Here is a 144,179-nt window from a genome sequence, read left to right as displayed (position 1 = left end):
TGATAAAACCATACATAAACACTGCTATGTGAAATTATAAATATATTTCAAAAGAGTTGGAGATTTTCTTTAAAATTCTGTGTGAATGCTTATTTTTGTGCAGATAGAACCTTTGAGAGCAGATTTACCTAAGTAGTTGTTTATACTTTTAAACGAGCAAAATACATTTCAAAAATATTTGATCATTGCCAAATGCTTGAATAGTTCATATATTAGGAAATATTGTAAATAATACCTTTGGGTCCTATCTGCTTGTTAGGCCATATCCAATTTTCTTGGTCCAGTGTTTTAGAGATTTGTATTGCTTCCAAATTCAGCATAAAAATTACTTCAACCATATGCCTTTGAGAGCATACAGTTTTAGCCTCTGGAGAACTGAAACACGGTCTAATTTTTTTGTCTCCACAATTGAAAGAGGTAAAGGGAGGAGAGATATATATATATATGTTTGTTTTCTATTTAATATCTCAAAAGATAGAGATCTTCCTTGTTATACATTAATGATGATGTCTAACTCGCAAACTGTTTGTACATTTAAATTGGGGTAAATAATTAAAGACTTATCTAGATAAGGGAAACAGAGGGTTTTCTTTTTCTCTATTTCATGAACATACAAAATGAAAGCAAGTTTTTAAGATATGAGTTATCCATACTAAAGGTCACGGTCTCCAATTATCTTTGCTCATCATTTACTTGGTATTATTTTAATTAGTAACCTCATGTTCATGTTTTTGTTGAGTTATAACAGTACCAGTTTACCAGATACAGGGAGTTTCTTTAATTCCACTAAATGAGGCTCTTCCTGGTTCTTTTCTGTCTCATTAGGTTCTGTTTGCAAAGGACTTTCTCTGTTTTTTTCATGTTGACTGAGAAGCTTCCTGGGTGGAATTACTCTTGGCTCTCTTGAGGGGAGATTTAATCCCCGACTATTTCTGTTGAGCAGGACTCTTCCTGGCTCTTTTCTATTCAGGACAGAACTTCCTGGATGGAAGTGTTCTTGGCTCTTTTAACTGGAGATATACTCCCTGACAGAATCAGAATCAGAAACACCCCGTTTTTTGTGAGGCTTTTCTGTTTTTCCTTCCTCTTTGTCCAGGGATTGCTCAGAGCAAGTCTTTCTGCTTCTCAACAAGGGCTGTATGAGAGACCCAGGTGGAGACTGCTTTCTCCTACCTTGCTCCTTTCTCTCTCTGATCCTATTCTCTCATAAGTAAACCTCAGATACTGAGCATCCTCCTTCTACCTTCCAGCAGACAATGTGTCACCACCATGGCACTAATTCTATTCCAAACCTTCAAAATACTAAGGGCAATTTAGAACTGCAAATGTCACTTTTGGACTCTTGCAATTTCCCCAAGCTTTCCATCTTTGAAGAGCCCTTGAGTATCAGGGGCCCAGAATCATCCCCTCTAAACAATGGCCTGTTTTATTTACTTGATATGATGAAGCAAAAAAAAAAAAAAAAAAAAAAACAAGCTTCTCCCAATCAAATTTCAAGCAAACTTTTTCACAACCTTAATATGCCTTATCTGAAGTTACCTAATCACTTAAAGGCCATATCTGTCTTCCTCCAATGCTCTTTTTCCCTCAAATCTAAGACATTCTTACCCTCAATACTTTCCCCTTCTTTCCCTTTTGCTCCTCCGAATAGGATTCTCTCTCCCCCACCGTGATGTACCTAATGAGCTTTACACTGTACTATTTCTCTCTTGCCCTCACACAAGTTGTTTACCCTCTAATAATTTATCCATCCTTGCAAGGACACTGGAAACTATGGCATTCTTTCACTCAATCCATAACACAATCTCACAACCCTAATTTGATTGCCGGTTATGTACTCTCTTTCTTATGGAAGCCTCAGGGTTCCTCCAAATTCCTGTGTCTGCCTCATATTTAAGGGGATACTTTGAGTTATCACTAAAGGACGGACCCTTTAGCTTTCCACCCTAGACTTCAAAAGGAACTTCTTTCAACGTCAATGCTTTTTAAAAAAGTCAATCTATTCTTCCACCAGAACAAAAAAGAAGGCTCTTTCATAGGGCTAAGTATTTGCATTCACATCTACTTTCCACACGTGCAAATACTGATCCTATTATCACGGAAAGCAAGAGTACATATTCCTTGCCTTGTTATATAAGTCTAATAGACCAAACGATTCCAAACATAATTTTACCTAGTATGCTTGTGACTGACATTCTATAAGCAATAATTTATCATTTTCCTCTTCCCAATTGAATGGGACATATCCATCAAAACAGACCATATGCATACCAAGATGCAAATCTATGAGACAATTATTTCTATAAACTTGGACAGCCTCTACTGAGACATATTTTATCATGACAGCCATGCCTATTGATATCTGTCAACTAATTGGGCTGGACTTTGTTATCTAGCTAATATAATTAGCCCTTACTAAATCTTTAGACAGACTGCCTTCTTTTCTCACCTTAAACATTCTGTTATCTCTGATTTAAGTTTTTTGGGAACTAGATGAACCACAAAGTCAACAAAAACATGTTATAACCACACTTAGACACAGAATCCTAGCACTGGACCTTCCTTTCTCCCTTTGTCACCAATTTTTCAAGAAGAGGGTAAGGAAGCATAAAAGTGACATGAGCAAAAACAGAAAAATAAATGAAATAAATAATTATTAGGTATCTAGAAATACTAAAATTAAAAATATATATATCTCTCCTTGTATCTCATGTAATAAAATATCATTAATAAGGTTATTTTTCAAAGGGATATAGCATAACATCAGATATGCAAAAAATCACTTCCTTCTATACAATAGTCATAAGTCTTTGTAGTTTAAAGGATGGAAAAGTTTTAGTTAAAATTAAGGAAATATTTTTCTTTGATCTTTCCATACTTAAAGCATTATTAACTCATGGAGAGAATTTTAAAGTTTTTTAAAATATTTTTTTACATTTAATCTTTTATTTTTCTAATATGTTTATGATTATATTTTTGAATATTTTACTGTTGTTACTGACTTCAATTATGTTTAGGTGACTTTTATAAAACTAATACATTCTTAGTTTTATAGTGAGAATTAAAAAACCTAAGAGATTCCACATAAAATATTTTAATTTCCAGCAAAATGACTCATGTAGAACATTCAGTGCTTTAGGAGAAGCTGCATTACTTCAACCTATTGATATTCTGCCATGTTTTCATGCAGGAAATACTTTTTCTTCCAAATCTCTTTTTTGTATGTGCCAGCAGACAGCACAAAAAGAGAACTAGTTTCTCTGGGAGTAACTATGCTAAAGACATTACCTTCTTCTCTTTATGACGAACTGAAAAGTTCACATTAAGAGGCAAATCCTTCATTTTAAAACATTAACCCATATAGTACTTAATAATTGAAGCTTATGTGATTTAGAGTTTCAGAAATGAATTAAGTGCAAAAATAGATTCTTTCCCCACTTTCCTTTGGTGATGTCCTGGATTGATTGCTCTTCATTTTAGAATTTTGCCTTTTAGGACTTTGTTCCAAGAGAGTCGAAGAATTATCAATAATTACTGAATCCAATAGCATCTTCTCCTTACTTAAATTATTATTTGTCAATTAAAATGTTACTAGTGAAATTGAAATGTGATTGCATTTTATAACTATTAGAAAATTTGAGGGATTATTTTTATTCCTATTCTGTAATAAAGACACTTAAAATATGTTAAGAAATCTGTACCAAAAAAACTAATATATTCCCAGAGTGGAGCAAGGTGTTTCCAGTATTCCTAGGGGTAGAGATTGGAAAGAAAATTGTATGACCCAGAAATTCCAACATAAGTATATTCCCTGGAAAATCTTGTGCACATGTTCAACAGGAGATGTATAAACAATGGTCATAGCATCATTACTCTTAATAGCCCCAAACTGGTAACAACAAATATCCATCCAGAGTAAAATAAGTAAATAATTATTGATGTAGTGTAGTTAGAATTAATGGATTGCTGTTGTAAACAAAAAGAAAAGAGTTAAAGAAGTAAGACATGAAACAATGGATGTTTTTATAAAAATCAAAAGCAAACAATACTTAATGGTATTGCTTAGGAATGCATACATGACATGCAATAATAAAGAAAAGTGAAGAAGCTATTACCGTAAAATGGGTTAATGACTGGTTCTAAAGGTAAGAGTGAAATTTATGACTAGGTTAGGATACACCAGGGGATCCAAGGTCCTGGGAATTTTCTTTGTCATAACTTGGGTTTTTATACAGCTGTTTGCTTTATAATTAATTGTTAAACTGCACTTTCACATTTTTTGCCCTTTTCGATATGTGAATTTTCTGACACAATGAAGAAAAATTGCAAGTTTAAAATGTGCCCATTTTCATAAGTAAAAATTCAAAAACTAAAATTGACCACACGACGTGATAATGGAAGCAACATTTTTAAATATTCAAAAAGGAGGAAGACTTTTCTGTGAGACAAGAGCAAAGGCTCATTTCTCACTCTAAAGCAAACAAATAACAGAGAAAAAAATCGATAGGATAGTTTAACATTATCTGAGGAAAAATGAAGAAAATAATCTTACCTTTCTAAAATTACATTATCCCTACTTGCTTTCAGAGAAAGGTTTAAACAACTGGTTTATTCTGAACGTTTATTTGCTAATTAAACTTGAGATTTTTTTCTACTTTGCTACACTGCATACAGCTTCTGTTATTAGTTTGCTAGGGCTGTCAGAACAAAGTACCACAAAATGAGTGTCTTAAACAACAGAAATGTTTTATCTCCAAATGCTTCTGGATGCTAGAAGTCCAAGACTAAATTGTTAGCAAGTTTTGTTCTTTCTGAGAGCTGTGAGAAATAATCTAATCCATGTCTTTCCCCCAGCTTCTGGCAATCTTGGGAGTTCCTTGGCTTGTGAAAGCATCACGCTGATCTTTGCCTTCATCTTCACGTGCCCTTCTCCTTGTGTCTGTGTCCGTCTCCAACTTTCCCTTTTTTATAAAGACACCAATCACATTGGATTAGGGCCCACCCTAATGACCTCATTTTAATTTGTGACCTATCTCCAAGTAAGAATCACATTCTGAGGTACAGGGGGCTTAGACTTCAACACATAAATTTTGAGAGGGCACAGTTCAACCCATAACAGCTTTCTTTATTTTCTTCTATGATTTTCCATCTGGAAATCTCTTTCTCATTTGTTCCCAACCCAAACACATGCAAAGGTCTTTTTTCATTATTTTTCCTGCCACCCACCTGTATAATCATTGACCTAATGAACTTGAGTAAATTTTGTGTGTATTGAATCAAAACAATTAGCAATATAATTTTTTTTACTTGCTACTAAATCTCTTCTTTTGTCATTTACTACTGTAGACTGGCAACTATTAAGAGATTTCTCAAAGTTCCAAAAGAGAGATTTATGGTAGATCAAAATCCACACAAAGATTTTGAAGCTAATGAACAATATAAAGCTGATTCCACTGTTCTTCTTGATAATCCTATTCTCACTATGCTACACGTTTTTTTAAGAAGTGCTTATTTTTAAAAATTTTTTTATTTTTTTAATTTTTATTTTATATTGGAGTATAGTTGATTTACAATGTTGTGTCAGTTTCAGGTGTACAGCAAAGTGATTCAGTTATACATATACATATATCTATTCTTTTCTAGATTCTTTTCCCATTTAGGTCATTACAGAATACTGAGTAGAGTTCCCTGAGCTATACAATAGGCCCTTGTTGGTTATATATTTTATATATTGTAATGCGTGTATATGTTAATCCCAAATTCCTAATTTATCTCTCCCACCCACCTTTCCCTTTTGGTAACAGTAAGTGTGTTTTCTAAGTCTGTGAGTCTGTTTTGTAAATAAATTAATTTGTATCATGTTTTTTAGATTCTACATATTAGTGATATCGTATGATGTTTGTTTTTCTCTATCTGACTATGCTACAATTTTTAATGACTACTTGTATACTTTCTAAATTAAATATATTCCCTCATCTCAAATTCTTAGCGCTTATGAATTTAGCTATTACCTATTATTTTTGTTATTTATTCTGACTTATAGTCTTAAGGCAACAGCCTACTTCTTCTTTTACTATCAGCACCATTATTTCTTTAGAACAACATGCTTATTAACAGAGATGGGTCTATTAGATCGCTTCATCTGGTGCATGTTTATGAAAAAGTAGGGGTCCCTTTTGTTGTTTTTGTTTTTGTTGTTACTTCAATGTTGTAACTGTTTTGAAGAATGCTCATACGACCTAGAGATTTACCCTGAAAACATCACTACTGAAAAGGTAGGCTTGTTTACAAAGATCAATGTATTGTTATCAGAAACTGTTCTTGACAAATTCTTCTTGACAAGGCTTTATATTCAAATTAACTGAAAATAACAGGCTTCCACCATTCCATACGATACTAAAGTGCACTGTCAGGTCCACTTAGGACTCCTTCTATAACCTTTATAAGAAAAAAAGGAAGTGAATTTTAAACACACTGAGTAAAACTTGATCACTATGTCCACCATATCCCCACAACAAACACTGTGATCTCTTCAGCCTCAGTGTGACTGGGATTTCATTTTGACTTGTTAGATAAAACTAATTATCCTTTTTGATACTGAAAATTCTACCAGAGTTAAAATCCTTATCAAAGACACTGGTCTTATTTAAACTAATACAGGCTTAAATGTGACATAGATTAACAACCTTCCATATTTTAAAATCTATGCAATGCTCCATTTCCTTATGGGGCATTTATGCAGTATTTTTGAACTTATGTTAATGTAGTAATTCAGAATTTTATTTAAATGGCTGAAACTACATTGTCTCTGGTAAGAAAAGTCATGTAAAAAAGATTTATTGCTATGGGGTAAGTTATTGCACAGAAACTTTTGCAAATGGATTATATAAAAGTAAAAATCTATAATGTATTTTGAATTCTGTAGAGATAAGGCCTGGGTCGTTAGTAGAAATAGTGTTATGCTCTATTTTTCCAGTATTTCTCAAAATATTTCTTGGGTTAATCAGTTGATCAAAGATTTGAAAAATAGTGTTTAGGTAAAAAGAAATTGAAATATTTAGCAAAATTCTGTGGTCTCTAAGTGACATTTACTACCTATTGAAAGGATATATTTATTTCTTCATTTAATATATTCCCAAATAAAAATAAGATAGAGTTCTCTTCAGCTCATGCATTCTATTATTACATGCTGTTGAAAGTCATTTCTTTTTAACATCTTTATTGGAATATAATTGCTATATATTGTTGTGTTAGTTTCTGCTGTATAACAAAGTGAATCAGCTATATGTATACATATGTAATTTTCCATCATGTATATGTGCCACATCTTCTTTATCCATTTATCTGTGGATGGACACTTAGGTTGCTTCCATGTCCTGGCTATGAAAGTCATTTTTATATCTTAAATAAAGAGTAATGAAATGCCCCTACCCCTGTATCTCTTTGTGCTTATTATGCTTTTGAATGGTCAATAAATGATGTAGTACTATTTCGCTAACTGTGATTTTCTTAACGTGTTTCTGAAAGTAAAAGCTTTTCAACATAAACAGTAATGTATAAGATTTATTTTACTGAATCCTTGGTCAAGTTAAGAAAGCATCATAGAAAGTACAAGTTTCTTCACCATATTTTCTGGGAGGATTTCTATTTACTTATTTTATTAATAAATTATATTATATGAATCATCAGCTCTAATATGTTTCTAATTTCATTGAAATAGACAGTTGTTATTAAAATTGTGCTTGCGGATTCTTTTGAATCCTTATTCAGTAATAATTTGCCTTATGTATTATGGGCCTTTTTATACTTTATAACACAAGACAGAATCTAAACCATCATATGAGGATTATGAATATGCAGCTTACTTGTGATGAATTTATAAGATTCTACTAACTCTTTATATGATATGTTCATTATAATAGGTTAATAAAAGCAGCATAGCATTATTCATTAATTTTAATGAATAATTTTAATTTAATTCATTTAATTTAATAAAGTCAATATATTGACTTTATTGCTCTGTAAATATGAACATTAGTGGACTCCCAGTTCACTCCTGCTTTTGCTACCCACTGGCTGTATGATACTAAGCAACCCCTCAAATTCCTTTCAGCATATATATCCATTGAAAAACTTGGAATGATAACAACTATTGCAATATTAGTACATCATGTAAGATTACATGTGTATGTATAAAACATTGCATGCTGTATGTAAATGTATTTAATAAAGACTGGTTGGTATATGAATATAAAATAGGATGTTTTTTAAGTCTGTCAGTTGAATAGGCATTCCTACTTGCAGCACTTAGTTGTTGAGTTCTTGCTATGTATCAGATACTCTGCTAGGCAACAGGGGTTCAAGAGTTCACAAATCAGACATGGCCCAGCCAACTGGAAAAGGTTAAAATGATAACATCAGGGATGGAATAAACAAGAATATGTGTCTGAGTTGATTTCATCGTTTACCATTTTGAACTCACTTAGTGTATTTCATGACAAAGAATTAAATATAATAAGTATATACTATCTGGGATTTCAAAGTAACACAAAGAAAATCTGCCAATGAATCAAATAACAGAGATGTAGCCCCTCTTCTCTGCACTCCAACAACCTCCCTCTCCAGTTTTAAATTCTATTGCCTAATTAGATACTGGAATTAGAAATAAGACACTTTGTAAAATAATTTAGAGGGTGAATTTTTATGGTTAGTTATTGGAATACATTGGTTTTAAAACACACTTAAGCAATTAAATAGTAGTCATAGACAATAAATCTTAGCAGATGGAAAAGGTATATTAACTCTTTATGGCTTTGGGGAAACAGTTTAATTTACTGCACTCCATATGCATTAAATTGGCCTGAAGGAATAAGTGTTCATCAAAAGTGTTAGTAATTAATACTTGGACATAATACATTTTATTTTAATAAATATGATTCAAACTCGTGTCTGGTCAAGTTATTTGTTCTCTGATTATTTCACTGTTCTCAACATTTCCTCATTGGTGTAAGTGCCAAATATAATTTTTAAAAATACTTCATAAATTCTAAGTGCGGGAGATAAAATAGCTATTATAATTATCTGATGAAGTTAGAAGTTTATATCAAGTAAACTATAATATAACATATTATCATGATATAGTGAAATTGAATTTAGAGCAAGAGAAAGCAAGTGTTCTTACCTATTTCTTATACATACAATCCCAGCTATGAGATCCTGGGCAATTAAATTCATGAACTTGACTATGGAGATTATGATATCTATATTGAATGTTTTTGTATAGAACAAATGAAAATCTAATATTTTGTCTGGAACATAGAAAGAGTTCAATAAATATCCAGATTTCATATTTTTTTGGTTCTATAACCTTTAGGCCAAAATGAACTTTATAATATATTGCTTATGTTTTTGCACTACATAAAGCTAAGAATCACTCTGATGGCATCTCTTATTCTTACTTTATACTTAGCTAAATCAATGTTATCTTTCTTATTGTGATGTGTGCTAATGCTTATAGTTTATTCCTAAAAGTATTGTTTAAATTCTGACTTTTCACCCCAATTATGCCTCTGAGCAATATTGTCTCAGACTTATTAAGATTCTATTTTTGATTATGCTTATGTTCAATAAAGGAATATCACAGGCATTTCTTTGTTTTCTCAGTTATTATGAAATTAAGACGCCTACTGGAAAATAGCTAATGCTGTGTCCTTTGGTTATACTTGACAGGAATTGTTTTGTTAGGTATTGTGTTAGTTTTATTTCTCTTATTTCTTGTCTTCATTATACCTTTGTTTGTGAAAGCAAGTCCAATGGCATTCTATTGAAACAGATTTTTCATGTTTTCGGGAGGACAATCAAGACATTTCTAGGAAATAAAAGGTCGCTCCCTTGTTCTCTTCAGGTGTGCTAAATAATTCTCAGACTCCTTTCCATGGCTTTCTGATGCACACTTACACTTTATCCCTTTGTCCCTCTGTCTTTACACATATGTCAGACCCCAGCCAAATTCATAGATTTGGGTACCTCTCACTCAGCTTATATTTACCCACTACTATATATTTTTAAATGTTCCCTCTTCACTTAGGACTTCCTTTCCCACTTATGTCTAGACGTACTTTGTTCAGTTTCCCCACTGAATTCACATCCTAAGGTGACTAGATTTGCAGTTAGTAGGCTTTATTTATGACCTCTAATAGTTTCTAACATTCTGGAAATTAATAATGTCATATGTAATTTTGCATTGCTACGTGAGTAAAGGGAGAAGTGCTTCTATTTGCCAGTAATGGATAAACATTTGTTAACACATGGAACATTTCAATGAATAGTGTTGGGCTACAAGTTTTTGGATACAATAGAAGTTTCAAAGACAAAACAGAAAAATATTTAATAAAAAAATTACCAAGTAGACTTATAGGATGGTAAAGTATCTAAATATTAAACACCAAAAACTGAATAAAATTTTAGCAGTCCAAATTTTTTCTGATATGAGAAAGATGATTTCTCTTTTCCTTTTGGATTATGCCAACATTAATGTTGTCAGTTCAAAACAAAGCTGAAAGAAAGAGTATGGAGTGACGTCAGTATTCTGGTAACATAAAACTTCCTTCATTTTGTTCCCAATTTAACAACTAACATTTGGCATCCATCCAGGAGCAAAAGTGTCTCTGAGAGAGTCATGGGATTCAGCACCATAAGCCAAGGAATCTGGGGTGAATCTTGTACACATGTGCATCAAGTAATAGGTAGATAGAACATGGTACAGGCTGTGAAACTGCCACCAATTCATCATTGGCAGTTCAGGTTTCCTACTCTGGCCCTGGTTCCCAAGAAGTATCTGCCAGTACATCTCTGTTCCTATGAGCACAACCCCCATATTCAGCCATCTGTCTCTCCAATCTTGGGAACAGTAGTTTGCCCTGTGTCCTCCCCCCTCCTATGGATCCAAGAAGAGTTGTTGTTTTTTCACTCTGCTCAGATTTTTATTTATAGTTAAGATGGAGCAGTGACTTCCAAGCTCTTTATATGTAAATCTGAAAAAAACCTTATTGGTATTAATTAGATGTAAGTATATGCAATGAATAATTTCTTTCCATGAAAAAAATATCAAATCACTTTCTCTATATTCACGTATAAAATTTAAACAGGCTATGTGTGTATGTGTGGCAACTTTCAATTCTAATTTAAAAGGAAGCTTAAGCTAAACTGTCCTTTCATTTAATGATTAATATCATGTCATGGGAATCCTAGTTTGAATAGCAAAAATACTTTAATTCATAGTGCAAGTTAAAAGAAAACCTTTTTTTTTAAAGTTTGCTCTTTTATTTAAACTTTCCAGACTTCAGATAAAACTGGTGAATATAGAAAGAACAGTAGATGGATAGACACATAGGTAGCAAGAGGATAAAGTAGCTAAATAGGTGGAAATTAAAAGGGCATCAATTAGAAAGGAAAACAATACTATGTATTCACAGGAAAAAATAAATAGAATAGCCTTTCCCTGTAATATTTTATGTCTTCATACAATATTATGTAGGTCAATACGTTTTATTTTTTCCAGTGTTTTAAATGTTGATTAAAACTATTTGCTCTGCATATAAACATTTTCTTCATTAATATACTTATTGTGACATTATTTTTAAAAAATTACTCATACACATATTTTAAAGAAAATATCAAAACCATTAGCTTATTTTACCTAAATTCCAAAACACTCTAGATACTGACAAAAACAAACAAACAAAAAAACATTATGTATACCTACAAAATAAATGAATGACAATTTCTTTATCATTTATTATTCAGGACAATAAATTAAAATATTTATTAAATAAGGGCTTCAGATGCTAAAGAGGCTATTACACAGACAATAGCCATAATTTTTGAAATCTTGAGAGATTTCTTTATGGTAAATCCATTATAAAAGTTTATGTATTATGGTGACTGAAAACATAAAAATATAGATGAAAGTTATTAATGTTCACACAGGTCCCCACATTAGACAGAAATGTGGGAATGGAATTCTTGTGAAAGTTTATTTTGTAATCTTAAATTTTCCTAAGATTGTTATTTAGAATTTAATTTTGCTTTGCATTAACATCAAAAATTCCTTCCTCCACCGTATTCATCCATAATGTATTTCAAAAAGAACCACTATTAAAAGAAGGTCTAAAATGATGTGACCAATGAGGGCTTAATTTCTAAAATATACAAATAGGTCATATAATTCAATAACAAAAAACAAACCACCCAATCAAAACAGTTGGCAGAAGACCTACATAAAGATTTCTACAAAGAAGACATACAGATGACAAATAGGCCCATGAAAAGATGCTCAGCTTTGGGCTTCCCTGGTGGCACAGTGGTTGAGAGTCTGCCTGCTGATGCTAGGGCATGTGGGTTCGTGCCCCGGTCTGGCAAGATCCCACATGCCGCGCAGCGGCTGGACCCATGAGCCATGGCTGCTGAGCCTGCCCGTCCGTAGCCTGTGCTCTGCAACGGGAGAGGCCACAACGGTGAGAGGCCTGTGTACCACAAAAAAAAAAAAAAAAAAGATGCTCAGCTTTGTTAATTACTAGAGAAATGCAAATCAAAAGTACAATGAGGTACCACCTTACACCAGTCAGAATGACCATCATTAAAAAGTTTACAAACAGTAAATGCTAGAGTGGGTGTGGAGAAAAGGGAACACTTCTACACTGTTGGTGGGAATTAAATAGGTACAAGTGCTATGGAAAACAGTATGGCGGTTCCTCAAAAAAACTAAAAATAGAACTCCTATATATACGATCCAGCAATTCCACTCCTGGTCATATACCCAGACAGAACTGTAATGCAAAGAGATACATGCACCCCTATATTCATGGCAGCACTATTTACAATAGCCAAGACATGGAAACAAGTAAATGTCCATCAACAGATGAAGAAGATATGGTACATATATACAGTGGAATAATACTCACCCATAAAAAATAATTCAATAATGCCATTTGCAGCAACATGGATGGACATAGAGATTATCATACTAAGTGAAGTAAGTCAGAAAAAGAAAGGCAAATACCATATGATATCACTTATAAGTGGAATTTAAAATACAACACAAATGAACCTGTCTATGAAACAGAAACAGACTCACAGACAGAGAGAACAGAATTGTGGTTGCCAAGGTAGTTGAGGGGGCAGAGGGAGGTATTGGGAATTTGGGATTAATAGATGCAAGTGATTATATATAAATGGATAAAGAACAGGGTCCTACTGTATAGCACAGGGATCTATATTCAATATCCTGTGATAAAGCACAATGGAAAAATAATATGAAAAAGAGCATATATATGAATAACTGAGTCACTTTGCTGTACAGCAGAAATTAACACAACATTGTAAATCAACTATACTTCACTAAAATTTAAAAAAATATATATAAAAAGGTTTACACAGGAATTATATTTTGAGCTACACTTCTGGAAAAGCATACCTGAGGCTTAAAATCTGAAATGGAGACCTAGAGTTTTAAGCAATGCAATAAAGGTTGTAAAACTCTACTTCTGCATTTAAATGACTGCTATGCACCATGTACTATGCACCTGACACTATACAATATTCTGAGAGATAAAGATAAGCCAGACTTTGAGGGACTTATATTTTATTTGGGAGACAGAGACATAAAGGAATAATTATCATACAATGAAATAAGTGACATAACAGTAGAATGAACTAATTGCTACCAGTGGAAAAGGATAAAATTACTATTGAGTAATACCTACAGGGTTTTCCTATTTTCAAGTGAAAGGTAATTTTTGCACAGGTCCAGGGACCACTATGTAGAGAAGATGGGAAACCACTCCAGGCAATGGATTAACCAGATTAAAAGCAAAATTATCAAAGTGCACAGCATATGCTTACACAGGTTTTTCAATGGTGCCACAGTGGTTATTCTCAAACTTAGTGTAGAGATTCTTTCTTACATTTGTAAATAAAATCTTCTGGTAGATTATTTAAATTTCACAAGCCTCTCACTCTAGCTCTGCATTTCATATCCTAGAGATATGACTCTCTAGTTGAGATTCACTATTTATTATAATGAAAGTTGATACTAATAAGATTGCTTTTCATATGCAAATATTGTTGGGCAGAAATAAAAAAGAACCATTTGGTTACAACTGATAGTGGCATAAGTTACGCTTAAGTCACCTAGACTATGAAGTGTCAATGCAAGAATAAAAATTGTTCATAATTCTGTAGAAGACACAGTGTCAACAAAATGTTTAGGTACATATGTATAATGCTTACATCTGAATTCTAAAACAATCATACTGCTAGTACAAAGTGGACAAGAAAGGGTAAGGGTGAACTTTGCAAGAACCTTAAGTCACTCCATTCGAGAGAGTATTCTTTGACATCTTCCCCTTTTTCCCTCATGCATGTCATTTCCTTCTCCTCCTCCTCCTTTTTCTTTTCTTCTTTTGTCATTGTCAATGTCTTTCGTGCCTTCTATAAAATGCCTTAAAATTTAAAACATGCTGAAATCAGCTATTAGTAGTTTATTTTGTTTTAGTTGCTGCTGTAAATATGTTTTCGGCTATAATATTTTTAACCCTCACAACACATGAGGCAGCTATTCTTTCCATTTTCTAGTTGAAAAATACTGAGGTGCAGAGAATCCAAATTATTTCTTGAGTGTATTGATTGATCATTGTCATTAACTATCAGATTCACTATGCTAATTGCTTGATTTTCAGGTATAACATCAAACTTTTGAATGGAATTCTAACTCATATAATCAATAGTAATTAGCAGTTACATTAAATATAGAGTATTTTTATGCTATAGTGAGTTTGATAAGATTAAATCTATCTAATGTACAGGAATTACTGTTTCAAGATTGCACAAGTGTTTAATTTATAAAGGAAATGTAGTATGGTAAAGGAGAGCAAAATAATTTGCAGTAAATATAACACATCCTAAATAATGATATACTTTGTTTAAAATAAAGTAAAAATATGAATGTCAAACATTTTCATTGGTAAACATTATCAAGTGAAGGTAGCTAAATTATGACAGAATGTCAGACCATAAGAATCTTTAATATTTATCTACTTAACCCTGCATACATTTTTGAATCTGTATACAAACATATACTGTATATGTATATACATAAATATTCACTCAGAGTTGCAGCAAATAATTTTCTGACAACTTTTCAGGGAATTTGGTAGTTAGTATTACTACTTCCCAAGATTAACTCAGGTTTCTGTTACACAGTGTTAATTTTTTGAAGGAGAGCATGGTCTTCCTTTCTAAGCAATGTCACTGTAGCCAAGAACTTCACTGTTCTTTGTTGTCACCCATGATCTTTTATGCACATCTTAGTCCACTGTGACTAAGATGAATCTTCTGTAGTCAAAAAACTGAATCCTCTCTGAAGTAAGTTTAAGAATAGAAATAAAAATGACATGAATGAGTTAGCAAATGATTTTTAAAAGTTATCAGTGAAGAAGACATGTGACTAGCATGAAAGCAGAAAATAAGAGTATTAAAAGGATTACTAAGCAAAGCTGAGTTTATAAAAGGCTAAAGTGACAACCAGAAAAAGTTGTTGTACAGAATGGTAAAGAATGTGAAAATATATACAGAGATCAAGTAGCATTACACTATATTCACCTGTGTGTATCCATAGCTATTAGCTCTTCTGCTATTAGCTAATTAGCTATCAGTTAATTGCTATTTTTCTATTAGCTTTTAACTCTGTTGCTAATTTTTATATGATTACTCTTTATTTTATGTAAAGCTATTTTATTATAAACTCAGACTTTTTATGATTTTTATAAAATGAATGAATAACAATGTCTATTTCAATTATCTTGATATGTTGGTAACAACTTTTGTTTATGATTCCAACCCTTGCTAATTTATGGCTTAAGTGATGAGATTATGTTAACATTCAGTTGGGTTTTCATCTTCTGGTTCTCTGAAGACATAGCATGATACAGCAGTTCATTCACATGAAGTAAAGTTAATATCTGCATGGCTACTCAAGAACATACTTATCAGGACTTGTGAAATATTCTGGAGATGGTTGTGACCTCAATAAAGTTAATTTAGAATTTTTTTAAAAAATAAAACATATACACTCACAATTTGACACTAGACAAAAAATAGACTATTTTCAAATGTATCTTTTGTTGTGTTTTTGTTCTGGAAATAAGCTTTTATAAAGAGATTAATTATTTTCCAAATATCCAAAAACTGTTTTTTTCATTTTGTTTTGTTTTGTTTTTACTGCTGAGAGTACTGTTGAAATATATTTCTTGGTGTCTCTTAGAGTAGATCTTAGTGGATGGTTTCCATAGACAACACTATGTCACTGATGAAAGAAGCTTTTCAAAGGAAAAGAAACACTGATTCCATGTTTTATCTCTGAAAGACTTTGTAAAATAATACAACATTTAACTATCTAAAGTTACCTCTAAATAACATTTTCTAGGAACAACTATTTTCATTCAAAAATGTAAAACACATGAGTTCTAATTCTGGAATAAGACATTTTCTAGCTGATTATTTCTCAATGCAATTATGTGAGCAAACCATGGTGTGGGAACAGGTATATCAGTTATGAGAACCAGCACTTAGTTTTAAGTACTCTTAAAAAAGGAAAGGCTAACGGCCTCTGGGCAAAACACCTCTAATATTATGCCAAGTGAGTAGAAAAAAAAAAATGTGAAGATGCAAAATCACTTTAGGATGACTCCCGGGTCATCCTGATATGGAGATGGAAACTAATAAAATATGAACTGTGACAACATTTTGAGACTCAGACTACTGTTCCTGTCTGGGTACCTCTTGCCTGAAGGGTGGAAAGTAAGTAATCAAGTGGCGTATGAACATTCAAGGACTCTGTTTATGTGGCTAATTTTTTTTTTTTTTTACAGCTTGTTAGTGATAAGTCAGCATGAGATAAGAACTCTCAGAAGACTCAGGTCTTGATTTTTGGAGGCCTTGCTATGAGTCTGCTACACCTCAGCTGCTCACTGGTGACCACTGTTGAGACCAGGGCAAATAGGTAGGCAGAAAACAAAACAAAACAAAAAAGCTCTTGCACTGGCAATTTGTCATAAATTGGTTTTGTTTGTTTGATTTGCATGAGTTATAGTATTAACACTAAGACCTGGATCACATTTTTAAGAGTTATGCTACAGTACAATTGAAGCTATAATCCACATTTATATCTTATCAAAAGAATGACATCACTGTACATTTGAAAATGAGAAACTATTTCATATATCAGTTTTTTAAACATTTTATTTTGGAATAATTTTATATTTGCAAAAAAAATTGTAAATTTAATACAGAAATTCTGGTATACACTTCAACCCAGTTTCCTTAATGTTAACATCTTACATTTCATGGTACTTTGTCCATACCAAGAAATTCACATTAATATAACACTATTAACTAAACAAGAGAATTTATTCAGATTTCACTAGTTTTTCCATTAATGCCATTTTTCTGTCCTGGTATGTAATCCAGGATACCACATTATATTTAGATACATCAGTAAATTCAAGTTCATTTAGACTTTTGTGTAGTTCTGTTCAAATTTTGCAGTCTGAGTTTATGAGCTACACCTTCTCCAAGACAAGGTGAATTTTAATTCCATGATACCTGACAATCTTGTCAACTGAAAAGGTACATTTTACCCATGTTTGAACACACTGATAAGTGATGAATATGATTTTTCTATGTCATGGGTAAAAACATGTTTCATCTGCTTTAAGATGTGCTATCTGTAGTTCCTATGGATTTCTTATTTTTAGCTGTTTTTATATAAGAATACATAGTAGTGCCTGAAATCAAAGAAATTTTTATTTCTATGAGGGCACTTTCCCTTTTCCTTAGATATTTCCAAGTTCTTTGGAAATAAATAATTTAGTGATGTTAAATAGTTGAACTTATCTAGGGAAAAAATACCTTCCTTGTTTTTAATTTGTATCACAAAAGTCTATACTCCCCCATCATCTCAAACTTGCTTTTTTTCAAATTCTCATTTGTTGTTGCTGAAATAATTATTGATGCATTCTCTGAAATAAAAACACATTAAATCATCCCAATTACCCTGAGCTCCTTCCTCCATCTTTGGTTTTCACATAATGTCTGTAGTCAGGTATTTTTTTAATTCCAGTTCAAAGTTTTACCTATACTAAACCCTCATCTCCAGGAGGCTTTCATATGGCTCTTCATTCCCTCAGTTCAGGTCTTTCTCGAATCTTCCTTAAATGAGTATAACAAACACCTGCTCTGATTTCCTGGAATTAAAATCCTTAACTCAGGCTTCTTTCATAATTTAAAGAAGAAACTTCTTTCATAAAGAAGTATAAAACCATTTGGAGAGATAGTAGAATGGACAGTGATATTTTACTGGCATAATCAATACAGATTGATCTGATGAGGTGACATTTGACCAAAGACCTGAAGAAAGAACATAAGTGAAATTTATAGATTTCCTGAGGAAAGTGCATTCCAGACGTCCAATTTACCATTCCACAAAGACCTCAGGAGTCTACTGGGCATTTAAAGAAATCAAGGAGGCTGTTATATCTACAACAGGCTGGGCAAGAAGAGCCGTGGGTAATGGAATCAGAGGAGACAGGTCTGGGAGTCATCAAAATATTGAAGAGATGGTAAGAGTTTTTGGTTTTACTTTTGGTGAAATGGGAAACGATAATAGGAATTTCAACACAAGATGCCACAATATAAATTACATAGTAATAAAATCACTGAAGCTGTTATGTACATTGAAGGTGGGTGTAAGTAGTAGAGGCCATTATGAAAAAAGTTCAGATTCTCTCTCTCAATCTACAAGATCTTTGGTGGGAAAATGAACCCTGTATGGTGAAGTCCTAACAGCTGTCTTACTAACTATTTTAAGTGTGAAGTTGATCAGAGGAGAATGGCTAGAGATATGCCTGAGTATAATTAGAATATTATGCAGAATATGATATTTAAAGTCATAGGACTTGAGGAGATCTCCAAAGAGGATGTAGAGAAATCCAAGGATTGAGCCATTTAGGGAGTAAGAGTTCAGATAATGCAAGATAACTTGCAGTATTGCAGTTTCTATGGTGACCTTGTGAACAAAGAGTAGGGTAGATAATGTCATTGGTGCCTAAATGCAAATGATAATTTTGAACTTGTGAGTAGTAGTGAGGTAGCAAGGATAAAGGAAGGAGTTTGGAAGAAGTACACACAGTTTGATGTGTTCCACTGCATTTGCTGAAGGATAGTAGAGATTGGGGTTGGGGCAGCTTCATGTGAACATGAGCATTTTTGTGGACCTTCAGCTCAGTCACTCAATAGGAATGTGAAGACTGGTGAAGCAGCTGGCTCAGACTCTACCCTCCCTTACCTGGAAATCCTTAGTTGACTTAGTAGGCCCTTTTCTTATTTTCCTTTGTCTTGTCCCAGTTGTTCCTAAGAACTCTGTTTATTGCCTTATTCTCTGTATTACCCTTATGGTATTATACTTATTTCCATGGTCTCATCTGCCACATCAATGCTTAGAACACCCATACTTCATCTCTGTTTCAGACGTTTTTACTAATCTTGACCTGACATCTATCAAGTGATGACTCACAATACTGTTATGTAAATGAGTTTAAAATGAACTCTTTTGAAAATTATTAAATAAAATACAGAACACACACTTTGGAAATGAATAAAATATTTGAACACACACATATCATTAAAAGGGCCATTAATTACATTAAAAAGGTGCCCAACTTCTTTCATTCACTCAGGAAGATGCAAACTAAAACCATATTTGATTAACTACTACAAATTCAGAAGAATGGCTAAAAGGAAAAGATAAAAAATTCCAAATGATGACAAAGATGTAGAGCAACTGATATCCTCATCTGTTGCTAGGAGGACTTTAGTTTTTCCTTGCAATGAAGAAACGGATTCTAAGATCATGACCAAACAGAAACACATTAAGAGGGAATGCATAATTCAGAAGATAAAATGATGTCTACCAGATGAATTTTTCTACTGACTTACTTATTTGTCTTTACAATTAGAGTTGAGTCTTACTCAGAAAACATGAATCACTATGATAGTTGGCCATAGAAGCAAGTAAATATTTTAAAAGTATATGCACAACTCCCAAATCATTGTGGTTTATTTTAATTCTGAAACTTTGAGAATAATCCGTGATACACTGACTTCTTAAAAATTTAATAAAAAGATGAGGCTGTGAAGTCTAGGTTCCCCACAGCCACTTCCCCTCCAGTGACAGGTTTATTACCACAGACTTCAACACACTCATTATAGGTGATTAAGAGTTTTACATAATGAGACCAAGACAAGGGCAACATTCCAGAGTTGTATTATCATTATTACTATTATTATTGTTATTATACCGTTTAAGCAATTAGAAAGGTAATTTAGAATAGCTGAAATGAGTACTCTGAATACAGGAAATTCTCAGGAATGGCAAGCAGAACTTCTAAACATTTTTCACATACACCATAAAGTGTTTATAATAGCATCCTAATAGGATATAATTTAGAGGACTAATAGAAATGTCACAGACTTATATGTCTAGTGGAGATTACTAAAGGTCATTTGGCCCATATTCTCCTTCCTTTAGGAAAACTTAAACCTAAATCTTCCCAGATGACTCTTATTTCTAAAAACACCCTGAGGCTCTATGACCTCAGTTTAAATATATATGCACACTTTCCCTCTCTGAGAAATGTCTTCTTCATGTCTACTCTAAATCACAACACACCTATTTCAACTTACAAAGACTCTGGAATGAACTGGAACTAAATCATGTGTTTATGTTGATGAATAATGCTATGTTCTGATTCATATTTAAATCACATATAGATAGAGTTCTATCTGTGGTAAATCATTTCATATTTTTGGTGTTGGGATGGTGGTCAAGGGAACTGCAGTAGCTGTGACAAAGACTAGCCAGGTGTTCACCAATCCTGATTCCTCTCACTTTGGTTACAATTATCAGCTCCTTTTGCTCTTGGATCAGGAATGTATAACTAGCTATTTTACTTTTATTGAAAGTGGAAACAGAGAAAGAACAACAGAAACAAACTTCACAGTATCATTGCATTCAATTTTTCTTAAAAGGAGAAACTGAGGCTCAGAGCATTTAGCTGTAAAACTTTGATCACACATTTAATAAATTGCAAAGCAATTAGCTGGGACTAGATCTTAGGTTTTCTAAAAATGCAGTATTTTTACCAGCATTTCACAGCATTTTTCCATGAGTTATCAGCTCTATTTTAGGTTAAGTTTAAAAACAAGTTTCAAAAATAGTATTGCAAAAAGAACTCTGAACACAAAAAAAGCATCAATAAAAGAGAAATATGAAAGAATGGAATCTATTGAGAAAAACAAAAACTGTATAACAAATGAATTATTTACAAAAAACAGTTATATACTAAAACAGACTATGTCCATCATCACCTGGCAGCTGTTCAAAATGAACAAAAGTTTTAATTTCTAAATACCTAAATAAGCAGATGTTTTCAACAGTTTCAAACATAATGGGAATCTAAACACAAGAAATCTCTAAAAATTGTCTTTGGAAGTAACCTATTTATATGCTGAATAAATCGTAAACCTGTTTATATAGAAAACCAATGAAAGCATGGTGGATACAGTCTCCTTTTGGCATGAGGTGCCTGTGAAGTTAACCATAGTTTAAAAGGCTGTATGTGAAATAAACATCAGAGTAATGTGGTCTCATTATAGAAACATAATCTGAAAATGAGTTTACAAAAATGGAGGAAAGCAGCTTAATTCTGAATACCTGAATGTATGAAATGAATTGGAAAATAATGGTATCTGTAGACTGACCAGGGCATGTCCAAAGGATAGCACACATATTCTGAGTAAGAAGACTCTGGCTTTCTAAAAATATGGTTTGCCCCAAAGGCAAGATTATGAGTAGCTTCTCTTTTTATTATTTATTTTCTGCCTTGTTATTTTTATCAGTGTCATGGACTTTCATGCTGTCTCTTTACCAATAAACTTTGAAATCTATGTTTCATCCCCGATATCTGCAAACCCATACAGCCAACTGCTTTATCAATATAACCACTCAGATGTCTAGTAGGCATCTCAAAATCATTGTGTGAAAAACAAGTTCCTGTTTTTCCTCCTCACCGTCAACTTCATCTCAGAAAAAACAACTTAGACTTCTCACTCCTTCAGGTAAAATGGCCTCATGTCATTCCTGACAGCTCTCTCATACCACGTGTTCGGTGTCAGAAATACCTGTTGCCTCAGCCTTCAAAATATCATATATCGGTCAAATCTGACTACCTTTTAACCAGCTCTACTGCTAACATCCTGATTCAATCACTATTATTTCTCCCCTGGGTTATTTCAGTAGACTCTCAGACTGGTTTTACTATTTCTAAACTTCCTCATATTTAATTTATTTTCAAAGGATAAGCTATAATAGTCCTCCTAGTAATTCACACTATGCCACTCATGTGTTCAAAATCTTTCCCTGGTTTCCCTTTTCCACGCAGAATAGGAGCCAAGTTGTTTGCTTACATTGTCCCACAATGCATTCCATGATGTGGCACCTCTCACCTCTTTTACTTTAATGCTTATTACTCCTCCACTCATTCACTCCACCTTTGTCATAGAGATTTTATTTATTTATTTATTTTTGGTCATTTGTTGACCTTACAAGACACACTGCAGTTACTCAGATTTGTTCTTGCTGTTTTTCCTGCTTAGAATGCTCTTTTGCTAGATGTATACATACTCTAGTCATGGGCTCAATGGCCTCAAATGAAGATGGAGTCCAGGTTTCTTTAAAGAGGAACTAATTACTAAGGTTTGTGCAAGGTACAAGGGAACACTTCAGCAAAAGGAAAGAAATACTTCCTATTTCCTTTCTCCACTAACAGATTAAAGTATTTTATTTATTATCTATTATATCACTCTCACAACAAAAAACAAACAAACAAAAAAAAAAAAACAAAATAAAATTTAAAAATCTAAAAAATCAAATCAAATCAGGAACACCAGAAATTGACTTTCTCTTCTGTCTACTTTTCTATCTCCAGCATTTGTTACCATGTGAATCATATAGTAAGCCCTCAATAAGAAGAATGAGAAAGAGTAGTAGTAGTAGTCCATACAACCATAGCCATCATGGTTGCTGTCACAACCCTGGTAGCTGTAAACATAATACTTAAAATATACCAGACATTGTTGTGTCAAGTGCTTTAATTGCATTATTTTTCTTAATCCTTATTACAACTTATGAAATAGGCACATTTATTTTCCTCATTTTAAGAGATTAGGAAACCGGGGTTCAGAGAAGTAAAACCACACAGCCAGCACCTAGTGAGGCCAGATGGCAAATCAGGTAACCTGAGTGCAAATCCATACTCCCTTCTTGATGCACTTGCTGCTCCTTAGTTGACACTACTTGACTTTCTCTCCCTCCACAATGTAAGAATCTTGCTTTCACATCTAGAGTGTTAGTCAGTGATCTTGTTTATATACCAGGTGCTGCAGACCCTTTGTAATCATTCCCCAGAGCTGCCATTACATATTACCACAGACATGGTATATCAAAACTATAGAAATATTCTCTGACAGTACAGTTCAGGAAGCCAAAGGCCAAAACCAGGGTGTTGGCAGGGGCCATGCTCCCTCAAAAGCTTTAGGGAGGAAAGCTGGTGGCTTGTGGCAGAACGAGAGAAATCTCTGCCTTTATCTTCAGATGGCCTGTTCCCCTGCATCGCTGAGGGTCCTCTTCTGACTCCTCTAAAGATATTCCAATTGGATTTAGCATCTGCTCTAATCCAGTATGATCTCACTTTGATTCTTACCTTAATTACGTTGAAAAGACCCTATTTCAAAATAAGGTAACATTCTGAAGTTCTGGGTGGAGAAGAATTTGGGAGGAAAAATATTCAACGCATTAAGTACTCCTTTCTAGGGACTGAAACTTCAACTTTTTAACATGGTCTCCTTTCCAGTCAGTGAGGATTGACTGCCTTCAGAAGAAAGCATATCAGCTCTGAATAATTACACTATCACCTAAATTTCCATGCTATCTTCTGCTAGGTATAGTCCTTTCTATTCTCTCTGGGATTAAGATTGACTGACAATCCTCTTCTCAGAAACAAATCACCCTGTCAAAGTCCCAAAAGAAAATCCATATTTAATAATAAACTTTATACTTAACACTTCCATTTTTTAACAAACAAGGAGGTTCTGATATCTTAAAAACCCTTCAGCTAAAGGCCCTCACAAGGTTAGATGTTTTTTTAAACCTATGACTTCATAAATCCTGAAAGGAAACAAACTCCAAAGCTGGGGCATGCTCTGAGGGCATGCTGATCTTAAGTAAAGCTGAAGTTTCAGAGAATACAAGAGGCAAAACTTAGGGCTCTTGAAAGGTGGGAAGAAAGTTTACTGAAATCTGTGGAAAAATTGACCCTCAAAATTCTATACCTCTCAGCTAAAAATGAACTAACAATATCCATGCCACAAAGGGTTATGGAGAAAAGAATTATGCCTTGAAAATTCATAATCATAATCTTGTCCTCATACATACATCAGAATTTCAGATTAATAGTAACCAATTTCAATATATTTCATGGGCATTTAATTTATGAGAAACTACAGAAGAATTTAAGAGCACTAAAATTACCAATTAACATGAATGTATGTGCAAAATATTTATTGTAGCAAAATAAATACTTAAAAATCAAAAGCAAATTAAGCTACATGTTTTTCAGTTGTCTTGCTAATTGGTTGGATACATTTAATATAAATTGGAATATTAAGAGGGTATTTGAGACTGTGCTGCTGAAAGAGAAGTGAGACTTAAGTTCTCACTTTCCAGACAGAAAAGTGGTACAGGATAATCAAAAGAAATAGAGTCTCATGGTTCCCAAAGTTGAAGAAATTGGGTCTGCATCTGGACAGTTCTATAGACAGATGGCAAAATTTCTGGAAAATAAAAATAAATAGTTGATGTGTCCAAGCTAAATGGGACAATGGAGAGTCTCAAAACAAATGTCTGTGGCCAAGTGTGCCTGAAAAACAGAACAGAACTTGGTAAGTCAAGGGAATAGGTATAATAGGTAGATAACAGGTGCTCACCTACATGGACTGGTGACTGTGGATAATCTGGATGTCCTCTGTTAACTAAGAGCCTCAAAAAGTGGCATGAGCTTAACATAAGAGAAGGATAAACTACAACTCTTGGAGATATTCCAAGAATAATATATGTTAGTCTTGAAATAAGAAAGTATATAATTATAAAAATATGTGTATATATACATATATGCATACATACATATATACATGGATACATACACATATACACACACATGCATACATAAAATAAATTTTATATGTTTTAAGGATTGTATTCCTTCATAAAGAAATATACATTAGGATATCTAATGTACCCCTCAAATTGCAGATTGAGATTTATACATACTGTGTATGTGTGTGTATATATATATGTGTTTGTGTGTGTGTGTGTGTGTGTGTGTGTGTGTATGTATGTATGTATAAAACCAGAAATATATCTATAATATCTTGTTGGTATGAGAAAAAATCTATTCTTAGAAAAATGTATACAGTATGATTACATTGAGTAGGCGTCTTGATTTGGATCTCCTTCAGAACAAACTCAGAGACAAAGAATTGAGTGCAAGTAGATCATTTGGGAGGTGATCCTTGGAAACACAAATGAAGATGCAGGGAAAATGAGACAGAGAAGGGAGAGAAATCCATAAATTGTGTGGTATGTGATCCATTAATGATTCTGTTACAGGTAAGGAAAAGACAACTGGTCTCAATTCTGTTGGAGACACTCTGAAATAGTCTGAAGTGTGCCTCAGAAGGCCCACTGGAGGAAGAGGGGGGAAGTGTTATCTACAGACTCTCCTCCCCTCCTTGTGTGTAAACCCTATCCCCACACCTGTCCAGTGATTGCCAACATGTCTTGGCTACTCAAACTTCTATGGGACTAGCACAAGCTCTTACACCCGAGAGAAGAGAGACTAAAGTAGTTGAAGTAAGAAGTTGTCCAAGTGAGGGAATAAGTGCTACAGCATCTTCTCATGAATGCAGGTTTTTCCATGGACTACAGGGACCACTGGCCATGAAAGGCATGTGCTGCGGTGAGGGATAAAAAGGTCCACATGTTAGTTGGGTTTAAAACCATTTTCATGAGTATGGAGACTGATGTGGAAGGATACATTTAAATTTTTATCCTGTCATTTGGAGGTTAGAGAGTTTGATAAGTTTCTTCCTATACCTTTGCATTGTTTGACATTGCCATAAGCATATATTATTTTTGATATTAAATATAATAGCCATCCACTTTATGGAAATACTTTTACTACTTTGGTAGTCAATCCATTAAGCAAATAACAAATTAATAGACATATTTTTGATTTCTGGAATTCATAGAGTTTATCAGGATAAGAGGAGCTGTAATAAGGAAATTTAATGAGGCATTTGTGGGCAGATGATTCCACTACGGAGATAGAGATGGTGATGAGTAACCAAAATCGTACTTCCGTTTTTGGGATGTTTTCTGGTTACTTAATCCTCACTCATGTGTTCAATGGTTAAAATAATATTGTTTAAAATATACTAAGCTTTGTGACTGGGGCAAATGGAGAAAAAGAAGCACTCCAGAGAGTAGGATTAAATAGTTTTCATCTGTGCTCAAAATCAGAAGCTGAGCTTTGCTGAACACAAGACTTTGTATATGTCAACAAAAACGTCTTTGATAGGGCTTCCCTGGTGGCGCAGTGCTTATGAGTCCGCCTGCCGATGCAGGAGACACGGGTTCGTGCCCTGGTCCGAGAAGATCCCACATGCCGCCAAGCAGCTGGGCCCGTGAGCCATGGCCCCTGGGCCTGCAAGTCCGGAGCCTGTGGTCCACAACGGGAGAGGTCACAACAGTGAGAGGCCCGCGTACTGGAAAAAAAAAAATGTCTTTGATAAATGCTGCCTATGTTAATTAATATTTGGTTGGTTGATTGAAGAAATGATTCAATCAATCAATTTTACAGATGTGAAAATCTGGAAATAACTGTATTTCATTATACACTCTCAAATGCATAAACTATTAATTTTTAACATAATGAAACTCTACACTCTGAGGACAGGGTAAATTTGCTTAAACCCCTAATCTCAGTGTCCCCGCACAAGGTTTGTGTACTTTTTCACATCAAAGATAAATGAAGATCAGGCATTCCACCCTGACGCAGTCTTCCAATCTGTGACTTAGGTATCTGGATTCCTTCCATGGTGTTGCTTCATTATTTTGAAATCTTCGTTTCCAGTCAAGGGGAAAAGGAGAAAGACACCATGGAAGATAGGTTATATTTCTTTTTTCTTTTTCTTTTTGGTCAGGCCTGGAAGTGACTTTTATCACTTCTGCACAAATTTCATTAGCCAGGAACTTGCTAAACAGTCACAAGCCAAGAGCAAAAGGGGCTTATAATTGTAACCAAAGTGAGAGGAATCAGGATTGGTGAACACTTGGCTAGTCTTTGTCACAGCTACTGCAGTTCTCTGACCACCATTCCAACACCAAAAATATGAAATGATTTACCACAGATAGAATTCTATTTATATGTGATTTAAATATGAAGCAGAACATAACATTATGCTTCAACATAAACATATGAATAATTTAGTTCTGGTTCATGTCAAAGTCTTTTTCTTTTTTAAATTGAAGTATAGTTAATTTACAACATTGTGTTAGTTCCACATGTACAGTAAAGTGATTCAGGTATATATATATTTTTTTCAGATTCTTTTCCATTGTAGGTTATTACAAGGCATTGAATATAGTTCCCTGTGCTATACAGTAGGTCCTTATTTTTTATCTATCTTATATATAATGGTGTGTATATGTTAATCCCAAACTCCTAACTTATCTCTCCCCCAACTTTCCCCTTTGGTAACCATAAATTTGTTTTCTATGTCTGTGAGTCTATTTCTGTTTTGTAAATAAGTTCATTTATATCATTTTTTTTAGATTCCACATATAAGTGATATTATATGGTATTTGTATTTTTCTATCTGACTTACTTCACTTAATATGATAATCTCTAGGTCCCTCATGTTGCTGCAAATAGCATCATTTCACTTTCTTATATATACAATATTCCATTGTATATATGTACCATATCTTCTTTATCCATGCATCTGTTGAAGGACACTTGGGGTGCTTCCAAGTCTTAGCTATTGCAAATAATGTTGCTATGAACACTGGGGTGCATGTATCTTTTCAAATTAGAGTTTTCTCCAGAATATTCCTAGGAGTGGGAGTGCTGTATCATAGGTTAACTCTAATTTTAGTTTTTAAGTAACTTCCATACTGTTCTCCATAGTGGCTGCACCAATTTACATTCCCACCAACAGTGTAGGAGGGTTCCCTTTTCTCCACACTATCTCTCCAGCATTTATTATTTTTAGACTTTTTAATGATGAGCATTCTGATCAGTGTGAGGTAATACCTCATTGTAGTTTTGATTTGCATTCCTCTAATAATCAGTGATATCGAGCATCTTTTCATGTGCCTGTTGGCCATCCATATGTGTTCTTTGGAAAAATGTCTATTTAGGTCTTCCACCCATTTTTTGATTGTTTTTATTTTTATTTTTTTATATTAAGTTGTATGAGCTCTTTGTATCAAAGTTTTAATAAACTTAAATAAGTGTGGGTGATTTAGAGTAGATATGAAGAGGACATTTCTCAGAGAGGGAAAACCTGAATATATATTTATACTGAGGTCATAGAACCTCAGAGTGTTTTTAGAAATAAGAGTTCTCTGGGAAGATTTAGGTTTAAGTTTTCCTAAAGGAAGGAGAATATGGGCCAGATTATCTTTAGTAATCTCCACAAGCCATATAGGCCTGTAACATTTTTACTAGCTCTCTAAATTATACCCTATTGGGAGGATATTATAAACACTTCTTTGGAGCACGGTGATTACAGTCTCCATTTCCTTGCTGGCTGTTGGTCAGAGACCATTCTCGACTTGCCCTTAGGCTCTTGCAATGTGGCTCCCTTTCTAGCCCTTTCAGCATAACAGCTTACTTCTTCAAGGCCGTGGGAGAGCCTTCCTCTACTCTGATAGTCTGCAGTAACATAGTTATGGGAGTTAACCAAACACTTTTGCTAAATAACTATAACTAATCAAGGAGTGCCTATCAAATTATATTCACAGATTTGGCTCACACTCAAACAAGCAGATTTTATAAGGTGTGTGATCAGGAACAGGAATCTTGAGGGCCACGTTAGAATTCTGTGTACCACATAATTCCCTTAAATATGAGGGAACGTTTATCAGAGTGATTTTAAAGCTAATACCAACTAAGGTATCTTCTCCTGTTTTAAATTATTACTGATGAACATTTTAAGGTTTTAGTTTTAGTCAAGAAGAGTGACAATGATTGATGAATGACATTTCAACGAAGATTTAAATTGTCTTACAAAGGGGCTTCCCTGGTGGCGCAGTGGTTGAGGAGGGTCCGCCTGCCAATGCAGGGGACACGGGTTCGTGCCCCGGTCCGGGAAGATCCCACATGCCGCGGAGCGGCTGGGCCCATGTGCCATGGCTGCTGAGCCTGCGCGTCCGGAGCCTGTGCTCCGCAACGGGAGAGGCCACAAGAGTGAGAGGCCCGCGTATCGCAAAAAAAAAAAAAAAAAAAAAAAAAAAAAAAAAACTTACAAAGATGCATCAAATAGAGAAAAAATAAGATATAGTTTTAAAAGGTAAGAAAATTAAAGCAGGGACAATATTACTATATAAAGGCAGTATTTTGAGATTTTTATTTGAATTTGGACAAATCTGTAAGATAAAACACCCACCTACTTTCCACCACAATGTTAATAAGCTTTTGTTTCAACATTGGCCTGGATTTTGGAGAAAATCAGTCAAATGATACCATCGTTTGTAAAACAACAGCATAGTTTATAGGAAATTCTGGAGTTCATATTTTGGAAAAAATAACAGCTATACCTCCTAGGTTCCTAAAAGACACTGCCATTTAAAAAGTGAACTTGAAGAGACATCATTTATTATATCTACTATTTACTGAGCTCCTATTATATGGTTTGGCAGCATTTTATATAAATTATATTGTATATTATATTATATATATATATAATTGCTGTTTTTCATAATTATTTTGTCAGGAATAATTATTGCGACCATTCTTTAAGGTGGGGTAACACTTCAACAAATAGTTTGCTCAAAATTCACACAGTTAGTGAATAGTTAACTCAGGATTTATATCTAAGGTTTCATAGATGCTAATTCCACTTCTCATAGCTACTGGAGAGCAGCTGTCTGCATCTGCAGATCCAAACTCTGCTGTTCTTACTATTTACAGGGAAATGGGAGATCCTAAAGTAGGTCATTTTGGTTATTTTAAAAAAGCAGTTTTCTGATTTGTATTTCTCTAATGATTAGTGATGTTGAACATCCTTTCATGTTGGAAAGGGTGTGGAGAAAAGGGAACGCTCTTGCACTGTTGGTGGGAATGTAAATTGATACAGCCACTATGGAGAACAGTATGGAGGTTCCTTAGAAAACTAAAAATAGAGCTAACATATGACACAGCAATCCCGCTTCTGGGCATATACCCTGAGAAAACCATAATCCAACAGGAGTCATGTACCACAACATTCATTGCAGCTCTATTTACAATAGTCAGGACATGGAAGCAACCTAAGTGTCCATTGACAGATGAATGGATAAAGATGTGGCACATATATACAATGGAATATTACTCAGCCATAAAAAGGAATGAAATTGAGTTACTTGTAGTGAGGTGGATGGATCTAGAGTCTGTCATGCAGAGTGAAGTAAGTCAGAAAAAGAAAAACAAATACCATATGCTAACACATATATATGGAATCTAAAAAAAAAAAAAAAAGAAAAGGTTCTGATGAACCTATGGGCAGGACAGGAATAAAGATGTAGATGTAGAGAATGGACTTGAGGACATGGGGTGGGGGAAAGGTAAACTGGGATGAAGTGGGAGAATGGCATGGACATATATACACTATCAAATGTAAAATAGAGAGCTAGTGGGAAGCAGCCACATAGCACAGGGAGATCAGCTCGGTGCTTTGTGTCCAACTAGAGGGGTGGAATAGAGAGGGTGGGAGGGAGACACAACAGGAAAGAGATATGGGGATATATGTTTATGTATAGCTGATTCACTTTGTTATACAGCAGAGACTAACACACCACTGTAAAGAAATTATACTGCAATAAAGATGTTAAAAAATAAAAGAGCAGTTTGTAATAAACATTAAGGCAGTTGTGGCTGAGCTTTGCATTTAGCTAGGGAATAAACCAAGTACAAGTGTAGAATATTAATAGGTTTTTTTAAATCTACTTGACATAATATTTAGGTGGACCCTCATTGTCTTTCTTATTTTGTTAAAAAATGCTCTGTAATTTAAACCACAAATTAGTTGTAAGACAGGTGTTGTTTAAACACTAAAAGGAAGTATTGGATAACTTAGCAAATATGGGGGCTGTGATTTATGGTACAAAAACTCTACCATACAAACCACCTGGAAGCAAGAATAAAAAATCCATAAATCAATTCAAACAAGTGTTCCAGTCTCCACAAATGTACTCACCAAGTGCAAGATAAAACTCTAGTATAATGGAGATTTATACTATAAGCATATGCACAATAATCACAAATTTTTTAAGAAAAATTTGATTTGGGAATTTTACATATAATTTTTATATATTTTTTTACTTTTAGAGGGGAAGTGGTATCTCGAGAGTCTTCTTAGAAGGAAAAATTTTCAAGGTATGGGTACTATTCTACTTGAAGAGGGTGATATCAGGTGTTAATACTGATAAAATTAAAATTGTCAGATCTTAGCTTCCTGACCAGGGATTGAACCCGTGCCCTCAGCAGTGAAGGCACAGAGTCCCAACCACTGGACCGTAGGGAATTCCTGAAAGATACACTATTGTTTTCACACTCAGACTTTCTTGGATAATGATATCAAGTATATTTAAACAACTGAAATTAAAGGGATATCATCCTGTAGCTATTAGAGTAATCCTTCCTCTGAAGGAAAGGAATAGAGATCATTTCAACAGTCAGTCATATAGCTAACATTTTAAATGTCTACTTTGAAGCCTTTATAAATGCTAATGTACATCCATCGATAGGCAATAGATCAATTTATAGATGTAAATTAAGAATTATAAGGAAGGAAGGGCAGCAATCAACAAAGTTTTTTTATACATAACTTTTAATAAAGAGGGTAAAATGAATAAAACCAGAATATACTATTTCTTTAATCCTATTTCCAGATTATGTCCTCAGATCAGCATATTTTCAGTCTTCATTTTGACTGCTTTCATTAGTGCTTCTAAAATGCTGAGGAAAATTGTTTCTGTGTGGGATTAAAGCCTGGGTGCCTAATCAATTAGGCAAGTGAAAAAATATTTACCAAATAATTTTATATGTAGGAGACAATGAGGTTTATTCAAAACAGTAAAAACCACCAGAGTCACACAGAAGTCCTAGTTTTGAGGCTCATGTCTGGAATACCTGAGCTGTGTTACTTTTCAGCATCATATTATTCAACCTCTCTGAGCCTTTATTTCTTCATGTGTAAGAAAGGGCAACCACCCTACCTATTTTAACATCCTGGCATATGAAAGGAGTAATGTAAAAATCTTCTGAAAGTGGTAAAATCCTTTTAAATTGCATCTTCATGAGAAATAAAACCTACTGTAAATACTATGTTAAATGAATCAGTAAGCAATTCTGTGAAAAATGAAGTCATCCCTTGGTATTCAGGAGGGATTTTTGTTCCTGGATAAGGGAGGGAGGGGGAGAGAGAGAGAGAGAGAGAGGTACTCAGCTTGACTCGACATCACCTTTGACCATTCATGTGCAAAAAACAGCCTAAAATATTTCATCTTCAGAAAGAAACCAAAAATATTGAATAAAACAAAGGCTTGAAAATATATGAGTCAATAATTCTTCCTTGGTAACTGGAGAATTCATCATAGGCTTTTAAAGGAGAAAAATGAAAGGAAATGGACAGTAATGAAGTATTGCAAACTCATAATCAATGAAATATCACTTAATGTTAGATTAAATTTTGGACAATTTTTTATTTGTAACCTTCTTACCTACCTTTATGCATCAAACTTCAAACAAATTCACTGACTGCTTTCCAAAACTTTAGTTTTTAATTCATAAATAAACCATGATTTTTAAAGAAAACTGACCATAGTTATCTCTCCTCTTCTACGTAGGAATGAGTGAAGAGTAGTTATGAGTCTGGAGTGTTATCCCATGTAGGTCCTTCCAAATAGAAACATGAAGCAACAAGAAAAGTATCTCCAAAGACCAGAGAGAAATAATTTACAAACACAGCTTCCAGATCTCTACTAGAATACTATATCAGGAAGATTAATTTATCTATCTTACTTAAAAATCTGTACTAAAACAAACTTTGGCATCATTTGGAGGAAGGAGTTTTACCCATATTTGAAACTAATGTCCTGAAAATTGAGATTACTGATGTCAATATAACTTACCATTGGAGCTGAGAACTAAGGTCAACTTTATCAGAAAGATTTAACTGTTTCATGAAATTCTTGCCCAGGTAAATAAGATTATTAGCCAATAAATAACTGTCCTACTTGTTTTTAAAATTCTGTTAGACAAATTAAATTGCGGAAGAAGTTGGCTCACCTTGGCAAAGAGCGCTTGTATCTGGGCAACAGTTTGCTCAACTGGGTAATGCATTGGCTCATCAGTTTTCTCACCTAAGTGTATCGGTCAATCATAAACTAATATGCTAGAGATTCTTCCCAGTCTCACCTACTTTCCACTCTAAAAGACATCATAAGCCATCTGAACCCAGATGACAAAGTGTATAAATACCTTTAACTTCCTGCATTTCAGACACTGACTCTGACAAGGTTTTGTTTTCCCCTCTGCAGTAAGTTTAATAAACTTATTTCTAGGTCATCAACAGTTTTTTCTTTTTTTTTTTTTAATGGAGTATAGTTGATTTAAAATATAATATTAGTTTCAGGTGTACAACATAGTGATACAAATATTTAAAAATGTACTCCAGTTAAAGTTACTATAAAATGTTGTCTATATTCCCTGTACTGAACAATATGTACTTGTAGCTTCTTTATTTTATACAGTAGTTTGTACTTCTCAACCCCATACCCCTAAATTGCCCCTTCCCACTTCTCTCTCCTGACTGGTAACCACTAATTTGTTCCCTATATCTGTGAGTTTGTTTCTGTTTTGTTATATTTATTCTTTTTTTTTCTTTTTTAAGATTCAACATATAAGCGATAACATACAGTATTTGTCTTTATCTGTCTAACTTATCTCACTTAACATAATACCCTCCAGGTCCATGCATGTTTTTGCAAATGGCAAAACTTCATTCTTTTATATGGCTGAGTAGCAGTCCATTGTTCTTCTTTATCAGTTCATCTGTTGATGGACACTTAAGTTGCTTCCTTATCTTGGCTATTGTAAATAATGCTGCTATGAACATTGGGGTGCATGTATCTTTTGGAATAAGTGTTTTTGTTTTCTTTGGACATCTACCCAGGAATGGAATTGCTGGATTAAATGGTAGGTTGATTTTTCATTTTTTGAGGAATATCCATACTGTCTTCTATAGTGGCTACACATGTTTACATTTCCACTAACAGTGTACAAGGGGTCCCTTTTCTCCAAATCCTTGTCGACATTTGTTATTTGTGGGTCTTTTTGGTGATAGTCATTCTGACAGTTGTGAGATGATATCTCATTGTGATTTTGATGTGGATTTCTCAGTTAATCAGTGATATTGAGTCTCTTTTCATGCCTGTTGGCCATCTCTGTGTCTTCTTTGCAAAAATGTCTATTAAGGCTGTATGTCCATTTTTAATTGTTTTTTTTTTTTATATTGAGTTGTGTGAGCTGTTTACATATTTAGAATATTATACCTTATTTGTCATATGGGTTGCAAACATTTTCTTCCATGCAGTGTGTTTTCCTTTTGTTTGTCCGTGGTTTCCTTTGTTGTGCAAAAGTTTTTTAAGTTTAATTAGGTTCATTCTTTTTTTTTTTATTTGCTTTTGTGTTAGGAGAAAGATCCAAAAAAATTGCTAAAATTTATATCAGAGAGTGTTCTACCTGTGTTCTCTTCTTGGAGTCTTATGGTTTCAAGTTTTACATTTAGATCTTTAGTCCATTTTGAATTTATTTTTGTATATGGTGTGAGGAAATGTTCTAGTATCATTCTTTTACATGTAGTTGTCCAGTTTTCCCAGCACCACTTATTAAAGAGACTGTCATTTCTCCATTGTGCATTCTTGCCTCCTTTGTTGTAGATTAATTGACCATAAGTGTGTAGATTTATATCTGGGCTCTTTATTCTATTCCATTGATCTACATAACTGTTTTTCTTCCAGTACCCTACTGTTTGGATTACTGTAGCTTTTTACTATAGTCTGAAGTCAGGGAGTGTGATAACACCAGCTTTGTTCTTTTTTCTCAAGATTATGTTGGCAATTAGAGGTATGTTGTGTTTTGTGGTATTTTGTGGTATTTTAGGGTTTTCTATATATAGTATCATGCCATCTGCAAATAATGGCAGTTTTACTTCTTCCCTTCCAATTTGGAAGCCCTTTATTTTTCTTGTCTTATTGATGTTGGCTAGGACTTCCAATATGATGTTAAATAGAAGTGGTGAGGGTGGGAAATCTTGTTTTTGTCTTAATTTTAGAAGAAATGCTTTTAGCTTTTCACCATGAGTGAGAATGGTGTTAGCTGTGGGTTTGTCATAAATGGCCTTTAAAATATTGAGATATGTTCCCTGTATACCAAATGTGATGAGAGTGTTTATCATGAATGGATGTTGAATTTTGTCAAATGCTTTTCCTGTGTATATTGAGATGGTCATGTGGTTTTTACCCTTCATTTTGTTAATGTGGTTTACCACATTGATCACTTTGCAGATACTGAAGCATCTTTACATTACTGGAATAAATCTCAGTTGCTCATGGTGTGTTACTTTTTATATATTGTTGAATTTTGCTTGATAATATTTTGTTGAGGATTTTTGTATCTATATGCATCAGAGAAATTGGCATGCCATTTTATTTTTTATGGTGTCTTTGTCTGGTTTTTGTGTCATGGTAATGGTGGCTTCATACAATGAATAAGGGTGTGTTCAATCCTCTTCAATTTTTTTGAAATATTTGAGAAGTATAGGTGTTATCTCTTTTCATGTGTTTGGTGGAATTCCCCAGAGAAGCCATCACATTCTTGAATTTTCTTTTCTTATACTTTTCTTTATTACAAAATCAATTTCACTACTAGCAATTGGTGATTCAGAGGGTCTATTTCTTCCTGATTCAATCTTGTAAGATTGTATATTTGTAGACATTTGTTAATTTCTTCTAGTTTGTCATATTTGTTGGCTTATAACCATTCATAGTATTCTCTTGTGATTTTTGTATCTATCTGATATCTGCTGTTATTCCTCCTCTCTCATTTCACATTTTTGTTTATTTGTGTTCTCTTTCATTTTTTCTTGATGAACCTGGCTAAAGGTTTATCAATTTTGTTTTTTTCAAAAAAACAGTTTTTGGTTTTATTGACCTTTTCCATCATATTTTAGTCCTATTTTATTTTATGTCCTCTCTAATCTTTATTCTTTTCTTCCTTCTGCTGACTTTGGGCTTTTCTCCCTTTTGTATGAGATTTCTTCTTGTTTCTTGAGGTAGACATGTATCAATTTCTTCCTTTATGCCTGTTGATATTTGCTTTATATATTTAGGTGCTCCTGTATTAGGTGTATACATATTAACAAGTGTTATATTCTCTCCTTGTATGATCCCTTTATTCTTATATTACGTTCTTCTTTATCATTTGCAATAGACTTGTTTTAAAGTGTATGTTGTCTGATATGAGTATTGCTACTCCCACTTTCTTATCATTTCCATTTGCATTATATTCCTTTTTTCCATCCCCTAACATTCAGCCTCTTTGTGTCTTTATCTCTGAAGTGATTCTCTTGTAAGCAGCATATAGATGGTTCTTATAGTTTTCTCCAATCAGCCACACTATGTTCTTTGATTGGAGCATTTAATCCATTGAACTAAAAGTGATTATTGATAGGTATGTACTTTTTTCCATCTTGTTACTGTGTTTGTAGTTCTTTGTTTGTTTCTTCTTTTAGTTTCTTCCCCTGTGGTTTGATGATTTTCTTTAGTGTTATGCTTATATTCATTTTTCTCAAGTTTTCCTGCATTTATTGTACATTTTAAATTTCTGTTTACTGTGGGGTTTATATATGTTGACTATAATTATATCTACTTGTTTTTGACTGATAGTCTTTTAACTAGAAACTTATTCTAAAATATCTACATTTTTTGCTCTCTTACTCTGCATTTTGTGTTTTTGATATCAAATTTCACATCTCCATATTTAGCCTTTTAATGATTATTGTACTTGTATTTGATTTTATAATTATTTTTCTTTTTATCTTTATACTAGCTTATTTAAGTGGTTGATCTTCAGCCTTTATTATATATTTGCCTTTACTAGTGGAATTTTTCCCTATAAGTACATTTATAGATACTTACTTCTTGCTATAGCCTTCTCTTTTTCACTTAGAGAAGACCCTTTAATGTTTCTTTTAGGGTAAGTTTACCACTGATGAACTCTTTTAGTTTTTGCTTGTCTGAAAAGTTCTTTATCTTCCCTTCAATTCTAAAGGATAATCATACTGAGTAGAGTATCGTAGGTTGCAGGTCCCCCCCCACCGCCACCCGCCTTTTAGCACTTTGAATATATCATCCCACTCCTTTCTGGCCTGTAAAATTTCTACAGAAAAATCTGTTGATAGCCTTATGGTGGTGCCTTAAATATGACTTTTTGTTTTTCTCTTGCTGCTTTTAGAATTTTCTCTTATATTTAATATTTGCCATTTTAATTATGAAATGTCTTTGTGTGTGCCTGTTTGGGTTTATTTGTTTCAGACTCACTGTGCTTCCTGTACTTTGATATGTTTCTTTCTTCAGGTTCAGGAAGTTTTCAGCCATAATTATAGCAGATACGCCTTTGGCCCTTTTCTCTCTCTTCTCATTTTTGAACCCTTATAATGGAAACATTAGTATGCTTGCTGTTGAGACTTCCCTAACTTTTTTAGTGTTTTTCTTTCTTTCTTTCTTTCCTTTTTTTTGCAGTATGCGGGCCTCTCACTGTTGTGGCCTCTCCCACTGCAGAGCACAGGCTCCGGACGTGCAGGCCCAGCGGCCATGGCTCATGGACACAGCTGCTCAGCGGCATGTGGGATCCTCCTGGACCGGGGCATGAACCCACATCCCCTGCATCAGCAGGTGGACCCTCAACCACTGCGCCACCAGGGAAGCCCTAGTGTTTTTCTTTTTGCTGTTCTGACTAGGTGATTTCTATTATTCTTTCTTCTATCTATAAGATCACTTATGTGTTATTTCGCATCGTCTGGTCTGTTGTTCATTTCTTCTAATGTGTTCTTCATTTTACTTACTGTATTCTTCAGTTCTGAGAGATTCTTTTGTATATGTTCTAATTCCTTGTTAAAATTCTCACCATGTTTATCTATTCTTTTCCCTAATTCATTAGCATTCTTATTAATGCTTTGAAATCTTCATCTGGTAAATTGTTTATTTCTCTTTCATTAGTTGTTTTCTTGGGGATGTTCTCTTGTTCTTTCAATTAAAACAAATTTCTCTGTCTTCTCATTTTCTCTATGAAATTAGGTAAACAGTTACCTATTGCGGTCTTGAAGAGGGTCCTTTTGTTGGAGCATCTCTGTACCATCTGCATGTGCCTGGGGTTTGGTGAGAGAGCTGGATCTGATGTGAGCAGAGGTCATGTCTTTTTCCAGTGTTTGCTGGCAGCTATTACCTTGGTAAGATGTGGGGCTAGAGACGCAAGGGTTAGGGCCAGAGTCAAGTGTGAACTGGGGCTTACCCTCTGCTTAATGGACAGTACTGCCTTATTGGGGGTAGGGTCAGATCCCAAGTTGCTAGAGCAAAAGCCCTGAGGTTCAGGTCTGAGCTGGCTCCATTTCCTTAAGTTCATGCTCTTTCCCGTCAGAGTACTCACCCTCACCCCAGAGGGGAGCAGTGCTGGAGCAAAAGAGGCTGGCATGGGCTCTCAGCATGTATCTGAGCACAGAATGTGGTGGCATTCCGTCAGAGTCTCTAAACACTTCTGAATTGCTGCCTCTGCAAATGCCAGTAGTGGCTGCCCCTGCCATGCACAGATTTGGCCCTGGGTCCAAGCCACCTTTGTCCCTTACAACAAAGCCTTCCCCTGAACCAGCCACTGCAGCTGTTGCCCTAGTGTCAAGCTGTATCCTGGAGCAAACAGGGCTGGAGTGGCACTAGGCTCTGTTTGGGGCATGTGCCACAGCAGTCACAGGAAACTGGCTTCTGTTCTGTGCAGTTTCAATCCACCCTCTTTACCCTGTTTCAGGAGTAAGCAAGCATGTACATGCTCCTCTTGAGCAGAGTCCAGGCTTCCCAAAGCCCTCCTGTTAGTTCCACCTGTCCTCCAACTGGCCAGATGGACTCGTCTTCCCAGTTTTTGACAATAGGACTTGGGTGCCCTATATGTGGTTCAGACTGTTCATTCCTCAGGGAGGATCTGTGCCTGTGTAATCTCCTTCCTCTTCTGATCACATCCTGATCTGATCACTTCTCTCCTTTCCCTACCTTATTCCAGGTCTTTCTGTCAGTCACAGTTAGTTTTCCATGAGTATTATTCCACATGTAGATGTATGTTTTATGTGTTTGTGGGGGGAGGTGAGTTCCACAAACTTCCACTCCAGCATCTTGATCTTGCCCCCACACAATTTTATAAGTCTTTGTTCTAGTTCTGTGCAAAATGCTATTGTTATCTGTTTTTTGTTTGTTTTTTTGATAGGGATTGCATTGAATCTGTGGATTGCCTTGGGTAGTAGGGTCGTTTTAACAATATTCATTTTTTTAGTGCTTTTGTAGGGCTTTTTTGGAGCAATTTTATAGATGACAGTTTTCCCCCCACAGAAGTCATTTATTTTCCCTTCAATGGACTGCTTCCAAAATATTATATCATAAGCACACTTGCCCGACTGCATTTTTACAAATTGGCTCTACTGTTAGTAAAATGAAACCTCATTTTGCTTACCTAAGAAATCTGTCAAGTTTATGTATTTTACTTAAGAAACCATTTTTCCAGATAAGTTTTATTATGAAGGATTGTGGCCTTTATACATGATGACATGAAAAGAATACTGTTAATATTATTGTTGTTCAATGGTGAAAAGTTCATATTTTCATATACAAGGAAAAAGAAGACCAAGGAATTATTAGCTTACTTGAGCCATCCAAAATATTAATATTTCCTCATTCTAGTGTTCTCCAATCAACTTTAGGACAAACGGTTTTTTTCAGTTCCAGATAGAGGTCTCCTAAGACAGTATGCTCATATAATACACAATAGTTTCCTATTGCCCTGTTTCCCCATTGGTTTCAGTTACATAGAGAATGAGACAGTTCACACATTTTAGTACCTTTATGTAAAAAGAATGCTATTAATGAGGAATCTGCCCAAAATAACATCATAGAGTCATTTTTGGTCCTAATACTTTATGCTAACTCTTTATACTACCTTTTTACTCCAGCTCTAATTACTCACCTTCATCTTAGTTAAGCTCTGATTAAGCAAAGACTCATTGCCAAAATCATTTTAAGAGTAATTGGTTTAATCATGAACACCTAAAAAGAGGTTCTACACTCAAATATTTAACTTAACATAAAATAAAACCTACATAGTTTTGATTTCTAAAGTAATTGCTGATTTCATGTCAGTTAGATTCAAATACAGCCTTTTAATATGATGCTATTTGCAATAGTCAAACTCATTTGCTCTTTTCTTTAAAGTGTGAAGTATGTTGAAAATTGACAGGAGAATTGGTCAAATGTTTACACAAAGTGGATATTACATTTTTTTTCTGGCAGATACTATAGTGGCTTCTGAAACCATTTGAATCAACATTTGCTTTCTTTTTTCTTTAAGCCACCATTATGATACATTTCCCTTGTTACTCATTAAAAGAAAATGGAGAGGAATAAACTGTGTGTGTGTGTGTTTATGTGTGTGTATGGGCATATATTTATATGAGTGTATATAAAATAGATATATAAATATTTATTATATGTATGTTTTCAAATATTTTTAGAAGTTTAAATAACTTGCTGTTTTAAATAAATATCAATTATGAGCAAAATAGAAATGACACATATTCTGATGATAATGTATTTTGTTTCCTAATTTCATTCTGCCTCTGAAATCACTAACTTCTTTGTTGGATTTATATTTTTTTCCTTTTTTTGTCTGGGTAAGTGTTGAGTAAATGTATCTCTTTTAAATTAATTAAAATGAGAATGTGTTAATTTACTTCTTTCCATTACATAAAAATATTATAAACAAATTAAATGTACATTTTAGCAATGACAAAATAAATATATATATTTCTTAATATTTCGTTTACTTGGAAAATAAAATTTTCCAAGTAAAAATTTTCCTGCTAAGCAAATACATGTTAGAAAACACCACTCATGCCTATACACTTTATCAATGATATTTCATCCAGACATGACTATTGTAAACGTTCTGTTATATATTTATTTAGCAGTAAATTCTGTTTAATAGAATGTTGATGTAGAGACAGAAATACAGAAATTCATTTCTTTACCTGCAAATTCTGGTCATTTGTATCTTTCTCTATGTAAAAACGTTTTGCACATTTTTGTTGCTGGCATTATTAACATAATTTCAGTAGGATTATTCCTTTTTAAGATCACTTTATTTAACTGATAATATCTATTGATTGTGTTATAAATTATATTTAATATAGTCTAATGTTGTCATTGCTTTGTTCCATTGTATATGTTACCAGGATCATTATATCTAAATCTTTGTTCCTATCATTGATTTTTTCTTTAAACTAAATTCCTAGAAGGGTACTTCTCAGTGAACAATCAAGCACAGATATATGGCTTTTGATAAGGCAGCCAAATAGCCCTTTAAAATGGTTGTACCATTTCACACTTTCAAAAACAATGCTATATTAGGAGTGATAATTTGTGATAATTAGAAACATATATGTTCCAATGTGGTACATTAATCAGTATTTAGATTTTTATTTTAATTTTGACTTAATTTTTATTAGTGACGCTACACATTTTTTCATATCTGTTTCACTATTGTATTTTAATTTTTGTGAAATTATTTTCAGGGATATTTGTGGCTTCTTGAATTTAGTAACTATTAAAATGACATGTTCATATACTAATATTAACTCTGTGTAGCATTGTGTAACTATCATCATATTTCCATGTCATATGGATTTTTTTTTCTGCTCATGGTTACATTTTCACTTAAAAAATTAGAGCAGTGTTTTACAGTAGTGCACTAAAACTCAAAAATTATGTGAATATTTCTATTCAGAATAAAATAATATCAACAAACAGTAAAAACAACTGTGTGTATAAATAAAGAATTGTGAATTTGTATCCACCTAGAACAAATAACTTATAAACATGATGATTTTGCAGAAGTAGGTGAGAAAAGAGGTATATATAAAAATATGAATATCTGAAAACTGACTCTTATTGAAATGGCAAGTTGTTCACCCCTACTGTTAGCACTCTGAGGAGACACTACTGACATAAGTGACTTATTACAAAGAATTTATAAAACCACTTGAAATATCAAGGAGAGTTATCTTGCTTAGAGAAAAATCAGATGAGATGCATGCAATAGGAAATGACTTAATCCAGGGGTATTGTCAGTGCCAGTTACATCAGTGGAACCACTGATTCAAAAAGTATGAGTGATTTCAAAGAATATATCTGTCAAATATATGAGAGCTAAGGTCATTTTTTGGTTCTTTTTAGTACAGAAAATTTGCACTACAAATGAGTTAAGTTACTTTAGATTTGAGTTTTGAGTCATAGGCTGAAATGATGTTTTGGGAAGTATTGAGGGAGCGCCAGTTACACTTATGAAAGAAAGGGTGTTGTCATATCAATAAAATTAGTTGTTTCCCATGCCAAACCTCAGAGTGTTACTTCACAGGAAATAGCTGAGGGGCAGTTCTGACTCCTGACCTTGATTAGGTAATGTGGAATACTACCCATTATCCAATCCTTGTCACTAAGTTTCTATCTTTTCCGGACTCTGAGGAGAACCATGTGGTGAATAAAAGCCTGTCTTCTCTCATTGCTGCATGGGAGGAGTAAAGGTGATTATGTGAGTTTCTGAGTTGAGGAATTAAATTACAAAATATATATTTTCATGATGTGACAAACCCATTAAATCATTATGTTCATGATTTCAAATCATCTCCTTGGGGAATCGTGTTTTTTGTCAATGCGTCATGTTTCTTGAATAGTCAAAAACACTGTTCCAGAGCATTAAATTCTAAACTTTTAATATTTGAGGTGATATAACAAGATTCTTTAAAATGGTCTAATAAGTGAGAGATTGTTTCCTACCCTCTGATTATTTGCTTTAATTTTCAAAAGATAAATAAAGCTACAGGAGTATGCATATTTATGGCATATTCAAAAGAGTTAATAGAATGTAGAAGCCAAATGTAATGGAAGAGTGGATTCAAAATCTATCCAGTGCTTTCTTCAAGTTGAGATATTCAACCTTTACACTTCTGGATATGTGTTTTTGAGTGTCGTGTGGTCGAGTGTAGGATATGGCCTTCAGTGAGGAATTGATCCTTTATATTTCAGTCTATAGTCACTCCAAATGTCCATTTAACTACCTTAAATGCTCAAAATATGTCATCAGCAATAATAGCAATGGCATCAAATTCTATTTCACAGCACTTATATTCAATGAAGAATACAAAACTAATGTGCCATTGTGGAATGAAGGTTGTTTGCTCAGTACAGCATTTCCTTCAGTCATAGGAATCAAGTTTCTTCTGCTTTTTAATGGTAATTCATCATTTTGTTTTTAGTATAAATTCAAGATTGACCTTAAACCCTGAAACAATTATCTTCATCAATACTATCATTGTTTTTGTCACCGCTACATTATTGAACAGTTTTAATGATCACTATCCTGAGCCCTGACATTCATTATCTCATCTAATAAAAACAACAAAAGAAAGAGGTTCAATCTTATTCTGTTTTACAGAGGAAGATTTTATCCTTCAAGTTAATGAAGTCTCAGAGCAAATGATTAGTGGAAGAAGTTGAATAACCTTGGGGAAATCTGCTTCAGTAATATACAATCTTGTAGTCCAAATCTTCATTATTTTCATATTCAGAAAGTTGTTATTTTTTTATTTAATAGGCTTAAGTTGTTATATCAAACTAATTGTGAATTATTAATATGTAATATATTTAAAATAAATAAAAGACCATGGATTTATTTATAATTTCTGAAACAAATGAATTAATTTTTCCTCTTCTTGAAACTCCCTATATTTATGATAAGTGCATTTATAGAGGATTTATGTTTCCTTGAAAAAAATGTACGATGTGAGTCACTTTCAAACATGTCAACAACATTTTACAAAAGCTAGAGCCTGTGTATATTTTATTTTACAAGTTAATGTATTCTCAGATCTAGGACATGATTTCAAAGATGATGTAGCTATGTCCCTGCACACCAAACCTCCTGAGTCACTAATGTCATCATCCGGTGGGAAAGAGTGGAAGACTTTAGCTGTCAGCTGAAAATAACATTATTCTTTTTCTTCATCACCTCTCAACTTGTTCTGTACAAGTTATTCCTCTTTGCCACTGCATGAAATAGCAGGCAGGTTCTGTTACTTTGTTGATAACTTGGACCACTGATCCCCCCAAAAAACAAAACACTAGTAATTAAGGCAAAACCACACACCAAGATACACTGAAGTTCTTTTAATTTGTTACAATATTGTTTCTGCTTTATGTTTTGGTTTTATGGCCACAAGGCATGTGGAATCCTAGCTTCCTGACAAGGGATCAAACCTGAACCCCCTGCATTGGAAGGCAAAGTCTTAACCACTGGATCACCAGGGAAGTCCCAAATACTTCTGATCTGAAAGACTTGGTGAAAAAAGAACTGATTGTGAGAAACTTTATAATAAAAAATAGTATTTATTATATGTATAGTGTTTGCTAGGCCCTGTGATCAATGATTAAAGTAAAAAGCTGAAAGGATGTGATCTTTCATAATAAGAGTTTAAAGAAGAGTGATTTTCAGCTTAAAATGTATTTCACTATTTTGAGACAGTATCTTTAAAATTACAATGTACATAATAATACCATGAAAATATCTTGTTAAAAGCACATGTAGAGGGAGGAGCTTCAAGATGGTGGAAGAGTAAGATGTGGAGGTCACCTTCCTCCCCACAGATACACCAGAAATACATCTACACGTGGAACAACTACAGAACACCTACTGAACTCTGGCAGAAGACCTCAGACCACCCAAAAGGCAAGAAAGTCCCCACGTGCCTGGGAAGGGCAAAAGAAAAAAGAAAAAACAGAGACAAAAGAATAAGGACGGGACCTGCACCAATGGGAGGGAGCCGTGAAGGAGGAAAGGTTTCCACACACCTGAACCCCCTTCATGGGCGGAGACTGTGGGTGGCAGAGAGGGGAAGCTTCAGAGCCAGGGAGGAGAGCGCAGCCACAGGGGTGCGGAGGGCAAAGCAGAGAGATTCCCGCACAGAGGACCGGTGCCGACTGACACTCACCAGCCCGAGAGGTTTGTCTGTTCACCTGACGGGCGGGCGGGGCTGGGAGCTGAGGCTTGGGCTGTGGTCGGATCTCAGGGAGGGTACTGGGGTTGGCGGTTGGAACACAGCATGAAGGGGGCTAGTGCACCAGAGCTACCCGGGAGGGACTCCGGGAAAAAGTCTGGACCTGCCAAAGAGGCAAGAGACCATTATTTCCTGGTGCACGAGGAGAGGGGATTAAGCACGCCACTTAAAGCAGCTCCAGAGACAGGCGCGAGCCGCGGCGATCAGCGCGGACCCCAGAGATGGGCATGAGATGCAACGGCTGCTGCTGCTGCCAACAAGAAGCCTGTATGTGAGCACAGGTCACTCTCTACACCTCCCTTCCAGGGAGGCTGTGCACCCCACCACTGCCAGGGTCCCGGGATCCAGGGACAATTTCCCCGGGAGAGCGCACGGCATGCCTCAGGCTGGTGCAATGTCACACTGGCCTCTGCCGCCGCAGGCTTGCCCTGCATCCATACCCCTCTCTCAACCCGGCCTGTGTGAACCACAGCCCCCGAATCAGCTGCTCCTTTAACCCCATCCTGCCTGAGCAAAGAACAGATGCCCTCCGGCGACCTACATGCAGAGGCAGGGCCAAATCCAAAGCTGAACCCCGGAGCTGTGAGAACAAAGAAGAGAAAGAAATCTCTCCCAGCAGCCTCGGGAGCAGCGGATTAAATCTCCACAATCAACTTGATGTACCTGCATCTGTGGAATACCTGAATAGACAACAATTCATCCCAAATTGAGGAGGTGGACTTTGGGAGCAGCTATATATATATTTTTCCCCCCTTTCTCTTTTTGTGAGTGTGTATGTGTATGCTTCTGTGTGAGTTTCTCTGTATAGCTTTGCTTTTACCATTTGTCTTAAGGTTCTGTCTGTCCATTTTTGTTTTTTTCTTAGTATAGTTTTTCACACTTGTTATCATTGGTGGATTTATTTATTTATTTATTTTTTGGTTGCTTTTTTCTTTCCATCTTTTTTTTTCTTTCTTAAAATTTTTTTAATAATTATTTTTTATATTTTGTTTTAATAACTTTATTTTAACTTGTTTTATTTTATCTTCTTATTTATTTATTTATTTATTTCTCCCTTTTATTCTGAGCCATGTGGATGACAGGCTCTGGGTGCTCCAGCCAGACACCAGGGCTGTGCCTCTGAGGTGGGAGAGCCAAGTTCAAGACATTGGTCCACAAGAGACCTCCCAGCTCCATGTAATATCAAATGGTGAAAATCTCCCAGAGATCTCCATCTCAAAACCAACACCCAGCTCCACTCAACGACCAGCAAGCTACAGTGCTAGACACCCTATGCCAAACAACTAGCAAGACAGGAACACAACCACACCCATTAGCAGACAGGCTGTCGAAAATCACAGTAAAGCTACAGAAACCCGAAAACACACCACCAGGTGTGGACCTGCCCACCAGAAAGACAAGATCCAGCCTCATCCACCAGAACACAGGCTCTAGTCCACTCCACCAGGAAGCCTACCAACCGACTGAACAAACCCTAGCTACTGGGGACAGACAACAAAAACAATGGGAACTACGAACTTGCAGCCTGCGAAAAGCAGACTGCAAACACCATAAGTTAGGCAAAATGAGAAGACAGAGAAACACACATCAGAGAAAGGAGCAAGGTAAAAACCCACCAGACCTAACAAATGACAAGGAAATAGACAGTCTACCTGAAAACGAATACAGAATAATGAAATTTTTGATAATAATGAACATTTAACAAGGACCTAGAAGAACTAAAGATCAAACAAACTGTGATGGACAACACAAAAAAATGAAATTAAAAATTCTCTAGAAGGGATCCATAGCAGAATAACTGAGGCAGAAGAACAGATAACTGACCTGGAAGATAAAATAATGGAAAAAACTTCTGCAAAGCAAAATAAATAAAACAAAGTGAAAAGAATTGAGGACAGTCTCAGGAACCTCTGGGACAACATTAAATGCACAAACATTCGAATTATAGGAGTCCCAGAAGAAGAGGAAAAGAAAGGAACTGGGAAATTATTTGAAGAGGTTATAGTTGAAAACTTCCCTAATATGGGAAAGGAAATAGTTAATCAAGTCCAGGAAGCACAGAGAGTCCCATACAAGATAAATCCAAGGAGAAACATGCCAAGACATATATTAATCAAACTATCAAAAATTAAATACAAAGAACAAATATTAAAAGCAGGAAGTGAAAAATAACACACAAGGGAATCCCTCTAAGGTTAACAGCTGAACTTTAAGCAGAAACTCTGCATGGCAGAAGGGAGTGGCAGGACATATTTAAAATAATGAAGGAGAAAAATCTACAATGAAGATTATTCTAACCAGCAAGGATCTCATTCAGATTTGAATGGGATATTAAAAATGTTACAGACAAGCAAAAGCTAAGAGAATTCAGCACCACCAAACCAGCTTTACAGCAAATGCTAAAGAAACTTCTCTAGTCAGGAAACACAATAGAAGGAAAAGTCCTACAATAACAAACGCAAAAAATTAAGAAAATGGTAATAGGAACATACATATCGATAACTACCTTAAATGTAAATGGATCAAATGTTCTAACCAAAAGACATAGACTGGCTGAATGGATACAAAAACAAGACCTGTATATATGCTGTATACAAGAGACCCACTTCAGACCTAGGGACACATACAGACAGAAAGTGACAAGATGGAAAAAGATATTCCATGCAAATGGAAACCAAAAGAAAGCTGGAGTAGCAATTCTTATCTGAGATAAAAGAGACTTTAAAACAAGACTATTACAAAAGATAAAGAAGGACACTACATAATGATCAAGGAATCAATCAAGGAAGAAGATATAACAATTGTAAAATTTATGCACCCAACATAGGAGCACCTCAATACATAAGGCAAATACTAACAGCCATAAAATGGGATGTTGACCACAGCATAATCAGAGTAGGGGGCTTTAACACCCCACTTTCACCAATGGACAGATCATCCAAAATGAAAATAAATAAGGAAACACAAGCTTTAAGTGATATATTAAACAAGATGGACTTAATTGATATTTATAGGACATTCCATCCAAAAGCAGCAGAATACAAATTCTTCTCAAGTGCTCATGGAACATTCTCCAGGATAGATCATATCTTGGGTCACAAACCAAGCTTGGTAAAATAAAGGAAATTGAAATTGCTTCAAGTATCTTTTCCAAGCACAATGCTATGACACTAGATATCAAATACAGGAAAAAAATATCTGTAAAAAATGCAAACACATGGAGGTTAAACAATTCATTACTTAATAACCAATAGATAACTGAATAAATCAAAGAGGAAATCAAAAAATACCTAGAAACAAATGACAACAAAAACACGACGACCCAAAACCTATGGGATGCAGCAAAAGCAGTTCTAAGAGGGAAGTTTATAGCAATACAATCCTACCTTAAGAAACAGGAAACATCTCGAATAAACAACCTAACCTTGCACCTAAAGAAATTAGAGAAGGAAGAATTTAAAACCCCAAAGTTAGCAGAAGGAAAGAAATCATAAAAATCAGATTAGAAATAAATGAAAAAGAAATTAAGGAAACAATAGCAAAGATCAATAAAACTAAAAGCTGGTTCTTTGAGAAGATAAACAAAATTGATAAACCATTAGCCAGACTTATCAGGAAAAAAAGGGGGAAGACTCAAATCAATAGAATTAGAAATGAAAAAGGAGAAGTAACAACTGACACTGCAGAAATACAAAGGATCATGAAAGATTACTACAAGCAAATATATTCCAATAAAATGGATAACCTGGAAGAAATGGACAAATTCTTAGAAATGCACAACCTTCCAAGACTGAACCAGGAAGAAATAGAAAATATGAACAGACCAATCACAAGCACTGAAATTTAAACTGTGATTAAAAATCTTCCGACGGATGAAAGGCCAGGAAAAAATGGCCTCACAGGCGAATTCTATCAAACATTTAGAGAAGAGCTAACACCTATCCTTCTCAAACTCTTCCAAAATGTAGCAGAGGGAGGAACACTCCCAAACTCATTCTACAAGGCCACCATCACTCTGATACCAAAACCAGACAAATATGTCACAAAGAAAGAAAACTACAGCCCAATAACATTGATGAACAGAGATGCAAAAATCCTTGACAAAATACTAGCAAACAGAATCTAACAGCACAATAAAAGAATAATACAACATGATCAAGTGGAGTTTATTCCAGGAATGCAAGGATTCTTCAATATACAAAAATCAATCAACGTACAAGTGAACATGACATAAGAAAAGTGCTCATAGACTCCTGGAGGTTTGACAGTCAGTAGCCATTTTTTATGTAATTTTGCCTTCAAATGTATTCTCAAAATTCTTCAAATGTTTTCGATAATTCCAATTTGCATTTCCTAAAAAATATAAATAGATCATAAAAAAAGTGATACCTCAAAATTCTTATTTACCTGAACACTTTATTTTGTTACCAAGGTTGTAGCCAGAGAATCATACCCCCACCTCTCCCTGGAATAGAAACCAATTACTCTTACCTAAGTTTCAGGAGGAAGCTGCAACAGAAGAACAGGTTAAACCAGCTATACCCAATATGGGGGATGATTTGACTTAAGCCTCATTATACACTCATTGTAATGCATTAGCTAAATGACACACCCACCAGCATCATGACAGTTGACAGTTGCCATGACAACAACCAGAAGAGACCAAACAAGGACTGAAAAGGAGTGTTCCAGGTGGAAACCACACCTCTGTTCTTGAATAACTCATGAATATTCCTCCCATTCTTTTCAAATCCCTCCCTTTTACCTGGACCCTCCTATTACAGTATTTGGTGTCTCCACCCGAATCAGGTTAAGAAGTTGATTTGTGAACTAGGTTCCTGCTTTTCCATTCTTTGGCCATTGAGTAAAGCTTGTGCTGTTCCAGTCTCAGCATCGGTTTTGCTTCTCAAATCTGATGGGAAAATAAACCTCTCTGGTCAACACAAGGGGTCTCAGACAAGGCTAGGACGCTGGTGTGGGTCAGGTCGACCAGTTCGGTAACAAATAGATTTATTACACTGGTTTGACTATATGTTTCCTGTAGCACATTTAATCGCATATGATTAACAATTGTGAAAATATGATAATAGAATTGTCTTTGGGGATAAGTATCAGGTTCATGTCACTAATAAACAGAGGCACGTTTCCTTTGGAAAATCCTTCCATCAGTTCACACTCACTTTCTTTTTTTCACACTCACATTTAACACTTGTCAATTTCATCACCTTGCCTTTCATCTGAGACCAACATTCCCTCTGTGGTCAATGAGATCTGCTCCAGCTTGAAGTCTGGCATCCATATGTGTATCATACCATTAATTCCCAAATCATCTACTTTCAGTAAATCTTTTAATTCATTAATTGTTGCCTCAAAATCTCTCTCATGAGGTCTATTTATTTTCATTCCAGAAGCCTGGTAATAGACCTTTAGCTGTTCTCCCAGATCACAGGCTTTTTTACTCCTGATACTATTCATTTATCACAACCAGACTATTGCCAGACATTTTCCATCAACTTGCGTTCTGCTTAAAATGGAACAACCCAGAGCCATCCCACCCAGTTCCATCCCCTCCCAGATCATAGAGATCTAGATTCTAAATGCCCTGATTCCAGGTTTCCAACCTCCTCCCTCCCCTCCACAGAGCTTGACCTCAGGAAAACAGTACTGAGAAGAGTCCTGGCAGCATCTGAGCCATCAGGCCCGTCCTCTGAATTCTGTCCTTTCTGGTCTTTCACATGTCCATTTACACCTTTCCTCCCTCCCAGACCAGTCCAAACCCATCCAGATCATATTATCCTACTGCTTAACAGAACTCTGCAATTATTTAATTGAATCACGGAAAAGCATTTTTTTTTTTACACAACCGTAAAATTCTTAGGGTGGTTTGAATGTCTACATGACACCAAACAATTGTATTAATAACTCCCTGGTTTATATGGGAACTTTTAGCACATGTTTGCATCTGTTTCTTTTTAATTAAAATGTTATGATTGAATAGAAAAAAAAAAAAAAATCAATCAACGTGATACACCATATTAGCAAATTGAAGGAGAAAAACCATATGATCATCTCAATAGATGCAGATAAAGCTTTCAACAAAATTCAACAACCATTTATGATAAAAAAAAACCTTCCAGAAAGTAGGCCTAGAGTAAACTTTCATCAACATAACTAAGGCCATATATAACAAACCCACAGCCAACATTGTCCTCAATGGTGAAATATTGAAACCACTTCCACTAAGATCAGGAAGAAAAGAAAGTTTCCCACTCTCACCACTATTATTCAACATAGTTTTGGAAGTTTTAGCCACAGAGAAATAAATAAAACTAATCCAAATTGGAAAAGAAGAAGTAAAGCTGTCACTGTTTTCAGATGACATGATACTATACATAAAGAATCCTAAAGATGCTATCAGAAAACTACTAGAGCTAATCAATGAATTTGGTAAAGTAGTAAGATACAAAATTAGTGTGCAGAAATCTCTTGCATTCCTATACACTAATGATGAAAAATGTGAAAATGAAATTAAGAAAACACTCCCATTTACCATTGCAACAAAAAGAATAAAATATCCAGGAATAAACCTTCTTAAGGAGACAAAAGAACTGTGTGAAGAAAATTATGACACTGATGAAAGAAATTAAAGATGATACAAATAGATGGAGAGATATGCCATGTTCTTGGATTGGAAGAATCAACATTGTAAAAATGACTATGTTACATAAAGCAATCTACAGTTTCAATGCAATCCCGATCAAACTACCAATGGCATTTTTCACAGAACTAGAACACAAAATTTCACAATATGTATGGAGACACAAAAGACCCTGAATAGCCAAAGAAATGTTGAGAAAGAAAAACAGAGATGGAGGAGTCAGGCTCCCTGACTTCAGACAATACTACAAAGCTACTGTAATCAAGACAGTATGGTACTGGCACAAAAACAGAAATATAGATCAGTGTAACAGGATAGAAAGCCCAGAGGTAAATCCATGCACATATGGTCACCTTATCTTTGATAAAGGAGACTAGAATATATAGTGGAGAAAAGACAGCCTCTTCAATAAGTGGTGCTGGGAAAACTGGACAGCTACATGTAAAAGAATGAAATTAGAACATTCCCTAACACCATACACAAAAATAAACTCAAAATGGATTAAAGACCTAAATGTAAGGCCAGACACTATCAAACTCTTAGAGGAAAACATAGGCAGAACACTCTGTGACATAAATCACAGCAAGATCCTATTTGACCTACCTCCTAGAGAAATGGAAATAAAAAAAATAAACAAATGGGACCTAATGAAACTTCAAAGCTTTTGCACAGCAAAGGAAGCCATAAACAAGGGGAAAAGACAGCTCTCAGAATAGGAGAATATATTTGCAAATGAAGCAACTGAGAAAGGATTAATCTCCAGAATTTGCAAGCAGCTCATGCAGCTCAATATCCCCAAAAAAAAAAAAAAAAAACCCAGTCCAAAAATGGGCAGAAGACCTAAATAGACATTTCTCCAAGAAGATATACAGATTGCCAACAAACACATTAAAGAATACACAACATCATTAATCATTAGAGAAATGCAAATCAAAACTACAGTGAGATATCTTCTCACACTGGTCAGAATGGCCATCATCAAAAAATCTAGAAACAATAAATGGTGGAGAGGGTGTGGAGAAAAGGGAACCCTCTTGCACTGTTGGTGAGAATGTAAATTGATATAGCCACTATAGAGAACAGTATGGAGGTTCCTTAAAAAACTAAAAATAGAACTAACATATGACCCAGCAATCCCACTCCTGGGCATATACTCTGAGAAAAACATAATTAAAAAAGAGTCATGTACCATAATGTTCATTGCAGCTCTATTTACAATAGCCAGAACATGGAATCAACCTAAGTGTCCATCATTGGATGAATGGATAAAGAAGATGTGGCACATATATATACTGGAATATTACTCAGCCATAAAAAGAAATGAAATTGAGTTATTTGCAGTGAGGTGGATGGACCTAGAGTCTGTCATACAGTGTGAAGTAAATCAGAAAGAGAAAAACAATACTATATGTTAACACACATATATGGAAAAAAGAAAAAAAAATCTGAAGAAACTAGGGACAAGACAGGAAAAAAGACACAGACCTACTAGAGAATGGACCTAAGGATACAGGGAGGGTGACTGTTAAGCTGGGACAAATTGAGAGAGTGGCATGGACATATATACACTACCAAACGTAAAATAGATAGCTAGTGGGAAGCAGCCACATAGCACAGGGAGGTCAACTCGGTGCTTTGTGACCACCTAGCAGGGTGGGATAGGGAGGGTGGGAGGGAGGGAGATGCAAGAGGGAAGAGATATGGGGACATATGTGTAACTGATGCACTTTGTTATAAAGCAGAAACTAACACACCATTGTAAAGCAATTATACTGCAATAAAGATGTTAAAAAAAAAGCACATCTAATAAGTGATTAAAATGGGGTTCTTTTTGTCTGTATTTTGTCACCTGAAGTGCTGACTTAATATTCTGTAAACGTAGCATATCATGCAGCTCACAGTGAGATGAGGAAACAGGTTAGCAGAGACCATCTTACCCTGTAAGGCTAGGCCTGTGAGACAGAGTTGCCAAAAACCATGGAAGGACTCATTTAGAGAGCACAGTCAGTCTCACTCAGGGAAAAGCAAGAATCTTGTCCTATCCTTAGAGTAATTGAGGGTGCTCCATGGGGACCGCTCACAGGTTTGCCCCTTCAAGTGTCGACAAATGAGCTGTACCCATATGACAGGTCTAATGGTGAGGCTGGGTGGGTGTTGACTGGGTAGAGTAGAGATGGGGCTGCATTTGGGACCAGCTGTATTCCCACTGATGTTGGTGCAAAGACAGGAAGGATCATCTCAAAAGGAAAATGATCCCGAAAGAAGAGAGGACAACTGGAAACACAGAGGTCGAGGTTCACACCTCAAGTAGCCAGATGCTAGAAACATACTGCCCACATGAAGGAAATCCCATCAGAAGTGACCACTGCAGGATCTGGATACCCTGGAAAAGAACCCATGAAAGAGAGGGTTATGCTGGGCAGCGGAGAAGACACTGCACCACGTGACGGTGGTTGGATGCAGGCTGGTGTGCACCTCGACTTTCGGGGGCTTGCAGCTTATATAATTTTGGAAACCCTCTTAAAGGAAGGGGTTACAGAATCCCTAATATAAAATTAGGTATAAAATAAATATTTGCTTAGAATGAGTAAAAAATTCATGATAAAGTATAGTTCTCCAAGCTGGTTCTCATTTTAACCACCAGCTAACTGTTTCTAACAAGATTCCCCAAGGATATTTCCATGAGCTAATATTTTTAAATTGCTCATTCAGAATAACAAAATACAACTTCAACTGAAAAATTACTTTAAACAACTTACTGTGATAGACCACAGCATTTCACTGTTTTCCTTTTGTCATCTGTCATAGAGCCTAGCAAGTAGGTAGTTCATAAGTAGTAATAATTATTATGAAGGTTCTCTAATAAAATGTTTTTCTTGAAAAGTTCAAGTTGGAAGCATGAGAGTATAGAAATTTAGCCATACCTGTTAGTGTGTTTGTTCAGTGGCCTGAAAGTTCCAAGCACTACTTCTGAAAAGAGAGGCCTTGCTTAATTTTCTAATTAGATAAATAATATATTGTAAAATTACATTATTTATTTTAAATATAGTGTCTTAAAAGTACAAAAGAAACATTATTTAAATGAATAATTAAAGTTTATTTTGAAAGACCTCTTTGAAAGAAGGCATAATGTGAAAGTAAATTAAAACGTAACAACTGGATAGATTGGTGAATCTACATTTTTGAAATTTCTAAATGTAAATTATTCATCCAAAAGTATATAATTTACATAACTATTTCCATTAATTTTCCTTTGTATATGATTTTCTCTAGATTATTATTTAAGGAAATTTTACTCACTTATTTCAGATCTGAAAAAACAATGTAAACTTTTTACCCACTGGGATTAATCTTTGATCCCACTAGGATAACTTTAAGATAGCAATTTAAATTCTTATAAAATATCTTCTATGGGCTTTAAATTCAAAACATATATATTCTTCATATTGTTTCTTGGGGTTTTTTTTCTTGTTTTTTTTTTTTGACTTTCACATTTCCTTTTATTGTTTTAGTTAAACTTACTGTTTTTTTTTTTAGTTTGTTTGTTTGTTTGTTTTGTGGTTCACGGGCCTCTCACTGTTGTGCCCTCTCCGGTGCAGAGCACAGGCTCCGGACGTGCAGGTTCAGCGGCCATGGCTCACGGGTCCAGCTGCTCCGTGGCATGTGGGATCTTCCCGGACCGGGGCACGAACCTGTGTGCCCTGCATCGGCAGGCGGACTCTCAACCACTGCGCCACCAGGGAAGCCCTAAACTTATTGTTTTGACATGATTACAGACCCACGTGCAGTTATAAGAAATGATACAGAGAGGTGAAGTATGGTTTAACCAGTTACCAATGGTAATGCCTTATACAGTATAGTACAATTATCACAACCAGAATATTGACATTAATACTGACAAGAAACAGAACATTTCCATCACCACAGGAATCCCTTATTTTGCAACTTATAACCACAATCACTTCCTTCCTTCCCCACTTCCTCCTTACCTCTGGCAGGCACTAATACATCCTTCATTTCTATGACTGTGTTATTTCAAGAACTGTGTATAAACAGAATCATACAATTTGTAACCTTTTGTAATTTTTTTTTTTCACTCAACCTAAATCTATGGAGATAAATCCAGGCTGTGGTCTGTATCAATAGTGCATTTCTTTTTATTGCTTAGTACTATTCCATGGTATGGATGTATTACAGTTTCTTTGTATTTCTTTTTTTCCTTTTGTTTATTGAAGTATATTTCATGTACAATATTATATAATTTACAGACATACATTACAGTGATTCATAATTTTTAAATATTATACTCCATTTATGGCTATTATAAAATATTGGTTATATTCCCTGTGCTGTACAGTGTATCCTTGTAGTTTATTTTATACATAATAGTTTATACCTCTTAATCCCTTACCCCTATTTTGCCCCTCCCTTATTCCTCTCCCCAGTGGTAACCACTAGTTTGGTCTCTAAATCTGTGAATCTGTTTCTTTTTTCTATATTCAATAGCTGTATTTTTTAGAGTCAACATAGAGTGATATCATACAGTATTTGTCTTCACAGTTTCTTAAACCATCACCCACTCAAGGTTAACCCACTGAAGGACAGTGGGTTAACCCACTGAAGGACCAAGTGTGACTGTTACAAATAAAGCTGCTATAAACATTTTTGTTGCAGGGGTGTGTGTGTGTGTGTGTGTGTGTGTGTGTGTGTTTATTTTTCCATCTATTTGAAATAAGCTCACAAGAGTGCAATTGGTTGGTTGTATGTTTAGTGTTGAAACTACCAAACTGTTTTCCAGAGTGGCAAAACACACACAGAGCAATGTCTGAGTGGTCCAATTTCTCTGCATTGTCTCCAATATTTGGTGTTTTCAGTGTTTTTCATTTAAGCCAATCTAATAGATATGCAGTGATATCTCACATAATTTTATCCTACTGGCTAGTAATGTTAAGCATCTTTTCATGTGCTATTTGCCACCTGTCCATCCTTTATGGTGAAATGTCTCTTCATGTTTTTGCCCATTTTATAATTGCAATTTTTGTTTGTTTACTGTTTTTGACAGTCTTTTTGCCTATTCTGTTGTTTGCACATATTTTCTACCAGTCTGTAGATTGTTTTTTCATCCTATTAAACGTACCGTCACAGAGCAAACATTTTTGGCTGCTTTTTAAAATGTTTGACAAAGTCTAATTTATCAATTTTTCCTTTTATGGATTCTGCTTTTGGTGGCAAGGCTAAGAAGTATTTGTCTAGATTTAGATATCAAAGATTTACTCTAGTGCATTTTGTAAGAGTTTTAGAACTTTACATTTAACACTTAATCATAAGTCATTTTGAATTAATTGTTACATGACTGTTGAATTTTGACAAATGCTTTTTTATATATCAGTTGATAAAATTATGTGACTTTTCTTCTTGAGCCTGTTGATAATATGTATGACATTTACTAATTTGTAAATAATGAACTATACTTGCATCCCTTGCAGTAAATTTGGTCATGGTACATAATTATTTTATGTATTGCTAAATTTCATTTGCTAAGATTTTGTCAAAGACCTTCGCATTTATATTCATGAGAAATACAGATCTGTATTGCTCTTTGTTTATACTTTTCTTGTCTGGTTTTGGTATCAGGTGATACTCTCTTCATAAAATGGACTGGAGTGTTACCTCCTCTTCTGTTTCCTGGAAAAGATTGTGTAGAATTCTTCATTAAATGATTGGTGGAATTCTCCTATGAAACTATCTGTGCTTGGAAATTTCTATTTTGGGAAACTTTCAATTACAAATTTAAATTGTAGAGATTGCTACAAACAGTGCATGAAGATGTCTATGTTACTGTATCCTGAGGGTATTTATTATGATCATATTTTCTTTTTTATATTAATTGTTTTATAGTAAAAAAAATAAGTATTTCCTTAGTTTTATTATCACACATTTCATTATTAATGAGCTTGGATATTTTATATGTTTGTCAGTCGTTCATATTTATTATTCTCTGCCAGTTTTCTATAAATTTCCTTTATCCATTTTATTGAGGTAATTGTAAATATTACCTAATTGATTTATATATACCAAAAATTGTGATATTTTGTTTTATCTATAGAAACCATTTATCCATTTTTCCATGTGCCTTTTAATTTATATTAACTCTTTCTGACATAAGGAAATACTTTTACTATTATTGTAGTTGTCTGTGGTTTTTATTCTACTTTTAAAAAATGTTTTATTTTTATAAAGATTATTAATTCCTGATATGTAAAACAATATGGAAATAACTCAAAAACATTATGTTGACTGAAAAAAGCCAGGCACAAAAAAGTATAAAGAGTCCATTTATATGAAATTCTAGAAAAAGGAAACAAATGCAAAGTAACAGAAAGACCAATGGCTACCTGGATCTCGGGTAAGGGGTGGGAAAGGTTGACTGTAAATGTCATGAGGGATATTTGTGTGGGTGTTTTGTAAATTGGTTATAAGTGCTCATTACACAGATGTGTAGATTTGACAAACCAATCCATCTTTGAGCATTTTGTTGCATGCCAATTATGCCTTATAAAATTAGTTTTTAATTTATTGTTTATAATTTAGTTGACTTTATTCTACTTAAGTTTCGTTAATGTCCGTAATGCTAAATGTGAAAAACAGTCTCACTACCAGTTTATTCTTTTGGCAAAATTGCTTTTCACACATTTAAACGGTCCTTTCACTAACAAGGAAATACTGAAATAAACTGTAGAACGTTGTTGTCTGTTGTCTGCTAAGTTTTACCTCTACTTTTACAGTAGTAAGAACCCAGCCCTGCATGAGTTAATGTTCTAAATGTGTTTATTTTTCCACTCAAAATTTCTGGAGACTGTAAGATCTTTCAGTCTTTCAAACTCCCATGCTTTGAAATTATCACATTTGCAGAAAGCCTTCCAATTTTGTTTGAATTAAGTATAAACCTTTCAGTTCAGAGAAACTCTGTACCTTTTCACAATTCTACATTTTTTCAAAACTCTTCCCATGCTACAAGTAGCAAGACATAAATGGTTTACTAGATCATTCTCTACATTAGCATAATGAATAATATGTTACAAAGAAAAATACTGTTGCAAAGAAAACCTGCAACAATAGAGTTTCCTAACAGGTAACAATTTTTTTTTAAAATCAAGGATAAAATATTCTTCTTTCCCAGTAACTAGAGGCTACCTTGACCTTTCCAGTCACTCTAGGAGAAATCAAACCATTAATACATGTTCAGCCACAAGCATCCTTGGATAAGTTATATCTTACTGTCATCCCATTTCTTCTCATATATTCTAGACATCACAATATGACTTAGACCTCAAGCTCCCTGAGAGTTTAGCTCCTAAAAGTATAGAGAAAACAGCAGAAAACATCTTTCCCCACATTCTCTATTACTTACTAGACACACATTACTCAATGCCGGCTAACCTACAAAGGAAGGAAAATATGCAATCTGGAATAGGTCTTAAGGTGTTGTCTCCTTTGTCTTCCATCTTCAATGTGCTGGACTATCTGGCATCAGGCCCAGAAAATTGAGATTTACTTCCCTTTCTTTGAAGCTATTTCCTCTTGGTAGGGATACCCATCAGTAAACAAATATTCTTTGGCTCAATTTAGCTCCCAGGAACCTAGACTGAAGCCCTCCATTACACAAGGTTTCTCCCCAGTACGTTTGTATTAACGTGTTCCTTCCTCTCACCAATACTCCTTCAGAAAACTTCTCCCTCCCTAGTAGTGTTTTCAATGGACAGAAATTAACCCACATCAATCTTCAGTCCTACATGATAGCGTTTAGATACTTTCCATTAGCTCACTAGGTTTATTTGTTTGTTCAATAAATATTTACTGAGCTTCTACCTGGCTGTCTTATAGGTCAATAAACAATGCAGAACTCTTGCTTTCATGGAATGGCCAACCTAGTGGATCCTGCAAATGTCCTTGTGAGACGGCTTCAGACAGGCAGCATGCTGGGATGTAAGAAAGAAGGACCATAAAGAACCACACTAGCCCAGGCAGTTTTCTTGCTCTCAAAGCTCTATTTATTACCCTCTGGGTCATTTTTTCTCAGAGATAGGCTGTGTCCTTTGCTTCTTATATCCCCAGAAATATTGGGTTTAACTGCAGGTGTTATGGGGATACATTTAAGAAATCTAGAGAAAGATCATATAAGGGAAATGACTCACTTGGTAGAAATCCAAGTCAGAAGTGTAACTGGAATGATCCACGTTACTAGCTTGGAGTACAAACACAATCACCTCACTTTTACTTATTCAGTTTATTGCTTGAGTACCCACCTTCCCTCAGGAAGCCCCCTTATTTCCCAAGGCCTCCCCCAACTCCCATACTTGGGCAGGAAATCTAGGGAAGAGAGAGTAAAGCAGAAAGTGTGACCAGTCCACGAATGCCGTGGCTTGAGTATCTACCACATGAAGCTACAGGTAGTCAGTCCTGCACATTCTGATGGCAGGAAATATGTTCACGGTGGCTATGATACTCCTATTGATTCAGCTCTTTTCTTCCCACCACCCGAGCAGCGTCCCCCTGAGCTCTAAGGACACTATTCTTTTAGAATTCTTTCAGCCATTTCCCCTAATGCTTAGCACAGTGTCAGGTGGGCCACGTTGGAGAAGAACCCAGCCACAGCCTCCTGAGGTGCTGGAATAAGTCTTCCCCATGGAGCTTGGTCCACTCCCCCTACATGGGGCCACCTCAGCACATCCCAATAAGGGATCTCCCCATTTCACATAAAGGGGAAAGACAAATGTTCCTAAGCAACAAACACACACCCATTTTACATACCTACACCTACACACAAACTTTCACTGGCAAGGACTGCCTGTTTGCCTTAAATTTGCATAACTTAGAGGGTCTTTTAAATCCTTCTCTACAATGAAGCAGTATCTTCCAAGGGAGTGTTCTTGGCTATAAAATAGAAGTGGCACCCCATTCCAATATTAAATTTTCATAAAGAAAAGTCTGTTCCTCAAGAGTATGGTTATTGAATGAGGCCACGTAACCATTATTCAGGGCTTGAATGTTCATGGGGAGGAGAGGTAATTAGCTATTTGACTCTCCCCCAGCATCTGGTAGTTTTAGCTAGCATTAGAATTTTTCTTTTTATTTGTAACACATGTAACTGCAAAGGATTAATATCCAAAATATCCAAGGATGCCAATGGTCAAGAACGGATCAGTGTCGTAGAAAAATGGGCATTTCATACAAAGGAAACATAAATGGCTAATAAGCCTTATTAGGAACCTTGGAAATTCACGTGAAAAAACGATGACATCTATTTCACACCCACCAAGTGGGTAAAAAAATAGATATTGGACAAAACCAAGTGCTGATGTGGAGGAATGTACATGCTGGTAGGGGAGCGAGTCGCCTCAACTCCTTGGGAAGACAGTGGGGCTCACCGGCCACTGCCCTGTTCAAACAGACCGTGTGTTCGGCGGGTCTGAGTCGTGGTGTGTTCATCCAAGCGGCGTCTCCAGCAGGGGGCCAGCAAGGCCTTTCCAGGATGGGCGGAGGCGCACAGCCCATTGCCCTGAAGGAGGTGTGATGCGTGGAAAACCGAGGAATCTCAAAAACCTTCCCAGCCCCCATGCATCAGGGGTGTGAAGCTTGGGGAGAAGCTAGTGCTTCCCCAGCTGTAACGGGTGTGATGCGCAGCCTCAGGTTGGCCCCAGTGAGCCTGCCGTTGGCAGTCAAGGCCTCAGTGGCCCCTGGCAGTCTGAGTGGCGCCAACCTGTGTAATGACACAGGTGACTTTGGAGGCGCTGGGACTTCCTCCTGGCTCTCTTGGACCACGTGCTGTGGGGTCCCAGCTGCCGTGTTGTAAGGACACTCGAGTTGTCCCGTGGGGTGGAGTGGCCCCATGATGAGCATTGACTGGCCGGGCAGAACGAGTGGGCCCTCCAGCCCCAGACCAGCCTTGGACAAATCTTCCTGCAGCCGTAGGAGATCATAAACGTTCACTGTTTTTAGCATCTGTGTTTTGGAGTGATTTGTTATGTAGTTACAAATCATTGAGAAACCTTGTCAAACGCAGATTCTCTAACAATCTGCTGCCTGAGGCCTAGAATTCGGCACTTTAACAAGATCTGGGGGATGCCAGCGGGCAGGTGTGTGGTCCACGATGAGGCTCTGACCCCACTGCAATGAGAGATGTCACACAAAACAGTGCAGCGTCAGCAGTCCCAGCACCACAGGAGTGGCCAGAGCAGCCAGGCTGCGAGGACAGCCCAGCACAGCAGCGGTGAACAACCTGAGCGCCGAGCCTGACGGGGAGGAAGGGTACATGGTGGACTCCGGAGGCTCTGTGAGCCTGGCGCCTCCCAGTGAGTTCTGGTTCGGTTTAATTCAGTCTGTTCCCTGCACTCCAGAAGGTTCTGTGAATTCTGGTTCCGTTTACTTCTGAGTTTGCTCTGTCGACTCCAGACAAGTTAATTTTTAAATGGTGAAAAAATAATCTTTAAGCAGCTAGAAGTCATATAAATACAACAGGCATTCTAATTTTTTAAATGTGATTTCTCTCTTTAATCATGGGACTTCATTTGATTTAAGGTAAGGATTAAGATATCATTCCTCTCTTTCTCCAAATAGTTCAGTTTCTAATCAATGCTTATTGAAAAATCAATGAAGTTATTATAAATATTGTTTTTTAAAATGTAGACTATTATAAGTTACATTGATAAATGCCAAATTGAATGTCTATGGATTCTCTGAAGTGGAATGAAAGATTTAGTGCACAAAAGTTATTTTTTGGAAGGGGGTGTACTGGGTGGTGGTTGAATGTCTTTCTTTAGATTCTTAAGCAAACTTAGGATTAAAAAAAAAGATTAATGACGGCTATCTATAGGTGATATAATGATAATTGATAGGTACTATGTTTTGTCAATGGCATATAATGCTTTGTGGACACTCTTCTCCTGGGGAATTTGTGTCATAAAAGCCACTGTGTCTGTACATACAGTACATACAAACATTAATAAACATCCAATATTGTTTGAAAATATATCCTTCGACAAAATATAGGATAAGAATTAAAATTAAACAGAAACTAGTTTAATGAAGATATGTTTTCTATCAGAGAGAATTCTGAATCCATATGGACATAAAAATAGCTTATTTGCATTTTGCAGATTAATCAACAAAACTGTCCTTTGAAAATATCAACAATCATGAGGTTGATTTCATAGGGATTTCCCCACATAAATCATTCTACCATAGAGAATATCATTTTATAAGCAGAACCTCCTTGTTTAGAAACCTCTCAGCATTGATCATCCTGTTAGAAGAAAATTATGTTCCTTAATAAATGAGAATCAATTTTAGAAATAAGTTAGGTCTTCCATTAAATATTTCTAAATCATTTTAATAAACAAATGTGTGTGAATATACATTCAATTTTGCTTCTATAGAAGTTACTTTATGAAACTGATATATTTTACTTAAAATTCATCACATATTATTCCCACATACAAGATATGTAGAAATATCCCTACAAAAAAACTCTATATAAATCTTTGAGAGTATTTCATGAGTCTTTTTGATGAAAATTAAAGTGATATTCACAACTTCTAAAGTGCCAGTGAGAAAAGCTTGGTGATTTAAATGTTTGTAATGCTTTTTATGAGGGGAGCAATTTCCTTCCTACTCTCCCCTTCTCTCTCCACCCTCCATCATAATTATCAACAATATGGTGAAGAATAGATGCTACATGAGTCACTCATCCTGAAATAGACTCTGTGAGAACATGCTTATTGATTTTACTGTTCTGAACTCTGTGTGATCATTCTCTTAATGACTAGAGAGATATTTAGAGACTAATTTAGTAAACACGTTCTTCAAGAGTTTCTTTTATAAATATCTTAAACTTGCCAAACTGATAAAATAATATATAGAGAATCTGAGATTGGGTATAATATAGAAATATGTGTTTTCCTTCAAGATACACTTTTAAGAAAATTAACAACTTTGCTTATGATTATTTGATATGCTTTTAATATTTATCATATTAAGGAAAGCAGTAACTTATAGTGAAAGTGCATTGGGCTTGAAGCGGGAGGACCTGGGCTTTAATCCTTCTGCTATTTACATCAGTGTGCTTTGTGGAAATATGTGTTAAAAGCTGTACATGAACATCTGCACAATGGCAATGAGTCAGTAGGGCATTGAAAACTACACATGCTTTCAGGTCAAAAAGCATGACTTTGGAGGAAAGATGCAGCACTAGATTGGGATCTAAATCCTCAAAATTCAGTTTTTCATCTACAAAAGTGAAAATAACAAGTGAATAACAAATAACAACAAACAACAAATAAGCAAATGCTCAATAAATTTTATGCTAGATTTTGTTTTTCTTCTACTTTCATCCTTTAAGAACTTTAAGCAATTAATATAAACTTTATTATTGTTTCTTTGGAAAAATACCATGACTTAAAAGGTAGATATTTGCATCTTAAGGGAAAAAATTTTAATGTTTTTGGTTGCTTTTAATATTGGATGTTGGCTAATCCTGCTACCCACACTCTTTCATAATGACTGATGGTAGCATGAAAAATTAATGCATATTTGGATAAGATCTGGTATATTTCATGTAAGTTTCTGGTATACTTTATGTAAAGTTACATAGTTTATGTAAATCTAATAAGTATTGATTTAATATGCTCACTTGAAGGTAGCATATTTTATGAGACAAAACAGATTATGATTCCATAAATTTTCCTAGAATTTAAAAAACTTTCAACATTTAATGTTATTAGGAGAATTCACTAAGTCCTAACTAAAGTTTCTAAAATATAATGCTATATATTTTATCCCTTAGTATTAACAACAAATATTTCTATTTCATAAGAAATATTTGTTATATTTAAAATGGTCTTTAATAAAATACTCTTTTGAGTTCTTTTTTAGGCCTTATGAATTTGTCTTTATATAATTTTCCCTCTAAAAATATTCAATAGTCTAATTTTTAACTCAGTAAAATAGCAATCTCTGTTAGTTTTGCAGAAATTGTCACCACATATTTAGATAAATTTGTCTTGGCTAAAACTCATTCTTGAATTTTATCTTTAATATTTTTCATATTGTTTTGGTTCTTTATTTTATTAGCTAGTAGCATCTTTTGCACTCTTAGAACAACATTGACTAGCACAATATTTTTAAAAATACAAGTGTTTAAGAAATGTTTATTGAAAGAATAAAAAAGCAAATAATAAAATGATTAGATGGGGGAATACATCTTCTTTAGAGCTGAGAAAAAATATTTTTCCATTATCTGTCAACATAAAGTTTAAACCACTGAATAAAGTCGAACACTGTGTGCTCAGATTCTCTCTCTCTCTGCCTGTCCCACTCTACTAAGGAAGATAAATGGAAACTGTACTTTCTCTTTTTGCCTCGGTCCTATTTCTGACCATGAAAACTGTCACAGTGATCAATTAACATTGTGGGTTTCTTTCTTCAGTGCAAGGGACAAGACTGCTATTTTTGAAATAAGTTCTATCTTTCTGTTACAGGCACAATGAATGATTAAAGGTATCAGCACTGGAAATTATTAAACTTTGTCTAAGAATATAGGCAATCTTAAAGTTGACTTACTGCGATAAAAAAAAGTAGACATTTCACCTCATCTGTCTACTCAGAATGTACAGGGTATAATATGATGGTCATAATGAAAGGCAGAGGTTATTTTTTTCTACTTTCAGTGGAAATTTATTTTATGGAACAGAGAAGCACATTATCCCAACTCTTAAAAAGTAAGAGGATGAATCTTGTGAAGGACTATAATCCCTTCAATCTTGTCTTATATGAAACTTCTAAATATGTCTATTTTTCTTTTGTTTTGTTTTGTTTTACAGCTGAAGGTAAAGCAAAAATCACTGTCTTACTAACACATTAATTCTCCTCTTCATAAAACAAATTTTGCATTGTTTTGACCTTTCTGGGAGAACATGCAGAGCTGACCCTTTAACAAGTTGCAGGGGGCACCAACCACCCCCAACCTGCAGTTGAAAATCCAAAGGTAAGTTCACAGTCGGCCCTCTGTGTCCTCAGTTCTGCATCCCAAGACTCAATCAACAGCAGATCATATAGTAATGTAGCAGGTAGGTAGTGAAAAAAGTCTGAAGAGAAGTGGACCTGTGGAGCTCATGTTGTTCAAGTGTCAGTTGTATTCTTACTCAAAATCAAGAACAATATCAAATTGTTATATGCAGTGAGCATATACTCTGGTTCTGTTATACCTAAGTTCATAATCTTAGATTTTTCTGTGTATATTTAGGTGGACTCATACTTCTCTACAAAATGTCATCCTAGAAACATAACTAAGCTTGAATATGAGAGATTTGAACACCAGGTTTACTTTATTTTAAATTTAAGACTTAGAATCCCAAATTGCTATAATGTGATTTATTATATAAAATAATATAAAATGCACAAATTTCTTTAAACGAATTTTAGCAAGAGGATTATTTTTCCAAATGAAATATTGTCCAGATGCTCAATAGGTAAAACAGATAAAGTTGGTGGAAGTAGGAAGTGGGAGGTCAGGTGGGAAGTGAGGGTTAGCTTCATGTGCTTTCCCCCGATCTCCCTCTCCCATCTTTAGATCTAGAGACTTCTGAAAGATAATTTAAAAATCATTAGAAAACATATTCAGAGAACTATCTGTAAACTGTTGTTCTAAAATAACATCTAACAGGTATGTGATAATTCAAAGGAGGGATTCCTTTTAGTCAAGTATTCATTGTCAGAGCCCCTGCTCTATAATTTATAGTTTAATTTTCAAGGAAAAGTTTCAAATTTAAGTTTATTTCTACTCTCCTTGAATTTGGACTGGCCTGTGATCTGCTTGACCAATAGAATGTGGGAGAAGTGATGTCATGAGGTTTGGAAAGGTAGACCTTAAGTCATCTGGAAGCTCCTATATTAACACTTTTAGATTATTTCCTTGTGGCCACAGCAACTTGAGAGAGCTTAGAATGAATGTCCACTTGCAGCTGAGCCAGATCCCTAGTTCACCCACCAACTAAACACAGCAGCATGAGAGTCTAGGTAGGGTGGTGGCTTTCCTGTTGGCTTATGTCTGAGGAGTTTCCTAAGATGTGGGCTGGACAGATGCACAGGGACCTTTTGGCTAGGGTACCCATGTAACCATCAGGTTTAGTCAATGTGACTAAGATCATCAGCGTGTCTGCTTTTGTGGGTCCAGATATGGCAGTCAGTATACCCAAAGTATGATAATTTCTAGAGACATCAAGGCCTCAAAAGGTCTGTGAAACCAAACAGGTAATTATAGCTGATCATAATCATATGTCTGCACTTCTAGGTTTAACCAAACTGTCAGCATATCAATAGAATACATTTGTGGCTTAAATAATGAGAACAAATTGTTCATAGAAGTGTGAATCCAAAGTTAGGACAGACGTCAGATCAGTGGATCCAGCCACTAAAAAATATTGTAAAAGTCTCTGTTTTTCTCTCCAAACCACCACCCAGAATGTTACTTTATTCTGTGGCTGATTGCTTCATGATCATAAAGTGGCTGCCAGGAGAAACTGGGGCTAAGACTTCCTCACTTATCAAAAGCAGGAATGAGTTATTTCTGGGGGAAAAAATGGTTAGGAATTTTGTGAAATTCTCCAGGAACTATTTTGTCTTATTCAGCCTAGTGGACTGTAACCTGTCCCCAGGAAAGCGGGTGGCTTTGCTCTGAGCGATAGGCAGTGTTCAGAGGGAGTTTGCCTGGAATCGTGGGGAAACCTGAACAGAACAGAATGTGGAGGCAGATGCCTGAGGAAGAGGAGGACAATGAATGTCAGGCAGCGAAACAACATTCACAGTAGTCTATTCATTCTAGATCGCAGAAGTCTGCAGTGGTCAGTATTTCAAGTGTGTCAGTGTGTGTGGAATGGCCTGTCTGCTTAGTTCATCTTTAGGTCTAGATTGCTTTTTCTGAGACTGAATTTCTCTCATATATATAATTTTTTTCCTTTTTATATTAAGGTATAATTGACATATACATTATATTATTATCAGTAGGACAACATAATGATTCAATATTTGTATATACTGTGAAATGATCACAGTAAGTCTAGGGAACATCCATCATCACACATAGTACAATTTTTTCCTTGTGATGAGAGCTTTTAACATATCGCTTAGCAACTTTCAAATATGCAATAAATTACTGTTACCATGAGGTATATTACCTTCCCATGACATTTATTTAGTAACTGGAAGTTTGTACCTTCTCATATATTGTTGAATGTGGATAATGTCTTATAAGTAGATTCTGAGGAGTGTTTAAAGGTATTTAAAGATATTAAAGAAATACCTTAGAATCATTTTAGAACACAGGCTTTATAACCTAGCATTGTCCTTCGATCCTGAGAACTCAGCCCTTTTAGTGGTCAACTCTTTTAACCCCACTAACCCCAGTTCTGCATCCAGGTTTTGAAGGAGTGGTGAGTCGTCCCAGCCACAGATCCTGGATTAAATGTGCTTCTCCTTTTCCAGCACCAGCCATCTCATCCTATGCTTCAGTCACCTGAACACAGGGCTTCTCCCAAAGTGACCACCCCCTTCCTTCTAACCTCCACAATGACCCTGTTGCCTAAGGCTTAAGGACCCCAGATTCTGTGGTCTGCACAACCATTCTCCCTACCACTCTGGGTTTGGTTAGTGAAGGACATTATGGGGCATTATCACAGGGCTTAGAGTCAGATTGAATGGAACGAGTCATTGAGCCTCCACATACTGGCTCTCTGACCCTAGGAAACACACTTAATCTCTCTGAGCCTGCTTCCTCCTCTGTAAAAATGGATGTAATGAGAGCACGTAGTCATCATTTTTGATGTTTAAGTGAGTTCCTGCAAGTAAATGTATATTAAGAACCATGCTTAGCACAGATCAATGGCTGGATACCTACTAATTAGTATTGTGCCCACTATCTCTTCCTTTTTCTCTCTCTCTCTCACTTTCTCTCTCTCTTTATCTCACACACACACACACACACACACACACACACGCAAACACACAGTGTTACACATATATAGAATGTTCAGATATGTCTTCCCAAGGTCCCAGACTTGCATTGTTTCCATGTCATCACTGGTTGCCATGTTTATTGATTGGATTCAGTAAGTGAAAACCCAACTCAGCTAAATTTGGGGAAATATAATAAAAACCGTGACCAGCTGAGCCTCAGAGAAACATGGCTGAGCACTTGATGTAGATATATAACACCACAATTTGCTCAGTCAACTAGATTTTAAACCTCACAGTAGTTATTTACCACTTCCTCTTCTCTACAACCAATTAATTTCTAAATCCCACAGATTTTCATTCCAGAAACTCTTTCCCATCTGTCCCTACTCTTTGATTTCCATGGCTGTCATTCCACTGCTGCTTGGCATTAACTCTTTCCCAATCTAGCTTATGGCCTTTGCTTATCTTTGTGTTTGTGTTTTTTGTTTGTTTGTTTTTTTAATTCCAGCACATTCTACAGATCATCAAAAATTCCATTGCCTCTTTTTTTTTTTTTGACATAGACCTTATGTAGCTGGGATAATAAATTTTTTAGACAACTAAGGTCAGTTTGGTTTGCTGAATCATAGTAGTTCTTTTTTTTTATTATTGAGGTATAATCAACCTACATCAACATTTTGGTTCCAAGTGCACAATACAGTGATTTGATATTTCTGTACATCACAAAATGATCACCATGACATGTCCAATCACCATCTGTCACCATATAAAGATATTAGAGTATTATTGACTATGCTCCCCAAGCTGTACATTTCATCCCTGTGACTCATTTATTTTGTAACTGGAAGTTTGTACCTCTTAATCTCCCTCACCTATTTCACTCCTCCTCCAACACACATCCCCTCTGGAAACCACATGATTGTTCTCTGTAACTATGAGTCTGTTGTGTTTTGTTATGTTTGTTTATTTAATTTATTTTTTAGATTCCACATATAAGTGACATACAAGTATTTGTCTTTCTCTGTATGATTTATTTCACTAAGTATAATACCTTCTAGGTTCATGCATGTTGTGATGGCAAGATTTCATTCTTTATAGTAGCTGAGTAGTAGTCCATTGTGTATATATAACACATCTTTTTAATCTACTCATCTATTGACAGACACTTAGGTTGCTTCCATATCTTGGCTATTGTAAATAATGCTGCAATGAATGGAGTGATGTATATATTTTTCAAATTAATGTTTTTGTTTTCTTCAGAAAAATACCCAGAAGTGAAATTGCATATGGCGCTTCTATTTTTAATTTTTTCAGGAAACTTCATACTGTTTTCCACAGTGGCTGAACAAATTTGCATTCCCACAACAAGTGAACCAGGGTTCTCTTTTTTTCCACATCCTCACCAACACTTGTTATTTTTCTGTCATTTTCATAGCAGTCACTCTGACAAATATGAAGTGATATCTCATTGCTGTTTGATTTGCATTTCCTTGATGTTTAGGGATTTTGATCATCTTTTCATATGTCTGTTGGCCATCTATATGTCTTCTGTGGAAACATGTCTATTCAGTCCTTCCCTTTTTTAAATCAGGTTGCTTGTTTTTTTTTGATTTTGAGTTATATATATTTTGGATATTAACCCCTATTGGTCATATCTCCTGAAAATGTGTTCTCCCATTCAGTAGATTGACTTTTCATTTTTTTTTTTTTGATGGTTTAATTTGCCGTGCAAAAGCATTTAAGTTTAATTAGGTCCATTTGTTAATTTTTGCTTTTATTTCTTTTAAATTAGGAAACACATACAAAAAAAAAAAAACATTGCTACAGCTTATGTCAAAGAATGTTCTGCCTATGTTCTCTTCTCGGAGTTTTATGGTTTCTGGTTTTAGGTCTTTAATCCATTTTGAGTTTATTTTTGTATATGGTGTGAGAAAGTGTTTTCTATACACTAAAAATGAACTATATCAGAAAGAGAAAGCAAGAAAATGATACCATTTAAATCACATGAAAAGGAATAAAATACACATGAATAAACTTAACTAAGGAAGTGAAAGAACTATACTCTGAAAACAATAACACATTGATGAAGGAAACTGGATATGAAACAAAGAAATGGAAACGTACCCCATGTTAATGGATGGTAAGAATTAATATTGCTAAAATGTCTACACTACTCAAAGAAATCTGCAGATTTAATGGAATCCCTACTAAAACACCCATGACATTTTTTCACAAAACGAGAACAAATAATCCTAAAATTCATATGGAACCACAAAGGACCCCAAGTTGCCAAAGCAATCTTTAGAAAAAAAAAGAACAAATCTGGATGTATCACACTCCCTGACTTTGGCTATACTACAAAGCTAAATTCATCAAAACAGTATGGTACTGGCATCAAAACAGACACATAGATCAATGGAACAGAATAGAGAGCCCAGAAATAAACCCATGCACCTATAGTCAATTTATCTATAACAAAGAAAGCAAGAATATACAATGGAGAAGAAAGAGTCTCTAACAAGTGATAATGGGAAAACTAGACAGCTACCTGTAAACAATGAGATTAGAATGTTTCCTCACACCATATACAAAAAAAAGCCATTAGATTTTAAGGCTTGAAAACAACTGTCATTGACTCTATACTCTCTGGGGCCACTGGGGTGGTAATATCACTTCAAAGACCATAGGTGGTAGACCTACCTCTTGGTGCTGACCAAGAGGCAGTGACCTCTTGGCACTGGGCAGAGACCTTATCCTCTCTGCTGGTGGCACCACCCTGAGGCATTGGGACGGGGAGCCTGGCCCAGTGAAATGAAGCAGGGAGCCTCACCCTCTGAAACCAAGGAGTAAACAGCCTTGCCATTCCAGCTGTACACTCAGGGTCCATGGTGGGTGTTTCAGCCCTGATGATCTTCCCTTTTCTTGTGGAAAAAAAAATGCATATTTTCAGCTGGATAACTCTATTGTTCTACTCTATAGAATCTCAGAAGACCCAAAGCCTTCCTTTATTTCATCTATTTTCTATTCCCTTTTGTTCAAACTAACAATATCTCTGTTGGTATAACCCCATCTTTGTTTCTGGCTTCTGTTGAGATGGCTGATTAACATCATGGGTAATGTCTTTATGGAGTGATTGTCCAAGCCAACCCTTTAATGTACATTCCAGAACTATTTTTTTCTTTTTTTGCTTTTGCTTAACAATTCCTTCTTCAATTCATCTCTCTCCTCTCATGTTTTACTTCAAGCAGTAAGAAAAACCCAGGATGCATTTTCAAGACTTTTGTTAGAAATCTGCTTGGCTAAATACCCAAATTCATCACAAGCCTTCTACTTACCCCAAACCATTAGAATACAATACACCCAAGTACTTGTCATTTTATAACAAGGATCACTTTTCCTCCAGTTTCCAACAGTATATTCCTCATTGCCATCTGAGACCTCTCTGGAATCACCTTTCAGGTACATATTTCCACCAATACTTTGTTCATGATGATATATGTATCCCCTAAGATGATAGACACTTTCTCTACAGGTCTCCTCTTTTCTTTTTGAGCTTTCATCACAATCACCTTTAAGGTTTATATTTTTACCAGCAGTCCCTTCAAGACAACATGAACCTTTTCTGGGATCCATGTCAAAACTCTTCTAGCCTCTACCCATTACCCAGTTCCAAAGCCACTTCCACATTTGTTACAGCAGCACGCCACTCTTGGAACCAACATCTATATTAGTCTGCTTGGGCTGTGAAAACACAATTCCACAGGCTGGGTGGCTTAAACAACAGAAATTTATTTCTCACAGTTCTGGAGGCTGAAAGTCCAAGATCAAGGTGGCTTCAAGGTTGGTTTCTGTTGAAACTTCTCTCAGTTTGCAGATGGCACTTTCTTCATGTTTCCTCACATGGCCTTTTCTCTGCTCTTCCAGAGGAAGATAGAGCTCTGGTATCTCTTCTTCTTATAACTGATGAGGGCCCCATCTTTATGACCTCATTTAATTTTAATTACTTCCTTAGAGGCTCTGTCTCTAAATACAATTGCGTTGGGAGTTAGGGTTTCAATATATGAATTTTGAGGGAAATAATTTATTACATAAGAGTATGCTTTAAAAGTCCATCCTGATTTGAAGATCAGAAACATATTCATTCATATTTTTTTCAGAATTTTCCAGGATTTTAATTATTACCTGCATTTTTTTTTTAATCAGTTTGGACAAGGTTATATTATGGTAACAATTTTTGAAATGTAAGCACCTTAATAAGTAAATTCCTACTCCTCAGTTTTTGTAAGTTTTTCTTTAGATTCCAAACCTTTGCAAAGTCTATCTCATTCACACACAGAAAGCAAGAGCTGGAGGATTGTTCACTAGCTCTGAAATGCTTCAGTCGGAAGAGACATACTGTACCACTTGTAAACAAGGTTGAAAATATAGATGCTGTGTAGTAAGTGGCTTTGCCACATTTTTTCTGATTATAAAAGAGTACCTAAATCATAATCGTTTTTAATTACTAAAGGTAAAATGTGAAAATTAAGACATTTTAATACCAATAGCTTTCTTTTTCCAGTTGACTGTATATGACATAGTTTAAGCCAATTGTCCCCTAATACCATTAATTGTGACTAATAGAAGTAACATTTTATTGGCTTATATTTATAATATATGAATATTTATGTTGTATTCTATAAGTTACATAACAGTAAAATATTATGTTAATTATACAACATAGACAAAAATAGAAATTTAAAATGATTAAGATATAATTGAAGTTCTAATATGTCTTTCTTCATTCCTATTAAACATATCCAAGGTTGGAGACAGCTCCACTAAAGGAGATCATTTTTATGAAAATTTAATGTGAGAAGGCAAAGAGTTGCTGACAACTCCCTTTCATTTCTGGCTGGGCTATCTGAGGGGTCTCTTTCCCTCAGCATTCTCCAGAATAGAACTGTTACTGACCAAGAAGGGGCAGTGAGTCTGCTGCCTCACATACCAAATGAAAGAAATGCTAGTTACCCTTCTGATGCTACCCCAAAAGTAGAAGCCAGCAATGGAGATGAGAAAGCTGTCATTATATCTGTTTTTGGTCCATGTGTGCAATTCTGATTAAAGAGACCTTCATGCGCTATGTAAGCCAAGAATTTGGTGGTAATTCTATAGGGCTTTTTGAGACTCATGCTCAGGCCATTTTATTTCTACAAATGAGAGCATCGGTGGTGCCCCCCAACCTTTCTCTCCCCTGTTCATGTCATTGATTGAAACGAAGCCGGTGGTTCTGAAAGACCCACACTGAAGCTTTGGTAAGCTGAGTATTTGTTCACACATCTGCCTACAGCTGTCTCCAGAGAATAGCCACTTGTCTTTCTTTTCCACTTTCCAAATATCTTGAGAGCACTTCCATTTCACACTGTAACCCAGAACCATATGGCCAAAATAATCCTGGAAAAAGCAGGAGATTTCTTATAATAGTGAGTGAGTGAATGATTCTCTGAGGAGAACAGCCAGTACAACTCATAACCCACATCAGAGATAGTGGGCCACCTGCATTGTTCTATAGTTAGTTCACTGATGCTGCCCAGCAGAGTGCTTTCTGACTCTTCTTGTGTGGTTGTCTCTGTGGATGGTGTTTGAACAAGAAGCATAGGGGACAATGAAGCCCACCAAGCATGCTGCTCATTTTACAAACCATTTCCCCTCCTGTGTGTCTGTGCTCTTTATTTTACTTGGCCTGACTACATCCTTCTGCTTTGTAGTGAAGGCAGCAGGCAACATTTATAAGATGTAATTTTAAAAACATGTGAATTTATTCTTTTAAGAATTAAGTTTTGAAAATAGATATCTTATTGCTAAATAAGGATAGATAGGTAAATTGTTTACATCACTCCAGTATAAAATATATAATTCTGTTATTCAGAAAAGAGTGAATTTAGTGAAGACTGCATGATTACATCTTGAAATACAAAAAATTAACTTTAATACTCATCTCAGTAGGAAGGCTACTAAATTTCTCAGTTCTAATTCATGGCTGCCTATAATTTCAACTTGACTCTCCATTATCAAAAAAATACTGCTGTGAATCCTTATTACCAAAAGCAATTGAACACTACGAAATGGCCAAAATGTAAATAGGTAACATTAAAGAGAGAAAAATAAACCACTCAACATACACATACATGCTGTAAGAGAAATATTCAAATTAATCTTCTCCCCAGGAGCTTAATAAAATATACTATTTAAAACATAAAGTAATTGGGAAAAGAATATATGCCCTGTTTATGGTCAGCACTGCCATTATGCAAAATGTAAAGAGCCTTCGAGGATATATTAAGGGAGACGTAAATCAATATACTGTTTCTAGTGTGACGTGATTAATTTGTGCAACACGTAGGATATATATATATAAACTTCATGACATTCCTTTTATAAGAATCCATTAGCATGCACTTCCTATTAAGTTTGTGAAAGAAAAAATTCTGTAGTAAGATATTCTCAAATTATCTATAAAGTTTATGCAGACATTCTAAAATTATTGTTTATATACCAGCTCTGTTATGCAAATAAGTTCTACTTCTTGAATTTTCTGGATTGGTTCCATGCAGACATGACTATAAAATTCCAATGAGGTCTTATTTGTTATAATAAAGTATCTAGAATCCACCTCAGTGACCTAGAATTCAATTCAGACAAGCTTGCTTTAAAAAAACAAAAAAAAAAACAATATTATTGAAAGTATCTTAAAATATATTTACAGAAAAACTAAATTATGCTTTTTTCTCCTTTGGCACTGTGCTAGCTCAGCTGTAATTTGCTCATGAAAAACTAAGAGAATATATACCCCTATCATTAATAATATTTTTAAAGGTCACATACGGTAGTTAAGTGGTAACCACAAAAGTTGAGTCCATCATTTTCTAACTCTTCTAAAGCGTGACTTTTAGCTCCTTCTTCTCTCCCCCATATGCCCAATATTTCCACTCCAACATTTAGCCCAGCATTCAGCCCAGCATTCTTACTACCCCCAATCCCCCCACTCCAGGAGCTAAAGCAACCAGGAGAAAACTTCCACGAATTACCACCACCGTATTCAACATCAATGAGCCTCTCTAATCACAGTTTTTGCCCTCTCTCCTGTGTCTTTAACTAAACTGCACTAAATCTCATCCTTGTTAACCCTCTTAAGGGCTATCACTTCAGCAATTTCACCATCTCCCATCCACATCACCAAGCTTTCATTCTCTTCTAGATCATTGTGGTAAGCATATATGCATTTTGTCTTACTCTCATCTTATCACCCTCAAGGGCTCTAGGCCATCTTTCCCTACTGGCCCCTTTCTCTCCTCTTCAGCTTCCAGCAACATTTCTCAGTTGGTTGGGTGGAGTATACTTCTATCTCCTATCACTCAATGCCATTCTCTCTTAAGTGCCGTTCAATTAGGCTTTTGTTTCCACCACCCTGTAGAGGGTTCCAGAGGTGTGACCTCCAAAGTCCAATGGTCAAACCTAAAGTGCTTGTTACTTTATCTTTCTGAACTGGTTAACTTTACCCAGAAAAAGGATTCTTTCTATTTGAACATACTTTGTGCACTTGGGTTCCTGGATACTATATTCTCCTAGTTCTCCCCTTGCTTTACTTTCAACTCCTCAATCAATCAATTAATATCTCTTTTTTAATCAAGTTCTCTTAATTGTAATTTAATTATTTGCTTAATGAAACACTGCTGATGCCATAATTTCTAGCATAGCCATTGGCCAAATTGTGACTAACTCACAGTTTGATAAACAAATTTTATAAAGGAGAGGTTGTGACAAAACACAGTATTAATTAATTCATTGCAATTTAAAACAACGGTTTTTGATTTCCAGACCTTTAGATCAGGTCAATAAAACAGGTCAAGTTTCCTCCCATATCTGAAATCTCAGGTACAAATAATATTTAATACATATAAACTAGTCTGCTTATGTACCCAGTCTAGTTTACAGTTTGTAATGTAAACATAGAGAATTTCTAATTCACATTGTATAGTTTTATCTATTAGTAACCTTCCAAGCTCTGTGAGATTACTTCTCAAAAATTTATGCTGAATATGTATTCCAACTCTGTTATTAGCATTTTGAGCCAGAAGTGAACTTTTGTGGGGGTAGAAAATGAGTTAGAATTTCTGTTGCTATGAATTGGCATGCAAGCTTTTATTCATATTCTACTCTTATATAAGAATCACAATACAATTAGATGGTTAGTGTCATTCTCAAGAGGCAAACACTTTTACTTTTACTCATAGGAGAACAGCTTAGAGATTATTTTTATTTTAGAAGAAACACAAAATCACTGAGTTGGGAAGAACATCAGAGAACAGCTAATCACTCCTCAGCATCTGGTTCTCAAATCTAGTTTCTTCTTTTTTTTCCAAGGTCATTGATACTTTACATCTAACGTGCTAGTATCCAGAACATTCGTTACATATTGGCAATTTCTTATTTCATTATGTTTAATGCTACTAATATTTCAACTAACATTGCCCAATCTACTCAGCTTTTTTTTAAAGGATTACTTTTATTCTGCTCATAGCATAGGCCTTGTTCTACAATTATGCAGCTTTCTGAAATAGTACTGCTTTGGCATACAGACAGTACAGCAATTATAAATCCAGAGATTCATTAAGACAATCAGAGAGTTAGAAGTTATTGCCATTTTTGGAGTACATAAAATTATTAATATAACACCAAAAAATCCATGAGGAGGAGAACAGAAGAGAGAATTTTAGGAGCAGTTTTTCATTTTTGTTTTGTTTTGTTTTTATGGCTGTTCAGTTTCCATACAGTTCAGCACTTGGACTTTTCCAGAACTGAACCCGTGTCCTGACACCTCTGCATGAGTGCACTACAGTGGGTGGGTGTGCAGCCTCTACAGTCAGCCCCGTCCTCTTGCTGGCTTTACATTGATTACCCGTGTAAGCCTCACATATTAGGGACCTCTTTAATTCTCAGGATTTTTCATTTGAAATATGGGAAGAATAATACCTGATCCATGGGGATTTTTTTGAGAGTTGAATGAGATAATGTATGCTAAGTGCCTAGCAGTGCATGGTACTTAAGAAAGGGGAACTATTAATATTATTATTGTTTATATTATAGTAATAAAGCAGAAGTTTGGAGTGCTTTAGCAGGTATCAGTAGTTGTATCAATACTTTAAACCTTCAATTTCCCTTCTTATTTCATCCACATTTTCTTTTTTTTTATAGAAATATACTTGACTTACTATATTGTTAGTTTCAGATGTACAATGTATTGATCCAACAATTAAATACATTAGGAAGTAATCACCACTATAAGCCTAGTAACCATCTGTCCCCATGCAAACTTACTACAATATTAATGAACATATTTGTTATGCTCTATATTACATCTCTGTGAATAATTTATTTTATAACTGGAAGTTTGTACCTTTAATTACATTCCCCTATTTCAGGCATCCCCTCAGCCCTCTGCCCTCTGGCAATCACCCTTATTTTCCCTCTGTCTAAGAGTCAGTTTTACTTGTGTTTTGTTTGTTCCTTGTTTAGTTTTTTTGTGTCCACTTATAAGTGAGATTATACGGTATTTGTCTTTCTCTGTCTGACTCATTTCACTTAGTGTGATACACTCAAGGTCCATCCATGTTATCACAAATAGTAAGATTTTATTCATTTTTATTATTGAGTATTATTCCAGTGGGGTTTGTGTGTGTGTATACACCATACCATATCTTATATATACATCCATCTATCAATGGATAGTCAGGTTACTTCTATATCTTGTCTATTGTAAATAATGCTATAGTAAAGATAGGGGTGCATATATCTTTTCAAATTAGTGTTTTGTTTTCTTTAGAAAAATGCCCAGAAGTGAAATTGCTGGATCATATGGTAGTTCTATTTTTTAATTTTTTGAGGTACCTCCATACAGTTTTCCAGAGACTTCACCAATTTACAATCCCCAAAACAGTGCATTAGGGCTCCCTTTTCTCCACGTCCTCACTGACTCTTTTTATCTGTTGTCTTTTTCATGATAGCATTTCTGCCACCTGTGAGGTGATATCTCATTGCTGTTTTGATTTGCATTTCCCTGATGATTAATGATGTTGAACATCTTTCCATGTCCCTTGGCCATTTGTATGTCTCATTTGCAAAAATGTTCATTCAGTTCCTCTGCCCATTATAGCTTTTAGCTTTTGCTTGTCTTCAGAATCTCTATCTCTCATGCAATTTTGAATGTGGTAACTTCTGGGTAGAGTATTCTTATTTGTAGTTTTCTTCTTTTTTTTCCTTTTAGCCCTTTGAATATATGTGTATTCCCTTCTGGCCTACAAATTTCTACTGAAAAGTCAGCGGATAGTCTTATGGAACTTCCCTTGTATAATAAGTTGTTACTTTTCTCTTGTTGCTTATAAACTTCTCTGTCTTTAATTTTGACATTTTAATTATAGCATATCTTGGTGTGTACCTTTTTGGGTTCATCTTGTTTGGGACTTTCTGTGCTTACTGGACCTGTATGTGTTTCTTTCCCCAGATTAAGGAAGTTTTCAGCCATTATTTCTTCAAGTAAGTTCTCTGCCCCTTTCTCTCTTCTCTTTCTGGGACCCCTGTGATGCAAATGTTAGTATGCTTGATGTTGTCTTAGAGGTTTTTTAAACTATCCTTATTTTTTAAAAAAAATATTTATTTCTGCTCAGTTTGGGTTGTTTCCACTGCTCTGTCTTCCAAATTAGTGATCCATTCTTCTGCATCACCTACTGTACTATTGATTCCCTCAATTAAAAAAAAAAATCAGTTATTGTAGTATTCAGCTCCAATTTTTAAAAATATTTTCTAATTCTTTGTTGAACTTCTCATTCTGTTCATTCATTCTTCTCCTGAGATCAGTGAGAAATTTTATGATAGTTACCTTGAACTAGTTATAGAGTGGATTGCTTATCTCTGTTTTATTTAATACCTTCCTGAGGTTTTGTTTTGTTCCTTTATTTGGAACATATTTCTCTCTCTCTTCATGTTGCCTAGTTCTCTGTGTTTATTCCTATGTAACAGGTAAATCCTTTATGTCTTGGAGAAGTGGTTTATGTAGGAGATGTCCCATGGGGCCCAGCAGCATGCTCTCATCTGGCTACCAGCTAATGCTCCAGTAGTGTTTCCTGTGTGGGCTGCATACACCCTTCTCTTGTGGTGGACTGACTCCTGTTGGTACACTGGTAGATAGGGCTGAACCCTCCCCTGGCTAGCTGCAGGGCCCTACCTGATGTGGCTGCTGTGGACCACTGGTGGGCAAGATAAACACCCAGGACTGCTGGCTTAAGGCCCAGTGACATGTGGCTGTTCCGGGTCCATAGGTGCGTGGGGCTGAACTCTAGTGCTATTGTATAGGCTAGAGCAATGTTTGCACAATGGCACTTGACAGGGCCAGTGCTAGCCCAGTAGAACAAGATCATAAAAGTGGCTGCTGCCAGCCTCTGTGCCCCCAGGTGTTCCTAGCTGCCTCCTGTCTCTCTGGGAGTTTCTTCAGGACCAGGGAGTAGAACTGACCCAGGTACCTTTCAAACTACTGCTTCTGCAGTGGGACTCAGAGCATGTGAGATTTTGCATTCACCCTTTAAAAATGGAATCTTTATTTCCTGTAGCCTTCAGACTCTCCTGAGTGGAAACTGCTGGTTTTCAAAACCCAGCTTTCCAGGATCCCATTCCTGGTGCAAGAACTCCAGCTGAGGACCCCCATGTGGAACTTGGACCCGTTGCTCATCGGGGAGAACCTCTACTGGTGTAATACCCCTCCTCTTTGCTCCACCATGTAAGCAGATATAGATTCAACCAACTTTCATATTTTAGAGTAGCAGTTTGCCTCCCAATTTCAGTTTTTGATAAGTCCAAGAAAAATAATATATTTTCAGTTAGTGTAGGTTTTTCTTATACTAACAACGAAAGTGACTACATTTAAACTTTTCTCATGTTGGTTCTGAAACCAGAAGTCACCATAATGATTTTTAATACCTACTCTTGTACTCTATAAGTCTTTTAATAGTGGACTGTGTATATTAGAGATGTCTTCCATTTAAGGAAAATCTATTGCAATGTGTCAATAAAAATATTTTGACATTGGTTTTCTTTTTTGAGAAATAAAAATCTTACAAACTTAACTGTTGGTAGATTCCCATAATATTACTAAGTTATCATTTTTATGGTCATTTCTTATTTCTTTATGGAGATTCTCCTACATTTATATTTATTCATGCCCTGATGTGTCTTAGCACATTCCTACTTTATTCAAATTATAGGTGACTAAAATAATAAATTTCAAGAAGTTTCCATTCTAAAAAATCTATGGAGCAATAGACTGGAAGCATAAAATAGAGTGAAGAGAATCATGTCTTGTTCAACTGGGAGATATATTTTACCCTTCAGCAGCATATTAGAAATGCATGTTTTAGAAAAGGAAGCAAACTACTACTGTACTTTGATCCCATAAGACACATTTCGCAGCCATGAGCATAATTTTCTTCTTGGCAGAGATTTTTTTTGCAAATGGAAAGCTCATGAGTTTAATTTATTTAGTATTATTCTTGGTACAAGTAAAAATTAGTGTACAAGAGAGTCAAGAAGATGGCGGAAGAGTAAGACGCGGAGATCACCTTCCTCCCCACAGATACACCAGAAATACATCTACACGTGGAACAACTCCTACAGAACACCTACTGAAAGCTGGCAGAAGACCTCAGACCACCCAAAAGGCAAGAAACTCCCCACGTACCTGGGTAGGGCAAAAGAAAAAAAGAAAAAACAGAGACAAAAGAATAGGGATGGCACCTGCACCAGTGGGAGGGAGCCGTGAAGGAGGAAAGGTTTCCACACACTAGGAAGCCCCTTCGCGGGTGAAGACTGCGGGAGGCGGAGTGGGGAGCTTCGAAGCCGCGGAGGAGTGCACAGCAACAGGGGTGTGGAGGGCAAAGCGGGGAGATTCCCGCACAGAGGATCGGTGCCGACGGGCACTCACCAAACCGAGAGCTTGTCTGCCCACCCGCCGGGGTGGGCGGGGCTGTGAGCCGAGGCTCGGGTTTCGGTTGGAGCGCAGGGAGAGGACTGAGGTTGGCGGCGTGAACACAGCCTGCAGGGGTTAGTGCGCCACGGCTAGCTGGGAGGGAGTACGGGGAAAAGTCTGGAGCTGCCGAAGAGGCAAAAGACTTTTTCTTCCCTCTTTGTTTCCTGGTGCGTGAGAAGAGGGATTTAAGAACGCTGCTTAAAGGAACTCCAGAGACGGGCACGAGCCGCGGCTAAAAGCGCGGACCCCAGAAATGGGCGCAAGCCGCGGCTAAAAGCACGGACCACAGGGACGGGAGGGAGATGCTAAGGCTGCTGCTGCCGCCACCAAGGGGCCTATGTGCGAGCACAGGTCACTCTCCACACCCCTCATCCGCGGAGCCTGTGCAGCCCGCCACTGCCAGGTTCCTGGGATCCAGGGACAACTTCCCCGGGAGAACGCACGGCGGGCCTCAGGCTGGTACAACGTCACGCCGGCCTCTGCCACCGCAGGCCCGCCCCGCACGCAGTGCCCCTCCCTCCCCCCGGCCTGAGTGCGCCAGAGCCCTCGAATCAGCGGCTCCTTTAACCCCGTCCTGTCTGGGCAAAAAACAGACGCCCTCCGGCGACCTACACGCAGAGACAGGGCCAAATCCAAAGCTGAGCCCCTGTGAGCTGTGAGAACAAAGAAGCGAAAGGAAAATCTCTCCCAGCAGCCTCAGAAGCAGTGGATTAAAGCTCCACAATCAGCTTGATGTACCCTGCATCTGTGGAATACATGAATAGACAACGAGTCATCCCAAATTGAGGAGGTGGGCTTCGAGAGCAAGATCTATGATTTTTTCCCTTTTCCTCTTTTTCTGAATGTGTATGTGTATGCTTCTGTGTGAGATCTTGTCTGTATAGTTTTGCTTCCACCATTTGTCCTAGGGTTCTATCCGTCCATGTTTGTTTTTTTTTAAATTTTTTTCTTAATATTTAATTTTAATAACTTTATTATACTTTACCTTCGTTCTTTCTTCTTTCTTTCTTTCTTTCCTTCTTTCTTTCTTTCTTTCTTTCTTTCTTTCTTTCTTTCTTTCTTTCTTTCTTTCTTTCTTTCTTTCCTTCCTTCCTTCCTTCCTTCCTTCCTTCCCTCCTTTAGAGAACGAATCATCCCAAATTGAGGAGGTGGTCTCTGAAAGCAAGATTTATGATTTTTTCCCCTTTACCTCTTTTTGTGAGGGTGTATGTGTATGCTGCTGTGTAAGATTTTGCCTGTATAGCTTTGCTTCCAACATTTGTCCTAAGGTTCTATCCGTCTCTCTTTTTTTTTTTAATAATTTTTTTTAATTCAATAACTTTATTATACTTTATTTTATTTTACTGTATCTTCTTTCTTTCTGTCTTTTTTCCTTCCTTCCATCCATCCTTCCTTCCTCCCTCCCTCGGTCCCTCCTTTCTTTCCTTCTTGCCTTCTTTCCTTCTTTGCTTCTTTCTTTCTTTCTTTCTTTTTTCCTTCCTTCCTTCCTTCCTTCCTTCCTTCCTTCCTTCCTTCCTTCCTTCCTTCCTTCCTTCCCTCCTTTCTTTCTTTCTTTCTTCATACTTTTACTAATTCTCCCTACTTTTTCTCCCTTTTATTCTGAGCCATGTGGATGAAAGGCTCTTGGTGCTCCAGCCAGGAGTCAGGGCTCTGCCTCTGAGGTAGGAGAGCCAACTTCTGGACACTGGTCAACAAGAGACCTCCCAGCTCCACATAATATCAAATGGCGAAAATCTCCCAGAGACCTCCATCTTAACACCAGCACCCAGCTTCACTCAACAACCAGCAAGCTACAGTGCTGGACAACCTATGCCAAACAACTAGCAAAACAGGAACACAACCCCACCCATTAGCAGAGAGGCTGCCTAAAATCATAATAAGGCCACAGACACCCCAAAACACACCACCAGACGTGAACCTGCCCACTAGAGAGACAAGATCCAGCCTCATCCACCACAACACAGGCACTAGTCCCCTCCACCAGGAAGCATGCACAACCCACTGAAACAACCTTAGCCACTGGAGACAGACATCAAAAACAGCGGGAACTACGAACATGCAGCCTGCAAAAAGGAGACCCCAAACACAGTAAGATAAGCAAAATGAGAAGACAGAAAAACACACAGCAGATAAAGGAGCAAGATAAAAATGCACCACACCTAACAAATGAAGAGGAAATAGGCAGTCTACCTGAAAAAGAATTCAGAATAATGATAGTAAGGATGATCCGAAATCTTGGAAATAGAATGGACAAAATGCAAGAAACGGTTAACAAGGACCTAGAAGAAATAAAAATGAAACAAGCAATGATGAACAACACAATAAATGAAATTAAAAGTACTCTAGATGGGATCAATAGCAGAATAACTGAGGCAGAAGAACGGATAAGTGACCTGGAAGATAAAATAGTGGAAATAACTACTGCAGAGCAGAATAAAGAAAAAAGGATGAAAAGAACTGAGGACAGTCTCAGAGAACTCTGGGACAACATTAAATGCACCAACATTCGAATTATAGGGGTTCCAGAAGAAGAAGAGAAAAAGAAAGGGACTGAGAAAATATTTGAAGAGATTATAGTTGAAAACTTCCCTAATATGGGAAAGGAAATAGTTGATCAAGTCCAGGAAGCACAGAGAGTCCCATACAGGATAAGTACAAGGAAAAATACGCCAAGACACATATTAATCAAACTGTCAAAAATTAAATACAAAGAAAGCATATTAAAAGCAGCAAGGGAAAAACAACAAATAACACACAAGGGAATCCCCATAAGGTTAACAGCTGATCTCTCAGCAGAAACCCTACAAGCCAGAACGGAGTGACAGGACATATTGAAAGTGATGAAGGAGAAAAACCTGCAACCAAGACTACTCTACCCAGCAAGGATCTCATTCAGATTTGATGGAGAAATTAAAACCTCTACAGACAAGCAAAAGCTGAGAGAGTTCAGCAACACCAAACCAGCTTTACAACAAATGCTAAAGGAACTTCTCTAGACAATAAACACAAGAGAAAGAAAAGACCTATAATAATGAACCCAAAACAATTTAGAAAATGAGAATAGGAACATACATATCAATAATTACCTTAAATGTAAATGGACTAAATGCTCCCACCAAAAGACACAGATTAGCTGAATGGATACAAAAACAAGACCCTTATATATGCTGTGTACAAGAGACCCACTTTACCATTGGGTAAAGATACCAATTTACCATTGCAACAAAAAGAATAAAATATCTAGGAATAAACCTACCTAAGGAGACAAAAGACCTGTATGCAGAAAATTATAAGACACTGATGAAAGAAATTAAAGATGATACAAATAGATGGAGAGATATACCATGTTCTTGGATTGGAAGAATCAACGTTGTGGAAATGACTCTACTACCCAAAGCAATCTACAGATTCAATGCAATCCCTATCATACTACCACTGGTATTTTTCACAGAACTAGAACAAAAAAATTCACAATTTGTATGGAAACACAAAAGACCCCAAATAGCCAAAGCATTCTTGAAAACGAAAAAAGGATCCTGAGAAATCAGGCTCCCTGTCTTCAGACTATACTACAAAGCTACAGTAATCAAGACAGTATGGTACTGGCACAAAGACAGAAAGATAGATCAATGGAACAAGATAGAAAGCCCAGAGATAAACCCACGCACATATGGACACCTTATCTTTGATAAAGGTGGCAGGAATGTACAGTAGAGTAAGGACAGCCTCTTCAATAAGTGGTGCTGGGGAAACTGGACAGACACATGTAAAAGTATGAGATTAGATCACTCCCTAACACCATACACAGAAATAAGCTCAAACTGGTTTAAAGATCTAAATGTAAGGCCAGAAACTATCAAACTCTTAGAGGAAATCATAGGCAGAACACTCTATGACATAAATCACAGCAAGATCCTTTCTGACCCACCTCCTAGAGTAAGGGAAATAAAAATAAAAATAAACAATTGTGACCTAATGAAACTTCAAAGCTTTTGCACAGCAAAGGAAACCATAAACAAGACCAAAAGACAACCCTCAGAATGGGAGAAAATATTTGCAAATGAAGCAACTGACAAAGGATTAATCTCCAAAATTTACAAGCAGCACATGCAGCTCAATAACAAAAAAACAAACAACCCAAGCCTAAAATGGGCAAAAGACCTAAATAAACATTTCTCCAAAGAAGATATACAGACTGCCAACAAACACATGAAAGAATACACATCATTAATCATTAGAGAAATGCAAATCAAAACTACAATGAGATATCATCTCACACCCGTCAGAATGGCCATCATCAAAAAATCTAGAAACAATAAATGCTGGAGAGGGTGTGGAGAAAAGGGAACACTCTTGCACTGCTGGTGAGAATGTGAATTGGTTTAGCCACTATGGAGAACAGTATGGAGGTTCCTTAAAAAACTACAAATAGAACTACCATATGACCCAGCAATCCCACTACTGGGCATATACCCTGAGAAAACCAAAATTCAAAAAGAGTCATATACCATAATGTTCATTGCAGCTCTATTTACAATAGCCCAGAGATGGAAACAACCTAAGTGCCCATCATCGGCTGAATGGATAAAGAAGATGTGGCACATATATACAATGGAATATTACTCAGCCATAAAAAGAAACGAAATTGAGCTATTTGTAATGAGGTGGATAGACCTAGAGTCTGTCATACAGAGTGAAGTAAGTCAGAAAGAAAAAGACAAATACCGTATGCTAACACATATATATGGAATTTAAGAAAAAAAAATGTCATGAAGAACCTAGGGGTAAGACAGGAATAAAGACACTGACCTACTGGAGAATGGACTTGAGGATATGGGGAGGGGGAAGGGTGAGCTGTGACAGGGCGAGAGAGAGTCATGGACATATACACACTTACAAACGTAAGGTAGATAGCTAGTGGGAAATGGCCGCGTCGCACAGTGATATCGGCTCGGTGCTTTGTGACTGCCTGGAGGGGTGGGATAGGGAGGCTGGGAGGGAGAGAGATGCAAGAGGGAAGAGATATGGGAACATATGTATATGTATAACTGATTCACTTTGTTATAAAGCAGAAACTAACACACCATTGTAAAGCAATTATACCCCAATAAAGATGTTAAAAAATAAATAAAATAAAAATAAAAAATTAGTGCTCAGAATTTTAAATTGCATTGTAAGAGTAAGCCATTTACTTCACAGGAAGTTGTTGTTTGGTCGGGAGAGGTTATATTGCTCCATAATATTTGCCAATATGTTTCATTAGAATTTAAAAGTAAACTAAAAGCATTGCTGAAATTATCTAAAAAATATGAAGTAGAATTGCTCAATATGAAGCTTGTTGCCAGTCCAGGTTGGAAGTTCTGTTAAAAATCAATACAAGGGCTTCCCTGGTGGTGCAGTGGTTGAGAGTCCGCCTGCCAATGCAGGGAACATGGGCTCGTGCCCGGTCCGGGAGTATCCCACATACCATGGAGCGGCTGGGCCCGTGGGCCATGACCACTGAGCCTGCACATCTGGATCCTGTGCTCTGCAACGGGAGCAGCCACAGCAGTAAGAGGCCCGTGTACCGCAAAAAAAATCAATACAAAATTCTATATTCAGCTATAACAAAGAAGTATTCATATTTACTTCTCATTTCTGGAATATTCAGTGATGCGTCAGCTAACAAAAAAAAAGGCATGATTTTATTTAATCAGGCAAGATGATGTATTTTAAGAAGCATCAGAAAACTTTATGATTGATGAATCATTGTGAGACTTTGGACACAAAAGCTTTTAACTTTTTTTTTTTTTTTTTTTTTGCTTCATTTCAAACATCTAAGTAAAAAAATTACATATATATAAAATATTTAATTAATTTAATTATATAATAAACATATACATTAAACATATACATTCTGCTAACTTCCTCTATTTCCCTACTCATTGTTTCTCTATTTAAATTTTATTAAAGTACTAAAAAAACTATCAAGATTACAGAATATCTGCATGGACTATCTTTTGATATTTTTACCACTAAACAAAAATAGGACCAGAAAATTCTCCTGAGAATGAGTCTTAGGCTTTCCTTAATGTTATGAAGAAATGTAAATTTATACAGCTATGATGACAACAACTTAGCTCTCCAGAGCTCAAGAACAGACAAACAGTACATCAAGAAATAACCATCAGCCATTAAACCCCATGGAAGTCATTATAAAGCTCACACTTGCAGTGCTTTGCAGTGATCTCCAAAGAAATCAATTGGAAAATACACAAGTACCTCAAAGTTCTTCAGCAGAGCATCAATACTGGGACTGCAGTGAAGCATAGATAAAACTCTGAAGAATTTAAATGATTTAGTGTTGACATAAGAGTCTCTTGGGGTGAACCATTCCCCAAAATACCAAGAGTGCCTTTGCACTTGGGACTTAGAAGAATTCCATACAAAAAGAAATAATTCTCAAAATAATGGAAATTTAAATTACTTTAAAAATCTTATTTCATAAAAGCATGGGGAGGTACAGCTGTTTTGCACTAGGAACTCTGGTCTAAAGTGATGGGTACAAGGCCTCTACATTACACCCTATGAGCAAGTGAAACTAGGTGAAGCAGGAAGGAAATAAAAGGATATGTCCCTGGCAGCATAATTACTATAGAGTACTATGATGGGCATAATCATCAATCTCAAATGATGTCAACATTTAAATCACTGGAACCTCTGTGTGGCTGACAGGGTCTTGGGGCTCTGGCCTGATGTCAGACTGGAACCTCCAAGAAGGGAAAGTGGAATTCAGGACATTGGACAACCAGAGACCTGCCAGCCCCACATAATATCAATTGGTGAGAGCTCTCCCAGAGACCACCATCTCAACACTAAGACCTGCTTGACCCAATGGTCAGTGAGCTCCAGTGCTGGACATCCCATACAAAAAAAACTAGCAAGAAAGGAACACAACCCCACCAATTAGGAAAGAGGCTGCATAAAAATATACTAAGTTCACAGACATGCCAAAACACACCAACGGACATGGCCCTGCCCACCAGAAAGAAAAGATCCAGGCCCACCCACCAGAACACAGACACCAGTCCCCTCTACCAGGAAGCCTACAAAAGTCACTGAACCAAACTTACCCACTGGGGGCAGAAACCAGAAACAACAGGAACTACAAAGCTGCAGCCGGCAAAAAGGAGACCCCAAACACAGTAAGTTAAGCAAAATAAGAAGACAGAGAAATACACAGCAGATGAAGGAACAAGGTAAAAACCCAACAGACCAAACAAATGAAGAAGAAATAAGCAGTCTACCTGAAAAAGAATTCAGAATAATGATAGTAAACATGATCCAAAATCTGGGAAATAGAATGGAAAAAATACAAGAAACGTTTAACAAGGACCTAGAAGAACTAAAGAGCAAACAAATAATGATGAACAACACAATAAATGAAATTAAAAGTACTCTAGGGCTTCCCTTGTGGCACAGTGGTTGAGAGTCTGCCTGCCGATGCAGGGGACATGGGTTCGTGTCCTGGTCTGGGAAGATCCCACATGTCATGGAGTGGCTGGGCTCATGAGCTATGGCTGCTGAGCCTGCATATCCATAGCCTGTGCTCCACAATGGGAAAGGCCACAACAGTGAGAGGCCCGCATACCACACACACACAAAAAAAATACTCTAGAAGGAATCAGTACCAGAATAACCAAGGCAGAAGAATGGATAAGTGACATTGAAGATAAAATAGTGGAAATAACTACCACAGAGCATAATAAAGAAAAAGAGAATAAAAAGAATTGAGGGCAGTCTCAGAGACTACTGGGACAATATCAAACACACCAACATTCGAATTATAGGGGTCCCACAAGAAGAAGAGAAAAAGAAAAGGTATGAGAAAATATTTGAAGAAATTATAGTTGAAAACTTCCCTAAGATGGGAAAGGAAATAGTCAATAAAGTCCAGGAAGTGCAGAGAGTCCCTTGTGGGTAAAATCCAAGGAGAAACATGCCAAGACACATATTAATCAAACTATGAAAAATTAAATACAAAGAAAACATATTAAAAGCAGCAAGGGAAAAGAAAAAAGAACATACAAGGGAATCCCCATAAGGTTAACAGCTGATCTTTTAGCAGAAACTCTGCAAGCCAGAAGGGAGTGGCAACATATTTAAAGTGATGAAAGGGAAAAACCTACAACCAAGATAACTCAACCCAGCAAAGATCTCATTCAGATTCAAGGGAGAAAATAAAAACTTTACAGACAAGCAAAAGTTAAGAGAAATCAGCACCACCAAACCAGCTTTACAACAAATGATAAAGGAATTTCTCTAAGCAAGAAATACAAGAGAAGAGAACAAAAGAGGAAGGGAAGAATAAAGACCTACAAAAATAAACCCAAAACAATTAAGGAAATGGCAATAGGAACATACATATCAATGATTACCTTAAATGTAAATGGATTAAATGCTCCAACCAAAAGAGAGACTGGCTGAATGGATAAAAAAAAACAAGAGCCATATATAAGCAGTCTACAAGAGACCCACTTCAGACCTAGGGACACATGCAGACTGAAAGTGAAGAGATGGAACAAGATGTTCCACGGAAATGTAAATCAAAAGAAAGGTTGAGTAGCAATACTCATATCAGGTAAAATAGATTTCAAAATAAAGACTACTACAAGAGACAAAGAAGGACACTACATAATGATCAAGGGATCAATTCCAGATGATATGTAACAATTGTAAATATTTTTGCATCCAAAGTAGCAGCACCTCAATACATAAGGCAAATGCTAATAGCCATAAAAGGTGAAATCGACAGTAACAGAATAATAATAGGGAACTTTAACACCCCACTTTCACAAATGCACAGATCATCCAAAATGAAAATAAATAAGGGAACACAAGCTTTAAGTGACATATTAAACAAGATGGACTTAATTGATATTTATAGGACATTCCATCCAAAAGCAACAGAATACACTTTCTTCTCAAGTGCTCATGGAACGTTCTCCAGGATAGATCATATTTGGGTCGCAAATCAAGCCTTGGTAAATTTAAGAAATTTGAAATCTTATCAGGTATCTTTTCCTACCACAGCACTATGAGACTAAATATCAATTACAGAAAAATAACTGTAAAAAATACAAACACAAGAAAGCTAAACAATATGTTACTAAATAACCAAGAGATCACTGAAGAAATCAAAGAGGAAATCAAAATATACCTAGGAACAAATGACAATGAAAACATGACAACCCAAAACTTATGGGATGCAGGAAAAGCATTTCTAAGAGGGAAGTTTATAGCAATACACTCCTACCTCAAGATACAAGAAAAATTGCAAATAAACAACCTAACCTTACACCTAAAGCAATTTGAGAAAACAGAGCAAAAAAACCCCCAAAGTTAGCAGAAGGAATGAAACCATAAAGATCAGATCAGAAATAAATGAAAAAGAAATGAAGGAAACAATTGCAAAGATCTGTAAAACTAAAACCTTGTTCTTTGTGAATATAAACAAAATTGATAAACCATTAGCCAGACTCATCAAGAAGAAAAGGAAGAAGACTCAAATCAACAGAATTAGAAATGAAAAAGAAGTAACACCTGACACTGCAGAAATACAGAGGATCATGAGAGATAACAAGCAAATATATGCCAATAAAATGGACAACCTAGAAGAAATGGACAAATTGTTAGAAAGTTATAATCTTCCAAGACTGAACCAGGAAGTAAAAGAAAATATGAACAGACCAATCACAAGCAATGAAATTGAAACTGTGATTAAAAATCTTGCACCAAACAGAAGTCCAGGATCAGATGGTTCAGAGGTGAATTCTATCAAATATTTAAAGAAGAGCTAACACTCATCCTTCTCAAACTCTTCCAAGAAATCACAGAGGAAGGATCACTCCCAAACTCATTCTACAAGACCACCATCACCCTGATACCAAAACCAGAAAACGATGTCACAACAAAAGAAAACTACAGGCCAATATCACTGATGAACATAGATGCAGAAATCCTCAACAAAATACTAGCAAACAGAATCCAGTAGCACATTAAAAGGATCATACACCATTATCAAGAAATGCATGGATTCTTCAATATTTGCAAATCAATCAATGTGATATGCCAAATTAACAAATTGAAGGATAAAAACCATATGAAAACCTCAATACATGCAGAAAAAGTTTTGACAAAATTTAACACCTATTTAAGATAAAAACTCTCCAGAAAGTAGACATAGAGTGACCCTCCCTCAACATAATAAAGGACATATATGACAAACCCACAGCCAACATTGTTCTCAATGGTGAAAAACTGAAACCATTTGCACTACGATCAGGAACAAGACACAGGTGCCAACTCTCACCACTATTATTCAACATAGTTTCGGAAGTTTTAGCCACAGCAATCATAGAAGAAAAATAAATAAAACTAATCCAAATCGGAAAAGAAGAAGTAAAGCTGTCACTGTTTGCAGATGACATACATAGAGAATCCTAAAGATGCTACCAGCAAACTACTAGAGCTAATCAATGAATTTGGTAAAGTAGCAGGATACAAAATTTATGCACAGAAATCTCTTGTATTCCTATACACTAATGATGAAAAATCTGAAAGAGAAATTAAGGAAAAACTCTCATTTACCATTGAAACAAAAAGAATAAAATAGCTAGGAATAAACCTACCTAAGGAGACAAAAGACCTGTATGCAGAAAACTATGACACTGATGAAAGAAATTAAAGATGATACAAACAGATGGAGAGATAGACCATGTTCTTGGATTGGAAGAATCAACATTGTGAAAATTACTCTACTACCCAGAGCAATCTACAGATTCAAGGCAATCCCTATCAAACCACCAATGTCATTTTTCACAGAACTAGAACCAAAAAGTTCACAATTTGTATGGGAAAAAAAAGACTCTGAATAGACAAAGCAAACTTGAGAAAGAAAAAGAGAGCTGGAGGAATCAGAGTTCCTGATTTCAGACTCCGCTACAAAGCTACAGTAATCAAGACAGTATGGTACTGGCACAAAACCAGAAATATAGATCAATGGAACAGGATAGAAAACCCAGAGATAAACCCACACACATGTGGTCACCTTATTTTTGATAAAGGAGGTAAGCATATACAATGGAGAAAAGACAGCCTCTTCAATAAGTGGTGCTGGGAAAACTGAACACCGACGTGTAAAAGAATGAAATGAGAACACTTCTTAACAACATACACAAAAATAAACTCAAAATGGATTAAAGACCTAAATGTAAGGCTAGGCACTATAAAACTATTAGAGGAAAACATAGGCAGAACACTCCATGACATAAATCACAACAAGATCCTTTTTGACCCACCTCCTAGAGAAATGGAAATAAAAACAAAAATAAACACATGGGACCTAATAAAACTTAAAAGCTTTTGCACAGCAAAGGAAACCAGAAACAAGGCAAAAAGACAACCCTCAGAATGGGAGAAAATATTTGCAAATGAAGCAACTGAGAAAGGATTAATCTCCAAAATTTACAAGCAGCTCATGCAGCTCAATATCAAATAAACAAACAAACTGATCCAGAAATGGACAGAGGATCTGTATAGACCTTTCTCTAAAGAAGACATACATATGGCCAACAAACACATGAAAGAATGTGTAACATCACTAATCATTAGCGAAGTGCAAATCAAAACTACAATGAGATATCTCACACTGGTCAGAATGACCATCATCAAAAAATCTACAAATAATTAATGTTGGAAAGGGTGTGGAGAAAAGGGAACTCTCTTGCACTGTTGGTGGGAATGTAAATTGTTACAGCCACTATGGAGAACAGTATGGAGGTTCCTTATAAAACTAAAAATAGAACTACCATATGACCCAGAAATTCCAGTACTGGGCATATACACTCTGAGAACCATAATTCAAAAAGAGCCATGTACCAAAATGTTCATTGCAGCTCTGTTTACAATAACCAGGACATGGAAACAGCCTAAGTGTCCTTTGACAGATGAATGGATAAGGAAGATGTGGCATATATGTAAAATGGAATGTTACCCATAAAAAACAGCAAAATTGAGTTATTTGTAGTGAGGTGGATGGACCTAGAGTCTGTCATACAGAGTGAAGTAAGTCTGAAAGAGTAAAACAAATAGTGTATGCCAACACATATATATGGCATCTAAAAAAGAAAAAAAATGTTCTGAAGAAACTAAGTGCAGGACAAGAATAAAGACACAGACGTAGAGAATGTACTTGAAGACACGGGGAGGGGGAAGGGTAAGGTGGGGTGAAGTGAGAGAGTAGCACTGACATGCATACACTACTAAATGTAAAATAGATAGCTAGTGAGAAACAGCCAGATAGTACAGGGAGATCAACTAGATGATTTGTGACCACCTAGAGGGTTGGGATAGAGACGGTGGGAAGAAGGGAGACACAAGAGGGAGGAGACGTGGGATATATGTATATGTAAAGCTGAGTCACTTTGTTATAAAGCAGAAACTGACACACCATTGTAAAGCAATTATACTCCAGTAAATATGATAAAAAAAAAAAGAGTCATGTACCACAATGTTCATTGCAGCTCGATTTACAATATCCAGGACATGGATGCAACCTAAGTACCCATCGACAGATGAATGGATAAAGAAGATGTGGCACATATATACAATGGAATATTACTCAGCTTTAAAAAGAAATGATATTGAGTTATTTGTAGTTAGGTGGAATTACCTAGAGTCTGTCATACAGAGTGAAGTAAGTCAGAAAGAGAAAAACAAATACTGTATGCTAACACATATATATGGAATCTAAAAAAAAAAAAAATGGTTTTAATGAACCCAGGGGCAGGACAGAAATAAAGACGCAGATGTAGAGATTGAACTTGAGAACATGGTTGGGGGAAGAGTAAGCTGGGACAAAGTGAGAGAGTAGCATGGACATATATACACTACAAAATGTAAAATAGATAGCTAGTGGGAAGCAGCTGCATAGCATAGGGAGATCAACAGGGTGCTTTGTGACCACCTAGAGGGGTGGGATAGGGCGGGTGAGAGGGAGATGCAAGAGGGAGGGGATATTGGCCTATATGTATACATATAGCTGATTTACTTTGTTAAACAGCAGAAACTAACACTGTAAATAATTATACTCCAATAAAGATGGTAAATAATAAAACATAAAATAAAGTTAATGGGTAGAAAATAAATAAAAGCTTGGTATACTTTTCCAGTTTAAATTTTCCAATTTATAATAAAATTATTCACTTTAAAGTTATTGAACTACTATTTCCAGTGTGTGAGCTTATCACCATTCATAAACACATTGCAAGTAAAAATTAGAAGATTTTAGTGACTTTCTGAAAAAAACTATTTTTTTTGTGTAAGTGAAACTATTTTCTTTTATCTATTAAAATTTTCTATAAATTTATAGAAAATTTAGATTCTATAATCTAAAATTATCTATAAAATAGATAAAATTTTCTTTTATCTATTAAAAAATTGTCAGTTATATGGTGGAGTTAATTCTGTCAGAAGATTAAGTTTGACTTAATCAAAACAAATGTTTGAACCTGCATTTGCAAAAATTTACTGATGGGAAGCTTTATTTCATTCAGCACAGTGCTGGTTTTCCCTCTCTAAATTATTGAGAGGATTAGAGAGAAAATAAATTGAAACCAGATTTATTGAAATATTTTTGACTGATTTTTATTGGAGGTATTTTACAACACTCAGAAGAACTATGAGACTCTCTGAAACACAATAGAATCACCTTTATAAACAAAAAAGCATAAAAATGGATGCTTACATTAAATATAATTGAGCATTTATTCAGTCTTTAAGGGCATAGGTGTGTCATCTTTATTTCTAGTTCACTCCCTTTTGTATAGCAGGCATTCAATAGAGTTAATAACAAGCTAAATGACTGACTGCAAGCCTGATGTGTACAATCACCACTCAGTAATTATTTTCCATGTACAAGCATTCATCGTGAAGTTGGTAGAAAGTTGCAAAACAGAAGCCAAACAGCTATTGTACTATAAAAAAATAATAAACAGAATCCTAAATTAAATAGAGCTGGAAGACCAGAAAGAAACATTCTCACACCCTGTGACAATAGCAGAGCCCAACAGGAAGGAGAAGCCCTCTTCTTTCCTGGCAAGGACTCAGTCAAAAATAACCTATGAACTTTTATTTTTTCCTATAGCCCTCCCAACTTCATTTTTCTCTCTATAAAATCTTTCTCCTTCCCTTGCTGGGTGGGGAACTTGGGTGTGGCTCAATATGGCTGCAGACCTTGGATTGCAATTCTCTGCTGATCCCAAATAAGCCTATTTTTTCTGGAGAAATATCTGGCAGTCTATTTCAGCTCAACATTTTGGTGGCCCATATGGGGTCCAGAAAACATAAAAACTGAAGGTTCATGGATTGGTGAGCAAACAGGTGTGGTACCCACACTTGAACCCATTTTTGCTCACTGCTTTTCTCACCAACCTTGTAGTTTGAAGTTACATCTTTCTCCTGGATCTAAACTCACCCCTAAGCCCCATTATACCCACAGTTCCGGAATATTAATTCCCTTGCCAAACTTTCCATTTTCCCTGAAACTTTCACTCTCCCTTTTTCTCTGAACTTGTCAAATATATCCCTTTGAAAATTAAGGATCCAGAGGCCAAACAATTAAATTTTGGGCGTGAATTAAATTCCCTGGATTAAAACTGTACTGAGAGTCAAAGTCAAAGATTTTCCCAAAGTTTTAAAGATCCTCACAGATTTGCTGAGGAATTTAATATAGTCATTCAGACTTATCAACCTGGAGTCTCTGACCTGTATGAGCTAGTCCATATGTTTGTTGATGAAGACCAAACACAATATTGGGTAAAAATCTCTAAGTGGGAAATCCTTTGAGATCTCTAGAATTACAACTGGGAGACCAGGCTTCTAACTACTTATTATATGACTAGGATCAGGCAATTTCCAGGCAACTTCATAGAGCAATTCCTAAGGCTTTTCCAAAGCCTGTCGATTAGAACAACATTCAGGCTGCCACACAAAAATCTGATGAACTTGTTTATGACTATTACAATCAAGATCAGATTATTATTTATTTATTTATTTATTTTTGCGGTACGCGGGCCTCTCACTGTTGTGGTCTCTCCCGTTGCGGACCACAGGCTCCGGATGCGCGGGCTTAGCGGCCATGGCTCACGGGCCCAGCCGCTCCACGGCACGTGGGATCCTCCCGGACTGGGGCACGAACCTGTGTCCCCTGCATCAGCCACTGCACCACCAGGGAAGCCCCTCAGATTATTTTTAAAGAAAATTCTAATCATTCTTCAGATGTTGATTTCACCTGGGTAGCTTTCAACTCTGTTAATGGGCTGAGCCAGGACATTCCCCTTCTCTTAAAAAGGACCAGGATGGAATAAGAAACTATGTCCACTCTAGATTGGCAAACCATCTCTCTTCACACTCTAGATGAGCCACGTCAAAGGAAGACTGCCAAAATCCTTTAACTCCAGCAAATGGACGCCCCTTAGTGAAATCAAAACCGTCCTAATTTCTGCTATTATTGCAAAGAGCCAAGACATTGGAAAAGAGATTGTTACAAATTTAAGCACTTTAGGCACCTTCAGTCTTTTAACCAGCCTTTTCAATATCCTCCCAATTCTCTATAATGGGACTCCAAGGAACTACGGGAGATTTTCCCAATCTTCTGTCTTAATCAGCTTGGAGAAACATTTCTCCAAGTTAGGGATGAATCTCTTTCAGTCCTAATGATACCAGAGCCACACTCTTTGTGCTCAACCCCACTAGCACAAAGTAGCCCCACATCAGAAAAAAACAGTTGAAGTGGTGGAGATTACTCAGCCTATTCCCTTTTGTTTAGGTCCTTTGAGAGATACATGCCCTTTCCTCCTTAGTTCTTCCAATCCTGTCCATCTAGGCCAAGACATCTCAGGGAAGTATCATTCAGAAATGTCTTTCTCCCAAAAGAGGAAAAGAATTCTAGAACTTGACAATAGCCATAAAAGTAACCAACAAGGTGAATGAAATGACCCTTTGACTTTTTTATTCCCTCTCTCCTTCTCTCTGACGGTACTAGAGCTGATTCTAAAACAATGATCATTTGTTTCTATTGAATCAGCTACCAACCTCCTTATGGGAAAAATCTCTAACTGATATTGGCAAAGTTTACAGCACACATCCCATTAATATTCAGATAGATCCCGCAAAACCCCTTCCCAGAAGTAATCAATATCCTATAGGTAAAGAGGTCTTTTAAAGCATAAAATATATAATAGAAAATTATAAGACTCAAGGACTTTTTATATCTTGTATTAGTCCCTGTAATACTCCTATTTTCCCATTGAGAAAACCTAAGGGCTGAGGATGGAGGATTTTCCAGGACTCTTAGCAATAAACAACCTTGTTATCCCTCAACATAGTGTTCTGTCTAACCCTCATACATTACTAAGACCCATTCTCACCTGAAGAAAATTCTTTACTGTAATTGATTTATGCAGTACATTCTTTAGTATTCCAGTTGAAGTTAGCCAGTACATTTTTGTGTACATTTGGGAAAAGAAAAAAATCATCTGGACAGTAATGCCTCAGGGTTGTACTGCAAATCCTTTCTGTTTCTCCCAGTAAATAAAGGCTGACCTGTATGACATAAAGTTTCCTTGAGTTTCTACTAGTTTCAGGATGTGGATTATTTGCTCCTTTGCTCTCCTTCTCAAGCTTCCACACAAAAAGACAGCATCCACTTGCTAAAGCTTTTAGCCTTAAAGAGACATAAGGTTGCCAAAAAAAATTGCAGTTTGTCCAAACCCAGGTTTGATATTTAGGGTATCAGATGTCAGAACACTGGAAACACCTAGATCCAGACAGACTTCATGGTGTCCTAATTTTTCCAAACCCAAAATTAAGTGACAATTGCAAGGTTTTCTGAGGCTAATTAATTATTTTCAAACTTGGATTACAAACTTCTCTCTTGTGGTCAAACCTCTGTAAGTTTTACTAAGAAATAACAACCCTGACCCAATTTTATGGGAAGAATCAGATGACATAGATTTTAAGGCCTTAAAAGAGAATTGCTAATTCCACTTGCCCTTGGGCATTCCAATTATCAGATCCCTTTCTCCTCTTTGTATATGAAAAGGAAGGGGATACTCTTGGGGTACTCATCCAAAAACATAGGGAGCACCATTGACACATAGGGTATTACAGCCAGAAACTGGACCCTGTGGCCCAGGGATACCCCCTTTGCCTTGAAATTACAGCCACTGCCCTTTGGGTTAAGACCAAATTCTCATGAATTCTCATCACACTCAACATTTCTCAGTCAGTGGCTTCACCTCCTAGGAAGTCCTTTTGTTGACTGCTCCTCACATAACTCATTTAGATTGTAATGACTTTAAACCTGTTACCCTTCTCTCCTCTGTCTACCAACAAAGTCCTTCATGACTGATTGATGCTGATGGAAGACCTTCTGACTCTTTGTGATCTACAGGAAATTTATCTGGGTAACACTGACTTGTAGTTCACATTTCTATTTGTACATAAAAATAGGGTATGCTATTTCAACTCCTTTTGATATTGTTGAGGCAGCATCTTTTACCTATGGTTACTTCATCCCAGCAAGCTTAATTATATGCTCTTACATGAGTTTGCACTTTAGCTAAGGGCAAAACTATCAACATTTATACTGATAAAGATATACATTTGGAGGAACTCATGATTTTGAAATGTTCTGGAAACAGTGTGGCTTTCTTACTTCCAGTGGAAATAAAATTTAAAATGGCCCTATGTTTAAAAATTATTGAATGCAATACTTTAACCTACCATTTTAGCTGTTATTAAGATTCCAAGATATTATAAATGTGTCTCTCTGGAAGTTAAGGATACTCACATTGCTGATATTTCCATAAGGAATGATGCCCTAAAGGGGCCAACAGCAGCCAAATATCTGCCATGGTCCAATGGGCTATTTACCCAAGTGATAACTTAGAAACACTGTCTAGAGAACCCCAACAATTAACCTCAGAAAAGGAAAAACAAGATTGGAAATTCAACAATTGTTAGTTTGATAAAAATAGAAAATTCTGGTTTAGACCAAATAACCCAGCCCTACTGGAGACTCTAAATTTCCACTCTTCACCAATGTACATGATTCAACCATTGGTCTACTGACAAAATGATAGCTTTAACGAATCTATATTGTTGGGGAAACATTAGCAAGGCCACAAAACTGCCTAACTCACTTGTCCTAGTCGTCTGAAGTACAACCCAAGAAAGTCTGTTTGTACTGCTCCCAGACATTTTAAACTGCTTAATGAACATTTCGAGGTCTGGCAAAAGGCTTTCATGCAACATTCTCCATCTAATGGATATAAATATATTGCAGGCATGGTCTGTATGTTTTCAAACTGGACTGAAGCCATCCCTTGCAATCCTTTTGGAAAAAAAAAAAAAAGGATTATTCCTACCTGGGAAACTCCTCTATACTTTATTGTGGCAGAAGGACCCATTTTATTGGTCAGGTACATGTCTGTACAGACTATTTAACTTCATCTGGTTTTACAACACTTCTACTGTGCCTCCTACCCTCATTCCTCTGGTTTAGTCAAATGCTCTAGTGGCACTGTTAATTCTCTATTGGCAACATTTTAAAGGCTCTCAGAATGCATTGGCAAAAACATTGCTGTCGGTCTTTCTAAATCTCAGATCCACCCCTTTTGGAACTCATAAACTCATCCCTTGAGATAGTCATGGGATGCCCAATGCACTTGGCTCCTGCTTTTTTTGACCAACAATCAATAAAAGGAAAAGATACTCCAATATTTCAGGTGCTTAATTACATCTATTAAAAGTATCCATGTTTTGGTGAAGCAATCTTTTCACACTGCACTGTTTGGAGATGAAGACCTTAAGCATCACACCTTGCTACCTGGAGATTTTATTTGTTAGAAAGGCACCTCCAGAAGGACTCTCTTCATCAGATACTGCCAATCAATCCTTGTGCTGCCAAACTCCAAAGAATTGACTTTTGGAGTCACGTGACACACCTAAAGAAAGTACAAAACCCTGACTGGATCTGCACATTATCTGGTAACGCAGAGAGTAAAGATTTCTTGGAGATAAAGCAGATGACATCTGATGACAACTTTCCCAAGATATCCAGACAGGCCTGTTGCAAGTTCGTAACCAAACTTTGATGATGACATAACACATCAGATGATCTTCAGTGTCTATGATCCTGATCACATATGGACTTCAGATAAAAAAAAAGTCTGAAAGCTCTCCCTCCTACCCCTCCCTGTATTGCTCACATGTGACTTTAATAGATTTCAAGCCGTGAACTTTCCTTTGGATGTAGACACTTCATCCAGGAATATCTTTCCTGACATTGAGGGACAAAGAGTAACTGAACCCAGAAAGCATGACTCTTGATCAACAATGCTTTCAGAGAAAAATCCTAAGAAGGGAAAATGTTAAAAATTGATAAACAGAAACCTCAATTAAACAGAGTCATGAAGCACGAAGGAGGAGCTCTCATGCCCTGTGATATCAGAGCCCAACAGGAAGGCTACTCTTGTTTTCTGGCAAGGACTCAGGCAGTGAAAATCTATGGTTGTTTGTTTACTGTGGCCCCCCAACTTTGTTTCTGCCTCTATAATAATGTTCTCCTTCCCTTGTTGGCAAATATGCTTGCAGAATCCGATTTGCAATTCTCTGCTCTTCACAAGTCAACTCATCTTTGCTGGCAGTCTATTTGTTTTAGGTCAACAGAACAAATTCACATAGAAATGATAGTACATTGGACGTGTGTATGTGTGTGTGTGTGTGTGTGTGTGTGTGTACTTAATGGTGAAGGTAATGAAGTTATCATGTACAGTTGAATGTATGGTTGATAACTTTTGCTGAAGTGTTGGATGAGGAGTTTGGAGTGTGTAACAACTATAGAGAACCTTCAAATGTGACTTTAAGAAAGTTGCTCATAATAAATGAATGGTTGTGTTTCTTAATGAGATGGGTAAATTGAGAGAAGGATGTATTTGGGGAGGGAAAACTCAGAGTAAAATTTTAGGCATGGTACTTTTGAGTTTTCTTTTAGCTATAACAGTGCTGATGTAAATTAGATGGTGGATTATAGAAGTCTGGAGATCAAAAGAAAAAATGCAGCTAGAAAAATTACTTGTATATCTGCAACAAAGAGAATGTGCTAGAAGATAAGGTATAGGTGGTGGGGTGGAGGGAGGTACTGAAAGAGGAAGTAATAATAATGATATGTTACAAGCTGGAGAGGGTCTATTAAAAAGAGAACTAGGAGTTGACCAATAATTATGCAATCAAGTAGGTATTTGTGAATTTCACAAGAGTGATTTTATTGGAATTGCAGGGTAAAAGTTATTTACATAAATTTTCTTCATCATTAAATTCTAAATCCCTTGATGTCAATATCAGCCATTTTTATGATGTGTTTTCCAAGGCAAGTTGCTTAGTAATTTCCAAATAAATACTTAATCAATATTTTGGAAAAAAAATTATTGAGTGATGTCAAGAAGAAAAAGCAGCTCTCAATTTTCAAACTGTTTGGCTTACTAAGTTGCCTATTTTAGGTTGGTCTAAAATTTTTGGAGAATTAGAGGATGTCAAAATCATTCTGTTTATTATTTTTTTGATAGATCTTTATTGGACTATAATTGCTTCACAATAATGTGTTAGATTCTGCTGCACAACAAAGCGAATCAGCCATATGCATACACATGTCCCTATGTCCCTTCCCTCTTGATCCTCCCTCCCATCCTTCGTATCCCACCCCTCTAGGTCAGTGCAAAGCACTAAGCCCATCTCCCTGTGCTATGATGCTGCTTCCCACTAGCCAACTATTTAATATTCGGTAGTTGTATATATGTTGATGCTACTCTCACTTTGCCCCAGCTTCCCCCTCCCACCCCATGTCATCAAGTCCATTCTCTGTCCACCTCTTTATTCCTGCCCTGCCACTAGATTCATAAGTACCATTTTATTTTATTTTATTTAGATTTCATATATATGCATTAGCATACAGTATTTGTTTTTCTCTTTCTGACTTACTTCACTCTGTATGACAGACTCTAAGTCCATCTACCTCACTACAAATAACTCAATTTCATTCCTTTTTATGGCTAATATTTCATTGTATATATGTGCCACATCTTCTTTACCCTTTCATCTGTTGATGAACATATAGGTTGGTTCCATGCTCTGGCTATTTTAAATAGTGCTGCAATGAACATTGTGGTACATGTCTCTTTATGAATTAAGGTTTTCTTGGGGTGTATGCCCAGTAGTGAGATTGCTGGTTCATAAGGTAGTTCTATTTTTAATTTTTTAAGGAAACTCCAAACCGTTTTCCATAATGGTTATATCAATTTACATTTGCACCAACAGTGCAAGAGGGTTCCCATTTCACCACATCCTTGCCAAGAACTGTTTCTAGATATTTTGATAATGGCCATTCTGACTGGCATGAGGTGATACCTCATTGCAGTTTTGATTTGCATTTCTCTAATAATTAGTGATGTTGAGCATCATTCCATGTGCCTCTTGGCCATCTGTATGTCTTCCTTGGTGAAATGTCTATGTAGGTCCTCTGTGCATTTTATAACTGGAAATTTTATTTTCTTGATATTGAGCTCCATGAGCTGTTTGTATATTTTGGAGATTAATTCTTTGTCTCTTGTTTCATCTGTGAATATTTTCTCCCATTCTGAGGGTTGTCTTTCTGTCTTGTTTACGGTTTCCTTTGTTCTGCAAGATACTTTAAGTTGCATTTGTTTATTTTTGTTTTTATTTCTGTTACTCTAGTAGGTGGGTCAAAAAAATCTTGCTGTGGCTTATGTCAATGAATGTTTTTCCTATATTTTCCTCTAAGAGTTTTATAATGTCTGGTCTTACATTTAAGTCTTTAATCCATTTGGAGGTTATTTTGTGTATGGTGTTAGGTAGTGTTCTAAGTTAATTCTTTTACATGTAGTTATCCAGTTTCCCAGTACAACTTATTGAAGAGGCTATCTTTTCTCCTTTGTATGTTCTTGCCTCCTTTGTCATAAATTAGGTGCCCATATATGTGTGGGTTTACCTCTGGGCATTCTATCCTGTACCATTGATCTATATTTCTATTTTTGTGCTGGTACCATACTGGCTTGATAACTGCAGCTTTGTGGTATACTTTGAAGTCAGGGAGACTCATTCCTCCAACTCCGTTTTTCTTTCTCAATATTGCTTTTGATATTCAGAGTGTTTTGTGTTTCCATACAAACTGTAAAATTTTTTGTTCTAATTCTGTGAAGAATGCCATTGGTAGTTTGATAGGTATTGCATAGAATCTGTACATTGCTTTGGGTGGTATAGTCATTTTACAATATTGATTTTTCCAATCCAAGAACATGGTATATTTCTCCATCTTGTTTATGTCATCTTTTATTTCTTTTGTCAGTGTTTTATAGTTTTCTAAGGACAAGTCTTTCACCTCCTTAGGCAGGCTTATTCCTAGGTATTTTATTATTTTTGTTGCAATGGTAAATGAGAGAATTTCCTTAATTTCTCTTGCTGATTTTTTGTTGTTGGTATATAGCAATGCCAGAGATTTCTGTGCATTAATTTTGTATCCTGCAACCTTACCAAATTCATTGATTAGTTCTAGTAGTTTTATGGTGGCATCTTTAGGATTTTCTATGTATAGTATCATGTCATCGGCAAACAGTGACAATTTTACTTCTTCTTTTCCAATTTGTATTCCTTTTATTTCTTTTTCTTCTCTGATTGCTGTGGCTAGGACTTCCAAAACTATGTTAAATAAGTGTAGTGAGAGTGCACATCCTTGTCTTGTTCCTGATCTTAGTGGAAATGCTTTCAGTTTTTCACCATGTGTTTGTCATATACAGCCTTTATTATGTTGAGGTAGGTTCTGTCTATGCCCATTTTCTGGAGAGTTTTTTTAATCATAAATAGGTGTTGAATTTTGTCAAAAGCTTTTTCTGCATCTATTGAGATGATTATGTGGTTTTTATTCCTTAATTTGTTAATGTGGTATATCACATTGATTGATTTGCATACATTGAAGAACGCTTGCATCCCTGGGATAAATCCCACTTGATCAGGGTGTATGATCCTTTCAATGTGCTGTTGGATTCTATTTGCTAGTATTTTGTTCAGGATTTTTGCATCTATGTTCATCAGTGATATTGGTCTATAATTTTCTTTTTTTGTGATTTTTTTTCTGGTTTTGGTATCAGTGTAATGGTGGCTTCATAGAATGAATTTAGGAATTTTTCTCCCCCTGCAATTCTTTGGAAGTGTTTGAGAAGGTTCGGTGTTTTCTCTAAATGTTCGAGAGAGTTGACCTGTGAAGCCATCTCATCTTGGACTTTAGTTTGTTAGAAGATTTTTTTTTTTTTTTTTTTTTTTTTTGCGGTATGCAGGCCTCTCACTGTTGTGGCCTCTCCCGTTGTGGAGCACAGGCTCTGGACACGCAGGCTCAGCATCCATGGCTCACGGGCCCAGCCGCTCCGCGGCATGTGGGATCTTCCCGGACTGGGGCATGAACCCACGTCCCCTGCATCGGCAGGCGGACTCTCAACCACTGTGCCACCAGGGAAGCCCCTGTTAGAAGATTTTAAATTACGGTTTCAATTTCATTACTTGTGATAGGTCTGTTTATATTTTCTAATTCTTCCTGGTTCAGTCTTGAAAAATTGCACCTTTCCAAGAATTTGTCCATTTCTTCATGGTTGTCCATTTCTTCATGGTTGTCCGTTTTATTGGCATATAGTTGTTTGTAGTAGTCTCTTATAATCCTTTGTATTTCTTCAGTGTCAATTATGATTTCTCCTTTTGCATTTCTAATTTTATGATTTGTGTCCTGTCCCTTTTTTTCTTGATGAGTCTGGCTAATGGTTTATCAATTTTGTTTATCTTCTCAAACAACCAGCTTTTAGTTTTATTTATCTTTGTTATTGTTTTCTTCATTCCTATTTCATTTATTTCTGCTCTGATCTTTATGATTTATTTCCTCTACTGACTTTGGGTTTTCTTTGCTCTTCTTTCTCTAGTTGTTTTAAGTGTAGGGTTAGATTGTTTTGGGTTTTTTTTGAGATTTTCTTGTTTCTTGAAGTGAAATTGAATTGCTATAAACTTCCCTCTTAGAACTAATTTTGCTGCATCCCATAGGTTTTGGGTCTTCATGTTTTCATTGTCATTTGTTTCTATGTATTTTTAATTTGTTCCTTGATTTCTTCAGTGATCTCTTTGTTATTTAGTAGTGCACTGCTTAGACTCCATTTATTTGTGTTTTTTTACAGTATTTTTCGTGTAATTGATTTCCAGTCTCATCGTGTTGTGGTCAGAATAGATGCTTAATATGATTTCAATTTTCTTAAATATTCCAAGGCTTGATTTGTGACCTAAGATGTGATCTATCCTGGAGAATGTTTCATGTGCACTTGAGAAGAAAGTGTAGTCTGCCACTTTGGGTGGAATGATATATAAATATCAATTAAATCTATCTGGTCTACTGTGTCATTTAAAGCTTGTGTTTTCTTATTTATTTTATTTTCATTTTGCAAGATCTGTCCATTGTTATAAGTGGGGTGTTAAATAACCTAGTATTATTATGTTACTGTTGATTCCCCCTTTCTTGGTTGTTAGCATTTGCCTGATGTATTGAGGTGCTCCTATGTTGGGTGCATAAACATTTATAATTGTTGTATATTCTTTTTGGATTGATCCTTTGATCAATATGTAGTATCCCTCCTTATCTCTTGCAACAGTCTTTAAAGTCTATTTTATCTGATATGAGTATTGCTACTCCAGCTTTCTTTTGATTTCTATTTGCATGGAATATCTTTTTCCATCCTCTCACTTCCAGTCTGTATGTGTCTCTAAGTCCTAAGTGAGTGTCTTGTAGACAGCATATATATGGGTCTTGTTTTTGTATCCATTCAGCCAGTCTGTGCCTTTTGGTTGGGGCATTTAATCCATTTACATTCAAGGTTATTATCCATATGTTATGCTCCTGTTACCATTTTCTTAATTGTTTTAGGTTTGTTTGTGTGTGTCTTTTTCTTTTGTTGTGTTTCCCACCTAGAGAAGTTTCTTTAGTATTTGCTGTAAAGCTGGTTTGGTGGTGCTGAATTCTCTTAGCTTTTGCATGCCTGAAAAGCTTTTGACTTCTCCATCGAATCTGAATGAGATCCTTGCTGGGTAGAGTAATCTTGGTTGTAAGTTTTTCTCTTCCTCACTTTAAGTATATCTTGTCACTCCCTTCTGGCCAGCAGTGTTTCCACTGAAAAATCAACTGATAACCTTATGGGGATTCCTTTGTATGTTACTTTTTGTTTTTCCCTTGCTGCTTTTAATATTTTTTCTTTGAATTTATATTTTTTTTAGTTTGATTAATATGTGTCTTGGTGTGTTTTTCCTAGGGTTTATCCTGTATGTGACTCTCTGTGCTTCCTGGTCTTGGGTGACTATTTTCTTTCCCATGTTAGGGAAGTTTTTCACTATAATCTCTTCAAATATTTTCTCAGATCCTTTCTTTTTCTCTTCTTCTGGGACACCTATAATTCGAATGTTGGTGTGTTTAGTGTTGTCTCAGAGGTGTCTGAGATTGTTTTCAATTATTTTCATTCTCTTTTCTTTATTCTGTTCCTCAGCAGTTATTTCCACAATTTTGTCTTTCAGCTCACTTATTCGTTCCTCTGCCTCACTTATTCTGTTATTGATTCCTTCTAGTGTATTTTTCATTTCAGTTATTGTATTGCTCATCTCTGTTTGTTCTTTAGTTCTTCTAGACCTTTATTAAACATTTCTTGTATTTTCTCAATCCATACCACCATTCTATTTCTGAGATTCTGGATCATCTTATTATTATTACTCTGAATTCTTTTTCAGGTAGATTTGCCTATTTCCTTTTCATTTATTTGGTCTTGTACATTTTCACCTTGTTCCTTCATCTTGACATATTCTTTTGCCATCTCATTTTCTTTTTTCTTTTTTCTTTTTTTTTATGAGTGGGATTGTATTCCTGTCTTACTCGTTGTTTGGCCTGAGGCTTCCAACACTGGAGTTTGTAAATTATTGGGTAGAGCTGGATATTGGTGCTGAGATGAGGAACTCTGTGAGACCTCACTCTGTTGAATATTCCCTGGGGTCTGAGGTTCTCTGTTAGTCCAGTGGTTTGGACTCAGAGCTCCCACCCCAGGAGCTTTGGCCTGACCCCTGGCTCATGAACCAGGATCCCACAAGCCACGTGGAGCAGCAAAAACAAAAAAAAAAAATAGAGAACAATAACAAAGTTAAAAATAAAATTAGACTAGGAAACTTCAGATATGTTAGAAAGAATATAAAAATAAAAATATAGATGAATCAACAACCAGAAGGTATATTAGTACCACAATAGTAAAAAAAAAAGGAGAGTGGGGGAAAGGGAAAAGGCCTTGGCTGTGGAGGGTGAGGCCTAAGCAAGGGTGAAGTTTGGGTGGTGGGCGGGGCCAATGCTCAGGACCCACAGGGCTGGAAAAGGCTCTGGGAGCTGTGGGGGGTGGGGCTTAGGCTCAAGGAACAGAAGGGGTCCAGGTGTACCTTCAGCCCTGGTCTCAGAGGGGAGGGGACCTCACCTGGGAGGCCAGCAGGCTTCCAGGGCTTGAGTGCTCAGGGCAGACACTCTCCTCTCCTCTCCTGCTCCTCCTGTTGGCTCCTTCCATCTGCTTCTCCTGACCTCCCAGGTCTCCCTCTTGTGCCCCCAAGGACCCACGTGGCCTGGGGAGGCTTTGAAGGGCAGGGGTTCAGCCTGGGAGCTCAGTAGGCTTCCCGTGCCTGAGTGGGCAGGGCAAATGCCTTCTACTCCTCTCCCTTTCCTCTTGGAGGGCCTCTCCTGCCTGCCTCTCCTGATCTCCCCGGCCTCAGGGGCACCGATCTTGTCTGGCCTCCACTTCTCCTCCTCCCTCAGTCCCCTACATCCTACTAGTTCACTTTGGGGTGCCTCCCATCTTCTTGGGCATCAAAATCCCCCACCAGTGGCCGGCAGGTGCCCTAGTTGTGGGGAGACACTAACTCCGTTCATTCACTTTATTTTTAAATCCTTCCATTAAATGATTATGCTTCTTTGCAAAGACAGACATGAAAATACATTTAACACTAATACACAGAACTGTGGTGACCCTTGGGGCTACTTTCAGATGTTTTCTTCTAGGCAAGTTCTTTGATTTGCAGGAGACCATTTGGTTGACTTGTATTGGCCAAATAATTTTATTTCTAGGCCAGTATATGTAATTGACAATTCAAGACCTTTTCTTTTCCCTCTGTTACAACAATAGCACTTTCCAGACAGCAGCTGCCCCAGCAACCCAGGTCCCTGAGTTAAGCCAGCAGTGATACAGAAAAGACTCACTAGAAGACCTGCAATAAAATGAATAACAACAACGAAACAAAACAAAAATAGTTATTGTTGAAGCACAAAATTTAGGGAGTATTTGCTGTCTCAGCATAACCTAACTATTCTGATTGATACAAGCACAAAGCAAATTTTCTCAATGTGCTTACATATTTAAACTATCTGCTTGGATGATAATTTGAATGAATAACATATACTGTTTCTTCCAGTATAGTTACCTTTTCCTTACTTGCTTTCATGAAGTTAGAAAGTTATATTCTTTACTGTTGTCTGGAAAGTATGTGGTAGGGAAGAAATGAGATGTAAGGTCAAGCCATTCTACTCTTTGTACACTAAATACCTAATTCCTTGGGAGAGCATAAAGTTAATAAAAAAAGGTAAAAGTGGAGGAGGAAATTTGGAATCATAGAAGAGCAACCTTGGAGAAGCATCTTTATGGGTATAGCTTTTCCTCTAAGACAAGAAAAATATTTCTGTAAGACTAGAACAAAGTGTTCATTCACTCATGTTGGAAGTGTTAGAGAAAGGCAACAAAATGAGGGAGGTTTGTTGCATAAGTAGCTCCAGATAGATAAGATAAGCAGTTTAAAAAAAGTATCTTGGGAAGCTGTAGAAACATACTAAACTCATGGACATCATCAAGAAAGTGATGAGAGATAGTTTTGCAGTAACTCATGTTGTCTGAGTGTTGGCCCCACTCCCTTTAATCCTTCAGTTGTCTGTAAGAAACAACTAGGGCACAATCCCTTCTATACAGATGGGGTTGTATGTGTGGGTCCCAGTTCATCTGCCAGTCCAATGGAAGACAATACTAGAGGATGAGATATTAAAAATAAAGCTTTAGTTCTTGAAGGTCTGAATCTGACTATTGTGATAGAGATTCATAATTGCTATATTTATTTATAAAATAAAAATATAATATATTTATACCTATTTTACTTGTCCAATTCAAATAGGAAGATTTTATAACACTGCAAAAGATAATATGTCGGTTAAAATTTCTATCCCTTTAGAGTTCATAAAACTTTTTTATAAACACTATCTAATACTCACACTATCCTTCTAAGACTGGTAACATCACTATGTTTAATTCAATAATTAATAAACTGGATGTACTCCTGTTTTCAGGTAGAAAAAGAAAATCAGCTAGTGAACAGTACATTTTTCAAATCAAAATTTTATTCAATATTACAGTATAATCTTTAAAATCAAGAATATGCTGTTTAAATAAACAGTTTTATAGTAGTGAACTATTATGATCAATAAGAACCTACTAGATGTGATGAATCAATTTAATTCTCATAAAAAAATCTGAATCTGAGGGTGTTTCTTAATTTATATTTGGAAGATTATGAATAGAGATTTGAGTAACCTGAAGAAGCCACAGTGGAGAGAGAACTTTCAGTGCTCTTCCCATGCTTTTTTCTCTGTTTACTCCACATTCACTTTCATACTTTAAGGAAAAAATCATTGCTGTTCCAATTTTTTGACATATCGGATACCCAGGGCACTTTGTTCCTCTTCATCCAAGGGCAAAATCTGGTAAGGCATCTTTCCTATTCTTGCCACTTTATTACCAGTCATCAAACCTGAATCTCAAAGGTAAAGTGGTGTGGCACTATCTGGAGGGGATCAACCACGTATATTCAGATGAGAAGAGAAAAACCTTACTCAAGCTTCCTTATCTAAGTTTTGTTCTCTAAAAATTTAGACTGTTATGCATTTGAGTAGATTGTATGCGTGTTTAACTGTTAAAATTGTACTGAGTTCCTGATTCTGTGATCAGTTCTTTGTGTACAGCTGAAAAAGTTTGGAACTCCAAGGGAAGCTGGGGTAATGATAAAATTTGGGCTCCTAACCTCTATAACCTGTGATTATATTGTTTTATGGACTTTTCTTTACCAGTGAAGAACTCCTAAGTCCTATTCCTGTAATTGAACCATTATACATTATACTGGAATTTGGTTGAAGCAGTGAAGTGAACACAACACAGTAAGCACAAAGAAGTGCTGTCTTTTTCCCCAAGAATTTACTTGAAGAAAACTAATACCTTCACTCCTTTTAAGTAGTATTTTTCTAAGTCTCTTTCATGAGATTGATCAAATGGATCACGCTTCAGCAGGTTGTAATTCCACTTGAATTCTGAGTTACCATAGAAACAACTGATTCCCAAAACACTCTTTAAATAAGATTATACTTAAGGGAAAATGCACTAATTAACTTTTTTTGTCTTTTTTACATTGGAAACTAAAGATCTTAAAATATTTAGCATCTATGACAATTCCCAGAAAAGAAGGTATTTTCAGAATGAATTCATGTAAAAAGAACAAACTACTGGTATGTTTATTTGTGTTCAATGATATATATTTTTACATGGAAAATTCACACATTATTTTTCTAAAAATAGATTGTGCTAAATTGTCATATACATTAAGTATAATCATATGGTAGAAATAAGATAAAACACTAAGAAATTAAAATAATTTGTATAGTAAGACAAAGAATTACAAAGGAAGAGGCAGTTTCTTTGGGGAAAAGATCTATAAATTAAAAGGCACTGTGATACGGGTATATCTTCTAGCATTTTTCTCATAGGTAATCTCACTGACATGAATATCCATATTTCTTCAAATATGAGAGCACCAATTCTATGAAGTAAAGGCATTAATAAAATCAACTCTAAAGTAAATGCTTCTAAGGAACACAAACTGTATAGGGGCAAAAAGTAGTTTATCTGCAGTTTTAGAATTACAACACGAGATCACAGATTATGGAGGAACACAGAATAGTATGCCCTGGAGGAAGTATTGGATGGAAGGAGTATTGGATTGGAAGGAGGAAGACTGGATGAAGGAGAGGGAAATTTCCCTTCCCCCAGGGAATGTATAGTAGAAAGATGGGCAGAGATGTAGGTGAATCAGACTTTTAGATGTTTTCTCACTTCTGGTCTCTGAATTTCAGATGGATGCAGGTATTAGGTAGGAGGAAGGCAGCACAGAGACCCACACACCCCTGGTTGAAAGTCCTATATCTAGACTGCTCCGTACCAAAGTGAGGAAGTCAAAGCCGATTCAAGGGGACAAAGTTGCTTGATCAGAGAGAGAGAGCAAGTCTTCCCAAGCCCCTCTTTCTTTCAGGGTGGGGTTGCCACACTGAGCTTGGAGCCAGCCAGCTGGCCACAGGACCAGCTGTGATAGGACTTGTCAACCACAGGGCCAAGCCTAGAGGGGGACCCATGGGCTGGAGAACTGAATTGAGGGTGTGACAGAGCCAAGGCCTACAGCTGGACAAGTCTGAATAGAACCTAAATGTGCAGAGGAAAACTGGCTGTTGCATTCTAGGGTCTTGCCTGAGCTAGACAATGAAGAGTGAGTTTACCAGTGGCACACATCAGCATCAGAGGCCTGAACACAGCCTGTGACTAGACTATGCTTTTAAAATTTATTTGACTTGGACTTTTATTTAACCACCTCTCATGATTATTTAATCATACTCTCTGATGTCCCTCTTTTTGTTATTAAGTTCCACCTTTTTAAAAATTAAAAGTTAAAACTAATATAATTGGTTCTTTTAAGTTTTCCTGCTGGTGGAGACATGGGCTCTAAATTGAAAGCAATGTAAGTAGGGAAAAACAGATGAGACTTTAATCAACCTTTTAAAAATCGTTTGCAACCTTCAATATGTTGAATTGTCTTCTATCTGTTCTCTAACTTTACCTTTGAAAAAGTAAAAATATAAGCCAAAATCTAATAGTGTTAGCTACATTCATTGCAGGCTGAATATTGAATTGTCTTCATGCTCACTATTTCTTTTTCCTGTTAATTCCTCTTTTCAAATCATTTTAATCATTAAAAATTAGTTTTAGAAATGTTCTTTTTGTAATTAATTCTATTTGTCTTTTTATCTTTGTATTATATTTTCTTTTCTCTTTTTTGATTATGCTAATTTCTGATTTTAAGATCGTGAGTTTGTTTCAGAAAATTTAGAAAATATTAACTCATTATACATACCAAGAAGAGAAATCAAATTACCATATACAATGATTACTATTTTAATGTGCCTCCTCTAGGTTCTTATATTTGTACAATTTTATTTTATTTTTTTAAACCCCACATTTGTTTATTTTTTTGGCTGTGTTGGGTCTTTGTTTCTGTGTGAGGGCTTTCTCTAGTTGTGGCAAGTAGGGGCCACTCTTCATTGCGGTGCACGGGCCTCTCACTATCGTGGCCTCTCTTGTTGCAGAGCACAGGCTCCAGACGAGCAGGCTCAGTAGTTGTGGCTCACGGGCCTAGTTGCTCCGCAGCATGTGGGATCTTCCCAGACCAGGGCTCGAACCCGTGTCCCCTGCATTAGCAGGAAGATTCTCAACCACTGTGCCACCAGGGAAGCCCCTGTACAATTTTATAAACATAAGCAGCACTATATACATGTTTTGTATTTATATCTAATATATCTAATATTACAACATATCCTTGTATAATTTTTAGGTAAATTATGAAGATGTAATTTATTAACACATGTTGGATAAGTTAAAGTTTTCAGAAAAGTTAAATGGTAGCAACTCAGATGAATTTCCATGACTATCTTAAGAAAAAATGGATCTTAGCATAGCATTGATTCTCTTGATTTAGTATACAGACCATTTCTTCACTTGTTAATTTAAAAACTGAATAAATTTTTAAAGGTTTCTATATAATGGCACATTATGTGTCAATTAATCCAGGCAGTTCCTTGTATGGAAGAGAAATTTAGTAAGTGCCCCCTGCTTTCCCCACCCCACCCTCCCTGACTATCCCTTCCTCTTCTAAAGGAATAAACTCTGAGAATTATATTTTTCAGATTAGGAAAATATAATCACCCATGGATTTTTACATTGTCAAACACATGCTTCATAGCTGATCATTTTGTTTTTCTGCCTCTGCAATGTGACAAAGAAAAATAAGTGTTGGATTAAAGAAAATCCCTGGTAATAGAATGATCTATTTGTTTAGCTGATTAGAATCATGAAAAACAGGCAAAACTAAGAATGTAGGAAGGCAAAAAGGACCTCTTATAACTGAGGTTGAGATAAACACTGAAGAAAGCTGCACAGAGACATTTTCAATTGAATATAAATGAAAGAAAATGCTGGTGATAAAGGAGACAAAACATGACCTGGAAAAAGTTGGCCCATGATAGGTTAAGCAGATAATTATAATTATTACCAGTTACTGAGTAACTAACATAAGCCAGGTACTAAGTATATCTCATATATTATCTAATTTAGTCTTTACAACAGCCCTATGGTACAAGCCCTGTTAATCCAAAATTATATGAGAAATGAAGCCTGACAGTAATTTGTCGAAGATCACTGTTAGCATTTAGCAGACTAGGGTTGAAATGTAGGTCTGATTGTGTTAGCAGACAGGTCTCTTAAGCACAGTATTCTATTTCCCTTCAAAGGAGCAATGAGAGTTGGTGTCCCAGGAAAAAAAAACAAGGAGTGATAACAGTAAGAATTGTTACCTGAAACATTAATTGTTGTTCAAAAACATGTTTAAATATAGTTCTATTTAATGTACATTTTAGCTGTTTTCCTAAGTTAAAAAATAACTTCCCTTGTAGCACAGTGGTTGAGAGTCCGCACAAACACGGCTTCGTGCCCTGGTCCGGGAAGATCCCACATGCAGCGGAGTGGCTAGGCCCATGAGCCATGGCCGCTGAGCCTCGCGTGCGTGTCCGGAGCCTGTGCTCCGCAACGGGAGAGGCCACAACAGTAAGAGGTCAGCGTACCGCAAAAAAAAAAAAAAAAAAAAATTGTTTTAAAGAAATAAAACAAATATTTCCTCTTCTAAAAAACAGGAGGGATATTGCTCATCTCATAACATTATAGTAAAAATAAAACATGGAAATGGAGGTAAATTGCTAACTCCAAGTCCCAATCCAAACTAAGTACTTACAAAGTCATTAATGTAATGATATCACTGTTATAATTACACTGGCTTTGATACATCAATGACTTTTTGCTGTAATTTTATACAAGTTTGCCTAGGAATGTTTAACTTCTTGAAAACTGAATTGTTCATGAACAAATAAGCCTAGTGTTCTGCAGATGTTTCACAATAATAGATTTTTTATTATATTTCATTTTTTTGGAGATTTGTCAGTTTCATTACATATTTTCCTACATGATAATTTAAATATAAAGGCAGTTTCTTAAGTTATCCCCTCCCCTTTGAAAATAACATATATATATATAGCTCTGTTATTTATACATATTAATATTCTTACTTATGAAACTAAATGCCTCTCATGTATCTACCAATGGATATTTACATTGAAATTTTTACTGACCAATGCAGTCAGTGATTCAAGTTTATACATTATCAAGATGTCATTAGAATATTCCTTATTGTCATCAATCAACAAAACATTAACCTAAATCAGTTATATAGTTGATTTTTGAGACCTTTTCAGGGAAAATAGATAATAAGAAGCAAGCAATTGAAAATTCAAAATGAATTAAGAAAAATTCATTCAAATAAAGTTAATTAAGAAATAGAAAACACCTATGAGAAAAAGTAAATAGAGGTTAAAATGGCAGAGGTAATAAAGACAGGCAAGAACAAAAGTTACGGTCGAAAAAATCAGACAAAAACTAAATTATGTAATTATTTCAAGAGCTCATTTAGAGACAAAGGTTTATATAAGTTCAAGTCAAAAACAACTATAATTTTGAAAATAACTCTGTAAAATAAATTCTTCACCAGAAATAACATTTAGTAGTTAATAATACTACTAAGCAAGACTTCCTTCTAGAAACCCATATCTAAGGTTTCTGATTCTTGTGGAGTCTGGTAACTATAGAAACAAATTCATCTAATTTTTAACATTAGATAGCATAAAGTAGGGGAGTTGCCACATAAAATACAGGGTTCCCAGTTAAATATGAATTTCAGATAAACGAAGAATACTATTTTACTATGAGTAAATAGGAATGCACTATGGGGACATATGTAACTGAGTGTACTGAATTTTTATTTGCTATATCCAGCAATACCATACAAGAGTCAGGCTTCACAGCAGTGAGTTATTTTTGAGTACATATTTAATGTTTAACTAATGGTCAAGAACCATATTGCATTCTTTTTTGTTCATTTTTCACACGTTGCCATCTGAAAATGAAATGAGGCATCATATACTAAAAGTATTGAAGAGTATTAGAGTTTCCTCTTTACCAGAAAACCTAAACTATATTATTAGGAACCAGATGCATAATATAATTTAGAGAAATACAAGATACCAGAGATTGAGGCCAAATTACATAAGGTAAAGTGAACACTGCTGTGAATATTAGAACTCAAGTCAAAGGGGACCCATATTACATGCTAAGCAAGTTAGGAGGTCAAGTATCAGAGCAGACAGCGAAGCACGAAATACCCACAGAGGGTATGATGAGAAAACTGACTTACTCCACCGGAATGAAACTCCAGAACTTGGGCAAATAAATCAGGCCAGCAAAGTCGTCAGAGCCAAAGGAAGCAGCAGGAATAGCAGGAGTCAACATTGCCGAATCTTGACAATTCCAAACCTAAAACCAACCTCAGGCTATCTGCCAATTGCACTCCCAAGTAAAAGCACATAGGTACAATAATTAGACTTAAGGGCAAGAGTCTGAGTGGTAAAAAAAAAAAAAAAAGAGGTAGAATTCTGAAGGGAAGAATCAGTCCTTACAGTACCAGGATTAAAGTTAACAATTTAAGTTTATGCAGCATAATAGTTTATATCTAAATACAATGACATAATCCAGACTGGAAATATCAAAAGGCTAAAAATATAAGTATGAAAAATATGACCACGTTTTGAAAGAAAAAATAAATACCAAACCAGTCATTATTTTAAAAATACATAATTTGGTACCAGCTATATTCTGCAAAGGGCTAGAAATATATTGGTGAGCAAAACAAATGTGACCCCAGATTCTATAGCTTACAGCTTAATATTTACAAGCAATAGCAAGTGTCAGAAAGGAAAATTACAGAGTGGTAACTTAGGGTTCAAGTCAGAAGGCTACTATGAGTTGGAAGATAGCAGAGAGGAATTGTGTGTGTGTGTGTGCGTGTGTGTGTGTACAGAGGTCAACATAGCCTTAACCATAAAACATCTTACAGGCCATGCTAAGGATTGTTAAGGGTTTATCCTAAAAACAACGAACGATCTTTGGAGAATGATGAGGAAATTATACATAGTCATATAGAGGTGAGAATCAGAGCTGGAGGGCAAGGGTTTGATCAAATGTGCAGTTTTAAGTGACCAGATATACCTACAGAAACATCAAAAAAAGTATTTCAGGGCTTCCCTCGTGGCGCAGTGGTTGAGAATCTGCCTGCTAATGCAGGGGACACGGGTTCGAGCCCTGGTCTGGGAGGATCCCACATGCCACGGAGCAACTAGGCCCGTGAGCCACAACTACTGAGCCTGCGCGTCTGGAGCCTGTGCTCCGCAGCAAGAGAGGCCACGATAGTGAGAGGCCCATGCACCTCGATGAAGAGTGGCCCCCGCTTGCCACAACTAGAGAAAGCCCTCGCACAGAAATGAAGATGCAACACAGCAAAAATAAATAAATTAATTAATAAACTCCTACCCCCAACATCTCCTTTAAAAAAAAATACTATCAGTTTGAAACAATAGATATAGTTATAAGTCAACATATATGAACCCCATAGTAACCACAAATCAAAAACCTACAATAGATACACAAAAACTAGAAAGAAAGGAACACAAACATAACACTAAAGAAAATCATCAAATCACGAGGGAAGAGACTAAAAGGAGAAAAGAACAGAAAAACTACAAACGCAACTGGAAAATAAATAACAAAATGGCAATAAGAACATATCTATCAATAATCACTTTTATGTCAATGGGATAAATGATCAAATCAAAAGACATAAGGTGGTTGATTGGATTAAAAAAAAGACTAAATCTATATGCTGCCTACAAAAGGATCACATCAGAGCTAAAGACACAACAGACTGAAAGTGAGGTTATGGAAAAAGATATTTCTTGCAAATGGCAATGACAAGAAAACGGGTAGAAACACTCATCAGACAAAGCATACTTTAAAACAAAGTCTATAGCAAAAGACAAAAAATGGCATTATATAATGATAAGGGGGTCAATACAAAAATAGGAAATAACACTTGTAAACATATACACACCTAATATAGGAGCACCTAAATATATAAAACAAACATTGACAGACATCAAAAGAGATATTGACAGCAATACATTAACAGTAGGGGACTTTAATACCCCACTTACATCAACTGTCAGATCATTCAGACAGAAAATCAATAAGGCAACAGTGGTCTTAAATGACACAACAGACCAGTTAGACTTAATAGATACCTACAGGACATTACATCCCCAAACAGCAGAATACACATTCTTTTCAAGTGCACATACAGCATTCTCTAGGATAAAATACATGCTAAGCCACAAAAGTAGTCTAACAAATTTAAGAAGATAGAAATTATATCGAGCACTTTTTCCAACCACAACAGTATGAAACTAGAAATCAATTATAGGAAGAAAAATGGGAAAAGCAGAAACATATGGAGACTAAAGAACATGCTATTAAAAATCCAGTGGGTCAGGACTTCCCTGGTGGTGCAGTGGTTAAGAATCCGCCTGCCAATGCAGGGGACACGGGTTCGAGACCTGGTCTGGGAAGATCCCACATGCCGCAGAGAAAATAGGCCCATGAGCCACAACTACTGAGCCTGCGCATCTGGAGCCCGTAAGCCACAACTACTGAAGCCTGTGAGCCACAACTACTGAGCCTGCGTGTCTGGAGTCTGTGCTCCACAACAAAAGAGGCCGCAATAGTGAGAGGCCCGTGCTCTGTGATGAAGAGTGGCCCCCACTTGCCACAAATAGAGAAAGCCCTCCCACAGAAATGAAAATAAAATAAATAAATAGCAAAAATAAATTAATTAATTAATAAACTCCTACCCCCAACACCTTTTTTTTAAAAAAAAGTATTTCATACTTGGCTCAAACATGTGCAGGTCCGAAATTATTCTGAAGCCATTTCTCCCTTTCAGTCACTTTCACTGAGGAAGAATGAAGGAAATCCCCCTCAGTGATCACTGGAAGGAGTCCTGCAACTATCTAAATAGAAATATTAGAAGCCATGTGTTATATTGCTTTGTCTGTGTGTGCATAGAACATGGTTTTCAATATTAGAATAAAAATAGAAAACCTTTAAGGAAAAAAAATCCATTTTTAGTAAATCTAAACACTTCAGAAGCACTGGTGATATATTAGTCAGTATGATTTTTTCTAAGATACGTAGCGTACTCTGAACACATTTCCTACTCAGAAAAAAACCTACAAATATTAGAGTTTCTTTTACATTCAAATGAGGACATATTTTTCTAAAGGAATTATCACAGATAACTGGTTACAATGAAAAGACAGAATTAGAAAAGCAAGAGAGGGAGGGAAGGATGGAGGCAGGAAGGGTAAAGCATGAGACATTTAAAAAGTATTTGGTTACCTTCCGCTAGTCTAAATGTTGTGCTTTGTTTCTTTCTTTTTTAAGATCTTTCTCCGAGTATAACTGCTTTACCATGTTGTGTTAGTTTCTGCTGTATAACAAAGTGAATCATATATATATATATATATATATATATATATATATATATATCCCTGTATCCACTCCCTCTTGCATCTCCCTGCCACCCTCCCTATCTCACCCCTCTAGGTGGTCACAAAGCACAGAGATGTTCTCCCTGTGCTATGAGGCTGCTTCCCACTAGCTATCTAAGTTACATTTGGTAGTGTATATATGTCCATGCCACTATCTCACTTTGTCCCAGCTTACCCTTCCCCATCCCCATATCCTCAACTCCATTTTCTATATCTGTATCTTTATTCCTGTCCTGCCCCTAGTTTTTTCAGAACCTTTTTTTTTTTTTTTAGATTCCATATATATGTGTTAGCATACGGTATTGTTTTTCTCCTTCTGACTTACTTCATTCTGTATGACAGACTCTATGTCCATCCACCTCACTACAAATAACTCAATTTTGTTTCTTTTTATGGCTGAGTAATATTCCACTGTATATATGTGCCACATCTTCTTTATCCATTCATCTGTTGATGGACACTTAGGTTGCTTCCATGTCCTGGCTACTGTAAATATAGCTGCAATGAACATTGTGGTATATGACTCTTTCTGAGTTATGGTTTTCTCAGGTTATATGTCCAGTAATGGAATGGCTGGGTCATATTGTAGTTCTATTTTTAGTTTTTTAAGGAACCTCCATATTGTTCTCCATAGTGGAAGTATCAATTTACATTCCCACCAACAGTACAAGAGGGTTCCCTTTTCTCCACACCCTCTCCAGCATTTGTTGTTTGTAGATTTTTTTGATGAAGACAAATCTGACCAGTGTGAAGTGACACCTCATTGTGGTTTTGATTGGCATTTCTCTAACAATTAGTGATCTTGAGCATCCTTTCATATGTTTGTTGGCAATCTTCTTTGGAGAAATGTCTATTTAGGTAGACATTTCTTTGTATGTCTTCTTTGGAGAAATGTCTATTTAGGTCTTCCTCCCATTTTTGGATTGTGTTGTTTGTTTTTTTGATATTGAGCTGCATGAGCTTCTTATATATTATGGAGATTAATCCTTTGTCAGTTGCTTCATTTGCCAATATTTTCTCCCAATCTGAGGGTTGTCTTTTTGTCTTTCTTATGGTTTCCTTTGCTGTTCAAAAGCTTCTAAGTTTCATTAGGTCCCATTTGTTTATTTTTGTTTTTATTTCCATTTCTCTTGGAGGTGGGTTAAAAAGGATCTTGCTGTGATTTATGTCATAGAGCGTTCTGCCTATAGTTTTCTCTAAGAGATTTATAGTGTCTGGCCTTACAATTAGGTCTTTAATTCATTTTGAGTTTATTTTTATGTATGGTGTTAGGAAGTATTCTAATTTCATTCTGATTCTCACTGCACTTGGCTAACTCTCATGACAGAGGTTGTTGTATGTCTTAAATTGCAATCACCTATCTCTTGAAGACCTATCTTTGAGAACACGGGACAATTGTGAGAAGAGTTTCTGATAGCTGAGTAAGGGTGAAAATTGGGAATAAATATTTTAATGTCAGAATTTCCAGTGGATATTTCTGCATCTAAATCCAATGAGCTACACCCTAGGCTTGAAGTTTTACATTAATAAGTTTGTATAGCATGCAACCATACAAAAACTAGAACAAATCTAGTAAAATATATACAAGGTAAGTTAAATTGATTACTCTTTTCTCCAAAATGCCAAAAAGTAGAAGTAAACATCAAGTAAAATAAAATCTCCAAAGATTATTTTCTCCATTACATGAAACAAGATTACATAGTAAATGAAAATTAATTACTTGTTTCTTGTGAGATTTTCCCTTATATATAATGTCCTCATTCCTCTCTGCATGTACCAGATGTTCTGTAGACATTTTTCAGGGCTAATGATTTAATAGACCACCTCCTCTCCTGTCAGATGTTTTTACATGATTAGCAGTTATAAAGTGTTATTTTGATTCTCCCCAAATTTACATTTCTCCAATATAGTGGATATTTTGGGACACCAAGTTTCATAAAAACTTGTTCCAATTTTTTTTTTTTTTTTTTCAGTACGCAGGCCTCTCACTGTTGTGGCCTCTCCCGCTGCGGAGCACAGGCTCCGGACGCACAGGTTCAGCGGCCATGGCGCACGGGCCCAGCCGCTCCGCGGCATGTGGGACCTTCCCGGACCAGGACGCGAACCAGTGTCCCCTGCATCGGCAGGCGGACTCTCAACCACTGCGCCACCAGGGAAGCCCCGATTTTTTTTGAAGGCAACCCTCCCGTTCCCTTGATTTTCTAGCTCATTTTTGAAGATACACATTTTAACAGGTAAGTCAAAATGAGAAAATGAAATTAAAAGATAAAATTACGCAGAAAATTTTGGAGTCAAAATAGCATTTATTTTTAAAATGTATGTTGAGTTTCTGGACATCATATTTGACTACTTAAATCTCTAAGTTGCCCTCATCCTTGAAGAAGTAGTTCAGTTTGTACTTTCACATTGCCTGTATAGTTAAAACCTAAAATCTACTGTGAGATATGATTTTGTTCTTAATTTCTGTAAACTGATTCTAAGATTGATGAATTTTTTGTTAAGTTCTTTAACTCATATTCATTAGATTTTTTATTAGTGCTACTCAGAGATGCTTTTGCTTTCAAGTTAGTTTAAATTAAACTCTAAGAACTTAAGCAGTGAGACAGTAGAATAAATCTCATGTCTGTTTGGCCAATATTATGTCTCCCTCAGTGGTTCAAAGGAGTATTATAAGGGAGGGGTGGAAATGCTCTTTAAGGAAACATTTTTAGAATTGTAGAGGGTACAAAGAGTTATGCTGTCTCATGAGTTAGTACAGCTTAGTGTTAAGGTTTCATTAATCTATTTACATTTTATCTCACATGAGGTCACATCTTTACAATTAACACAGTGAAGTAGTTTATATTATTCCAATTTGTTATATTATTCCAATTTTGTCTGTATTTTTGCTCTATTCAGACCTGTAACAGATTGGATAATGCCAACTCTATTTGGTGGGGGAGATCTTTATGTAGTCAGCTGATTTAAGTACTAATCTCTTCTAGAAACACCATCACAGACCTGACACACCCAAAATTAATGTTTTATCAATTATCCGTGCATCCGTTAGCCCAGTCAAGTTGGCACATAAAATTAACAGAGCAGTTGTCCAAATTTACGTGGTGTGATGTTATTTATACATTGTATAATCTTTTCAGATTTCTCAATACAATTCTGGAGATATAAAGCAAAATTCTAAGCATAGCTTCTTTGGGAAACTCTCAACTAATGAATCTACTAATGGATTTGAATGAGACATAAAGGTAGGTCCTATAAATAAATAACCCACTGACCAGAATAGTACAACACTTGAGAAACAGCAAGGAAGAGGTTTAAGCTTACTGCAGACACTATGGTAAAGGAAAACACTAATGACTGGAAAAACGGGCAGTTGTCTGTGTGTGAACCTCCCACCCCACCCCAGTCAGGGACTCTACTACTAAATCCATTCAGAAGGTATCAGAACTCAGCTCAGGCAGAGAAAAGGGCTAAGATATAATGCAGAGATGTGCATTATATCCTGAAATGTGTAAGGCACCTTGGGTAATTGTTACAAGTGGTTTCAGTGACAAAAAGAGCCTGCCAAGAAGCATGGCCAGGAGAGTAAGAATAGTTTTAAATTCACAATAGAAAGATACAGAAAAGAATAAGATTTTATCTCATGTGTTTTAATATAATTAAATAATTTAGGTCTGAAGGGGAAAAAAGAGTCCAAATATATTACAGAGAGTATTAAATGAATGGTCATAATACACTAAATATTGGCTAAAATCTGTGCACTGATACTTTTACAGACTGTGACGTACAAGGAAGTATTTCACCAGAAAACCTGTGTGTACAAAGGGATGATAACAACTGTGCTCAGAAAAATATCTAAACCTATTTCTCCTAATTCAAGGGTAAGTAATCAGGAAACAAAACAGCACCTGAAAAAAGCTGCAACACAGAAATCTGAGAAAATCCTAGAGACCAAGTCAAAGCAGATATCCGGAAATAGTTGTTGCACATAATAGAAGTAATTATTAAAACACCTATCTATATTTGCTGCTTTTTTCCAATATTTAACTAAACTTTATTGAATGACTAACAGTTGATAGATATTGTAGGACACAGTGAGGAAGACCATCTAAATCTCATCCCTCACAGGGCTTACTGTCCAGTATCTCTGTAAGCTCTAGGAAGACAGATATTCCCAAGAAACAAAAGTAAATCCATGGTGAGGAGATGCTAAATTAAAAAGATGGAGATAAAATACTGTCTGGCTCAGTGAGGAGCAGAGAACAGTGAGTTAACATCAGCAAGATGGTAGAATCAGAGGCTCCAGCTCTCTTTCCTTGCCCCCTCTAAAAACACCAATTTTAATAACTGCCGATGAACAAGAATTACCTTCATGGAAGCCCAGAGGTCCCAGCACCTTAGGAGGAAAACATCTGAGAACAGACGCACTGAAGAGAGTAAAGTTTCACTTGGCCTGTGTGACCCCATCCCCCAAGAGCCAAGGAAGGTCTTTTTGGTCCACACTTATTCCCATCTGGAAAGTGAGAGTGAAGTGACCACCCAGCTTCCCCAGCCCTGTGGGACTTTGCTGCATTGGTCCAATTCTGTGTCACCCCACCTAAAATACTAAGCATAACAGAGTAGTCTGGGAACAACCAGAGACAGAGAAAAAGGGCAAAGGCTCAGAGTAGAGAGCACATGGATCTCAACAACTGGCCACAGATCCTACTGACTTGTGGGCTCCCCAGAGAACTGCACATAAATTTCACAGGACCGCCCACCTGAGGATACCTGCAGCCAGCCATCAATCCCCCCAGCATCTTGCACTGCCCACAGTTGCAGTTCGACGCCCGCAGGCTGCACCAGGGCAGCCTCTGCCTAGGCACGCGTGAACTCCTTCAGAGAGCACACGAATAGCACCAGCCAGCTGGACTTTGCTGCACTGGGAGAAGACGCACAAATGGGACACTTCAGGGCACTGACCTAGAGAAAACAAACCAGAGGCTCTCAGAGCCAGGTCTGACTTCACGGGATGCAGAAGAGACGCAAGATCCTAGAACTTCTTCCCCAAGACAAAGAAAGAGGAGCAGAGGGGACACAGCCACAGAAAAGGTCTAAGAGACAAATAAAAGGATTTACCAATTACAAGAGTTACCAAATACTGGGAACTTATGGAGCTCCTACCCTGCTAAGTATAAGCATTGCCTCATTAAGTCTTATCAATAACCTTGTTAAAGTGGCATAATCTGGCCCATCTAATAGATGAACAAAATGAGGCTCACAAAAGTGACCTTACTAGGCAACGGTCACACACCTCAAAAGGGATGGCAAGGAGATTTGAAGACAAAATGTGAGAACTCAAAACCTTTACTTTCAACTTCAGTGACATATATCTTCAGATAATAGTAAATCTATGTTTAAGGAGAGTAGCAAGGAAGAAGACACATAGGGAGTCTCCTATGGTGGGATAGATAGTTTGGAATTTGTTATTCAGACAATAGGAAGTTGCTGGAATTTAAAAAGGGAGAAGACACAATCAAACATGTTAATTAAATGAAATTATATTAAATCACATGATCATGTTTTCTTACATGTATCAGACCAGAAGTTATTAGGGGCATAAATCACAGAACTGAGAGAAGGAAGGAAAAAAGGAGAATGATGACAGTGGTGTCTGAGGCAGAAGAGATCCCTGGATAGGCCAGGCTGAGGGAAGAAAAGGTGTCTGCTGTCCAGGAAAGGATTTTGCTTTCTGTCATGTAAACAGCTGATTTTTTACAAGACTCCTCTCAGTGATGAATAATGACGCTAGTATATTGTGACCTATTGTATAGGTCTGGTAAATTATTCTTAATTCAAAACTGATAGGGTGGCTTCCCTGGTGGCACAGTGGTTGGGAATCTGCCTGCCAATGTGGGGGACATGGGTTCAAGCCCTGGTCTGGGAAGATCCCACATGCCGCGGAGCACCTAAGCCCATGTGCCACAACTAGTGAGCCTGTGAACCTAGAGCCCATGCTCTGCAGTGGGAGAGGCCATTGCAATGAGAAGTCTATGCACTGCAGTGAAGAGTAGACCCAGCTTACCACAATCAGAGAAAAGCCCGTATGCAGCAACAAAGACCCAATGCAACCAAAAACAATAAATAAATAAAATAAAATAATAAACAAATAAATAAATTTGTAAAAAACAAAACTGATAGGATTTAGGTAAGGAAAGAAAAGAGTAGAAAAGAAAGAGTAGAAAAGAAAAATATTACTTCTGGAATTTATCTGTATCTTTTTTTTAATAAATCTATTCTCTGATATTTCCACGACATTTTAAAGTTCTCAAATCCAATGAGTTGGGGAAGTGGCAATATTATGTTATGTACACAAATTTGTTTCCAGGTTCATTTTCTTACTTGCAATCCTTATTTGACCACTTGCTAGCTGTATTACTTTGATTTTTTTTTTTTTTCGGTACATGGGCGTCTCACTGTTGTGACCTCTCCCGTTGCAGAGCACAGGCTCCGGATGCGCAGGCTCAGCAGCCATGGCTCATGGGCCCAGCCGTAACGTGGCATGTGGGATCTTCCCAGACCGGGGCATGAACCCATGTCCCCTGCATCGGCAGGCAGACTCTCAACCACTGCGCCACCAGGGAAGCCCAGCTGTATTACTTTTAGAAGGTTACAGGATATCTCTAACTTCAGTGAAACCACAAATGATTGTTGTGAAGGTTAAATGAAATAGTGTGGAACAAGCACTAAATGTACTGCTGTCCCAGAGTCACAGCCTAAAAATGTTGGAGGTATTCTCAATATGCTATGCACCCTCAATCCACTTTTCTTGAGACCTAATTTATATTGACTTTCATTTCATCAACAACAAAAAATAATGAATTGATTCATTCAACAAATATTTATTGAGTCCCCATATATGTGGCAGCCCCTAGGAACCAAGGAAAATTAGTTTCAAAAACAGAAAAAAAACCCTTGCCCTCATGGTATTATATTTTTTTATTTATTGAGTGTTTTAAAAGTTAGTCACTGGGAAGCACTTCCAGAATGGCATTGTAAGTACCTGCAAAATTCTCCTCCTCTTTAAAAGCAATGAGAAGTTGGCAAAAATGGTCAAAATCAACTTTCAGCACTCTGGAAATTAGCCAAAGGTTTGCAACAATCTGAGAAACTTTTATTAAAGGAAAACAGCTACAAAAAGAAAAGAAAACGTTACAGCGTTTTCAATTGTCCTATTCTCATCCTTCCACTAACAGCCTCATGGTAGTCTCAAAAACAAACAAACAACAACAACAAAATAAACTAGCCTTGCAGTCACAGTAGATGAATACCAACAGTCGAGCACCCTTGGAAGATGGAGAACAGGTTTGGAGCGCCACCAAAAGCCCCAATCCCAAAGAATTGTCAGTACTTGTCCTGTGTGGCAATTCTTTGAAAGTCCCACTTATTGGGCTCATCTTAATTGATCTGACTCAGGTTTTGTTCAATTCAAATAGTCTTTTGCCTAGGTACATCTTAAAATAATCAGCAATTGCCTAACATCACAGATGACTGAGGAGGAGTACCCAAAATGAAAGCCAGAGAAAGAGATGTGCAAATGGGACTCTGAAGTCTGAGATATATCCTGGGAACCTGGAAGGCCAGCGACATGTGCAGGACTGTGTGCACCCCCAGGAATGACCTGAGAAGGCCTGGATCTCTCACCCCTGGCTGATGCTGAGGCTCTGCACAAGCAGGAAGTGAACAATAAGGCCAAGATGGAAACTACCTGATAGAGTCTTGAAGATAGACTCCAAACACACACCACACACAGAGCCCTTCAGAAAAAAAAAAAAAAAAAAGGCAGTAGATTAAGACAATTAAGGAAACGTCTGTCCAATCATGACCTGACAATTAAGCCAACTAAGCTGAGACTTCAGTGGTCACACATGACACACAATACAGACCTTACAGACTGCAGGAAAGCTGCTAAAAACAGCAACAAGGGCAAATCTTGGGGAAGAAACTGGAGAATGTGACTTCAAAAGTTCCTAAACTATGCTATTTAACATGTCCAATTTTTAACAAAAATATTCATGTCATGCAAAAGACAGGAAAGCAGGGTCAAAACATAGAGAAAAAAATCAATAAAACTGTTGTTGAGTTGACCAGACATTGCACCTACTAGTAAAAGATATTAAAAGCAAAATTGGGTTATTAAAAGGAGAAATAAAATTAACAAAACTTTATCTTAACAAATCATCTGTTTACAAGAGGAGAATCAAATCACCAAAGTCAATAATAAAAGAGGATACATTACTTCCAACTGTGGGAAATAGAAAAGATTATGAGAAAACATTATAAACAATTGTATGCAACAAATTAGATAACATAGCTGAAATGGACAAATTCCTTTGAATGAACAAATTACTGATATGACTCAAGAAGAAACAGAAAATCTGAATTGACCTATACAATATTGAATTAATAACCAAAAACTTCCCAAAAAGTAAGGCTAATTGTAGATTACTTTACTGGTGAATTCTACAAAATGTTTAAAGGAGAATATAACACTAGTTCTTTACAAACTTCCAAAAACAGAAGAGGAAAAACAAAACAAAACAAAACTTCCTAACACATTCTATGAAGCTAGGATTACCATGGTACAAAAATCAGACAACTACAACCTAAGAAGACTACAGAACATTATACCTATGAATATAGGTACAAAAATTCTAATACTAGAACACTGAATGAAGCAAAATATAAAAAGGATTGAACACCATAATGATGTGGATTTATCGTGCAAAGCTGGTTCAACATTTTTTTTAAAAATATATTTCACCATATCAATGGAATAAAGAAAAAAACCACATGATCACCTAAGAATATGTAGAAAGTGTATTTGACAAAAATTAACTGTAGTCAGCCCTGCAATACACAGGTTCTACATCCATAGATTCTATGAACCATGGATCAAAAATATTTGAAAAAAATAATTCCAGAGAGTGCTAAAAAGCAAAACTTAAATTTGTTGTATGACAACAGCTATTTACACAGCATTTACATTTTATTTACAACCATTTACATAGTATTTACATTGTGTTAGGCATTATAAGTAATCTAGAGATGATTTAAAGTATATGGGAGGATGTGTGTAGGTTGTATGCAAACACTTAGCCATTTTATATAAGGGACTTGAGCATCCATGGATTTTGGTATCCAAGGGTATTTTCATATCCTGGAACCAATCCCTCATGGATACCAAGGGATGACTGTACCTTTCAAGATTAAAAACTAAATAAAACAAAAACTCAAATAAACTAGGGACAGAATGCAAATTCTCAAACTGATAAACAGCATCTATGAAAACCACACAATTAACATCACACTTAATAGTGAAAAGCTGATCACTGTACCTCTAAGAGCAGGAAGAATACTCTCATGTCTGCTCTCATCACTTTAATTCTACCTTATTCTTGAGGTTCTAGTCAGAAGAACTACTAAAGGAAAAGAAATAAAAGAAATCCTGATTGGGAAAAAAATAAGTAAAACTTTCTTTCTTTGGAAAGGATATGATCTTTTTTGTAGATATTTCTATGGAATCCACAGAAAGATTGTGAACTTATCAAAGAGTTCATCAGAGTTGTAGTATATAAGACCAATATACAAAAATCAATTGTATTTCTATTCATTAGCAAAGAGCAATCCAAAAATGAATTAAGAAAATAACTCCACTTAAAATAACATCAACAATAACACAATGCTGAGGAATAAATTTAACAAATGAAGTTTGAGACTTACCCTGACACCTATAAAACAGCATGGAAGCAAATTAAAGAAGACCTAAAGAAGTGTATTCCATGTTCACAGATTGGAAGACATAATATTGTTGAAATGGTATTATTCCCCAAGGTGATCTAATATTCAATATGATACCCTTGAAATTCCAGAGAGCTTTTTGCAGAAATTGGCAAGCTGATCTTAAACTCATATGAAAATGCAAGGGACTCAGAATAGTCAAAGCAATATTACAGAAGAAAAATGAAGTTGGAAGACTCACATTTCTTCAGAACTTACCTTGAAGCTACAGTAATCATGACAGTGTGGTGCTGGTATAATGATATGTAGGACAATGGAATAGATTTGAGAGTTCAGGAATAAATCTACACATTTATGGCCTTGGTACTTGACAAGAATACCAAGACAATTAAATAGAAGAAGTAATTTTTAAAATAGTGTGACTGGGCTTCCCTGGTGGCACAGTGGTTGAGAGTCCGCCTGCCGATGTAGGGGACACGGGTTCGTGCCCCGGTCCGGGAAGATCCCACATGCCGCGGAGCAGCTGGGCCCGTGAGCCATGGCCCCTGAGCCTGCGTGTCTGGAGCCTGTGCTCTGCAATGGGAGAGGCCACAACAGTGAGAGGCCCACGTACCACAAAAAAAAAAAAAAAAGTGTGAGACAACTGAATATCCACCTGCAAAAGACAGAGTTAGAACCATATCTCAAATCACATACAAAAATTACGCATGGAAATTTAACAGGTAAAACTGTAAAGTTCTTAGAAGAAAACATAGGAGTAAACCTTTTAATCTTGGATTAAATAATGACTTCTTAAATATGACATCAAAAGCCCATGTGACACTACACAAAAAAAATGGAACTTCATCACCAATTTTAAAACGTTTTGTTTCAAAGGACTACTATCAAAAAGGTGAAATAACAGTTCATAGAATGGGAAAAATATTTGCAAATTATATATCTGATAAGAGACTGGTATTCAGAACATATACTCATAAAATTACCATAAAAGACAAATAACTCAATTAAAAAAACATGCAAAAGAATTAACAGATATTTCTCCTATGAATGTACAGAAATGGTAAATAGGCACATATGCTCAACATGATTAGTCAGTAGGGGAATGCCTATCAAAAACACAATGAGGTTGTTTTTTCAACCCCAGTAAAGTAGCTAAATTTAAAACGACAGACAAAAACAAGTGCTGATGAGGATGAGAAATTTGAACCCTCATACATTGCCGGTAAGATTGTAAGTGATACACACACTTTGGGAAACAGTTTGACAGTTTCTCAAAATGTTAAACATGACCCAGCATTTCCACTCTTAGGTACATACCAAAAAGAACTGAAAACATATGCCCATATAAAAATGTATATGTAATTAACCAAAGCAACTTTATTCATAATAGCCAAAGAAGTAGATACAGCACAATTATCTATCAATTGATGAATAAATAAGCAAAACATGGCATATCCATACAATGAAATATTATTCAGCAATGAAATGGAATGTAGTACTGATTGTGCCACAACATGGAAAACCTTACATAATGCAATGTTACAAAATGCATTATGTAAACTGAAGGAAGCCAGTCACCAAAGGCCACATACTTTATAAGTCCATTTAAATGAAATCTCCAGAATAGGCAATCCACAGAGACAGAAATTAGGTTATTGATTTCCCAGTGCTCAGGGGAGGTGGGTATGAGGTGTGATTGCTAATGCATATTAGTTTTTTGGAGGGGCAATTAAAAATATGCTAAAATTAGATTGTGGTCATGGGTGCACAATTCTGTAAATGTACTGAAAAACACTTGGATTGTACATTTGAAAGGGAAAATTTTATGATATGTTCATTACCTGTCAATAGGCCTGTTATCTAAAAAATTCTCTGTTAGGAAAAGATACCTCTGGGGTCATTTTGCTGTGCATCTTTAATACCTTCAGGATGTGTATTAAAAAAAAAATACAGCCACTACTTATTGCAATGCATTATTTTATAGTGTCAAGTTTAACATTATATTATGTTCCATTTTGATTATAGAGGTAAATGTTATGTGGGAATCTCAATCCTCATCAATATTAGCTGCTCCATTGCCCTCTGATAACCACTTGGGTCATTGATGGATGACTTACAAATTAGTCAATAAATAAAGAAATCCTTAAATTCTTCATTCTTGAATCTGACCATCAAAGGCCACTTGGATCAGAAAAAGAAGTAATAACCAGAGTGCATATTTATTCTTCTAGTTTTTAATTTCTTCTAGCCCCCTTGTGAGGATTTGCACCACAAAAAAAAAAAAAAAAAAAAAAAGCAGGTAAAGAGAAGAACCACTCACTGAGGATTAAGAACCTCTATTCCAGACGCTCCATCAGAGCTATAGTTAATGGCCAGCACCTTCCATCACTCAGGGAGCGTATGAGCTCAGCAACTTGGAACTGTGAGGGCAACATTGTGAAGAATCTGGGACAACAGAATGTAGAAAGCAGGCATCTCAGTGTCTTATTTTTGTGTCTATGAATTAGAATATCCTCCCCTGGGACATCTTGGAAATATTAAAAAGTGTGGCTCTCCCATTCACTCCTCCCTAGGGATGAAAATTAAAGACGGTGAGACTGGAAAAGTGATCTGTGCATAGGTTTTCTCTCTCACTTCTGGCTCTATCGTCCTGGGGTCGACACATCCATCTAGTTCTCCTGGCCTCCATATAGTGAGCTCACCAGTTGTGTGCTGGATTCTACTTATTAGAGGCAAGCCAGTAGGCAAATTCCTAATGCTGCACACTGTTGAGTGCCCAAGAGCTACAGGGCAAATATTCCTCCTTACAGTTGCATCTTCTTCAGACACAAACTCTCCCTTATGCAAAATGTCCCAAGATACAAATTGGAGGACCTAAGTTTTTAATAATATGGAGGAACTCCATCTGACCAAACTACTTTCTGTTATAGGAGTAGCAGCAAAATCCTGACCATTGTAATTCTGAATCATGCATCTATGTCTCAAATGATTTTTTAAATTAGGAGGAGGAGGGTGGGTATTATTGAAATTCAAACACTAATTCATTATGTAAATACTTATACTCCCTTATCAAAATTTTTCTCATTATACTATAAAAATACAATTATTGTGGGCTTAACATCTAACTGTGAGATTGAATGTCATTTTTAATTTGCCATCACTCATTTTGTTCCAAGAATAGGCTTGCTTGGCACTTATAGGAAAATTAAGTAAGTTTTGCTCTGTAGCTGAAAATAAGGAAGAATGTTGTCCTGGTTTCTGGTAGCAGTTATTTCGTGACCATAAAGAGAACCAAACTTAGGGTGAAGCTAAAAGTACACAGAGAAATGCGAGGAGATGCTTGGAACCTGGGACCCTGAAGACACATTTGAACCCTGAAGTTTGTCCTCCATCTAAACCTCCCGTCACGTGTGTGATTCTGTCTGCATTACTTAAGATCATTCAGGTGGGGTTTTGTTAATTAAAGTATATATCAGTTGATTCAAAATAAGGTACTATCTTTGGGTCCCTGCAAGGACAGATTCTAAAATATGGAATTACTTGTAAGGAAAAAGTAGAACTTTAAGCAATGAGGTCTTCATAATTCCTGTCTGAGAACTTGGTTGTGAAGTTGGCTAGGCTGCTGTATGTTCTGCATTGTTTCCAGGACAATAGCCAACTGAGACCACAATATTTCTGCAAATTGCAGTCAAATTATAGAATATTGGTGTGTGTTCACAATTTCTTGTGGCCTTTGGCAAGTTTATAAAGGAATAGGCTAGTTTTGTCTGAAGGTGGCTATCTAAAAAGCGAGACTAAATAAGGACAGTTTGGTCGGAGGACTGTTTTGCCTGTGACTTCAAAACAAGCTGCCTGAGATTTCCATAATTTAAAAAACTGGAGTAGAAAAAGCTTGAATCCTCAATGGCTTCTAAAGCAACTGAATCAACAAACATATCCTGAAGTTTGCCCTACTTCTAAACCTTCCAACTGGAGATAATAAGATCATTATTTGCTAGGCTTCTTTGAGATTGGGTTTCTAATCTTTGCATTAGTAAACATCTTAACAAATACAACAAAAGAGCTTATCTGCTTGCATAGCCAAGGTTTAACTTTGGGGTTAGACTTCAAAATAATTGAGGGTTAGTCTTTGCCATATTTGCTTTTTTATTTCCAGTAAGTCACACAATACCTGGAACATGATAACATTCAATAAATATTTGTTTAAAAGATGAATATGGCAAGCATTTAGCAGAATATCAGAGCCTCAGATAAAATGTTGAGGTTCAGTATCAAGGGGAAATGTTGGCTATGATGGAGATACACAGCAGGCTCCACAAGCCCTTCTGAGATGCTGTCTGCCCTTTGATGACTGGATTGAAAGCTGGAGATGGGCTTGTGGCATTTAGAACTAATTAGTAGATGTAGTCACAGGACAAGTCAAGACAAAGGCAAGGAAATTGATGAAGTGTCTGATATTCCCCTAATTTACATATGTAGTCCTACAGTTCTGGGAAGCTAAGGGTCATTAATCATCCAAATTAAACTTTGTTGCAAAATAGGCTCTACTGACACTGATGAATAATTAACTCCCCTTAGATGTGCTGCTAGTTGCTATAGACCAGATAGTACCTGATAGCAAGTTTGGCTTCCTACCAAGCAGAGTCCTGAGACACTGACACAGCCTTGGCCATCACCAGTACCATAGTCACCATTTGCGAGACCAATAGGTCTCTCCCGTTTTCCCAATGAGGAAAACACCACTCATGCTCACAGACATAATTGGAACTCAGATATGAAAAAGCCTTCATGGGACAAAAAGCCCAGATATAAAACAATAGGAAAGAAGTCAAAATCATGCTACATCAATTGGCCTTACTATTAGTAAATAGTGTAATATTTAGTGAGTCAAGCAGACAAGGTCATGTGAAATCCAGTCCCATATCCATGAATCCAAATACCTCATCTTTGTATGGAGAGATATGCCTGTGCTTTGCTGTGAGTATAGAACTGTTTCCCTGAACAAGCATAACTGATGGAATGTAATCCTAAAGTGCTTTTCATTTTTAAATTTGGCTGGATTAGTCATTGTTCCCTTGGACTGGGAAGGGGGACATTATCAGGTCCCAAACATTTTTGATAATCCTAAAATAATTCAGGCTCCTCTCATCAGGAATTAAAATGTCTACCCCAACATAGCAGTGAACACTTTGAGTGACTTCATGTCATGGCTATTCTGCTTTCCCTAAACCACTCCACCCCTCACTCAAATGTGAGCAAACTTTGAAAAAGTGTGGTATGTTTCTCCTCCTTTAATTTCTTGCCTATTTCTCCTCCACCCAATTGGATTCTGAACTTGCAGCACTAGTGCACAGGAACAGTGAAGAGGTAAGTAGGCAGTAAAGGGTTCAGTCAACAGGTAGCATCATACCTATGACTTTGGGAACTGTATAAGCCCCAGTCTCTTACATGACTGTTACCATGCATTCCTCAGATACATGGCTGGGAATCTCTCACCTTCAATTTTGGAGAGTTTCTCCCTGGATCATTGCTTTCTAACATATCTCCACCCCGGTATCTAATAATACCCCTAGGTACTCTGGCAAGATCTGTTCACCTTTGCTCTTAGAAAGAATTCTGTATAACCCCATGCTGACTCTATATCATTTGTGCTTTACATCAGGTTGATAGGCAACAGAAAACATACTGTTTACCTTAATAAAATCTAAAAGTGCAGGATGGTAAATATAGCCCTCCAAATTTGGTTCACCCCTCAGCATCTAGGCAATGCAACTCTCTTGATTTTAGATTTGAAAGGTGAGGACAGACATAGGTCGGCTTCAGGGACAGATTTCAAGCTAGGTGATTCTACTTACTACCTGTTACCAGACCTATAATAAAGAGCAGGAAAGTCAAACCATCACCCTCTTTAAAATGGTGGAGCTCATGGGTCAACAAAAATTAATGTGTTTCTCTCCATGCTTCTTTTCTCAGACTTTCCAAACTCTTTTGAAGCATAGTTGGTTGAGTGTGGAGGTTGGTTGGCAGATTTTCTGTTATTAACATTTTGCTATTCCGGGAGAGTGGTTTTAATGCATTGCCAGTTGTTCTCAAGCCTCAGCTGAAACTGATCTTATGTTTCTAATTACACCTTTTTCTCTTTTTTGGAAGGTGTATAAGTGGGTATCTTCCCAAATATGAAATTCATCCTTTTTGATATGTTTATACTTGAGTGTCCTTAATTACATTCTTTACTGCCAGGCTTCTGATCCACACATATAAAAATAAATACTCAAAGTTTCCAGCCAAGATGGAATAACAGTGATTAGACTTACCCTCACTTTTGAAATAAAAACAAACAAAATGGACAAGATGTCTGAAACAATGGTTTCGCGCAATTGTATATCAGGCAACAAAAACAATGATTCCTGAGAGAGAGGAAATAAAGGAGGTGAGCCCTAAAATTGCCAGATCACAGCCTTGAGAGACTGTCCAGGGGCACAGGACAGGGTTGAACCTGGTCAGAGGATGGTAGACTCCCTGTTTTGAGGAGATAGACATGGGGCCCAAGATAGGCCAAGGCATCTTCAGTACACAGGACAGAGTACTAGACGGGAGAGAGCTGCACAGAGAAGAGAACCCTAGAGGTAATCAGGGTGTTCCCCTCAAATCTTCAGCTGACTACTGATGAGCACATATGTGTCAAACGAACTACTGGAGTCCATGAAAAAATATTCAATCTCTAAGAAGGCCAGGATCTGTTCACATTGCTACCAGCCAGGATGGAATGCTTCATAATTCAATACAGTATTTGGGAGAGTACCCCAAAGGATATTGCCTAGGCAGTGGGCAAAACTAGTCTTGAACTGAAGTCTGCCCTGACCTTACCTAACAAAGTATAAAGCAAGATCTGAAATGATCAAATTGTTTTCATGTATCTTAACTGTATTTTAAATAAAATCTAAAGAACATTTGTAGAGAAAGTTAAATGCAGAAGAAATTAAAACAAATAAATAGAATGGGATAGAAAGGATAAAATCAGTCGAGAGTTATGAACAGAACAAGTCATACAAATTATAATCATCTTCATCAGTTCATTCAGTCTCCTGTAACTAATTCTTATTTTGTTACATCTTGGGTTATCAGAGTTATGAATCAATGTTTTCCATTAGAGTTTTAGAAATTCTTACTTAGTTCAGTGTTATGATCTTAGAGACACCAAACCTGTATTCTAGAGTAGTTGCTAGAGTCTTTTCCATGAATCTCTTTGATGATGAAGCATTTTTGTGTACAGTTGATTGTAAATGCTTTCTGATCAGAATCAAGAGTAAAACAATAATTGTCTGTGAGCAACAAAAGACATGAAAATAGCTATGGTTAAAGATTTGGTGAGTGTTCACCAAAAAAAGTGAGGCAATTGAGAAGCAAATTGTTATTTTTTTGATATACAGTATTATAAATAATACTGGAACTATGAAATATTACACCAAGATATGCCAGAATTTTAGAAGTTTCGTATAATTTCAAGAACACATATTAATAATGTATACACATTATATAAAATCTAAGACTGTTAAACATTATTTTTTATATGATAATGTTTCCCATGCAATTTAACACATCAAATAAACCTAAATAAATTAATATTTCTCTTTTTATAAGGAAAGAGAACAACTCTCAGATCTTTTGGGGCCTTCTGGACACCTAGTTTGAGGACAAATGGACTTCATATAGAGTTTGATATGGGGAAGTTTGTTAAAAGTGTCAAAAAATTTAAAACACTTGATCAAATAAGACCACAGGTCACTGTGAAACAATACTCAGTTATCCACTCTTCCAAAGTGACAATTAAAAGACTTTAAAAGCAAATACAGAAAGTTATATAGTTGTAAAAACAAACAAACAAAACCTTAAGGTATTTTAATATTGAAAAGACTCAGTTTTTCTAAGTAATCAAAAACCTTATACAGACAACATGAAGCATAAAAATATTTTCATAAGGCACAGAGTCTTTGTTTCCTAGGCAAATTACATTATATGTAAAGAAAAACATTTTATAATATTTTACTAAGATCAGGGCAATAATCTAAGACAATTTATTATTTTAACAGAGAGAAAATTAAACATCAGTTTTGTATCTACCCTACTGAACACATTAAAAAACATTTATAAATAAACATATTCAATTCTACCTAGCTTTGATGTCATAACATAAAATTTATTTTCCATGATCCTTCTGAAATTTTCTATATCCATTTAGGTCTGTCATTTTTTCTCTTTCTTATTCTGGAAACACCAGTTTCTTTATTTCTTTTTTTTTTTTTTTAACATCTTTATTGGAGCATAACTGCTTTAAAATGATGTTAGTTTCTGCTTTATAACAAAGTGACTCAGCTATACATAAGCATGTATCCCCATATCTCCTCCCGCTTTCATCCCACTCCTACCCTCACTATCCCACCCCTTTAGGTGGTCACAAAGCACTGAGCTGATCTCCCTGAGCTATGCTGTTGCTTCCCACTAGCGATCTATTTTACATTTGGTAGTATATATAAGTCCATGCCACTTTCTCACTTCTTCCCAGCTTACACTTCTCCCTCCCCATGTCCTCAAGTTCATTCTCTACGTTTGTGCCTTTATTCCTGTCCTGCCCCTAAGTTCTTCAGAAACATTTTATTTTTTTATATTCCACATATATGTTAGCATATGGTATTTGTTCTTCTCTTTCTGACTTACTTCACTCAGTATGACAGACTCTAATTCCATCCACTTCACTACAAGTAACTCAATTTCATTTCTTTTTATGGCTGAGTAATATTCCATTGTATATATGTGCCACATCTTCTTTATCCATTCATCTGTTGATGGACAATTTAGTTTGCTTCCATATCCTGGCTATTGTAAATAGAGCTGCAATGAACATTTTGGTACATGACTCTTTTTTAATTACAGTTTTCTCAGGATATATGCCCAGGAGTTGGATTGCTGGTTCCTATGGTAGTTCTATTTTTAGTTTTTAAGGAAACTCCATACTGTTCTCCATAGTGGGAGTATCAATTTACATTCTCACCAACAGTGCAAGAGTGTTCCCTTTTCTCTGTACCATTTCCAGAATTTATTGTTTTAGACTTTTTGATGATGGCCATTCTGACCAGTGTGAGATGATATCTCATTGTAGTTTTGATTTGCATTTCTGTAATGATTAGTGATGTTGAGCATTCTTTCATGTGTTTGTTGGCAATCTGTATATCTTCTTTGGACAAATGTCTATTTAGGTCTTCTGCCCATTTTTGGATTGGATTGTTTGTTTTTTAACATTGAGCTGCTTGTATATTTTGGAGATTAATCCTTTGTCAGTTGCTTCATCTGCAAATATTTTCTCCCATTCTGAGGGTTGTCTTTTCATCTTGTTTATGGTTTCCTTTGCTGTGCAAAAGCTTTTAAGCTTCATTAGGTCCCATTTGTTTATTTTTGTTTTTATTTCCATTTCTCTAAGAGGTGGGTCAAAAAGGATCTTGCTGTGATGTATGTCATAGACTGTTCTGCCTATGTTTTCCTCTAAGAGTTTGATAGTATCTGGTCTTACATTTAGGTCTTTAATCATTTTGAGTTTATTTTTGTGTACAGGGTTAGGGAGTATTCTAATTTCATTCTTTTACATGTAGCTGTCCAGTTTTCCCAGCACCATTTATTGAAGTGGCTGTCTTTTCTTCATTGTATATTCTTGCCTCCTTTATTAAAGATAAGGTGTCCATATGTGCATGGGTTTATCTCTGGGCTTTCTATCCTGTTCCATTGATCTATATTTCTGTTTTAGTGCCAGTACCATACTGTTTTGATTGCTGTAGCTTTGTAGTATAGTCTGAAGTCAGGGAGCCTGCCAGTCATTTTCTTTTAGGACAAAGTTACTCTCCTTTTTCTCTGACAAAAGCAGATTCTATATTCCTTGCATTCTTTTCATTTAAAAACACATCCTATTTTCTTTCCATATTTGTATGCATATTTGTTTCCCTTTCTTCTTATTGTTCCTAGTGGTTTTATTTTTATATATTTGATTATAAGTTGTGAGTGTTAGTAACCTTTAGTTTCCAGTGAAAACTAGGAAGCAGGAAATTGTGAACTGTCTGTCATATATTAGTATCCTGTAGTAGATTAGCAAACTTATAAATACATAATTATAAACACTTATAACATAAAATTTACATAAGTTTTTCATAATATAATTTTAATGTGGCAAAACATATATTTATTAATAGACCCAAATATCCTTTGTCTCTAAAATTTAAGTCAAAAAGATAAGTTTAAATATGTTTCACAATCAATGTCTCAGTATATTATGTTATTTGGAAATGATCTAGATATTCAAAGAATATCCTTTATTCAATTTAACAGTATAAAATTTTATTTTATTTACATTGAATTAAATTAACTTGTTTTTAACAGTTTTGTTTAGATTAGACATCAAACAGCTAACAAACATTTCATTTTTCTTGTTGACAAATTCTGTGCCACAGGGATCGAATAAGCTTATTTGACTTGTAAACCCAGGTAGAAAAAGTTGTTACGTTTGCATTATAGTTAGTATAGACAACTCTGAAGAAAAAATGTCTGCTTTTACTAAACCAACAAACTTACACTAGCTTTTAATTATCAAAGTTTATCATGGGTCATGTGAACTTGAAAAACATTTGGGTTAGTTTTTATATTTCTGAAAGTTTTAGGAATACTTATTTTATATAAATTCTTAGTTTTCTTTAAGCCAATCAATTAGAGCTCTTCAAAAAATATCACTTATACATAGTATACTTATATACATATGACTATATATATAAACATGTAGACAGAAACTGAATTTATTGCTTCCATTAAAAATTTTGCCATGCTTCAGGTACCATAATAAAAGCTCAAAAAAAAAAAAAAAAAAAGGATCCAAATTGTTTTTCTGGCATTTGGACTACTTGGACTACGTTAAGTTTACATGTTTAGATGGCCAAAATTTTTTACTAAAGACTTTTTATTTGCATGCTGTAAGGATCCTTTCAGATCTATTTTTAGAGTTGTTTTGTTTTTAAGAAGATTCTGCATGCAGATAAAAGAATGAATTCCATTATCTTTAAGTAGTTTAGGATCCTCTCTTTTCAAGGGTATTTCTTAAGGTGGACTGTATTATCTAAGTTAAATATTCCTCAGTGTGGCCATTACAGTTCTCAATTATCCAAAAGTTCACCCATTTTCCAAGAAGATGCAAGATCTTGGTCCATAGTGGGCATACATATAGGAAGTAGGAGGTTTTTTGGGGGTGGTGGAGAAAGAGTTTTAGACCAGGTAGAACCCATCCTTGCCTTTAGATTTCCTAAGAGATCTTAACTATGAGAGAACTTTTTTTGAACAGCTGTTCCAAAACACAGGGACTCACACATTGCCCCCCATCAACTTTGAACAGAATAGGGTGACTTCAACAAACAAAATACAGGTATTCACAATAAAATCATACAGCTCAAAATGCAGAGAGAGACATACCTTCAAACTCCAGGGTCAGCGAGAAAGCAAGTGAGATCAGTGGGCTCTGTGGGTAAGAGCACCTGGTTTCTCAGTGGCCTCAGAGACTTTGGCAGTCATCTTTGTGTTCCAAGTCTGACACCAGAAACTGCCAAAAACCCAGAAATAGCAAAACTAAAATCACCAAATTAATAAATAGCATTTAGTAAGAGTTTATTGTGCATGTAAGAACAGTTTGGGAACTGGAAGCTTCAAAATCAAAGACTGATATGAAGATGTTCAGGGTTATGAAGTTATAGGACAGCTTATAAAGTGAAATATAAGAAGGTTATTTACCATTTACAATGATTCGTTATTACAATGGAGGTTTCCAGGTGGCAAGGATTGTTTTGAAGTGATTATATTATGTCATTTTTAGAAAGATGACATGTTTCTTTCACGATTATCAGAGGCATTTATAATGAATAACCAAAATTAAGTTTTGCTTATGTTCATGACATAAACTAGATTTAATTTTGCTAACATAGTTTAAATGTCTTTGTCTGCTCAGGGAATTCTCAAGTCCAGTTTCCATTTTGTATTTAATTTTAACAGTAGGGACAATTTTCCTCTATTAGAGGGACAAATGTAAGAGCTTAAGGTGTTCAGCTTCCCCTACTGCACAGCAGTAGTGTAGTTCCCCAGCTGAGGTTTACTTCAGGGTAAGGCCAATAAATAAAAAGGAGAAAAATTAGGGAAATGTCCCTCATCCCCCCAACACACACGGAAAAATGAGGGTTCTTCTCACACACCGGGGCTGGCAAACATTTTGGTTTTGAAGTTCCTTTTATCAGAAAGATGGGATCCTCTCCGTGGGTTTACTAAAATCATCTGCTGTGCATTTCTTGATTTAGTCTGCTCTTATATCAAAACTGGGAGATAATGAGAGAAACGCAACCCAGAAACTCATTGCCACTGATCTTGTCTTGCTGTTTTTCAAATTTTAGCTTCCATTACCAATCTGCCTGCTAATATTTACTTCTCAGAGTCCTTACGCAGTATAACCTCTCATAAAGGTAGGAGAAGTAAATACTTTGGTTCTTCATTAAACATCATTACTACTAGTTTCCTGAGCAAAGACAGGCAATTCAGAAGAATGTGTACTCCAGGACCTTATTTCATGATTTTTCACATCATTCAAAACTCAGTCTACACAAAGGAGCTTCCTGAATAAGGTCCTCTTTCCCAGAAAACACTTTACCTCAGTTGTGGTTGGAGATATCAGCCCATGACTCCAGGAGTGGTGGTTATAAGAGAAGCAAAACACCAGCTATGCTCTGATCCAGTGGCCTGTGCCTTTTGTCTTAAATTTGGTGGTGAGGGAGGATTTCATTCTGAATTGAGTGAGGAAAGGAGATAGAGTGGGCCTGTGTTTCCTAAATCAAAATTTGGATACGTTAAGTATGTCACATGTTGTAAACTACTCTAAGCCTCCTATTCAACTGCGGTATTTCTTGTGCCTTACTATCATAGAAGAAAGCTTATTTCAGCCATTATAAAGTAACTCCTTTGGTTTCTTTTTTTGTTTTGTTTATTTTATATGTATCAGTTTACAGGCTAAAAATGTTTTTGGTTGTGTTGGGGAAAGTGTGGTGATATCTCATTCTGTTATATAGGATTGAAAAAAATATGTGAAAATATGTCTTAAAGTCTGATATATATGAGAGTTCAAAACTGTTACTTCAATCTAGCATGAGAAAACCATGATTTAATAAAATAAAATACATTAACCATGATATTTTCATATTAAAAAACTGTTGCAAATAACTCGAACACTTAAAAATGGGGCTATAAAATTTGTTTCTCTCTATGAAGTTAACATTATATGCTTTTATCTAAAAACTTTTTCGCCGATGGTTGCCAGTGTTTTCTCTCCACAACAGATAATTAACTGATATCTTTGCAGCAGTGTGTTTACTTCTCAGTTACTTTTTTTTTTAATGTTGAAATTTACTTTTTTTTTTTTAACAGCTTTATTGGAGTATAATTGCTTTACAATGGTGTGTTAGTTTCACCTTTATATCACAGTGAATCAGTTATACATATACATATGTTCCCACATCTCTTCCCTCTTGCGTCTCACTCCCTGCCACCCTCCCTATCCCACCCCTCTGGGTGGTCACAAAGCACGA

Source organism: Pseudorca crassidens, chromosome 13 (assembly GCF_039906515.1).
Source record: "Pseudorca crassidens isolate mPseCra1 chromosome 13, mPseCra1.hap1, whole genome shotgun sequence".
NCBI lineage: Eukaryota > Metazoa > Chordata > Mammalia > Artiodactyla > Delphinidae > Pseudorca > Pseudorca crassidens.
This window is presented reverse-complemented; position numbering follows the sequence as displayed.